The sequence below is a fragment of the Pavona decussata genome, unplaced genomic scaffold (genome assembly GCF_977016875.1).
Source record: "Pavona decussata unplaced genomic scaffold, jaPavDecu1.1 SCAFFOLD_468, whole genome shotgun sequence".
NCBI lineage: Eukaryota > Metazoa > Cnidaria > Anthozoa > Scleractinia > Agariciidae > Pavona > Pavona decussata.
Genome location: NW_028145806.1, coordinates 1,881,144 through 2,025,322, shown reverse-complemented (window position 1 = coordinate 2,025,322; position 144,179 = coordinate 1,881,144). Strand labels below are relative to the sequence as shown.

The following is a 144,179-nucleotide window of genomic DNA, read 5'->3' as shown; positions in this document are numbered from 1 at the left end:
TTAGTGAGAGTTTGTACTTCTCTCGGTAGCAGAAATGACAGAGGAGGTCTGCTGCGTATTAGATCTGAAGATGGTTTGTCCTTGCAGTACTAGCATCTATGACTTGAATATTTCTACTCCTACGCTGGCAGAGTTTTTCCTTTACAGGGCATTGTAGCTCGCGTGATTAGCTCTAGGTTCACAGGCTAAGGTCAAAGCAAGAATACTGCAGATCTGCAAGGATTCTTTGAGGATAAGGAAAGACAGCCATGAGTTTGAAGCCGTACTTCTTGTACAGTCGAATGGCTGGTGTTTGTGCACTTGTGGTAGTCAAGGTTAATTTGTCCAAGCGTTGATCCTTGGCGTGTTGGAGCAGTTCGTCAAGCAGCTTTCTGGCGATACCCATTCGTCTACAGAGAGGCGAGACGGACATTCTCTGCAGTTCAGCAACTCCTGGTTTGTGGTTCTCATTATGCAGAAGTCCCACCATCCCCACAACTTTACCATCCCACTCAGCCACCCACATGTGACAGCCATCACCTGACATATAAGTCTTGTCTATGTCCTTCAAGTCAGTTGCCAAGCAGGAATTGATGAATCTCCAGCACTCAATGTATACATCAACATACAACAACGCTAACACAACCACGCAAACAAAGATGTAATAAGCGAACATCCACAATGTCCAAGTAAAAGCCGCAAGAATAACAAACACACCAAACACTGCAAGAATCCAGCAATATCTTGGCAGGACTACCCGCGCCACTAGGCTAATCAACTGCTCCATTCCTTGAGTGAAGATTTCTCGGCAGTCTTCATAATCCGAACTCTGGTACGAACGTATCTTCACTTCGCGGCCGTCGCTTGTTGGCGGAGAGGAACTCGTTCCAAGAACAAATTGCTTGGTCGGCGACATTGTCTATAATAGTACATAAAAATAAACGATTAATGTGAATCCTTAAAGATGACTATTTTCGTTGTGTTTAATTTCTTCTGTAAGTCGATGAAGGAAGAAGACTATTTTGAACAATAAATTGACATTGTAGTAACCACATTTTGTCAATATTTTGGATTTTAGATCCCCTTTTCGGCTGGATTTCCTTTTTCTTTTCTTTTCCATTCTTTCTTTTCTGAAGCTGAAATTCTGTTGTCAGTGAATACTGAAAGAAAAGAGTTTCTTTCTCTCACAGGAGTAAAAGAACTCGCCAAATTGAAAATCGATCTGGCATCGCAGGAAACGCCCGTCTTCTGGTTGTCTCATGAGTAAGAACTGTCTGTGCAGGTTTAGTCGTCTTTTAGGCACTGAAAATAATTTACGTTTCTGAGGCAATCCCTAATTTAACTCAACTACACATATAAAAAGAACTGTACGTATGTCTATTAACTTAATTAAAGAAGAAATTAGGGCGCAAAATTTATCGCTTCGTCGCGTTTGACAGACCGGTAGACAGTGGTTGACCGACGAAAAGAAGGCCTCCTTCTTCAACCAAGATTTATTCCGTTTCCAGACAGTGGTGACAATTCAAACCCTAATGATTTCAATGATTTCATTGTCTTTTGGAATCTCAATTCCTCCCTGTTATGGAACTCCATAATCATAACCGAGTAGCTCAAAACATTTCGCAATCACTTAAGATCACACCAACTGGGTAAACATTTCAAAGCCCAGCAGTGTATACGGAATGAAATAATTGTCTCTTTTCTGAAAAATTAGTGATTCCGTTTTAGTTGAACTCTTTATTCACGTGAAATAAAACAAAATTCTGTCACTTTATTGATTTATAACGCGTTTTGTTTCATGAGCTTTTGTAATGTTTCCGTACGTGACCTGTCCATGCCTGAATAACTTGTAATTGTATGGCCGAATGCATCTTTTACGGAAAACTCAACAAAAAACTATGTACCCCGATCAATGTGATTTAAGATCCTCATCTAAACTTCGTCCATTCCAAGTTTTGCATCCATGTTCTTATTTAGCACCCCCGTTTAAAAATGAAAAGGATAGTTTGGCTGGGACCATATGTACGTACCTATGTAAACTTCAGTCCTTTGACAGCACTCTTGGCTTGCTCCGTCTGTCTGAAAAGAAAAGAAAATTGAACTTCAACACAACCGTTCGGAAACATCAGCATGCTAACAAAGAATAGCTTCCGCTGACATGTACTTACAAGCTTGAAACACTCTTACTCCGCTTTGTGAATGAAGTAATCGTGACTGAAAAAGCAGACGCTAACGGATTCAAAAGACAGAGCTTGCTTCTGCACTCTACCAAATATAGCGCGAGAATACGTGATCACACCACCGGCTTTGTTTACTATGTTTACAAATCTACGTGCTGGTATTGTAAGTAATACCTCTCTTGCGATTGGCTGTTTTTCTCGGCGTGAAGCACGATGACGCGAAAATGGCTCCCTTTGTCCAATCACAATGCTGGAAATTCTGAGACGTGACTTAATGTTGTAAGAGCAGACTGGCGATTGCTTTAGAGACGCTTTGCAAGCTTGTTTATTTTTTTATACAGCGCTTTGAAAGTAAGTGACCTCTAGTAACTTCAAGTTGTGGAACGTTGGTCATATTCTGTAATATTCGTCTATATATTTTTTTCCTCTTTGGGGACGATTAAGCCATAAAAATATGGATAAATTATTACGCAGTGGGAGAACAAAAAACCAGGACCGTGACCGGCTTATATTGTGCTACGGTATTCGTTGCAATGCTAGACGCGGGGTGAACTCAAACAAAGAGTTTCTAGTTCTGTTTTTAAATCATCTAATACTTTAAGAGGGTGGTAAAGCGCATTTTAAATATTCTTTTTCGTTGAAATGTGAATTGACTTATTTCTCGCGAATCGTGATTTGCTCAGTAGCCGCGAGCTGTAATTTGTCAACTGATAATTGATAATTAAGTGTTTAATTATACTGTCCATGCTCATGTCTTTATATTATTCTGTGGAAACCTACAATGGTAGCTTCATACGTAACAGACAATATTAAATGACAATCCCGGTCCCAGAGCCTTCGATTCTTTTAATAAACTTTGGTCAGCTTAAAACCTTTCATCGTATTGTTTTTTTTTTTTTCATTGAGAGGAAACACATCTTATTTGATGATAGCAATCACATCGACAACGACAAGGCAATGACAACACAGTGTTTTGGGTGAAATTCTACAAGTATTTTTGTCCAAAACTGAATGTCCACGTTTCTCTCATGAAACATGAAATACATATATGTTATTTACCGGGTGGGAGGTCCGTATGGGAAAAAACTGTGCCCGAGGTCTTGAGTACGGCCCGAGGCCGAAGGCCGAGGGCCGTACTCAAGACCAAGGGCACAGTTTTTTCCCATACGGACCGACCTAGACCGGTAAATAACTTATTTATTTTTTTCTGTTTGTTTGCTTTTTTTTCGCCGGGACGTTTGTAAGAGTGTAAGTTTAAGGCTGGAGGAAGAAAGTGGTAACAAAATCCTATGAAAAAAATGTAAATAGGGCATCAATTTAAGTGGCATGTTTATAGGAAGTTTAATTTTATTTTCACTCGCAAGTCATCATGTAAAAAAAGAAAAAGCCATTTAAGAGTCATTGAAATGACAATCATCTGTCAAACGTCAAAAGTGGATGAATGTTGACACGTTGCAAATGATGACACGCATGTCCAAAAGGTCTAAAAATATCGATCGAATGATAAAAATTATGAATGAAGACTCAAACACGGCGAAGTTTACTTTTCTTAACGGTTCGATACATGTTTAAAACGTCCCTGGATTTGTGAAAACTAACTTTCCAAAAGCAAGTTCAAGTTAATCTGAGTCTGAGTCATCTGAGATGATAATGTGGCGTTTTCGCGGCTTTGACCGAGCCGAGCTTTCACCACTGCTGCAAGGCGCTGTATTGAAAGAGAAATTGAACGTGCAGTCTTCAATTTTACTGATGTTCGAACCAGCCAAAAAAAAACCAGTGAAGGGATCCTCGCCTGAAGAAGCTTGCTTGTCTTCTCTCGGCTTGAATGGGTGCTGCGAGGTTTTGACTGCTTGATTAAGCGGTGCATCGTTTGAAGAGATGGGAGATTTTGTTTCGCTGCTCAGTAGCAAGGACATCTTGCGCTGGTGGTCGTCGGAAGCAGTTTTGTAGGAATCTAAGCTTTTTGAATTCTTATGTCCACTCCGCTGAGCTACATAATAAACAGGAATTTCTACATCCATCAGCCTTGAAATGCAGGTTTTTCGCACAGAATGGTTGGTTACATTTTCAGGCAGTCCTGCATTCTTCGCAGCCTTCGTCAAAAATTCTCCGATCTTGTTTTTTCCGAGAGGAGTTCGACTGTACCACACCGGATCCGCAGGCTTTCTTTTGTGTTTTATTGTCAGGAAGACAGGAAGAAGGCGCCTCGGGTCTCTTCATTTCTTCAGGACGATGGCTGGCGAACTTTAGATACAAATGAGCTAGCGCTGAATACTTCTCTGGAGCGATGCAAGTGTACCTGGCTCGTACACTCCGCCATCTTTTTTACGGACGTTCATGAAAAATCTGCACAGCAGAATGTTGAGCTCGTTAGGAGGAACGTTTTCCAAGGTTCTTGTCTCTCCAACTGAGGAACAGTATCTTCGCCAAATGTTCAGATCGTAAGTTGTCTTTTTTTTGTGTTATCAGGGCGAAGTGAGTGAATAAAATCTTGAATTTTGCTTAATTGCCTGTGTTGTTCAACTTCTTGGGGGTTTCTTCTTCTGGGTAGTAAAATTTACTTTCGCTGTGTACACTCTCGTCTGAATCCATTTTCTTCAGAATTTATATTTTCCTTACATATTTCCACGGGAAGTTCTTTACGTGTAACTATGGCCTTTGTTTGTAAACTTTAGCAACTATTTCAATTTGCCGCGAATAGAGCGGATAAAAATCTGGACCGTGGTCCGTATCGTAAAAAGCTGGACCGGTTACGAGCGCGCGATTAGCCAATCAGATTCGAGGATTTGAGATTCCGGCCCGCGGAGATGCTTCAGAAAAAAATAAACATTTTTATCATCCGTGAAACGGGAAACGGCTGCTTCATTTTCCGTGAAACGTGACTAAGCCGATGCCACCCTCCTCACTTGCATCTGGAATTTAGAAAACGCAGACATCATTTGAAGGCAAGCCCAGTACTGAATCCGTTGAGCGACAACTCAAAGCTTTGGTCTTGGCAAAAAAATTTCTCCTGATCCGAGACTGGCAGATGGCAGTCCGAGCGAATTAAATAAATTCGAATTTTAAATTCTAAATTCGCTCCTGCACCGGTTAGTTCCAAATTCTAGCTTGCGTAGCTAGAACTAACTGGCAGCCGGCCTAAACAGCGAGTAGCGGAGCAGCGAGGGTATAAATGGGGAAGAGGCAATTTTAAAGGTATTTTCTTGGGGCTTGGCGCTCACGGCTTACGCTGCTCATGGCAGCTCTGCCGCCAAACTCCTTGTTTGAACCCCGCGGACGATGCCGCGAAGAAGGCTACGCTCTTTGATTTTTATAAGAACGTTGAGACTGAGATTTAAAACTAAAATTTAAGAACATACCAAGAACATTACCCTGGCTGAGAGTCAGCTATGAACGTTTTTAATTTGGCCACTGAAATTTCCCGAGAGTTGGCTGCCGCAACATCTCAAGTTGTACCCAGCAGTAGATTACACATCAGCCGCGGAACATGACTGAGCATGTCACAAGCAACTTTACACCACATGGCCACGTCCGCATATATATATTGAAATACTGTAACAGGTAACATTTTCAGGCTGAAATTGCCAAAAAAATAATAATAAATAAAAACGTTCAGCCTCAGCCCAAAATTAAACATTGCTATAAAAAGGAGTGTCGCTAAAAGAAGATTCTATCACAAATGAGTATCGACCTAACAAGGCACACCTTTTCATTTAAATTTGTTTTGCAGTTGTAGATCACTCAAATCACTTAAATGCAGCCAGTATGTTCGACCAACTAGAAGAGAAAATAAGCCGGGGACAAAAAGGGAAACTAGGGGAGTACTTGGCTGGGATATGTGAATTTCACTTAAAGTGTATATGACAGATTTCTCTTCATGTTGTTCTCGTATGAAAATTGAAAAAAAAAAAATTCCCTACCGATTTTTCTTTTCCTCGTATGAGGCAGACAAATACGTGTAATTTCACTTCCGGTTGGGTACAAACCGCGCAAGGCGGGAGACTGAGGATAGTGGACAGGTGACGTCAATACAAGAACACTCCTTTCGCGGGTCGCGTGTAATATAACCACGCGCATAAAGTCAAACAAAACGCTTATGTGAGAATTAAAATGTACTCTTATACATACTGAACTTCCATGAGTTAAGGTTAATAGAAAGCAGAACATTTAAAAAACTTTGATCAAGTGCACATAATTCAACTCAGTGTTCAACCATGAGCCGGGTGAGATGAATCTTTCCGAACGGCGATGCAAAACGACGATCTCTAGTTGAATATTCTTGCTCAACTTACGGTCAATAAAATCGAGGAAAGGACACAACACCGATTTCGCTTCTGATAGCTCTGTTGGTCGAAAGAATACGTGCGAGTGAAATCTTCTTTGCGATGCATCGAGCACACCACCGAATACTTGCTCGGGATCCAGTCTTTTCGACTTCCATTCACGAATGAAATCCATTTTTGTCTCCTTTTCACGGCTTCCGATCTTGTATCACCGTAGAAGGAAGTTTGGTGGATATAAATCCCCTTTTTCCGTCTTTCTTGTCGCTACAGCCGTACACAACACACCGCAACACCATATTTTCTTCCTTCGCACGACCCTTCGCACAACAAAAACACTGAAACCCGCGAAACTGACGCAAAAGCAGGTCCACTATCCCCAGTCTCCCGCCTTGTGCGGTTTTGTACCCAACCGGAAGCGATATTGCACGTATTTGTCCGCCTCATACGATACGAGAACAGCATGAAGATTCGATCAAGCAAATAAACAAGCCGTCTTTCATATACACTTTAATTTATTTTTAGACATCTTCTAAACGGAAGTCGGTTTCCCGAGACGTCCGCAAATGGTCAGTGTGAGGTCCAGGGAGGGCGTGTTGCATTGTGTAATGGCGGCTGTTGAATATTCAGTATGGCTTTCCTAAGTGACATTAACAGGCGACTAGATACGTTTGCGGACGTCTCGTAAAACAGTTGAGTACTTATGGACCTATCTGACACAACCTCGTTCCCGGGGTCCTCTCTCTTCCTCCCTCAGCAAAAAACCCCTAGATTTGCTGGTCACGTGGCACCCAAAATCTGGGTGCTTGACAAATTTGTCGTTAGGGAGGGGCAGTAAAGTGTATTCTTGCTGCTTTCTCTGGAAGGCCAGAGAAGTCCGCTGCGAAGTTTTTGACAACAAGCGGTTTTATAGCCAAGCATTTCCTCAACCCACACGCACTTTAGACCTGGAAGAGGTTCACGTTTTTTCAACTCCGGGAAGAAGAATTATTTTTATAACTGTCATTTCGGGAGGCAAGATCGAGGGAAGCCGACAGACGATGGCAGACGCTTGAGTCAAAACCCAAACATGCGGGCGGTTGGAGCAGATGAGTCGCTCCCTTTACGCCTTTTACGGAGCTCGAAATGGAGTAAACAGAACTGGGAAAGAAGATCATTTTAGTATTCCCGAATGGAACCCCAAGAACTTTTGGAACTACTGATGTTAGCGGGCGACTTATTTGACTAAATTGTATATAATTGTTTAGAACCTGGTTCAAAACTGAATACCAATGGACTGAATTGAGACAAGCCAAATGTGAATATAAGCTTAATTCAAAGGTGATTTTTTGTGTTATTTTATTTTCCTACGAGTCTGACTTTAAGTAGAATTTAAATGGAAAAGTTTAGCTCATTGTGATCGAAAACAATATCTTTTCTCAGGAAATCAGGAACCAAATAAATTTCATTATTGTGCTTCGCGAATAGGCCATTTCTGAGTTGCTTAAAACCTCATTATGAAAGCGAGGCTGAATGCAAAGTTCTTATTTAATATTTAAATCAGTTTTCATTCATTTGTAAACAAAACCAATTTTCCTTTGAAAAGATTTGCACTTAGCCTTGCTACGAGGCTGTTGTAATATAATGTAAATGATATGAGTTGGGAATACGCAATTCAGCCTTTGGGCTGCAATGTATTTATTTAATAAACTATCTATCTATCTCATCCAAGGACCTATTTCCATAATTACGCGCTGAAGGTAACTTGTGTAAACATGTGTTTGGTACAGATCTTTCCAAGCCAGGTAAATGTAAAAAATAGATAGTCGAGGACTACATGTAGCTACTTTTGTCGGAAGGAAATAAAATAAAAGGCAGCCTATGACTGTATGTGGCTACTGCTTTATTTTTGTAGAATATTGCAGTAAAGAAGCAATGTTGTGTAAAATTCAGAGGGGTTAATGAACTGCTCTAGTCAGTGCAAAAATTGTGTAACGTAATTTGATCGTGTTGATTTGGTATGCGCTGCAGGCTTTCGGTTTGTTTATACTTTAATACACAGGGGACAGTAATATAGATATGGTTTGGCTTTCCCATGGTTTACATAAGGTCGCATGGTGAAGAAATTCCGTGAATCAAGGCACACAGATAAACGGACAATACCTGCCAACTTTTTCTGAGTCAAACGCGTGAGATTTTTGTCTCGTCATGAACGGGATTTCCGAAAACGTCCGAGCCAGTTCCGAAGATTTCCGAAGATTTTCCGAAGACTTCCGAACGTTGCCGACAATGTCCGACGATATTCTGACGACCTTTGAATACTTACGATTCAAACGGATTGTAGACATTTGAAGGCTTTTGCAATTGTCATAAAGAGCAAAGAAATAATACATAACAAATCTGAAATGAAATGAAGATTTTTTAGAACAACTCGTCCGGATTTGTGGGTCAGGCGAGAGAGATTGTCCTTGATGCGTGAGATCGATGTCTCTAGTCCCCAGGGGTGAGACTCACGCATAATGCGTGAGAGTTGGCAGGTATACTTGAATAAGCTTTCTTAATCGAAATTTTTATTCAGACAGACCTGTGTTTACGCCTGAAAAGAAAATTCGTTCAATTTTCGCCACGCGAACTGCGAGTCACTAAAGATGACTAAAGCACAATTTCTCGTTTTTCGAAAATTTGGCCAGAGATATTTGAAAAATGACAAATCGACCAATTTGACATAAAGCACGATGAAATTCACATTCAAATCTGTAGTATTTTGAAAGTGGATTCCCAGGATCACACAAAAATTTCCGAGAACGTCTACAGCTCATGCAATGATTTGCAGATCTTGTTTCCCATCGCATATGTTTCGCCTTGACACAATCTCGAACAGGCATTTCTCCGCTATGAACTCACTGATTTCCTCTTTTTAAGCAGCCGAGTGTTCCTTAGAAGTTGTTCTTTTGATTTACAGTATTGAAAACCTGTGATTTTGTTCCAAGAACTACAAACTGCAACCATGAAAATTGATGCTGCTGAGAGACGCGAAAGCCATTTTGAATTGAAATACAAGGATCTATGAATAAAGCCGACTGAGATCTCGCCAACCTGTCCTGGTGAACTCGACCCAACTTCGGGTAACGAACACGACCACTTACAGATTTACAACCCGATGACAAGGTAGCTATTTCTCTTCTAAGAAGAGAAGTAGCTACAACAAAGGCTGGGCATTTCAAAGTTTGCTTCGTTTGGCGATTCAAAATTTAATCACTAATATACGAACATGATAACCACGGCTGTCACGTAAGTGAAGCCGGGTCGCCTGAATGTCAAGTTTTTCTGTTCTGCTGTTCTCATTCGATATCCAGATTGAAATATAAATCACGGAGGGTAACCACCGTTCAATGGGCAAAGAAAGAAAAAACGAAAAAAATCAAAACGAGGAAAACAAATAAGTATAATAACATAAAGTAAGGGAAAGATTCTGGAGACCTAAAATCCCTAGTGATATGAGTATCCCCGTCCAATATCTGTCGCTTCATGGTGGAATCGGCCGACAGGAAAAAAATCTGCAGGGTTACATAGACTGAAAACGTTGCAATGAATACCCAAGAAAACAAATTAGCCTTGCAAATCGGCTTTCTAAGTAGTTAGGGAGAGTGAAATTTGTGGCAATATGGGATACCTAAATCCCAAGTGATATGGGTATCTCCGTCCAATACGGCTTCGGGGGGGATCGTAGTGGAATCGGCCAACAGAAAAAAAAAATCTGCTAAGTTGCATAGACCGATATCATTCAAATTAATACTCAAAAAAATTAATCAGCCTTACAAATTGGTTTTCTAACAGTATTTAGGGAGAATGAGATATATGCGATACCTAAATCCCTTGCTAGTGATATGGGTATCCCCTTCCAATATGGCTGTCGTGTTTTCGATCGTCCCCTCAGTCCCCTTCGCCGTAGAAAGTTAGAAAGAAAAAAAAATAAGCCGCGCTAATAGTTTCATTGAAAACGAGAAATTTGTTTAACAAATCAGGTCAGTTATGAAGTACTGAGGGAGTGAAAGATTGGGGTAGTGATATGGTAGTATCCCCATCTTGTAATTCTGTCGAAAGGGAAAATAAAATTACAATAAAATTTTCGTAAAACTAACTTTTTAGTTTCGTAAAAAACCCGAGCGGATAGCACTGGCTTTTGACATACTCTAAAACATTTCTATATTTTTGGGAATCCATCTTTCGCAGATTTTTCATATTTCCCGCAAAATTCTACTCGCATGTTTAGGGGATGCCCAAATCACTGTTACACCGGGATCTTTTCTCGAGGAGAGTCGAGGGAGGCAGAGTGAGGAAACTGGGAATGAGGTTGTCGGAATAAAACCCATGCCCTGTTTATTAAACGATACCGTATTGAGTGGCACAGCCCCCTATACAGGCTATTTATGGGAGTAAATGTTATCACTTCTTCCTCTGGCTTTAAAAACAAGCCAGCCACAAATATGGAGCGTACGTGAGTGAATTATATCTTCGTAAACACTCAGTCATAAGCATCCTCTCAGCGATTAGCCTGCGAACGCAGACTCATTTCCGGCTGTCGCTTCTCTCCGCCGAAAAAATACGTCTGTGTTCGACCGCAGGCTAGGAGCGGATACGATTAGTGTCAAATAAATGTTCTCGATTGATAAGAGGTGAAAAGAAGCAAACACAGGATAGAAAATCTTGAGACTGGATTTCGTAGTCGTTTTACTTTAATTTTTGTATATGCTGAAGGCAAAAAGCGAACTCCCCAAACAATTGAACGAGATAGAGAGAGGCCGATAGAAACGATATGCCGATCAACTTACTGTTAGGCATGGGATAATAATAGAGGGGAGGAGAGGGTGGGAGGATGACTGGTTGGCGTGGTTGCCGTAGCATCTCTAGTTAGGACGGAAAACAGGAAGGGATGCTTGCCTGATTATTTTGATGGAAAAAGGAAACATTGAAACCGGTGCCGGGAAGACTCGTATCTCGCCCAACGCTTGTTGCTCGCTAGTCCCTTAGTCGAAAATCCAACATAACTACAGACTCATGACAGAAATGACAGATATTGTACTGTGTGGTAACAAGCTGTTTATTTCGATATCGGTTTCAAAATGCTGACAGATGTCTCCTCCTTGGAACACATTTCTATTTCGTGTCATTTTTATCTTTAGGGGCATTTTTACATCAAATCTACATCAAGTACCTCTGAAATTAACGCACGTGGCAAACTACCAAATATTTGACTTAATAATGTCTTAAACCTAATTAACATGTCACCACAAATGTGGCTTAGGCGTTTCAGAGTAAAATCAACATCGTCTTGTAGAAAAGTTCTCCATTTAGCTGCAGCGACCACAGAAAAAAATAATCAGTCTTTCAGTTCCCCGCGTTCCTTGCTAATTTGCTTCATTCTTTTAAAGTGATATCCCCGCCCAGTTAAGGCTACAGTCAGTTAAACCTTCTTGTCGGGCTCAATCCACTCATCACTTGTGTTTATACTTCATTAAAGTAGTCCGACCTAATCTGAGTTCTCCCATACTCCAGTGAATGAGGAATTCGCCGAAATTCAGTGTTCTAGGTACTGTGTTCGCGTTTTTGTTCTGTCAGTTTACCGCCAGATTGAGGTACCCAGATTTTCTGACGTAGGGAAGTGGCATTTAATCCACTTGAAAAAAAGCGAAAACAGAATGAAGAACCCTACAGTCACAAATGCAATGCAATATTCCAGAATAAACTCTTGTGTAGAATATCTTCTGATATAGGGGCATCTGAAATCAGCAGAGGGGTGGTAGAAATGCCGCTCCTGTGCAGAATGCGATACTGTTGGCATGTTTGTTCAGTTGATGAAGACTTCTGTCAGTTTTTCAGCGAAAGTTTTGGAATCCCAGGTTGGTCCGCGGGTAATGTTCCTTCAAATTCTCTTCAGCAGAATTCAGTGAATCAGGTTATGGCATAAAAACGGTAAACAAAACAATAAAAGCATCAGCTGACTGACGTCATTTTACTTCCGCCGTACAACTTATCTTGGATAAGTTTTCCTGAAACATGAAACGACAAAATCAGTTTGTTTATATTCGTGATCCTCGCCCACATTTTCCTAATTTTCATTTGCTTAGAACGAAAGCTGTACTGCCAAGTTTAATCAGTTCAATTGTTTGAAAAACAGATAAACAACAGGATTTCATCATGACATTTCATAACCAAAAAACCAAAATAATAAAAACTTAGTGCGTGCTTGGCATTACTCTGATTAGGCCTGTAGTTTCTAAAAAAAAAGGCATTCATCGTACCTCTTTTGCGTCACGCTGGCAAAAGTAGGTTAAATTCTAGGATGATTGCTTCCTTTGAGCTTGTTGTTAAAATTCTGGGTCGCGTTATACGACTCATCTTCAAAAGGCTGTTGAGTGATTTTAGATGATAAAGAAGGGCATAACCTTCCTGAAGGTGAAGCCACTGTTACTGCTCATCCGTTAAACACGGAAAGTCAACTTATGGTTATAAAATTTATCAAACCATGCAGAATTATAGCAAACAGATACATCAAGACTCGTGAAAAACATTTGGCTTTACAATAACAATAATTTCTTAACAAGGTTTACAGTTTCTTTGTGTTTGATGGCAGATACCATTGTTGTAATCTGTTCTTTCTGGAACATGCTAAGATAACCTTTTAAACAGTGATGCATATTTTATAGCTCCTGGCTCAAGACACGAAAATTCCCGGCTGTTTCTGTGCAAATGCTGTTAACTCACAGGAGATTGCAGGTCAACGCTTAGGTAATGATTTGTCTCAGGTCTGGATTAGGCTAGCACTAAAACAGAAACGAAAAACCAAACTCCAAAACGAGGAATATCTGGAATTCTTGCAATAAGGCACCACACTTCAACCTCGTTCCCAGGGCTTTTCCCTTTGAAATTGGGAGAGGGAAAAGCCCTGGGAACGGGGTTGACCACACTCAGAAAGGAGTAAATCAAACAACGTAATAAAATGGCCCAAAATTCTTTCCCTTTAATTTCTAACTCGTCATTAACACGGACCGCGATACATTTCCATTTAATTAAGGCCCCGTGACCACTAACCAGCCAATGACGCTCCGAGTTATACCCGGGGAAACCGCTAAGGGGAGGGGAAAGTGGAGAGGGAGGGGGGGGGGGGTAGAGGAGAAGAGAACAGGAAGGCTTTTCTTCCCTTTTCCCCTTCCTCTCTTTTCCCCTTCCTCCCCCCTTCCCCCCGAAAAGCCTGATACTCAGGCTACAGCTTTATAACAATATTAGTTGACTAGCATTGATTTATATCGGTAATTTAATCTCACCAAGTTCTTCCTAATTAGGACGATTGCCATTGATTTTCATCGATTAGTTACGTGACAAATATAAGGTACTACATTGTACTGTTATGCAATTTTGTTCAACTTATGATTTCCCTTGCATTTCCATAGAAATTCTGTTCATTTGTAATCGATAGAAATGTTCTCTGTAATTTTTACGTTACTCTCTTTACTTTGTACCATCCAGATCGTTTGAGAATCACATTGACAATTTAAGAAGAAAACCATTTCGACTATTGTACCTCAACAGTGATTGACAGTTCCCGCCTGCCGGCCCTTACAAAAGAAGCGAAAGCAAATCCTTCATCACAATTCTAGCCTGTTCCAGGCTCCTAGAGAGACGCGCGAAGGAAAGGGTGAGGGGACAAAAACGAGGGGGCCCCCTCGTTGTCGTCCCCTCGCACTCTCCTTCGCGCGTCTCTCTAGGAGCCTGGAACAGGCTATCGCAATTCTAACTTGGTCTTGTTAAGTGTGGTTACTGAAAAGGTGATTGATTAAAGGATTTGAAGAACTAAGGAGTGGTTTGTTGACAACTAACCCCCTCAAGAATGTGTCACTTTTACTCTGACATAGGCCTAAATATCGACAAATGTAACCGATTAGATGTGCAATGATAGGCTGTGAATAAATGCGGTTAAACGTAAGAACCGGGGAATAATATGTCGAACGACTAGTGGATAAATGCCAGTAAATAGATAAAGCTAAATCAGGCTGACTATGGCTAAAATGGTTTGTTTTTATGCGTGTAAAACTGTCCAAAAATAAAATTCCATATTTTGTAACGAAAGACTCAAAAGTCAACACAACTTTAACAAGCTATTGATTTTTCCTCCTAACATATCTCCTCCCTTAAGTATGGACGTCCGCGTCGAGTGAAATAAGTAACACAATAAACACTTTGCTTTATACGTTTTTTTTATTTTTGTTGTTGTTTTTTTTTTTTTTATTAATTTTTTTTATTTTACAAAGTTAGGCAAAGGGATAGATGGCATCATGTTTCAAGGACAAATAAGAATCTTTTACCGTTGGAATGAACTTACCTGAGACCGAAGACTTAAAACTATCACAATACTTGTCATAGTATCTCTGAAAACAACTCTTATTCTCTGCTCAATCGGCTAGGGTACTATGGTGTTACCACGATGAAGGTGAATAACCCAACGGTATCTATTTGTTGACCGTTTACACGTGGTGATATTAGGTTAGACTGGTTTATTTTCCGCATTTTCTTGGTCTTCTGTGAGCAAATTTGCAGCCCTATCTTTCCCTGGGTGTTGTGTCTCTTACTTAGATGTCATAAGCGTTGTTTGCAATTTGTAACTGTCTTGCCAGGTTAGGATGTGGCGACTATCCTTACGATGGAATGGGCTCCCCTTTTTCCAAAAAAGTATCAAACCGAAATCAGCTATTTTTATTTATTTTTTATAGTAGAACAGTAAAGGCTTTTTGCGTAATAGAATAAATGTGATGGAATATTTTAAGCCTAGTCTGATAAATGAGAATGATGTATTAATCAGTAAGTGACACAGGCATACTCGGAAAAAAAATGCGAGTGTTCTTATCAGGAGTCGAACATAAGACCTTCCGAATACTAGTTTGGATGCTCTACTATTGAGCTATCTCTCGAGGCAATACCCAGTACCAGTTTTCTTGTGAAAATAATGATTTTGTAATTTGGGCTGCCTGTGGTTTAGAATTTGGTGTATAAAGACTGACAAGCCTGCGCCACTCCCTGGAGCGGGTTTTAGCCTTTTAATTTTTAAATCTAGCTTACACGAGTATGTTTTTTCAGAGCTAAATTGGTTAAAAAGTCTGCGCTACCCCCAAGTATTTGTAGCGGAAATACAAAACTGAATGCAAGGCTGGCACTACGGCAAAGGGCAGATTTATTAGTGGCCAATATTTCGACTAATAGAATTAGTCTTCCTCAGGGCCAGAGGAAGACTAATTCTATTAGTCGAAATATTGGCCACTAATAAATCTGCCCTTTGCCGTAGTGCACGTTCAAGTAACGCCTGACACGAGGTCTTTCACAAGAGAGATCCGGCAAAATTACCAGCAAGTTTAATTCCTGCGTTGTGTGGACCTCTGCATTCAAAAGTTTTCTATTTGTAGCGGGTTTGGAGAATTTGATAGAGCCTTGGAATTAACCGTCGTATGTTCAACGTCACAGGTCATTTGTGCCTACAATGAGTTTTGATTTTTCTGTTTAGTTCCGAATTCTCTTCATTTTGAACATGACATCTCATTTTGGGTATTCAATGACAGTGCTTTTATGCCACATAGGGCATTTCAGCTGGGTTTGGTTTGGTGATAGTTTAACTGCCTTTCTTGTTGAGATTTGAGTAATGTTAGGACAGGAATTGATCATTGCTTGTATCGTGCAACGAGCTTTCTGTAGTTGTTGTAATGCCGGGTCTGGCTATCACTTTTTCCTCACAAGATGTTGTGTTTCTTGCCACGGCTATTTGTTTTTTTGTTTTGTTTTTTGTTTTTTTGGCTCTCTAGTAATCGTTGTGGCGTGCTATAGAGCTATGCAATGTGTCACAGTAACAAAAGGCGTGAATTGTACGTAAATGCAAATGTTTCGCTCGACTGTTATAGTGCGTTTGAATAGTGGGAGCTCAGTGATTTTCTCCCTTTGTTTTAAGCAGTGCATCGACTTTGTTTTAAATTTACCATAAAATGAGAGGCAATGTTTTGATCAAGCTAAACAAAGTGTTTATGCCACGAAAAGTCATGACATTTAAGACAAAAAGCACCAGTTGCATCAGTGTGTGTGTGGGTTTTTTTTTTTTAAAAAAGGTCTTAGAGGCAGCTTTCCGTGTAGGGGCGAAAACAAAACAACCAATTTAAACCCTGTCTGTATACGGGAGACCCCTGCGAAGGGTGTGTGGAGTTAGCCCCCCCCCCCCTCCCCCCAGACAAAAAATCCTAGGTACGGCCCTGCTCTATATAACGCCACAGTGAGTAAAAAATTGAAACGGTGCCATAGAAGAGTTGAATTTCTGTGGAGTCGACATTGAAAAATACTGTATTACGTTATAATTATTTTCACGTGGCTATGATGCATCATTCATTTTGACAGCATTCATGACCTGCCACATCATTTTAATCTCATCTGATTTAGATCGAGCACCAACTGTTCCTTCATTCAATCAGTTATCAAAAGATAAGGTGTCGCGTGTCCTTTGTACTCCCCGCCCCCTATGGAGAAAATTTAAAACGTTCATACAATCACTACTTCAGACACCTCTTGATCTAGAACCAAATTCTTCCAAGTAGAGTTAGCAGAAAGATTTCGACGGAAAAAAGGCTCAAATTGCTGTTCATCGCTTGCTAAAACGAAAGTGTTGTCAAGCGTAAGTGAGTGTCAGCAAGCGAGGTTAATCTCAAGGATGGAGTACCCATCCCGAAGTGATTCTAGAGCTGAAAGGATGATGACAGTTCAAGAGCTGCTACTCGAATACAGTTTAGTTGTTATTGTTACCGGATGCTTTCTGCTGGTGTCTCTATCTTTAAAACTGTTTAGAGACAATTGCAGTCTTAAACATGGAATCTCCTGGGTGCAGTAGAGCCTATAAAAGGGAAAACAAGAAAAAAACGAAAGCTCTCACGAAAAGCAATCCGGAAAATCATCATCAATTCCATCTCCGAAGAAAGCCTGTTGAGTCCGCGTTGTAGGACACGAACAACAATTTATTAAACGATTTTAAGAAAGGACAAATAAACTGATGCATGATGAAATTCCCGCGGATATCGGATTTTTTCTTCACAATTCTACGTGTTGATATATGAAACGTCGATGATTGTAGACACACAAAAAGAGACGGAAGAAATCATATTGTTACTTGAAGATGAGTTTAAAGTTGATAGAGGTGGACTCAAGGGAGGAAAGAAAAACACAGCGTATTTGTTGTTTCTTTGTAATTCTTGCAACATGCAACCTGTGTGTCGCTCTGATGCACTGCAGAGGACTGGGCCATTTGCGTAATCAAGTTTATCATTAGAAGCAGAGTAAAGGGGGAAAACTATCCGGGTTTTTCAGATGATGCAGGATATACCAGACTAAGTTTGGCTGCTGCTGTTGTCTTGCTTTATTTTTTTCCAAATTCAAGGGCGATAATGGTCTTATTTTGCTTAAAAGTTTGTGGTTGAGAAATAAATGTTGGAGTTGTTTACTTCAATCTCTGGGCTTTTAGATCGGTGTGAAATTTCATATGAGCAGAACTAATGTGAAAAATAATTCTCCTGACCGCAAAGGCGGGCACACTACAATTACAAGTACTGTATCTTTGATTCTATCACACATAGGAGGTGTGAGGGACCTGAGAGCAAAATGTGGTTAATTTGATAACAAGGATAGGGGAGGAACCTGGGGCAAGATTAATGAAATCCTCCAAAGTTAAGATACAGCTATTTCAATAAACGTTGCCGGATTAAAATCAAGCCGAAAGACAAGACCGCAATGTTTTGTGGGATTATTTTTTATGAATAATTTCATCAAAATCATCCCTGCACGTGCAGGTCATTGTACTGCCAATTACAACCTATTTTTTCTCCAGGCATGACTGATTTTGATGAATTTATTCATAAAAATCCCACGTAAACTTTCGGTCTTGTCTTTTAGCTTCATGCCTTGAACCGACAACGTTAATTGAAATAGCTGTACATCCTAAGTATTGTTTCTTAAAAATAGACAATTATCCGACTAATTAACAATTAGACGGCGAGCTCAAGGTTTCTATCGGCTGATAGTTGGCGAGGGGCGAATGGCCTATATATTGTTAGCATACCTCAGTGACCGACTATCGCGTAACGCGCAATCTGATTGGCTACACAGGTGCCGTCTATCGATCGATAGACGGCAGTTTGTCAGCGCGCGCGCGATTTAGCATGCATCATTGCACAAATATATCAAAATTTATGAAATAAAAGGATTTTTTTTGCTTCATATATCGATCACTGAGGTATGCTAAAACAATTAGACGGCTCGCTCTCGGTTTCTATCGCCTTTGATAGTTGGCTCGGGGCTTCGCCCCTCGCCAACTATCAGCCGATAGAAACCTTGAGCTCGCCGTCTAATTGTTAAATAGGCCATTGTCAAGAATACGTCTTAACTCAGGAAGGCTTCGTGTACTTGCAAACCGGGGACAAGACGAACTATGCTTGTTTTTACTAAATGAAACTCTTTGCTTTCATCGTTCTTCATTGGATGGAGTTTTTTCGAACAATAGATTTTCAGAGAAACTTAGCTTCACACGTGCAAAGTCCGAAAATCCAGGATGTCGAAGCCGGAAAAGCACACGGGAAGACGTATTATCGTAAAAGGTCGGCTTTCAGATGAGAGATCGCGAAAATGCACCAGAGGAACGAAACGGGTACATCACTGCTTGGTCTTTGCTTAGATCCGAACATACTATTGCCGGTTGCACATCACAGACTTACAACATGATCGCATTACTTTCAGTTGATTGCGTGTGAAGAGAATCGTGCTGACTACTGTGATCCCGACCGCCGATATTATCTCATATAAGAATCACGAACTTTTTTATGAGTCTTTAGTATAGCTCGTCTGGATTCTTTCTTCGCCTTATGTCCGTATTTGATGCTACACGTGAGCCATGAAATCTGTTTTACTCCGCCAATGACAAAAAGGTTGCCCTGGCTTTCATGCTGCACTGGAACGAGGGAGCAGCGAGGGAGCCTGAAGCTCTCTAATCGGCTCAAATATATACATCTGGGGCCTTTCGTTCATCTTTCTCACAAAATACAAAGCAGTGTGTAAGATAATAAGATAATTTTGTGGACACCACAATGCAACGCGCTGCCGGCTTCTGGTCGACTGAGTTTGGATCGAGGTGAGTATTTTCTCGTTTTTAATGCCCCTAATTTTGCGGAATGTTTTACTTCGTTTATATTTTCCAAACTGCATCTCTTATAATTTCAGAACGCAATATATTGGCATTCAAGCTTAGGGTAAATCCTCGAGGTAAGAATTAACGAAGTAAGAATCTTGAAACTGTGTTGATTACCCGGGTTGATTAACCAAACTTTATTCATTATTGAGTCCAAAACTTAGCCTGACTCAGGCTCCACTATAATTTGAAGACTACCTTATCCGAAAAGCAAAGAATGCATACAAAGCCTGTGTTTCAAGAAGAATGGTCGACTTACACCGAATGGTTCAGCTTTCAGAACTCTCATCGCAGCCAAATAACGATGGCTACTGTGCCGAAATCGCTGAGACAGCGTATTTCCAATCGTGCAATTTTCCATATCGTCTCTGATTGCAATTCTTCTACGTCACCATATTAAGGGATCATGGGAATAAAATCAACTTTGTTCAACGAGGGTGACACTCAACAGTATGACAACTGACAAACCTGTGGCCCTCGGATTCCAGATGGAATTGGAATTTGGAAATGTTGGTTTTTGTGGAGGGAGGAAAACCGGAGAACCCGGAGAAAAAAAACTCGACGCAAAGAACGAGAACCAACAACAAACTCAACCCACATATGACGTCGAGTCCGGGAATCGAACCCGGGCCACATTGGTGGGAGGTAAGTGTTCTCACCACTGCGCGATCCCTGCTGCCCCATAGGAGATAGCAACGCGCCGGCGCGAGTTCAGTGTACGCAAGCCAGTCTATGCGACTAGTTGTTTTGCACGAATAGCGACAGGAAATTTAAAATATTTTCTGTATTATGTGAGTAGAATACTCCATATTCCAAAAGCAAGCACCTTCGTAGCAGGGCCAGAGGTAAATTCACCGAACTGGTGCGGAAAAAATACTTTTACCCGAGTTTTATAACTAGACATGGTATAGATCAGTCCAAGCACGCGACGAAGCCGTTTGTGCAAACAGGATGGGTGACAGATACAGAGTGCCAGGCAATATTAAACAAATCTGTGGTCAAAATAAGAGACCTGACAAAGGAATTGATTTCATGGTAGCAAGTAAATCAGGAGTTGAGCTAGGTATACTCTATTACAGAACCTTAGACAATGAAAAGATTGGTGCTTAAAAGTTGAGTGAGGGAAACTTTGATGCAACATGCGAGATACAGTCAACTCTCTCAGAGCGACCACTTCTCGTAAGCGACCACCTCCCGTAAGTAACCACTTCGTAAACAACCGTTTTGTTTCTCAGTTAAATACTGTTTCAAGAGTTCTCGCGTAAGCGACCACCACTCAAATTTCTAAGGGACCGCGACCACTTTTTATGCCAGAAATTTGACATATTCTTTTGTGTTCTGTTTCCGGTAAGCGACCAACCAACATATTCGCGTATGATCTGAGTAAATAATTACTCAGAAGTAACAAAAGTTCAATTTTTAATGACGCTACCCAGGACAACTGACAGTTTACAGACAGAGGAGATTACTATAATCAGATCTATATCTATAGGTAAATGGCAATTGTTACAGTAATCTGTTCCAAAATGTTACACAAAGTTTCGTCAGAATAATGAATAGATGTGAAAAAATCAAATAAATTAGTTTCTATTTGCCTAACTTAAGCTGCTAGGGGTAATAGTTTTAGGTAATTAATTTATCAGTCCAGCATTAGGCTTATTTTGTTGATCTTTCCCGTAAGCGACCACCTCCCGTAAGCGACCACTTTGTCATGCACCAAGGGTGGTCGCTTACGAGAGAGTTGACTGTAAGTGAATCAGGGAAAGGTGATTTGATTTGGTGGATTAAGAACATATTAAGTACTGAAAAGAATATCACTGCTCAGACAAACCCTAATATGATTCTTAGATGTGATGCATCCAAGCAAGGGGATACAGAGTTGAACAACGCAAGAACAGGTGGGCGGTGGCTGCTTGAAGAAGCAAATCGCAGCACTAATGAACTTGAACTAGAAGCCGCTATATTTTTCGCATTGCAATCCCTATGCAGAGATACACATTTTGTTCACATAAGAGCAGCAAGTGACAACGCTACAGCGGTGTGCTATGTAAACAACATCATGGGTAGCAATTCTAGACGATGTAATGCTACAGCCAGACAAAATATGGCTCTAACTGCTTTATACTTACAGGAAAGGAGTATATTATTATCGGCTAATAAAGAACCGCTTACATTTAATGATAGAACAGAATGGAAACAATTCGAAACTGTTTTTTCAGACTGCATATCTGAACTTTGGGGCCCTCTAGATGTTAATTTGTTCATCTCTGCGCTAAACAAGCAAATACCATATCATGTCTCATGGAGACCAGAAACAGATGTAGCAAATGTTGATGCATTATGAATCACTTGGACTGGGAATTTTTTTGCTTTTCCACCTTTCTCTGTAATTAACAGATGCCTTCACAAGATATCACAAGACGAAGCAAAAGGAGTGAATGTAGTTCCAGTGTGACGTTTGCAGCCATTCTTCCCAACAGTTATGATAATGTTGATGATGTTAATAGACAATTCCAAGACTGCTCCTGAGAAAGGAAAGCCTACTACTTCCATACTCTCAAGTTCTGCACCTGCGGAAGGTCTTAGCTTCGAGTTAGTTTTCGAGTATGCCTGTGTCACTTCCTGATTGATACATCATTCTCACCCTTTGAGTTGTTATACACGTTGTTTGTCCTTACTGAATTTCTTGCTTCACATAGGTGAATGGGCCAGTTTCAATCCTCTTAACCTTCCCATCCTATTCTCAACCCATCAGTTCTTAACTCTCCTCCCTCCCCACGGCAGCATTCACTGTCGTTCCGTTATGCTAGTCACTAATTGCTGTTAGAGAGCCTCAGGTTAATTATGCTGAATTGACTTGACATGTGCCTGTCATAGACTGTCGCCTGATCACAAAACATGTGAATTCCGTGTCACGTGTAGGATTTCAAGACGGAGCAGCCTCAGAGTTAAGATAAATACAGGCTCTACATGCATCAGAATTTCTTCGAACCGTCAGCCACCCGCTGTTGAGGACACAAATGTTGTATATTTTCGCAGACAGTAAAAAAAACTGTGACCTTAAAGATTTGATATAAAAAGACATACGCACTCCAGTTTTTGACACTACACTCGTTTTCTTTTTTTTTTTTTATGCATATGGCTCAAAGACTGGAAAATATTGGAAAATAACAGTACCGTGGGAAAAAACTGTACGATAGCTCTCACTGAATGGTGTTTTTGGTCCGCTAAATCGAAGTCGGAATTGTAAAGTAGTGTATTGGGATCGATTTGTCATTACCTATCGTAACAGTTCCAACCTGTTATTCCATGAGTCATTCTCGACCCCAGAGCCGCGCAAAAGGGAAGAGCTCTGGAGTCGAGAGTGTCAATGAGTAAACGGTGTATTGACTAACACGCAGGAAAATTCCGATGCTGATCGGTTAAAGTAGCATTCAAGAGTTAACCAACCTAGACAGTACAGAGTCTTCGGGCAGATGTATGGATTATACATCACGGCTCCATATCCATGCATTTAGGGTGCAAAGACTAATGACAGTTCAAGAACTGCTGCTAGAGTACACTTTGGTTATTGTTGTGCTCGGATGTTACTCTCTCGTGTCTTTATCGATAAAACTTTTCGGAGACAGTGAAAGAAGCGTCTCCTTGGGAAATCGCTGTGTTTTCTAATGGTGAGGGAGTTCTGGACTGATATTGTTCCAGGTTAGATACTGCACAAACTCAGCGAACTTTTTATCCGGCAGTCGATCACGGAGACTCTACAATCCTTCAGACATCAGAATAAACAAGGCTTTTTTTTTTTGGCATTTAACTGTAATGACGATGGTACGGCTGAAGACGACAACAAGCAATGGAGGCTGTTCGTGTATCTTCAATTAAAACAGTTACTTTCTTCTGAGTGTAAATCTAGTTTCTTACGGCACTCAACGGAACTGTTTATTTGAGATCCGGGAAGAGGTTCACTGGTTTGTTTGCGTTTGGATACGTTTATTTTAGGAACTATGTACGTATTTTTCTCTTTAGTAAACGACATTTCAAAACAGTCATGGGGCAATCGATAGGTTTTAAAACAACGAGGTAGTAGAAAAATCTAACGTATCAGCAATAAATGTCTTGAATGTCTCAGTTATAATTTGCGATAAGCGGCCACATTAAACCACTATCTCTGGCTTCACTTTTTCCACTGTATGTTTCGATTGTAAGTTGTGTATTTCAGTAGATAAATCTAATATATCAACAACAACATGTTTTGAATGTCTCAATTATAATTTGCGATAAGCAGCCACATTAAAACACTAGTTTCTTCCTCGTTTTTTCACAGAAGGTTTCCGTTGTAAGTTGTTTATAAAAATGCCTTGCATTCTTTTCTCCATTTAGTTTGTAATTATTTTGTCGTTCAGTTGAACTGACTACGATGTCGTGACTTTTGTACGAAGTTGTACATAAACTCGTATGCTGTTAATTGTTTTGTTTATTGTTGTGGACTGTGTAAATTCCTTTTGAAACAATTATGCAAGGTCGGAAAGGAAGGATGACAGGGTGTGAAATAACTTTGATAGGTCAAGACACAATCCCTTGTCTGAGCAGTAGAGGGTGACATTCGATCAGGATTCAAGAACGTTTTCTCCTCTCTATGTACAAAGCAACACGACAAAGGTCAAATATTTGTAGTTTGAAATTCTTCCTCCTCTAACACGCAAACAGATCATTACAGATTTTAAAAATATATATTTTCAAATATTACTCGTTTTCCTTCTGAGTTGTGTGTAGCCCAAATCTTTTAATTGATAATTTTAAGTTCAATATTGATGTATCTTTTCCGTGAAGTATATTGGTTTATTCTTTGTATCTTTTGTCCATGATCTATTTAAAGTTTTCTTTCATCGTATTTGTTGATCTTTTTCCGCACAATTTTGTTCAAAATTTACGAGTCCACGAGAGTGAATGTACTTAGGGTTATTACTCACAAGTGTTGATTTAAGACACGCCCCTCCTATAATGATGATCTTACTGATATCAGTTACCTGACTTGATTGATACATTTCATCACAACTGATTTAAGAAACAATATGAATGTTATGGAAACCTAATGAGTTCGGACCGCAAACTAACAGTTGTAGCTGATTTGTAAGAAACTAGAATGTTCAGAAATTCACTTTGAACCACACGTTTTTTTATGTCTTATGTTAAAATATATTTTTTTAAATACTGAAAAGAAACATAAGGTCGCTGTCTTACCCGTGAAAGCCTTTGAAAGACTACAAGCAGCGACCTCTCCTTACTGCACCAGCGATCTGATTTATTGGTAACTATGAAAGTAAAGGTACACTCGATTTGCATAATGATATTTTTTTTCCAGCCCAAGCCTCACGCCTCGTTTCTTGTGATGTAATTTAATTACATAGTTTATGGTCTGGAAATCATTTGGTATCATATTTACCAGCAGTCACGAAGCTTTTTTGTCAAACGAAAAAAAAAATGCGGAACTCTACTGTTTTAAAGTGATTATATAAACTAGTTGAAGGTATAACCTATTGGAGGGTTTGTTTAACCATCAGAAGATGTCTTCGCAGGAGATTTTTACAAAACCAATTAATGCTCAGTTGATAAAAGGACTTAACGCACTTGAAAGCACTTATGTGCACAAACTAAGTTGATAAGCTTCCGGACCTAATTAACCTTTTAATTCGGGCCCGCAGCAAAAACTGCTGGAGCAATGTAGTTGTTGTTGTTCGTGTGGAGTGCTATTTTTTTTTCTGCCCTATGGCTGAACCTCTGGTGTAGCTAGGCGAAAGAAACATTGCAGTGGCAGTGGCGGACTTCAATCATCGGAGGCAATATAATCCGTACAATAGTTAAACACATTTAAAAACTAACTTAGTCACTTGCCTCCTTCAAACTTCGGTTTTTGTTTCAACAATAGTTAAAGAGATTCAGAATTGAAATGAAAAAGAGGGAATATTGCCATGTTTAGGACTAACCAGTATTCACGGAGAACATGTGATTGTGAGATGATGGACTGAGATAGTTAATAGTAAGTGTTCGCACACTGATTTAAGTAACGGAGAGCTAATATATTGATAGGAGAAACTGTTTACTCTTGGGAGAATATCTTTGTCCATAAACGGACTTTTTGCCAGCAATTTAATACCGTTACTACCGTTCAGTTTAATTATCTCTTCGAGGTTCTTTCCTCAATCCGACAATGCCATCTAACTCAGTTTGTAGTGCGTTGCTCAACTTATCATTTTTCAGTGTTTATGGGGGGAGAGGGTAAAGTGGTCACGAAAATTTTTCAATTTTTTGTTGAACGCGGATCTTCCGTGCTTCTCTGTTTAACTTCAACTGTTGTTTTAACCCTCAAAGCCCGCTTACTACGGCACACCGATTAATTGCTTTAAGTGCCTCCAGTGGATTAGGCTGACCTAGTTTAGCTTGGCGTAAGTCACCTCTCAGACAGTTATTTCAAAAATATTTCTTTCCTTTAGGAAGTTGTTAGGCAGCTGTTAACTCAATTCAAAAATAGGTTCAGTCATTGCAAAGTCTGAGCCGAGAGCGTCCTGAAAGGGGGTCCAAATCCCAGGCCAAATTTTACCACAAAACCGATACCCAGTGTCACAAATCCCAGTGCACCTTAAGAAGTCATCACACTTAAAAAACATCTCAGGTTTTTTCCTCTAATGCAAGCAAGATAAATGGAATAATCCAACCTATTACTTCATGAGTAAACGGTGTCTTGGTTAATACGCAGAGAAATTCCGATGCTGACCGGTTAAAGTAGCATTCAAGAGTTAACCAACCTAGACAGTACAGAGTCTTCTGTCAAATGTATGGATTACACATCACGGCTCCATATCCATGCATTTAGGGTGCATTGACTAATGACAGTTCAAGAACTGCTGCTAGAGTACACTTTGGTTATTGTTGTGCTCGGATGTTTCTCCCTCCTGTTTTTATCGACAAAACTTTTCGGAGCAGTGAAAGTAGCGTCTTCTTGGGAAATCGCTGTGGTTTGTAATGGTGAGGGAGTTCTGGACTGTTCCAGGCTAGATACTGCACAAGCTCAGCAAACTTTTTATCCGGCAGTCGATCACGGAGACTCTACAATCCTTGTGACATCAGAATAAACGAGGCCTTCTTTTTGGCATTTTACTGTAATGAGGCTGTACGGCTGTAATGGAGGCTGTACGTGTACTTTCAATGAAAAAAGTTACTTTCTTCTGAGTGTAAATGTAGTTCAGTTCTTGTGGCATTTAACTCAACGGAACTGTTTATTTGAGATCCGGGAAGAGGTTCACTGGTTCAATGACTGGAGACATGTCTTAATTTGACGCTGTACTCAAAGGGTTGCTTTACGTTTAGATACGTTTATTTTAGGAACTATGTACCTATGTTTCTCTTTAGTAAACGATATTTCAAAATAGTTAATGGAGTAATCGATAGGTTTAAAAACAACGACGATAGTGGAAAAATCTAATGTATCAGCAATAAATGTCTTGAATGTTTCAATTATAATTTGCGATAAGCGGCCACAATAAACCACTATCTCTTTTCTCACTTTTTCCACAGTAGGTTTCGTCCCAATTATAATTTGCGATAAGCAGCAATATTAAACCATTACTGCAGTTTCTTCCTCGCCTCTCCACAGAAGGTTTCCATTGTTTTTATTGTATATAAATGCATTGCATTCTTTTCGCCATTTGGTTTGTATCGAGTTTGTAATTATTTTATCGTTCAGTTGAACTATGATGCCGTGACTTATGTACGAAAATTCACATGAATCGTATGCTGTTGTGTTGCTCGTTGTTGTGGACTGTTTAAATTCCTTTTGAAACAATTATTCAAGGTCGGGAAGGAAGGATAACAGGGTGCGAAATAATTTTGATAGGTTAAGACACAATCCCTTGTCTGAGCAGTAGAGGGTGACATTCAGAATTCAAGAATGTTTTCCCTTCTCTACAAAGCCACACGAACAAAGGTCAAATATCCCCAGCTTAGCTGCAGTTTGAAATTCTTCCCTCCTCTCACAAGCAAACAGATCATTATAGATTTTAAAAATAGTTATTTAAAATATCGCTTGTTTTTCTTCTGAGTTGTGTGTTCATCCCGCGTGACCCTGTATCACCGCTAAATGTAATACAAACCGTAAATGTAGTAACTGTTGTTTTAACCCTCAAAGCCCGCTGTGGCTTAGCTTGGCGTCAGAAACCGCTATTAAAGATAGTTGTTTCAATAATAGTTGTTAATAGTTGTTAAGGCAGCTATTAAGTTAAGGCAAAAGTAGGTTCAGTCGTTACGAAGTCTGAGCCAACAACAACAAGCTTTATTTGCATGACTATAACAAATACAGTATTGCAAAAGCTATTCATAACTGATTATTGATTCGTTAACTAATTCTTAAGATAACTTAAAATAAAATAATAATAAAAAATAATAATAAATAAATAAATAAATAAAGTACATGTAACTGAAGTCTTTGCTTATACAGTAGAATCAATCATTCCGGAGAGAAGTTTATCTCTCAATTCGAAGCACGAGGATACAAATGAATTTAATTGAGTGTTTAAAAAATAGTCCCTTCAGTTCATTATATGCGATAGTAAAGTTTCTTTTGCTGATAGTCGTGGAAATGGAAGGCTAGGTTTTGTTTTTTTAAATAAAGGACATATCTCTTAAAGAAGAGTAGCGTGGGCAATCTAATAAAAGTGAATTTTATCTTCAATGGTTTTACAGTTGCAAACATTACACACCCCTTCATTATAGGGTATGTTGTCGTATCTTCCTGTTTCAATCAAAAGCTTGTGGCTGCTTATTCTTAGTTTCACTTATGCTTTCCTAGAAGCGTTTTTCCTTGTGAGATTTAGGTAAGCAGAGGAGCAATAAGTTTTTTGATTGTGTAATAAAAGTTGAGTTTTTGTGAGTGTTGAAGGGTTTGGTGCCAATAAGAAATATATTTCTTTTTCATAAGATCTATATATTTTTTGGTGTTATTTTTCATTCAGTGTGTAATAATTAAAGTTAGGGAAATTATAGTATTCACTCATCTTCATGAGACCGGAGTAAAAACTAGTTTGACTGTTATAATGAAGGTCAGCAGATATTCTTAGGGATTGTTTTACTATAGAATGTTCATCGTTTCCTTGGAGGTAGTTCAGTATCTTTTTATTTATGTCAATGATTAGAGGAAATCTACCAAGTTCAGCTGCATGGATGACTTATTATGTACTTCTAAATAGCGTTAACAGAAATGTAAATGTGTTTTTTCAATTCCGGAGCCTTCCCACGACTTAAAATCTGATTTAATAAAGGCACCCCACACTTCACTATTGTAGGTTAGAATTGGCTGAATCATTGTGTCAAAAATTTTACATGCAAGGGAAGGCTTCGTTGTACTAAAATCAGTGTGTCGTCTTAGACTGAAGAAAGCATGAAGAGCTTTTTGTCCAAGATGTTCAAAAGAAAGTGTGAAAGTTTCCGGAAGAAGTAATGCGAGTTCCGTACTAATCACATTTTTTTGTGCATTTTTGAAAAATCATTATCTCGGATTTCTTAAGGTTTATTTTTAGCATCTATGAGTGAATGATGATAAACTGTTAAGGCAATTTTGTAATCCCAGTTTTGATCGCAACAATATAATTAAAGCATCTGCATAAAATAATAAACTGATCTTACTGCCATTTGGTAGTACAAACGGGTCAAACAAAATATTGTTGAACGGAAAGGCTAAATCATTAACATATAGATCAAAGAGCAAAGGACTTAAAATGCAGCCTTGGCACACACCTCTACTGTATTGAAAAGATCGCGTTTGACTATTCCCAATTCTAACAGAACACGTAGAATTCGAGTAGAAACTTTTGATAATTTCACCAAAGTTTCCTCCGACATTGATTTGTAACAACCAAGAGGGTCCTGAAAGGGGGGGGGGGGGGGGGGGCAAATTCCAGGCCAAATTATCTGTTAGACGCATGCTCTTAGAGGAAAAACAGTTACTGTTGTGCAACCAAATCGCTGATTTCAGTAAATATAGTTTAAATCAGGTCGCAAACTAGCAATGTTTTGACATCCGTAGATGTCCAAACATTTAGGTAGGTTAAAAGTTTAAGAAAGACGACAACAGTTTTCATGTTTTGACAGCTATTCTGTCATCTTCAGTTTAAATTGTTAAGTACAAAGTTGAATTTATAATGCGTACATATAAATGCTTATGAGAAAGAAAAAGACTATAATTGTCACGTTAAAACGTGACAACATCTTAAACCAACAAGTCACCCTGTCACGAAAATCGGCACGTTCCCGTAAGCGTGTAAAGCGTCTTGAACGAGGCAAAGCCTCTTTTTGTGCAAAGTACTTTTGTTGCTCTACGCAGCCCCAGGGCCTTCAAATTTGTCCAAAAATAGGGCAAATTCAAACAAACCTACGGAAATCTAGTAGTCTTTTCACACTTTGTGCGAATTGTAGCGGTCTTCAAGTCCACCCGTGGTGTTGACCACAACACTAGCAACAACGTTCTTGTCTATTAAAAAGGCACCGAGGTCAAATCGCCGCAGTTATTAATATTGAGGAACTCTTCTTCAATCTTATACTTGCAAAAAGCGCTGTTAGTCTCTGTGTAGACCTGCAATGCTCACCGCTCTCAAAAACCTAGCCTGCTTAGCTGGCGGTTTTGTTTGCGCGGGGTGAAAAGTCTTGGTGGTGAAGCCGCGAGAGGAATGGGGCGAATTTTCTCCGAGACTTTTCCGTCTAACTGAATAAAACCCCTCCAATAATACTATTAAAAGCACGAGACTGAGAATAAACTCAGCACCCGCGTCCCTATTGAACACAAAATATTATGGAAACTCATCCAGTGTTATATCAGGAGAAGCATAACAATTTGAAGGACCTATTCCCCAGTTGGGAAGGAGGTGCTGATGATGACATGACACTCACTAGCATTAGAGGATTTTCTTTAGCTGTTAAGGTACCCGTATCGTTGGAACACATGGATAGCTTTTGTTATGCTGACAAAATGAGACCAAACTAGGAGGCGCCTGGGTAAAAGATAGACTAGGAGTAGTGTCTTGTTTATGTTCGGGACATGCAGCAGTAGAGCGAGCGAACAAGGACGTGCAACGCGCGTCGGCTCTACTCGCGATGCAGTTGATAATAAAGTCACGTAAAACGATTACCATTGCCATGCCGGCAAAAACTTTACGTCCACCAAAACAATTTGAAGAACATGTTGAGATTCATCCGCTGAGGCGAGCGAGGAGAGAGAGAGGGGCAGTAGTCCGCCATAGCCTCTATTCTATGCAAATACAGGACTGCGAAAGTGAATAGAGTGAAACTGCATCTATAGTAGCTTTATTTAAAAGCAATTTTAGCAGAAACGAAAACTCACAAGACGTATGTGGAACTACTCGTGTTACACTGAAAAGTGTGATTGGACAGTCTGTCGTTACCGCTTGAAATATAGAACTTCAAATATAGAAACGATTTCATTGGTTTACAGATAAATTGATGAAAAAATGGCTTAAAACATAGAAAAACGCGTTACAAAACTCCTCCCGCACAAAATATCAAGTCCAAGACTAACGAGAACTTTTTTTGTTGTGTTTTTTGTTGTGTTTCTCATCTGGCTTATGTTTCCAAGATGTGAGCATACGATTGTCTTCACTCCACTCAGCTCCGTCCATCCTGCACCGCAAACAATCCTAGCCATATTCTCTGGCTGTCTGGCTGACTTTTCAGTGGCAACTGCATGGGCACTGTTCAGCGTGGTTCTTTATCCCGCAATCTGTCGTCTCAACATGCACATGACAAAAGCCGTACCCAGTATTACTGTGAAGACGGCGATCTCCAGCAATACTTCTGGAACCCCATACAGCCTTTCTAGTCTCGTGTGACTTATCGACCGCATATGCATCCCTGATCGTTCTAAATTTGTGGCATGGTGACGATTCGTAGGCACTGAAAAGCCTTCATGTTTGTCACGAGAAGGCTTCGCTTCTTCCAGCTGCATTTCTTCTGTTGGTTTCTTTATTAACCGGTTTCGGCAGTAGTGTTTTTGTTTTGCTTCTTGTACTTTGAGAATGGGAGTTGATGGAGTTGTATATAAATGATTTTCTAACCGCAAACGAGACATCCCACACGTCACAAGATGACGCGTTTTGTAGTTTCAATTTTCATCACAACGCTATTTTTGGTATATCGTTTCAATATTTTTAGAATCTAAACACCCACTTAACGGCCGGCGTCTCTTTCGCAATTGATCCACACGGTGAAGATGTCCGAAATTTCTTGAACCGGAAACTCTTTTCGTCACTCCTCCCGAAGATGCTGGAAAGTTCCCGAATGCCGGGAGTTCTTCTTTGAAGGTACAGTGAGTCAGTCTGTACAACTGCTATGTAATAAACTTAAACTTTTGCTGTTTGATTTATTTTTTTAAACAATTTTGTTCTTTAATTGCATTTGTTAGCGTGTTCCAGGCTCCGCGAGAAACGCCAAGGAGAGCAAGCGAGATTCGTCCCCCTCGCTCGCTCTCCTTCGCGTATTTCGCGGAGCCTGTAACAGGCTATTTCTTTGTTCGTTTTGGTAAGATAAATAAAGCATTTAAAAAAGCCTCTCGTGATCTACTCAGAAACAAATGCCCCTTCTGTTGTTTGTACGTGATCGCGTGACGCGATGTTTCATGAAGACAGACTTGCCGTCTGATCGAATGCCCCTTTAACCTTTTTCCTCATAATAGGTTGCGAAACAGGAAGAGAACAAAGGTGGTTTGTTTACTATACCGCAGGAAGAAAGGCCTGCTGATCAGGCGTCTAACGGTGTTTAAAAACTGAAAAAAGCCATTGACTAGAACATTGTGTAGCACATCAGTATTTCCAAGTGTTGTATCATACTAATCAAGATATTGAGCTCGGTATATGCGGTGTGCATATGATTGATAGGAAATACCTCGGATATTTTTGACTGGTGCCCAATTACAAAAAAGCTTACAAAAATAAATAGCACGCAATATAGAAACCGGGTTTAGAAACAGCCTCTAAATCATAAATTCTCAAATCACAAAGAAACACGTTTGATACATATCCGTGAGGGTAAAGCCAAGCAAAAGGGTTTCGCTCTTAATCACGAAATGTTTCAAAATCGCACCATTTGTGTCAGGCATGGTTAGTCCCTTGCTTCCTGCTACCACAACGCAAATCCGATTCACTGACATTATTATTATTATAAGTTTTTTTTTTTGGCCGTCTATCCTTGAAAGATGAAATCGTGGAAAGATTTCCCACAGTACTAATTGGGTGTATCTCTGTAGGATACCAGGACCCTATTGTAATTTCTAACATTTATTTCAGTTTAATACCTACGTGCTTATGATAAATTTTAGTATATAAAGTCGTATAGCCCTATTGACCTGCCGACCCTGAAAGAAGATTTAGAACATTTGACGTCAAAATAAGGGCAGAAATAACAGGATGTTTAGTTAACATAAAAGCACGTTTAAACGGCTTTCTTTTTTTAAACGTCTTCGCAGGTCAAGATAATCACAGGCAGCCCAAGTCTCAGTGCTGATAAGTGTTGAACGCTATGGTGTTGTGTTACAACAATTTGAATTGCGTAATGGCGGTTACGGCAAATATGTAAGGATTTGTATGGGATTTTCATAAATTGGTCAAATAAAGACATGTAGAAATAAAGTAAATCTCGCAATAAAAATGTCTTACCGTACTTCCATACTAATAATACTAATGATATTTTATTCATACAATCAATAATAAATATTAAGGACGGTGCCTACTAATATCGAAGTATTTTTGTGCGGTTTATGACTATGCGGGAAAAGCAGGTCTTAGGAAGGCCTATTGGAATCCAAAACGAAAATTGGGGGTAGCCACGCATTTTTCTAAGATAATTAAGCAACAATATCTCTAAAAAGCGCCAAAATATGAAGCAATGTATGAGATTTTTTTCCTAAATTGAAGCTTAATTATCTCTGAAAAATGCATGGCTACTCCCAATTTTCTTTCGAGATACCAAAAGCGTTTGCTAAGTTCTGCTTTCTCCGCATAGTTTTAAACCGCGCAAAAATATTCCTGTATTAGCAGGCACCACCCATAGGAAACCCGAGTTTCTCGAGATGCGCAGAACGTATGCGCAGTAACAATAGTAGGCACCGTCCTTAAACTATATGAAAAGGAGGTACCAGAGGTTAACCCTATCGAGGATACCTCCAAGGTACACCTCCATGCTGTAGTATTTGCTGCCTGTGTAATCATTTTGCTGATTTGATGCGTTTTAGCCAGGTTTATACTTTCCCGTGTTAGGACACGGTTAGAAAAGGCACATAAAATGAACCACAGACTTCACAACTCCTGTTCACTATTAAGTTCGATGTTTGCTCGTGAAACAACTGGTACAGTTTGGACGGCTTTCTCAGATTAAACATGCAATTATGTAACACGTGAGCAGATTATCACTCTCAAGTGGGCTTCATTTGATGCAAATTGATACATATTTTCTATGTTTGACTTTGATCCGTCTCCCCTCCCCACCTCCCCACCCCACCCCAATAACGACCGTTCCTTTTGCTCGACAGACCGAAAATACTACAGTCAAACCTCCCGTAAGCGGCCACCCAAAATGTCAAGCCTAGGTGGTCGCTTACCAGAGGTCAGACCACAAGGGGTCTAACGTTTGAACTCATAACTATAAGGTAACTCCAGAGCTTTAGTAGCCGCAACTTTCCAAAATTATATTGCCAAAGAATTTCAGTATCCAAGTTGATGGTTTGCCCGTGATAAATTACCTAATACGGCGAGAGGGACAAGTCTATTTCTGGAGAGCCGGACCTCCGATTGTGACATTCATGTCCCCTGTACAACCCAAGAATGTGTGTGGTAATGTTACAAAGACAAATTGCCCAACTCCTGACAGGGGATAGATATAAGGACCGTTGTGACAAGTGGTCGCTCACGGGAGGTTAAAAACAAAAGAAAATTGCAAACTGTCATCTGCAAAAGTGGTCGCGGTCGCCTAAGAGAGGTGGTCGCAAGGGGAGGTTCGACTGCCCGTTTTTGCTTGAGCCATTTTTGCCCGATAGAAATTGGCTGCGTTATTAGCTCTCTGTGTGTTGATTGATTCTCAAAAAAATCTATTTTGTGCCACGTTTCCTCAACACTTTCTCTCTTCTCTAAAATTAAATCAAAATAATAGAGAAGGCAACTTGCACTAAGTGGAAGGTCTAAAATGTCTTTCTGATAAGAGCTTTCCTGCCTGCACTGACTGCGTGACCCAGTCCTGGATAACAAAATGCTGCTTTGGGCCTGTGGTATGCATTCTTTGGAGTTCGTCAAAACGTCGAAGATCACTGAGAAGGAGACAAACAAACAAATTGAATAAATAAACAAAATAATTACTATAATTGCCCTCATATCGCCACACATTGGCACTGAAGCAAGTGCATTCAGTTCCTTATCCAGGTTTACTAACAATTTCTTTGGCAGACCGATCAAACGATCTGCTGAACATGTACAGCTCTCCCTGTCAATGGCACAATTAATAATTATTCTGCCTGGGTAAGAAAACTAAGTTTACACGACGTGAAATCAAATACAGACAGATATTTTATTCATGTAAGCTCGGAGTTAGTAATTGACTATAAGTCATATTGACAATATTTTGTCTTTTTTTATTACGCTAAGCTCTTTTGAAAAGGCAAGATATCATCTATACAGAATCTATCAAATCACATGAAATAACTGTCCAAACAAACAAACAAACAAACAAACAAATAAATAAATGCAATAACCTTCCATCAAAAATGACATGCGTGACTTTACTGTCAAACGTATCTGTGATCTGCGCGCCATACAATCGAAGTTTTAAACCAAGTAGCTCCAGACTGCAGTTAGGTATCTCCTGGAAATAAACACGTCAAAGGAACAGTGATGTATCAACGCATGTCTACAAGGTCAAGCTTAACTCAACGTTAGCTTACTAAGCTCAACACATGGTTCATTTTTTTAGCCGCGGTTTTATTATCTCGAGCTTGCAGTAAGCGGTTGTTCAAACGATGGTTCGCGGGCCTTTTAAGGCTCGACGACAAGTGCAACATGCAAAACAAAGTTCGTCAGGCCTAACGACACGTCATCTACTTCGTTGCGTGCATCAATCTTTGCAGTGGACACACTGAAATAGTATGTCCAGTCAGAGTACATCACTCCCGATAGATAGTAAGCCATTTCCGAGTTGCTGTGAATCTCATTTTGAAAGCGAGACTAAGTGCAAAGTTTTCAGTATAAATTTAAGTGAAGGGAGAAAACCATTCAATTTCCTGATGAGTAGTGCCCTATTGAGGATATATGGTCCATACGAGGTAAAGAAAAAAATATTTGACCTCAAGTTGTCGATTAAACTTACCTCCGTTATTAGTGTTGGCCAGATTTTGAAATAAAAATTTATGAAACTTAATTGCGGCTAAGTTTACCGGCAGGTGAAATGGACTTAACCTCAGGTTAGTATTTAACCATCTCAGTTTGAACACCGGGCTCAATAAAGTTTTAATTGAGCCTAAACTGAATAGCAATTCAGAAGTTAACAAAATTCCAACTGGTAGGGGGGTGATCCGTGCGCTATTTACACAGTGTAATTCAACAGTCGACTATGGCCGCATACCGTTGATGTGTCCCCAATGCAACTGTACTGATCCAGGTATACCCTAGGACAGAAGGGCAATGCAAGTCACTTATAGCATGTATGCTGTTGTATGGTCTTGCCACTCAAACGAAATAATTTGTTTAACAAAAACAACAAAACTCAACACATTGGACTTAGTGGGGTAGATTTTAAAACGTGTTAAATGGGCCAGGGGCACTCGCGAGAAAATATAAGAAAAATACTTTAATTCCACAGATCGTTTTCAGATCTTAAAAGGGATGTTTGTGTAAGTTAACAACGTTTGCTCTGTTGGGATTTTTTAAGCTGAAGATTTAAAGGGAACCTCCATTCTGACTAAAAATTGACGTTAAATTGTTGGAAATAATGTCTAAATTCTAAATTTTAGTTTGAAAAGTAGAAATAACAATCAACTGTGTAGAAATTACATATCACTTTTGCCTATACTCGCTTTTAAATTTTCTTTTAAATTATTTTACAATTTAATAAATACGTCGCCTGCTTACATCCTATTGGCAAAACCTCTCGGTGTAATACTAAAACCGATACGTCTGCTCTGATCGCCGCGCATGTTTGGGTTTGACTCGACCGTCTGCCATCGTCTGTCGGCTTCCCTCTGTCGTTTCGAACTGACGGTCTTTCAACATAATAGATCTTATTCCAAAATGGCTACCATTCTAATGGTCTTTAATATTCAAATTCGCCTTTCTTGCCTTATTCTTAAGCTCAAAAATCAAAAGAATATTTCAGCTTGAATAATTAAGGCAAGAAGGGCTAATTTGAATGCAAACAAAAGAATAGTAAAGGTTTATTACGTCATGAAATCCAACATGGTTGCCTGGGAAAACAAGCGATAATCCAATATTGCTTTGTCCGACAAAAAACTGTTATTTCCATGGTTTCCAACGAAATTTGAAATAAGATTATATTTTCAACAATTTAACGTTAAGTTATTTCAAGATTGGAGGTTTCCTTAAAGACGCAAAGTTATACCTGGATCAGCTGGCACTGTGCGACCAAGCCTGAGGTGGTTAAGGCTCTGAGCAAACTTTTCAACCAAAAGAGCCCGCGTTGGGCGCCCCTGGCGGACACGAATAAGGTAAGATTCTAAAAAACGCATTTGTTAGATAAAAAATTGTGTATGCTGCTTACAAAGTGTAACCCTTCAGATGAAAACAGTTTTGCCTTGGGGTCACCAAGCTAAATCAAACGAGGCTAAATTATTTTGTGAGTTAGGTTTGTCTTACCTACAGTGTTTGAACAGTCCCATGGGAGAATTATTAGGAAAATAGTGTTCCATTATTTCTAGCATTTCGTCTCTTGAAAGCGGAACTGAAGAGTCCTTAAAAAGAAACAAATACAAAAACGTTAATGACTGACATAAATATATTTTCAAATCAGCATGTTACTTTTGAATTTCTGTTTGATCTGTCTCATTCAAAAACTTCTCAGAAAACATTGCCTATCAGTTAACCCCATCCCTAGGATAAGCTTGTTCAATGTTGAAAAAATATCAACAAAGTAAAGTCTTTTTGTTTTCGTTCGATTTAGCGCCCTCTTTGCTAACACTAAGCACTCACTTTCTCGCTCTCTCTAGAATATGTTTTCAGCAACTGAGACAAATTCAGTTTGGAAACTAGGAAAAGAATGCCCGTCCACTCTTCCACATCAAGATTTACTAACCTCCCTGAATAAAACTTCTCTATCGTCTCTATCAGCCGTAAAAGTTCAGTCATATTATGCCTGCTATATTTGCACACTTTCTTTGCAAGTTCTGAAGTTGCTAAGATCACCGCGAGAATCTTTCATTCATGACATATTTTATCCGCAGTCCACACAGATGACCATTTCATAGTTTCGTACCTATCCTTTGCATCGGCATCGCAGAGGTTCTTGGTTTTAGGTGCCTCTGAAACTGTTTAATTTACTTGTAGTGTAAGAATGTTCCAATCAAAAGTGTTTTATCTGCAGTCCACATACGTGTTAATAGTGGTGGATATTTAACGAGCCGCAAAGCGGCAGGGTATATTAACTTTCATTTTCTTTTTTTTTTTAATCATCGACCGTTGAAGTTACAAATAACCAGGCTCCGTTTGTTCAAAGGGTACTTATCTTATCTGCTGGATAGTGACTTATCCTGAGTAACAAATATAATGTTAGTCAAAAACACGAATGGAATGGGTCCTTTGTAGCTAACGGTCACATGGTACAAAAAACACCCTGCTGGAGAGCAAGCTACGCACTGGGATATCCAAAACAAAGAAAATTCATCCAGTCAAATTTGAATTTTCTTTGTTTTGGACGTCCCAGTGGATAGCTTGCTCTCCAGCAAGGTGTTTTTTGTACAATGTGACAGTTAGCTGCAAAGGGCCCATTAGCGTCCAATGGTGCCTGCCTGCTATGTATTACACGAGTTACGTAAACCCACTCTACCTGGCTTTGGACATTATTAAACACTTCTTTCAGGGATTCAACGGTAGCGTCCTGAGTGTAGCTATCGCCATGGCGATCATATTCTTCAGCAAATTTATCAGCAGTGCGAGGTGAGCGATGCAACATGTCACTTGGTTGCCATGGATTCAGCTGTCCACATTCCTTATTTAGGGCACAAAAAACAGATGGAGTGTTAACTATTGATTCTCTCGTTAATGGGTTTCCAACAATAAAAGTGACACAAATTGAGTAGAGAATAGAGACCTTGGAAATTAGAGTATTAGAATACGAGTTTGAGTACGAGTATGATTTTAAACCAGCCTTATTCCTGAAGCCTTCTTTCAGCAACACTTAGGGTGCGTTCGATTGACCCTATTCCGGAATAGGAATACATACAATGATTATAAGAAATCCCTCATAAGAGGTTTTTGGAGTTACTGGAGTACAAACTCGCTCTTAAATTATTATGTGTCAGCGTAAGTTTGCAGAAATGTCTTCCCAAATTTAGTTAAAAAGAGAAATCTAGCAGCTATTCCACTTGTTCTTATTCCGGAATACGATCAATCGAACGCAACCTAAGTTGAGGCCTATGAGAACATAAAAGGTTTGCATTTTCAGCTGACAATCGTTCTCCGATCTGAAGGTCGATATAGAAGAGCCAGGGGTATTATGAGAGCATAATAGAACCCAGGATTTTTTTATAATTTTCTTCCTGGTAGAAGAATCAAATTGCATACAAACTCATACAAACATTATCGTCAAACATAAATTCAAATGCTTCTACATTATTTTTCCAGCAAATAACAAAACAGACAACAACTCACTAAGCAGTTTATAAGCCACGACGCCCGAACAACATCAAAGTTTTTCTGGCTGAAAAAGAACACAACCGTTATTTACCTCAGTTTACCTTTACGGTTTTTTTTTTTACTAAAAAATACAGTACATTTATTTGTACTCAACCAAAAAACGCGTTGTTCTATGTTTTCAAAAATATTTTCAATTTATTTGGAATACGTATTAAATTTTAAGTGTTTTCTTTCGGGGGGAGGGCGGAATCCTGGTGACAATGTTACTTGACGGAAAACACACATCACTTGGTTATTAGGAATAAAATAAGAAATTATTCAACAGGGTGTTGAGTAATGCGGCTGGGTATTTAAATGAGTGGGTTCACTTTCTCCCTCCTAAAGACTCAAAAAAGCTGACCAGTTAATACCCGGTCTTTTTTTACACAACATTTCGTTCAATAAACTGATTATTTTTACGAAGTGTTTCTTTCCTCAAATCTAGGCTTGTAACAGTGTTTTAGTTGCGCGTGCTCTCAAAAAGTGTAATAGGTCTCATATTTGCATTCGTTTTGGTGAGTATTTGTTCCCGAAAATGTTTTGTCGTATAATATAAGCATTATGATATGAATTATCCTATGGGTCGTTAGCACAGCAAGGGAGTACCACCGTGACGCAGTACATCACCTTATAATATTTTTGACTCTCAAATTGACCCTTTCAGCAATGATGCAATACGTGTCTTGGTCAGGGTTTTGAGTCAGTGTGCCTCCGTTCTGTTGAAAAAGTAGGATATTTCTGTTATTGTTGAGTTTATTGAGCTAGAGTTCCTGCCATCTACGGCAGAATAAAAGAGTAAGAGCAACTAGGAGTATTACTGCCCCCACATACCCCCCCCCCCCCCTCGCATACCCTTGATGGTTGCAACTCCATCACAGAATACCCAGCATTCCTTTCGGGTTCCGGGTAGAGCGAGACAACCGGGGTGAGGAAACAGCACCATCACCTTGTAACTGAAACATTACCGCGCACTCCGTAATTAAATTACAATTTCATGATGTAGGCTCTTTCCAAATTTTCATTCATAATGCATCGAAAAAATCTCGGAAATAACCATCAAATATGGAATACCTCGGCCACTTTCATCTCCAGCAAGGACTTGGGATGAGATGTAGGACCATTAACAATACAAAACTCCTTGTCTTGAAACATCTGTGACACCTGAAAAAGATATTTAACAATCGAAAATCACAAATGTTTGACTGGTCGTACACCACTAAGCTCGTGACAAGTTTAATTTGAACAATTTTAACTTGCTCGTGTGTAGAGAATGAACACGTTTTCTAGTATGAATCATCCTTGACAAATTACTTGTTAGTGTAAAAGATGACAAGTTTTCTTGGCGAGTTTTTCCTGGCGATCGCGACTGAATGTTTGCACACGAATAAGTGTTCTCTAACAAAGACACTTGTTAAGAAAAAAAACATGGCAAATTTGTCGCACACAAGGCATAATAAAACTGAACAATTTTTCCTTGACTAATCTCCACGTTCAACAGGAATCTTGTCGAGAAAAGACGTGCCAAATGATGTGGTAAACGCGAGAAAATACACCTACACCTAGTAAAAACAAACATTCTAAGGAAAACGTACTTGTGTGCCACCATTCTTAGCCTAAGCACAAGCATTAAAGGGTTAGTTTTCGGGTAGCGTGCACTACGTACTGACCCATTCAACTTTTCACCCTGAAGCAATCAGCCACTTATTTTCACCCCGGCATTGCTTTCTTCATTCAGGAGCTATGAAGCCATTGATAAGTTCCTTTGATGTTTTGACAGAGAAGCCAGCTCCCTTGACTGTAGAGCTGGCTTCACAATCATGTTAAAAACTGCAAAGGTGTGCTATCATTGCCCAAGCTCACCTGTTTTACAGATGACAAGTCAGCCGGTTTGAAATGCTCTGCAACAGTAGTGACGTGTTCAACTCTCGTTGCTTCCCTCCGCTTTTTCTTGGCAGGCTCATTAGTGTGCTCTGTATGAGTGTGCTGATATGTTAGTTTTCCTTCTGCCATCTGTATTGAAATATAATCACAAGCACTTTTGATCATGCAGATATTAATTTGTCTTATAAAAACGGATTTACTTTGTTTCTGGTATAAACGAATACTGGTTACGAGACTGAAGTCGAACCCAAGACCTGCTACATACGGGTTCCACTTTCTGACCACTGTTGGTTGATGGGAGACTCAATTCATTATGCGATGTAATATTCATGCACCCCTTTCCCTGCTCCATGTTGTCTTCTACGATTCTTCTTCGACTGCTACGGCAAATATTGCAATTTTTCATTGGGAGCTGTCGTAACTGTGATGATCTTTCATTTATTAATAATTCTTTCATCGTAGTTCAATTATATAGCTTTCATATATTTCACCTCCATTGCGTGTCTTGCATTGACGCTAACTGTGATTGGTATTTAATTGGAGGCATGCGCTGCGATGACTGTAGGATGCACTGGAAGTCGCTGGAATGCACAGGTCTCTTACGCGTATTCAGTGAGATTTAGTTTGCTAGTTCGACGCATAAACAAAAATCAGCAAGGGTGACGACAGGTCAGTCTGAGCCAAGTTCGTTCTTTTTTGACATCTTAAACTTCCTTTTAAAAAGCAGCTCGTTTCTTATCTTTTTCCACTGAATTTACTCATCTACGCCTTAAATTTTACTACCTCTACCGCTCGGCTACTCAGTAGACAATGTATTTACAACAGACAATACTTTTTACGAGGACGTATATTTTGGCCAGTATAAATTGTTGTTTACGTACAGTACACGAGGAAAGCCTCACTCGATTTTCTGAAATGTGACTCTCACTTTTATTATAGAAGTAAGCGTTGTTTCTAAATCAATAGACAAGAAATTGTCCTTTCCTTACCGACTTCAGCCTGGCAAGTTCAGTCAGATTCAAACATTCATACCACATCTTATCCTTCCTTATTGCCTCCACTCTTGGAAAGCGAAGAGTTAAACCAGTTTTGAACCTGGAAATAAACGAAAATATTATTTGTGCGACACGTTTATTGTTTGCTAAATTTCAAAGGGTTCTCAAGACTGAGAACCCAAAAGGAAACCACTACCGTGAAAGAGGTTTGGAAAAGCAATATTAATTATTTCTCGGCCAAGAACTATTAATGGTTTGAGAAGCGATTGCAGATGTTTTTGATTCTTAACAAATCAAGCGTATAATTTCAAAGCTAGACGCTACATGTGACTCTTTTCTATAGCCAAACGGTAAGCTACAAAACATCACAAAAACGACAAAAAGGGTCTAATGGACATGCTCTGCATCAAACAGTAGTACTGGAAAATTAAACAGTGGAGTTCATTTTTGCTTAAAAAATGCGGGAACTCATTTTAACACCCGTAAAAATATCTTGCAATATGGTGTATCCTAATCTATTGCACATAGAAGGCTTATTTTCGGTAACCACCATTTTTTGTTGGTTCAGTGAATACAAGTTTCATTGTATTCCCCATCTCAGTGTCCAACCCCACAATTTCATATTTCTTTGCGTTTAACTACCAGTTCAACTTAAATGTCTCACCACTCAACGGGAAGCACAGGAGAAACTACAACAGGGCACGTACGTACTTTAAAGTTTGAAGTTTACGGGAGACTTATTAGAGAGATGGACTTTACAGAATAAAACTCACTTGTCAGAAGCAATGATTTCTGTAGCCTTAATCTGAACAATCTTGGATTTGGATGGCTCGATCCACACATCTGGCTTTTCCTACATTCCAAACAACGCATACCATTGGAAACTTGGGTCTTAACAAATTACCATAATCAAGATTTATAAAAACTTAATCGAAACTTAAAAGAAAATAGAAACCTTAAAATTGGATTCTTGTTTTCAAAAAGGGAAAGATGAATGATTAAAGACGCAATATTAGCGGCAACTGTGTAGGATTATTATTTCCACAACAAGGGAATTAAAGAGATGATGATTTATTTAGGAAGTAAAAATGTCTGCCAAGAGATTCAAAATTAAAACTGCTATTAACTTTGCTAATCATATTTCCCACTTACTGGACTGTTTACCAAACACAAAAGGTTTCTTAAATGACAACTGGTGAGGAGAAATTTACGTTGCGTTAACAGATTGTTAATATTAGGCATCGAAGCACTTCAATTAAAGCAGTCCCTTTCTAAATAGTCAGGGGCGAGCTTGAGCTATACACGGGGCGAGGGTAAACTGAATTGGAGCGAACAAGGTGAATGGATTTGGAACAGACCGTTTGCTTGAGCTACACGCGGGCGAGGGATACATTGAACTGGAGCGAACGGGATGAATGGATTTGGAACAGACTGTTTCCTAGCTACAGCTTCGTCGAGCTCACGTCGCACTTTTAGCACTCTCGCGTTATCTTCCCACAAAGGGACTGACAGCAGTATAAAGAAATTGATCGTAGGGTCGTTTTTGCTCATAACATTGTCAATAAACAAACCTTTTTTTCTTTAACTTTGTTAAAGGGGAAGGGCCACACGGATTTCAAAAACCCCAAAACTTTTTTCTATCAACAAAAAGCTACAAAAAACGCTCTAGTTTTGTTACAGAATACCACCCTAGTGTACTAAAAATGTCATGAGTCTCTGGTCATACATAGACTGGGTCAGAATCGATTCCAAATTGAAAATCGTTTGGCACTTTAATCAAGTTCTCGCATTTTGTTTCCAAAACGCGCAAGAACAGATCACGAGCTTTCCCTTTCGAGAATTCAGCTGATGTCTTTATCTCCGTGTTTATTTGTCACTAAGTTTGTTTGCACCATTTTCACCAAAAAGGATAAAAATCCCCGTGACACTTTCACTTTAACTTCTAAACGAGATCTTTCTGAAAATTGAAAACAAAACATATCAAGCTTCAAAAATTGGCAATGTATCCCAAAATAATTACGGTTCTTGTAAAGGTCTGCCACTAACAAACTTATAATTAAAATGTTGCACAAAGCATACTTACTTTGTATCCAGGGGCCAAAATAACTGATTCAGGAGGCTTTTTAGTATCAAATGGCTTCCAGTGTGGACGCAATAGTTGATCTAGCTCATGCAACTCATTCATCGTGTACCCAGAGCCCACCTTTGTGGAGACAACGTGTAGAAAGTCACACCATTCATTTAGTTTGCTGTAATTACATGTCTGTATATACTGTAACATATAATTAACAAACCAGTGACAAGTTTCAAATGAAGAATAATCAACAAGATCATTGTTCTATTGAGTGTTTTCACATGACGTCACGGCGGCCATGTTGGTGTCCCAAAACAAAGAAATGGCGGCCATGTTGGTCTCCCAAACTAAACCTCTGGGAATTGAACTCTACTTTTATGCAAATACTTTCTTTTGTTTCAGTAAACCAATATGACCGGTAGTCACGTGAATAAAAACGCTCTATTGGTCACCAATATCGTTAGTCTATTAATTATTGTTATTCTATTGGTTATTGTAATTAAAGAGGCAGAGACAATGCCAGTTTCCATCCCTGTGAACCTATAAGGGAGCTGTGCAGCTGTGAAGTTAGTGTGCAGTGCTACGGAAGTCTCACAAGAAACCTAAAGTATTTCAGCTAAAGAAAAACCAAACTAGGCAAAGGGAAAAATGGCGAAGTGTTTTATAGCTGAACACAAAACAAGAAAACAATAACAAATAAAAACAAAAGAAAAGGTTAAATATGACAAAAACAAACATTACATTCCCTTTCCATTTAGCCGGCGTTTGTCCCCTTGAACAAAGGATCGCTATTCAGATAAATACCTCGAACGTCGGTATTAATCCATAAACATCCCTCGGGCCTACGGCCCTCGGAATGTATATGGATTAATACCTCCGTTCTCGGTATTTATCTCTTACTTAATCTCACTGTTTAACCTTATTTTGGCATGAGTAGGGTAACATCTTATAAAAACATACAAATAAACAATACAACCTTTCCAACTAAATACTGCAACAAAATTTTTCAAATTAATATTTCTTATAGTTTACCTTACAAAATGAGTGAAACACGTTTGGATGTCCTCCTGCAGATGATACAGCCACGGCACACATAAAATGAGATATCATTCCACTACGACGCTGAAATGTGAGTAAGTCTGCATTGTTTTGATTTATTATTCGACGCTTAATTTAAGGGACCTAATACATTCATAAAAAATTAATCATAATATAACTTGTCGAAAATCAAATTGGTATTTGTCAATGATCAAAGTTACTGCATTTCGGGTAATTATTTTATTCTATCAATTCAATTTAACAGATGTGATACCAAACTCCACACTGAAATGAGAAACCTGTCCTGGAAACATTCTAATTTAGAACAAAACAACTAAAGTTACTTTTCCTAGTATCTTTCATTCAAGCATTATATACTGATTTAATTACTGATTTAACGAGCTCAAGTGAGCAATAACTTTGAGGGGCATCCAACGGATCGTTTCGGTTGAACACCTGTTCCAAAGGCATTTTCTGCCTTACACATTCGAATTTAATTGTGAGGCCGGAAAACTGGAGTTTTCTTCAAGGAAACCTCAAACTTTCGCCGCTGTAAAACTAACCTCTTTTGTTTTCCGAGGAGCAAACAGTCACGTTGTTAAAAGTACGAAAAGAGTTAAAAGTGCGTTTTCGGAAAGCCAAGAGCAGGTCGTAAACTCGGGATAAAGGATTCTGTTTTGTATAAACTTTCAGCTAAGGGTACCTAACAGATCAAACTGATTAGCGTCACAAAATTGCCTTTTTAAAACAGACATAAAACGACCTGGGAAACAACATTTTTAGTATTTTGCTTACATGCGCTCGTTCGGTGCCCCATAATGTTCTCTCATCACACAGGAAGGTAAATTCAGTCAATATACATTTGTATCAACACATTGTAAAGACATAGTAAAAGCTTGTGGCAAAGAAAGCAACAAAACAAAAGAAGCTCTAAAAAACAGAAGATAACTTACACCAACTCCAAAATAGCCACCCACGATCAGGAGATCCATCTGAAAGAAAGTGTTATGAGTGTGGAACTGTTGAACTATAAAATGACATACAGAAGCCTTTCACTATATGAAACACTTGTCATAAATTGCTATCCCCAACAGCCCCTGCTATACACTAACTTTACCACTATAAACTAGACTATAGTTTACACTACAAATTCCCGCTGCTTTTTAACACTAATCTATCACAGATCCCTCATCTGCAATCTGATGAGCGAAGGATTTATTTTTGGAAAATTATGTAGTGGCATTTCGCACCTTTACATCCGACAAGATTGGTCATTCATGCTGTAATTATATGGGCATTCTTTGAAATCAAAGAAAATCCCGAAAGCAATTAGCATGCAAAAAGACAAAGATTACACAACAATGTGACCGACTTGCAATGTATCTCTTATAAGTTGTTCCGTGACTTAGCAGTGGCTTGAAAAAATAACACTTTTACGGTGAGGAATATATATGATACTTAATTTTCTTCTTAAAAAAACATCATTGCTTACTTTTTTTTTATGTCAACACACTAGTGTTAAAAATTAAATCGCAATAGATTATTGATTATTTACGAGTTTTCGTGAATGAAGATATATACAGAAAGAGAGAAAAAAAAAATCGAAAACAAACAAAATTGTTGAGATAAGCCCACGCATGTTTACTTCAGAAAACTCAACGTGTTCCATTTTCGTTTCGAGGAAAGCTTCTCCATACTAGCGAACGGCGGAGTCATCTTGAGGAGTATTGATTCACCCGAAATATGCATGTTTTTCAAAAATTTCGCTGTTATGAAAAGCTGTTAGGACAGTTGTTAGGAGAGCTGTCAGGAAAACGAAGATCAATAGTTATTAATTAGTCCAGTCATCTTGTGGTTTGAAGTCAAACTAATTGCAACAGAATTTCTGTCACTGCCAAATGATAGATGGTGGTCAACTTACTAACATACTAAAAGTTCCCCAAAATACGTGTGGTGGAACATGCTTAGATAAAGCATTATAATATTTCAAGCATGTACCACAGGGTACCCACGTCGCGGAAAGAGATTTTTTATTAATAAGTTAACTTTAATTACAAGAAAGGCTAAAATATTGTTACTAGCTAATGCAAATGCGTTTTTTCTATTACTTGCATAGCACGTTTGGTGAATTTGATAAAGACTGTGCAACATTTTAAGCATTTAGTGATGTTTGACATAACAGGCACAGGGTGTGGTCCATAATTCAACAGGTCAAAAAAGAAACAATCCCATAATATATATCATTTTCTTGGCTTATCTGGTAACTTCCATATAATAATCTACTTAAACTGACCCAACTGGATTGTTTGGGGGATTCCAATGGGAATAGGAATGTGGGGGGGGGGGGGGGGCTAATATACCCGTTTGTTGCATATTCAGGAGGGATATCGATGTGATTTTCATTCATCGTTAATGCTGAGGTCTGGTGAGGCGGAATTCGGGCAACTCTGTCCTCTACAATTACCACGTGTTGCCAAGCAATCCAGTCCATGTTTTCTACACCTAATAATCTCTAACAAAGACCCGTGAGCTGCTGGTAGGTCAGTTCTTACGGGTAGGAGACTTCCATCTACTAGTTTCCAACTCCAGTCTTGTGGCCGGAGTGCATCACCTCTCCACTGCTGTACCTGGTGGTAAACCCTGAGGCTGTGGTAGACCGCGGCTGCAGAAGTCGGAGGGAGACATTCGGGATGTACAAGTCCCTGTTGTGATCTTCTGTCAGAATCTCGAATATCGTAACGAATCCTGAATTTCGTCAGACCGGCCGTTGTATAGACAAACAAACGCTTTCTCTCCAACTGCAATAATATCATTCTTTGTGGCATCTTCATTATTAAAAGCCTCATCTTGCTCCTAAAATTCTGCAACCTTCATAATATTCTTAAGAGCCAAACCAATCCCATGCCAATCCCATGTATTCCTGAAGTTGTATCACACATCCTAGAACTGCGTGAACAAAAATAATGTTTGCGCAAGTTTCTGGTCCTAGTCTCTGTCGTCTGTGTCTAAATCTTTTGTTTCATTGACCTTTGCTTTGGCTGAGGGATGAAAAACAGATCACGAGTGCTTTAATCACTATGATGACAAAGCAAAACTAGAAGGTCTATGTCATCTCCTACAAGGACTGTTGTGATTGACTTTGCGGACTGATTGGCCATTTGGACTATCATCAGGTCTGCGTCTCCTGGAGCGTGGATAATATTGCATCCCGAAAGTTGCAGTTTCTCCCTAAGTAGTTTTATGAGCCGTTGCTTGTTGGCGGTATTACTTAGAAACACGTCCTTCTTCAGGTTCAAAACCATGTCGCTATCAAAGTTCACTGATGGACCAGAGACACCGGATCTTCTTGGATGCTCGCAGTCTTTTGTGGAAGGCCCCTCTTCATATCCATCAAATACTACCGTAGCCTGGCTGTACCTTTGGGTCACATGTTGTACATAGAGCGAGAGAATTTCCGTGTAGGTAAGGCCATGTGGCCAGGGAATGCGATGGAGGAGTGCGCCGTCATCAAGAACAAAGTGAAACTTTCCTGTAGACTTGTTTGTTTGCTCATTCTTCGTTCGAGTCCAGATAGGAGCGAGGAATCAAATAATGCTGGTGGATAACCGCACATCTCAACCTTGAAGAACGATTGGGGATTGTCATACTGTCCTCCAGTTGCTACAAAACTCAATCTCTGAAACAGCAACTGTGGATCCACCTGGATGTTGCCTTCACTTAACCTCACGGCCGTCTTGCACGTAAGGGTAACTACTTGGTCTTTCTTACGAAATGAGTAGTCATGCGCATTTTTGCCAACCATAGAACTTAACACCTTGTCTCCTACTTCCTTGCACTTATCAACATTAACTTCCTCGTCAGCAAGGACACCTGTTGCAATGCAGCGCAGCGCATGATCCTGGGAAAATATATCTCTCTGGGAAAGGTAATCAACTAGATCAAGGGTGTCATTATAATCGCGCAGCTATCTTGCTTCTGTGGCGTCCCTATGCTGTTCACTACTTTGATACCTGTAATTAGAAAAGTGAGAATATCAGTCTGATTTGTACTGATTGTGGTAACATAAATACAAATATAATACTATAAACAAGGTGAATACCTAACACCAGTAAGGGTCTGCATGGCGTCGTTGCCTTCTGCACAAGCAGGCATTGACATTAACCAAACAAGCGCCTGCGTCTCTGACAATCCTTTACCTCGAGTTAAACCACCGCTCGTCTTAACGCTGCGCGTTAGAACTTATTCAATCATCAAATCGGTGGAAAGCCCCGCCCAAAATCAATCCTTCTACGTGCGCAATGAAGTCCATCCTAAAAGTTCTTGTAAATGTTTGGGTGAGTGTTTTGAAGCTCATTCATTATTTGTAGGTAGATATAGGCCGATTTAGCATAAAGTCGGTGACCAGCAGCGGCAAAATAAGGAAGCATGTCATAAACCGATTGGAGGTGCAGACTCCAATTTCCGTGCATTCGGCTTTCATGAATCTGCGCCGTATTTCTACCATTTCCTCATATGGAGTCCACACAACAGCAGTCCATTGATTCTTCATTGAACTTTGTACGTGCTTAAGCTTTTCTGAAATTCTTTGGACCATTTCTGTAGAACAAACTTCCTCTACTGTGAATCTGCCTTTTTCAACTCGTCTTAGCATGGTTCTCGCCACCTTAATATCTTCTTCATCACTTTCGTTTCTGGATTCCGCTTGGACGTCATCAAGTTGTATCTGTAAAGGAATGTCGTTTTGCGGGATACTGCTGCCGATTTGACTAGTTGGCTCCCGAGCTTTACAGCAGTCTCAGTGGGGTCAGTACAAGACGCCAGGGCGGTACGTGCAGTCTCTGTGGGATCGGCATGCGAGGCGAGCGATAGTTGTTCTTTCGTTCTGATCAATATTACGGCTTCCTGTTTTTGTTTTTGTTTTTGGAATTGATGAAATCAAGACGGCATTTCTTATGTACGCATTGGCCAGTTTTCACCTGGATTGTGCACTGGTTAAGTGTCTGGCTTATACTATTAATTGATGTTTCTGCAACCCTTTTCCGTCAAAGTGACCGTGGGATCTCCATTGTCCATGGACTCGCTGCAAAAGCAGCAATCCATGATGCATTGTAGTTGCGTACGTCTTTGTAGAATAAATTCCCTTGGAAGAAATCATATTATATTTCAATAACTAATTCTGTTTGTGAATTATTAAGCGCTAGTGTATTTACCTGCGGTACGATTTGAAGAAAAAGGCTGAAAGTAGTGAAAGAAATCGAATTGCCAAACTGTTGGAACTTGTTGTTTCTTGTTTTAGGCATGTTGAAGGAGGTGAAACGTCCACAATGACATGTCCTTCGCTTTAATTTATTTGTCGCAGCCTTTTATCCCGGCATTAGGAAGACTTTTTTTTTATTGCAGTTAAGAACGACTATTAAATTTGTAGTTCTTTCTTAGACGATAAATTTTTTTTGAACAAGACTTTGTTGGTCGAGCAAGTCTTCTTACATCGCCGAATCGGGCGCCTTTGAGTAAAAAAAAAGGCTTTAAAACTTTAACCGTAATTTTGACCTCTATCTCATAGACATTTAATCGCATGATTCCTCGTAAAATTAATGATTACTATCACTTGAGTTTTCAGAAGTTACAGAAATCACCCTCGTCACTTCTGAAAACACGCGTGATATTAATCGTTATAGATTTTACTCGGCCACATGCGATGACATATACAAATAACCTAAATATGCATGATAAAAATACAATGTAAAACATAAATCAGACTTGCCGTTTCTCACAGCACGACGCTGCTGTAAATAGAACAAGTAGATATTGCAGAGAAACCATAAACGTCCAGTAATAAAAATAAAAATCCGTGAGTACAGAACATACAGACAATGCAGCGAAACGAACTGAATACTGCCAAGTGTCCATGTTACACCGTTGGAGTCTAAAACCACTCAAATCAAATTTTATTTTTATCTGTTAATAACATTTTTGTACATTATAAACATTTATTGTAGTTCAAGATGGCTTAGAACCGCTCAAAACAACTTTATTTTGTGTGTTTCGATTTATTATAAGTTACCGCGACGTGGGTACCCGGTGGTACATACTCCAAATATTACAATGCTTAATCTAAGCGTGTTCCACCACACGAATTTTGGGGAACTTTTAGTATGTTGGTAAGTTGACCACTATCAATCATTTGGCAGTGACAGAAATTCTGTTGCAATTAGTTTGACTTCGACCATAAAAATTTCATTAGATGACTGGACTAAATTGGCAATTAATCTTGATCAAAAAACATTTGAGTGCAAATTTTCTATCAAGCACGTATAAACTACTTCACTAGTTCTATGCCGGCCGGGCTCGAGAATTTCCGAGAAAAGTCTGCTATTTGGATGATACCTCGCGATGGCAATCCCTCTTCGCTTTGTGTTCACAAACTCTCCGAATTCCTCTTTTTGAGTCATTAAATAGTCCTTTGGCCGTCCACGAAGGATAATTTCTCCGATTTTAACTCCCCGAATTCGGCTCAACGGTTTCAGGGGAGTATTTTAAAATGACATGCAGAAAATTGATCCCCGCTTTACGACAGGGGAGTCATGCAGTCTTATAGCTCAGATCTCGGAGCATTTGTCCATTACCCCCTGAGGGTGCTTACGTCATCATTACCCAGTTATTCTGTGCGCGCTCTGTTCAGGCAAAGGGTATGAGAACTGTATTTTCAACTGTAAGTACTTTTACGAGCGAGCTACAAGGATGCCTGCGGGAGCAATGATATCATCTTGAACTGCATCATTAACATTTTTTTCCCTCTCAGTCGAATATTTGAGATAGCAGCCTTCTTCCGTCTCACCAGGAATTCCAAAATTTTGTTTCATTCATCTTCATCAACAGCTCACTAATGATATAAATACAGTGGAACCCCGCCAAAGGGCCAATCTCAATATTACGGCCACATCCTTAATGCGTTAATGCGGCCAACGGCCACATTGTAAAATCCAAATACGGCCACTCAAATAGCCTCGATTACCAACCGCTGTTCGGAAAAATAAGCCCGCGCTCACCCCCTCCCCCTCCCCCTTTCGGGGAGCAAAGCCGGATCCGAAGTCGTGCCTACCACTCAAACGGGCAGATGAGTGACAATTGAAGAGCAGTTTGTTCCTGTTTGTTACTGTGTACAGTAGTTCCGTTTCGATTATAGCTAACAATTCTACAAGCGTGAACTGAAGAACAAAAAAACCATTACCTCTTCGCTCAAACTATCCACGTATTCTGGTTTGACTTTGAGCCATCCACTTCCTACAAATTTAGTACAAAGAAACTACTTCAGTGGACGAAAAACTGATGTTTTCTTTCTAACAGACAGACACCAAATACAAGAAAAAACCCGCATAAAAGAAACAGCGGATTAAGAACCTCCATGCTGAATTTTGGCCAATAAAGCATCTAATATGTAAGAAGCAATTCAGCCTGACAAATGAAACAGATTCTCGTACGAAAATTTACTTAAGATCAGACAACACTGGGGCATGTTTAAATAGGCTGTGTTACATACTGTAATACATTTGATTTAATTTATCCACTATACAGTTAATAAGCGTTTAATGTGATAATTACACCTGTCAGAGTCAAACATACACTAATTTAAGCAATTTTTCAGTAGAAACTGTACATTTCCAGAAACAATTTTGGGAACCTGTCCAGACTGATTTCTGATTACGCATTCTATATATAATAAACGCATCAACCTTAGCCTGCAGGCGGGTTTTTTTTTTGCGTTTTTCAGGCCAGCGGAGGCAAGCACGAAGCGAGCGCGGAGCGTGAGTCACGCGCGACGGAAGGGGCGCTTAGGTCCGCTCGCCTGAAAGAAAAAAAAAAAACGCAAAAAAATGACGCCTGTTCTGTAGGCTACATCAACGTGAAACAGCAAATCACAGTTTTTTTTTATGCGGGTCATTGTTTTTACTGGATTGCATACCATTTCTCACGTTCGGTTTGTAAATTGAGGATGGTGATTTGATAACCAAGCCTTCTTCTCTTTTATCGATTGCCTCATTAAGAGCTTTGACAACATCTCCTCTACGAAAGAATATAAAAAAATGTCGGTTTGTGTAAGTTTGAACATGAACATCCCATTTGATAACTAACATGGATGGCAACAAAGGCTTGACAGTCGCGGCTTTAATGCAAAAGGTGATGATGTTGGCAAAAGCAAATCACAAGCCTCGTTGAGTCACATATCAGGTGCAACACCACAGAAAGGCCATGGCAGTTATGTACACAGCTTGAGCAGCTGCGAGAAGAAAACCTGTAAAAAAATTAGGGCTTTGAACCCATGACCTCTACGAGATCGGTACAGTGCTGTACTGAGTTTTCTTGTCATCTTGTGAGTTGGTGGCACATACCCGTGGAGGATGAATAAATGAGAGTGAATATAGGGAATAATATAAACTGGAACTAAGGATGAAAATTTAAAACAGAGAAGACCGTAGATTTGTCACGAGGTGACCATGACATATATGATGTTTGACTGAAATATTTCACATTCCCTTTTTCATATTCTATTGATAGCTGAGTGGTAGAGCACTGGAGTGTTGGTTACACCCATCACTTTCTAACAACCTACACGAGGCTTGCAATCTACAAGTTCAAAATCTACTAAAGCCTTCAAAATTGCTATTAAAATTGAAGGAGCAATTAGATAACCACTCTTAAAGAACGCTGTCGGTATCTTTGTGGCGCATAAAGAGCAGACGACTTTAAAGTTCTATCATTCATGTATATATTAACAACACCTAAAGAACACTAAGGTCTCCTTACTCTATAAAATGATGTAATCATACAATATACCTTGTTGAAGCATCCTGCCTTTCAACCAACTGAAAATATCCTGGCCTCGGCTTCAGCATTCTTAAATAAAGAACAATTTTATTGTATAAGCAGTACCGTTTGTGTACAATAAAAAACAACCAACAAGTAATATCAATTACATTGGTAAGTCAACAAACACAAAAGTAAAGAATGCTATGAACTGTCATTTCCAATCACACGTACATCGTTCCGGCTAAGAGCAACCGCAAAGTTACCTCTTTCTCAATAATACTTTAAAATTATTAAACCTTTGTGTTACACTATCCTATTTAGTGTGTTCAATCTAGGGATAAGGTTTGATATTAACTGTCTTCATCACACATACAGAACATTTTCATAGGCACACTAGCTTTAAATCTATGGCTAATATATTACAGATCTATCAAATCCACCATACCGAAAAAGAATGGCGACTGGCACATTTAACAATAATTTTTAGCGTACGAAAACCCTAAAAACGCTCATAAAAACGCACAAAAAAGTTCTAAAAACGTCAAACCTAGCATACACAATGTTGTTAGTCGGGACGAATTTTGCCAAATATATGGCTTTCTATGTGCCTATTGGCTGTGTTAAGTTTGCAAGGTATTGTGGTCAAAAATATGTAGCCGTCATTTTTTCTGTATGGTGAATTGCTAAGTGAGTACCCCACAATGAAGCTATTATCCCTTACCTAAGCCATTATAGGCACTCAGCTGTAATTACTAGTGACCAAGTCACCAGCAGCCCAGATAAAAATAAAATTTGTTTACTGGCCAAACTGATTTTCAAAATAGCCACACAGAATACCAAACAAAGGCAAGTGTATTGAAAGAAATGTGATGTAACGTGTATGTTTTTAGCCTGGTGGATAAATGGTAGATGTTCAATTCCTGTTGGGAAGAACTCTGATTTTCTTTTTCTCTGAGTATGCCTGTGTCACTACCTGAAAAAATAATCCACCAAAGCCGGTCAAGTGTATTTCCTACCTGTTTGTGTTCACTTACTTTTCCATGGTTTTGATTCTGTCGCACAGAGGAACATTGGCAAGTTTCTTCTCATTAACAACAAGTATGTCAAAGACGATGAAACAAGGATGATAGCCTGAAGAAAAACAAACACCTTATTAACATGTGACAACTTCTACGTGTACAAACAAAACACTTGGTCTGATATATTATATGCAACAAATTTAGCCGATAATTAACGGCTAAATTGGGGTTTGTATATATTACACGCAACAAATTTAGCCGTTAATTAACGGCTAAATTGGGGTTTGTATATATTATACTAACTGACTAAGTTTATGGCTAATTTTTTTCTATATTAATTTTTGTGGAATGTATTTGTTGCAAAATTCGCCGTTGTCTAAAATCCGTACTAAAATGAAATGCAGTGTCGCAATGTCAAAGGAATGACTATTGATTACTTAATTGGTCTACCGCCATCCACCGCTGAAATCTTCCCAGAAAAAGCACCAGTCTGCTATCGAACATTGTCTCACTTTCTAAGTAAGTGCTAAAAAAAATAGTTTATTGAGCTTTCCGTTCCTTGATTACTTTTCAAATCTGTCTTTCTCTTATCCCCTTATTTGAACCTTGTAGTCGAAAACATCAGTTTCTTCCAAAAAAAAGTTATCCATACTAACTTGAACTTGCTCAATTACTCGTAGATAGCGTGACCTCGTGGAAACAAATCGAGAAACGTTTCAACTTACTTCTCAAGCACACTGTGCATCTGCCCCCAAACACTTCATCCTTACCTCTTTGCTGAGTTTAATGGATTGCGCATTACGTTGTTTGACGTTTTGTTAATCTCTGAGCCTTTTCATGTGCTGATCAAACAGATTTTAACAAGTTTAAAAGTTATTAAAGACATGTCTTTTTAGGCTTTCCTTCAATTCGTAATAATTTTTTTTTGCCTTTTTCCCCCTTTTTAGGGTATTGAATAGAGTTTTTTTGCTTAGTATTGTTTTTATGCAATGCCATGCTCTTTTGACTATATTCATACAGAATAAGACGAATTAGTGCACTATTAATTACAATTATTATTATGAAATAATAATAATTGGTTTCTTCATACCATTCTCATAAGTTGATAAGGATTTTACGTCAACATTCATCCCTTTAGATCTGAAAACATAAAAGAATTGTTTGAGTCATTTGCACTTTAGGGAAAAAATAAACAACACTTCCAAAAGATGGGATCACATTCAAAACAGCTTATTAGAACTCAGAACCTGTTCCCAATTCTAAAAGGGTGAATATTTCATGAAGAGGCAAATTTTAACGTGAACGTTGAAAAATTTTTTGCAAGTGTTCAAAAGATAAAAAAATATATTAAAATAAAATAAATTCAAATTTTATGCCAATAACACGGGGAGTGCTTGCGCAATCTCCCAAGCCAAAGGCTCATGATAAAGTGCTTTGACAATAAACCAGATCGAATTGGAATTTGGAAATGTTAGTTTTTGAGGAGAGGGGAAAATCTGAGACCCCCGGAGAAAAAAACCTCTCAGAGAAAGGACTCAACCCACATATGACGCCGAGTCCAGGAATCAAATCCTGGCCACGTTGGTGGGAGGCGAGTGCTCTCACCACTGCGCCATCCCTGTTCCCCCATAAATTCATAGATTATACTGTAGCTTGTGCCATAATGAAAACATCAAAAGCTTTTTCTAAAGAATTGTTTAGTTTTTTTTTTTGTGAATGAAATCAGATACTGAACTTTCAGTTCAATGTGTTGGACACCAAGTCTTTGCTAACTGATGCTAAGATCTTGCTAAAGGGAATGTTAGCCAGATGTACAGTTATACATTAATACCTAATAGCTTTACTAACGCTTTCAAAAACTCATTAATAATTCATAACCCCATTGACCTATCAAGTGTTCGATAATTAATCATATCGATAAACCTCCTCCTCATTAGTATGCTGTGTGTTATCAGCTGATAAAACACTCCTCATTAGTATGCAGTGTTTCTCTCGTATGCTAATTTCCAACGCATACTGATTGTTATGAACTCTATTGACACACGCTTTTCCAGGAATGTTTTTGAAGCCGGTCAAAAAATTCGCAGCACTTGTTTTATCGGGTCTAAAACCACTTGGCTGCGCCTTGTGGCTTTAAAACCCGATAAAACACTCCTGCTCGTTTTTAAACATTACTTAAAAAGTTTTATAAAGTGTAGTAACGGATGACTAATGTCAGATCATCAGGCCGCACCTCGGGCTCAGATTATGATAGAGTACTGGGATCAGACATGTACAATGAATTCATAACTGTACTTACAGCCAGACATCTGAGGCAGGATCAACTACAATCATTTCACCATCCAATATACAGGAATCCAGTGAACTACAAAATGAAGTGAATTTTTCTTGAACAAAGCTTAGACCTAAGATAGTTCCTGGATGACAATTTTTAAACCTCAGTGGTCGGAGACATGTATCAAGATCTTACTGGAATTTGAAAATGTAGGTCTTTGTGCAGGGTAGAAACAGAGCAAGACAAGAACACAACTATACAATGCAAATGATGGCCCATCAAGGATTCAGCTGCAAAATTGTTACAATATTTTATTAATTGTCAGTGAATTGTAAGTTTGAATAAAGTATTTAATAAAACTGCCTCTACTTTGCATACCTCCTTTTGAGGCAAAGTTATTTCTCTTACTTAGCCATAATTAAAGAACATAATTATCAACACAATTATTTTTATTCACATTCACATTAACAATCCCTCTAGATTCCCTCAAAAGATCTTTCACTGATACACATTTTGTGTATAATCATTTCATTTGGTCAAAGAATTTGCAAATCTAAACTCATAATAGACCGGCTCCCACTTGGTTTCACAGCTTTGTTGGTAGTCAAGGCACTACACAGCTATTGCAGAGGTCATACATTTAAATCCTGTTTAAGCCTCAACATATTTTATCTTTTCTCGCAATTGCTAAAGTTGACAAATGTTTCATTATCCAAAGCTATACCTAAATGATGATAACAAAATGTTGAACAGTTTTGATCTGCCAGTTGTGAATGGGTGCAATGTGCCACTAAGGTTGTTAAAAACAGTTTCCAACACTTTTAATCACTAAAGGTAGGGGTGTTTTTAACAGGCTTTCCAGTTCCTATGGCAACATAATTATTATGTCAAGAAAACAACCATAACTTTGTGTTTGATGCCGTTATCGTGGTATCAACTGATAAAGAGTGGCAATAATGATCCATCTAATTTTAACTGCTTGAAAGTGCTGGAAATGAGAGAAATGTGATAATCAGCAGTTCCAGAGAAACTGATCCAATACTAACAATTAATCATAATTTAATATAATTTGACATCCTGGCTAGGTCTGAAATACCTTGAGAAACAGCCAGCAATATGTGATGTAAGCACTCCAGTTGATGGTTGAGAGCCAAATACATGACTGTAGTCATTAGCACTGCAAATGAAAACAGACTTCAAAAAAGTTTGCTGATGACAGGAAAAGTGTTTCTCACAACAAAATATTAAGTATTGTTATAAAGACACAAGTGTCTTAATGGAAAAAATACCACTCGGAAAATTCATACAAATTAAAACTATATCTGGGACTCGAGTGGCATATTTTCCATATTCTCACTGGTGAGGTTATCGATTACATATTCAGTATCGTGAAAGCTGATAAACAATAAATTCTTGCATGAATATCATTTTGAAGGCTTACCTTTTATAGTGCTAAAATCATGGGAATTTGCCTTCCATTGGCAATTCAAAGAGTTGAAAATTTATGTTGTACGCTGTATGATGTATAACTGCATATTATTAACTGTAATCTATTTAGCCATCAAGTTTACTTTTTGGAGAATAAAAAGTGTAGTTGTAACTTTGAATTCATGTTTGTTTTGCCGATATAATATAAAGAAAATGACATGGTGGCTTGAAGATAAAAAATTTATTTTCTTCTGTAAAAACAACAATTTACTCACTCGCTGTGATAGTTCATAAAATATTGTTGTTATCACTCAAAACTAAAATTCACATCTTCACACCACTGTGTAATTAATCCTCTATTATTTGCTTAAGATATTGTATACAGCAATGACAAAGATAGTGAAACAGCTTTTCATTAATGTTATTTGATACCAATGTGGGAAGTAAAACTTATTAAGTGACTTAAATTATTAAAGCATAGGTGTGACTTTTCACCATTTCAACACAGATTACCTTCTAGAAAAGTACATAAAGACATCTCCCTGTTTATGAAGTTGCATTCTCTCTCCATCTACTTTTGTCTCTATGTAAAATGATTGATTGTTCATCAGCTTTTCGACCTGTTAACAAAAGGAGAAATATTACAATTTTATAATAAATTATAATTATTAATAATTCTTCACAGCCAGCAACTTAAATCTAGAAACCACTTTTAGTTTAAAGTAACAACTGATATACAATAAAAAATATCCAAAGGTTTCAACTTTTGTACAATGTGTACATGTAACACACATGTAGAATTCACAAGTCTACAATCTATTACTGCACAATTCTAAGTTTATACTAAATAAATTACGTGATGAGCCCACAATGCACAATGTAAAATTTCCATGACTATAAAACTTCAACATGGCTTACTAACTTATCTACAGTGTACAGTTAGCAAAGTCCAGCACTTCTGTCACACAGACTTACTTAATTTTGCTTTTAAAACAGTTTTTAATCATTACTCACTGATAAATTTTCAATGATCTTAAACAAGAAGTTCTGCTATAAAAGGGCAAGCCCCTCCTTCATTTTACACCTTTGTGGGTGTGAGATGCAAATTTAGATGCTGTTCAGTCGTGGCAAGTTGTTGACTCAAAAGCCCTCCGAAAAATATGCCTCAAAATTTTATAACATCACCAAACAAGGGTTATCATGAAAACTAAGTCAAATTTATCGGTAAAAGCCGAAGAAAAAGACACATGTTGTTTGTCAGTTGTTTACGCTCTGATGGTTGATTGACAACTGAAGGTGAGAATGGCCAGGCCAGGCCCCTTTTATACCGGAACTTACTGTTTAAAAAGCATAAATGAAATTAATTCACATATTTATAACAACAATCTTCAAAAAATAAAAATACTGTTGTGAAGATTTACTTGCCTCTTCAATAGCTCCTCGTTCAGCTAACATGGGTCTGAATGGTGAGAACAAACACATCTGTGCTTCATTCATTCTGATAGTGGGGTCGTGGAGATCAATGCATACCTGCCCAGAGAATTTTCAAAGTGCAATATCATATATTATGTATTATCATTTGTATAACCATAATTATGCATTTAATTATATTTATAATGGTTTTTAATAATAATAATCATTCTCATTATCACATTCGTCCAGTGAAATTATTATAATTATTATTAATAAAAGCTATTACCTTCTTTTGCCAGAAAAAAGTGAAGATAATGATTACCATTACAATCACATCATACTCTACATGCAGCTCTGAGCTCATGTTTCTTAAGGACAAATTAAAATAACTATTGAGCACTAGATATTTGTAAGATAAAACATCCCTGGAGGGGGAATTTTTAGACCTATTTTATTAGTTTGTGCAAATAAATAATTGACATAGAGTTAGCTTATTTACACAATGAATTACAAAGATCTGGATACGTACATGTAGCCATCAATGATGAACAATTTTAGACTGTTAATGCTGCAATAAAGGTAATTAAAAGTTGCACTGTGAGCCTAAGTGGATCATGCGGCCAGAGCTTAACCCAGTTTCTGTAGTGTAAAGCAAGTAGGACTACTGTTAATCCCCCCAGCAGAATGTTACCAGTACCTATTTATACACCTGGGGGAAGAGAGACAATATGGAGCAAAGTTTCTTGTCTAGGGAAACAACATGACAATGCAGAGACCCACTGAGCCTTGAATAAAAAACCTCTAGTATTTTGATCATCTAATCAAAAGTCTAATGCACTAACCTCTACAACATTGCAGCTCCACATACTATTAATAAAGGAGCATTCAATTAAAAGCAGTGCTGAAATAGTCCAGTACAAAGTATATTTTGACCTTGCATTTGAATCTATCAAAAGAAGGTTGAATTATAAAGTTGAATGAGGCAGGTCCTAATTAAAGATAATTTGGTACCTTCAACAAACTGTTACAAACACTGTAGAGCTCCACAGCATCAGGATGGTAAACACCAAACACAGAGTTCTCACTGAGACCAATCTTTAGTTCCTTCAACAAAATATTAGAAGCCAGGGATGAATTAACAAGAATAATACCATGTTATGCAAAAGGAATTTCAAAGTCAAAAGTCGGTTTACAACATTTGGTAAACAGCTTGTGATTGGTCAGTCTTGGGGATCACAAACTGCTCTGATAAACAGTTAAGCAGACATTCATGGGCAAGTAATATGTCAAAATAATTGTGGTCAAATTTCATTTTTATTCTTTTCAAAAAAGTCATCATTCAGAAGGTTTGGTGAAGGACGAGAGTGTTATTTTACATACTAAAATGAACTGACTAGTACAAATCAAAACATACCTTGAATATAATCCTGATTAACCATTTCTATGGAACAAAGGAATAGCAATGTGTAGCACTATTTCATTAAAATGCATAAGATACATGTATGGTATGTTAAGTCATATTTGGGTAATTAACTTAGCTAACAAAGATGAAGTCTGTTTCTAAATGTGGAGGTCAGACAAAGGAAAGTAATATACTTTGATTATAAGACAAAGGTTGAACCACATGATTATTAAATAATATGCCTAAAAACACTAATCAACACCTGTTCAAGAGCACTTGTGTTCCTGAGAAGAATTTGCAGGGCTTTTTTGACATCCTCTCGTTTGCGTTCAACATTTGCTTTTGCCACCTCATCAAGATGTTTGTTGACTTGATCAACTTTTAAACTAAAAGAGCAGAATGATAGAAAATGAGGTATTCTTAATCACATAGAGTAATAAAGTACTTATTAACAAGTTAACGTTTTTTTTTTCTAAGTTTGTATCCGTCATCAAACAAATTAATAGCAAAGAAAGACTCAATACTAGGGCGCTGTTTTTGACCAAGGATAAACATCATTATTTTAAGATTAGCCAACACAGTTCATATTGTTTACATGAGAATCAAATGAGAAGACTGGTTACAGGGACTTGGACATACATACAAGAGGAATTGTTATTAATAGTAACATTTGTGGTTTCCCCTGACGTAACTCTGACTGTGCTGTCATTGGTTGGTTAGTGTTCCATGCAGCCTTATAACTACAGTGTAAATTAAAATCTATCTGGTGCACAAATTATTAATATACAATTTAGAAGTTGTTGCTAGCCTATGTAGGATACAATAGCATAGTGCATTTTTTATGCAGACGTTTTTTCAGCAGATAATGTTCAAATGTTACAATCTATAATTGTTTCTTTTTCTGTGGTTGTATAAGAAAGCACTTAAAGCCTGGCCCCTTGGGAAATAGTTTTGTTTTCCCTTGACTTTCCATGTCTCCCAGGACTTTGTCTTGCGAAAAAAAAAACTACCATTACTGTATTAACTATTTCCTTCAGGACCATACACTGTACATTAAGTGTATTTTTTGCAGGGACAGTCTAGGTACAGGCCCCACCTTCCCCATACACAGTCACCGAAACTAATGAAAAAGTCAGGTTTCTTAGTGTGAATATAGGAATTAATATCAGATGTTTGAACTGTGGATGAAAAAAGTATTCGAAGCATGGAAGTCCACTGTAGTTATGTAGCTAGTACACAACATGAACAGTTTTAACAAGAGAGCCTTGAGGAATGAATGAATTAGAGTGAAGACCATCACAGTAAACCATACTACATGCCTTTATGCAACTCAAACAGTTTTTCAGGATTTCACCACTGCTCAAGTTCACATAACTATTACAGTCTTCCATACCTTTAGAAATGGTCAAGCGTAAAACTTACCTGCCCCTTTCTGGACACCTGTTTTTTAAAACAAAATAAGCCACACTTGCAAAGTCTGCCACTGAATCCTGAAAATTTAAAGGAACCTTGTGGGCATCTCATAGCTTTGACAACAATATGGCAAAAAAATATGGGGAGTCTAATACACTTTAATGATTGGTGTAACTACTGTAGCTAGTGGGGAAATCCATGGTACACAAGATGGGTACATGGGACTCCCCCTTTTAATGGAGATAGTAAGGCTATGCACACTGTCCCGGGTTTTTTTTTGCTTTGGCACTCAAATCCAATAATATTAAAAATAACATGGGGTCATGTTTCAAGGTTTCAAACATCATTATCAAGTAGAGAAATGACAATAAAAACTGAATCTGATTTAAACATTCTGTGCTGCTCCTGCATGTCTTTGCCATAGCTACAGGATCAGTGCATTGGTGTAGATACATGTCATAACCAACATATTCCATATCACATAGACCACTTAATAAGGAGATTCCATTGAATTGCAAATTGCACACTCTTACTGCTCATAATTTCTTGCATCATTAGCAACTGCATGTTGAAAACATGGTGCCTCTTCTTCAATTGCTACTTATGCTCTAATCTGGTACAAAAGACACATCAGATTGCACCTTGCATTCACACATAAAACAAACAGGTTTCTCAACAAGCTTGTAAGCTTAAAGCTTGGAGGTTGGCTTCTTTTTCGTTTTCTTTTTTATTTTGGTTTTCTTTTTCTCTCTTTTACTCCATACCTTTCCTTTAGTTCAAGAGTTATTAAAATGCCACTATCTAGTGTACATGTACATAATGCTCTGGTATCCTCTGATGTTGCACACAAAATATAATAATAGTGCAACTATTTACTGATGATTTCTATGCTGCTGGGTGACTTGTATTTATTTAAAATAGGGTTAAATGTAATTTAACTTAGTTAACGACTTGGAGTGAGTTTGCTCCCTGGTGGCGTAGTGTGGCGTTAGCGTTTGTTGGCGTATAGTTTGGGCACTGGTGGCACATTAGTGTTTGGCTGTTTGTTGTTACATTACTGTTTGGGCCTGGGTCAGGTCTGCAGGCAGTTGCGTGGCCAGCGGTATTCTCTTGCAGTTTAGGCATGCTCCTTTGCACATGCTCGCAATTTTACCCTACTCAGCATTTTTCGTGGCATGGTTAGTTTATCACGTTTTGTTGGGTTTTGTGAAAAAACAGCTGTGTTCAGGTGTACCTGTTTGACATTTTTAGGAGCTCTGTAGTTCAACAGTTTCTGTCCATCAACACTGTCCTTCCCTATACTTAGAATGTCTATATAATACTTTGCCAGCACAACCTACAAAAAGAGAATACATAAAAAGGACTAAAATTAAGCACTTACAATCTGCTCTCTTAATGCAACTTTTGATAATTTCATTAAATTATACATTGAAAGATGACACAGCTCAAAAACCAAAGACTACTGAAACTGTTTTTTTCTTTTTACCATTACACATGTAAATTGCCAGCAATCGTTTTTCAATCTATAGTCGACAAATCAGGGCTCAAGACTAACTTTTTAGCTCACTAGCCCAGTGGCTACAGTAGTATTAAGTCTGATTTTAGTAGCCAAAACAAACTTTTCGTTCATATGTGGTGGGAAGCAGATTCTGCCACTTGTCACTTTGGTAACAGGAAAACTCAGAAAAGTGAATCGTTTGTTTCCTTTTCAGTAGATAACTTCTCTTATTGTTTTAATCAAAGCAGTGAAGGCTATGAAAACCACTAATAGTTTTTGTTTTAATAAGTTTCTCTTCTCCCATTGTGTGTAAATAAATAACAATTTTGTTTGACCTAACTCAAGCTTAAATCAGATGCCCACTTCACTTTGCAGTACAGGTGCAAGACCCTGTCACTAAACGTACAGTGTATGTTTAGGCCTTCCAAGCTACTCCTAGATCATACCATAACCATATCATACCAGAGGAACAAGAATGTTGCTACCTCTTTCATTCCATAAGCTCCTCTTTCTTTGTCCAGTTGGGGTAACAATAGCCGCATAGCAGAGTGGAATGAGTCAGCCTACAAGCGATAAAAATTAACAAATTTATTTACTTTTCATCAATATTTATTACTTTCCACTAATATAATCATTGGCCTTTCCCTTATAGAAATGCAACAGGATGGTTTAAAATAAGACCCTAACACAAGTAACAAGAAGTTTTACAAGAGTGGGTTCCCAACTTGGGAACTTATAAACTCAAAAACCCTATAATTAACTTCTAACAGAATCCTACATCAAACTATTGAAGAACCTACATGTACAGGTCTGAAAAGCAACCATTTAATAGTGTGATTGCATGATTTTAATTACAGTCAAATAATCAAGTCTGACTGTCATTGCTTCATCTGCTTTTCTATAAACATTCTTGTAGCTTAAATCCTTTTTATTTATTTAACTACTTTTTTTCATAAGGGGGGTGGGGGGGGGGCATGCATGCAACATTACCACTTTTTTGTTGCCTATATTATCTATTTCACCGCCCACTGTTGATTGTTGATGTTAGACCCCGTCCACACGTATCCGGATATTTTAGAATCCTCAACTTTTTCTTTCCGGATATGAAAATATCCGCGTCCACACGTTCTGTGATCATAGCGTATTCAAATCGAATTCGCCCGTCCACACGTATTCGCATTCACTCCGAATTAACTCACCAGGCACTGGTGAGTCCGGGTCTAACCAAGAATCCTCGAGGACGGCATTGCTTTCCTGCTCATTTAAGTTGTTTCTGCCGGCCATTTTGTCCAGTAGACAATGTAAAGAGCTTGCAGATGTCAAGCCGCTTTGTGGCATAACTTATTTCAGCATTTAGTAGAGCGACATTTAGCTGCATACAAGCTAAAAGACTGAAATTAAGCCCAGGGAGCACCGAAGCTATTTGCCTTCGATTGGCAGCCATAATAAAATTTGCATGTTAAGCACTAGCGCCAATTTGTGACGTCATCGTATCAGAAAATATCCTGATTCGACCGTCCACACGTATCCGAAATGTTATCGGATTCAAAAATTTCCACTCTGGAGAGCGGATTCAAAAATTTTCCGGATTTGCTTGCAAATTCGCCGGATGCGTGTGAACGATAGCCGTATCTGGAAAGAAAAGTTGTGGATTCAAAAATATCCGGATACGTGTGGACATCTATAGTCTTATTGTACAGAGTTAACTCTTCCAGTGTTAACCAGTCTTCCTCAAACTAACTCAAAAGGTAACTTGAAGTCCAACCCAAATCCAAATTTAAACTCAAACTTGAACATTCCTTACTCCCCTGCCTGGTAATTTGCAAGGAGTGGAGGGATGCGTACTGCTAGAAATCACTGATACATCAGGCCTAATTGGCATAAGAAAATTAATTATTAAATTAAATTCCCCGCAGGTTTGATTCAGTCTACAACCTGCAGTAATCGCTATCTCAAAAAAACCTCACTTAACCTTATTTCAACTAACGTTGTTGACTTGTTGTTGTTGTTGAATACTGCTGGGGTTTCCAATCAAAGACAATCGATGACTGGACAAGCAAATTACCAATCAATTAATATCAATTAATAAAATTAGTTAATTGATATTGATTGGTATTAAGTAATTGATGGCGAATCCATAGTCACAAAAAACTGTTCATCGATTGGGAAAACAAGTAGTTTTCTCAACTTGTTACATGTACGCATGATTTATTCACGTTTGTGCAATAACTTATCCTGCTTTTCTTGGCAAGCTTCTCATTTTCCAAGGTATAAATTCAATTGCTAGAGTTCTAATGTGAAGGTACCATGCATGCAACTAGTTTCCTTTTTTCTGTAAGGCCATCTCAACAAAATGTTTCGTTTCTCTTGTGATGGTGGGTCGGTCGGCCGGGCAAAAAAAAAAAAAGAGAGAGAGAGAGAATGAATGCTAGAAGGGGTCTGGGTTCTAGAGAAGACCGGGCTGCTAAGTTAGGAAGCCTGGCTACAAAGTTAACTCGAAAACGTGGTCTTTTCGTCCGTTATTTGTAGTGTATTTGTATCAATGTTAATTAAAGACAAGGACATCACATCATACCAATTGCTGTTAATAAAACAAGATTGTGTGCTTGTAAATCAAAGTATTTGCTTCTTTGACTATTGAATCTGGAATTTTTTTTTTTTTTTTTACTTTTCGAAAAAAATGGGTCAGTCGGGCAATGGGAAACGAAACATTTTATTGGGATGGCCTAAGAAGTCCGTAAAAAGAGAAAGAAGGAGGAAATCGGTCTTATTTTTGTGTTAACGTTCCAGAATTGAAATAAAATATGTTAAATGTCAATACAATGTACAAGCACAGATGATTACTCCTGTTGGGTTGAAGCCAGTCTGTGCAACCAATAATGGTATGGCAATTGTTCCAATTTAATATTGATATTGATATTGATATTGAAAATCAATGGCAATCAATAAAAGGTCACATAAATTGTCTTCATCGATGGGTTATCGATTATCAATATCAATCGATTACTTGATATTGATTGGTATGGATTGCCATCGATTGTCATTTATCATTGATTTCATCGATTGGATACTTTACTTCTAATAGTTTAGCAATACATACAAGCTTATATGGGAATGATTTCTGTACAGCCCCATCTTAACCATACATTAAAAATGCACAAGTCTGAATAGAGTTTGAGAATGTGTACATCATTTATTTAAGCCTAATGTGTGAAGTTGTGCAGAAATTAATTGGTGTGCAACAAATGCAGACTGCAGGCTTGCACACCTGCAGACTCAACATACTGGCCTTTTCCAATTCATTTTAAAAATAATATTGTGAAACTTCTGCCATTCCACATCATGCACTGTCCGCTTGGTACACTTTAAGGCTTGCCAACCCGCATACTTCCGGATTTTCGCGACTTTTGAATTTAACGAGAATTATGAGCTAGTGTGGTTGATTCCATGGAGTGTTGCTGATTCACCAGCTTGCGGCATTTAGTACGAGGTGATATAATCCCCTGTGGAGACATGTATAATGTTTACGAAATTTTATGAGCTAAAATCTCGCACAGGAATTTTTAAATTCAAACTAACCTTAGCGTGGCGACCACTTCAGCAACATGTCTACATAATTTTTCTTTGCTATTCTACCTCTGAACTTGGATATCTCGATAACCAATCAAAATATCGGAAAAGTCTTGTCTTGTGAATAACGCTGTGCAGCTATTTCGTTCCTGCTAGGCGTTCGATACCCGATAAATTCAATCCAGCAGGCCTCGTTCGTCGGCGAGTTTACCCGATCCAAATATTTTAGAATGTAAAAAAATCGCTTAAATTGTATTTCTGTCAGAAACTACCCGTGAAAGTGGCCAAGTATCCTTATCAAGCGTACCAAGCGGACAGAGCATGATGTGGAATGGCGGAGGTTACACAATATTATTTTTAAAATGAGTTGGAAAAGGCCAGTATAGTATGCTGAGTCTGCAAGTCTGCAAGTCTGCAGGTCTGCAAGTCTGCAATCTGCATTTGTCGCACACCGGAAATTAATCACGCCGCTTACGGTTTTCGAAGCATCCCTGTGAAGTTTTCTGTGGGTCTCTCTCCATGAACTTATGAAGGTTAACAAAATCTTCGTTTTTTTCTCAGTTCCTGAGGTATCTGCTATTTTTTCCAATAGACAGCACAAATCGTAAAAAGGCACCTGAGCTGCTACTTCAGCGTCAAGATCTCCGTCCATTTTACTGGTAACCAGCCGCCATCTTGTATGTTATGGCCGAGAGGACCTGAAACGAGAAAGGGCCCATCCCCACATTATCCCCACAGAACCCCACAGCCCCTATCCCGACTCCTCTAGGTCTTCCCCAGGGGACCTCGAGAGGAACAGTCATTGAAAAATGGCGGCTGATATTGTGTCTTGCACATTTCGTCTGAACTCGCCACGTTTATCATAAAATGAGGATATATCGATGTCCAGTTTAATAGGGAAAATTTAATCACAGCTCCGTTGTTTACGAATAGGAAGGCCTTATACACTGTACGTTTTGTGACGGCGTCTTGCACCTGTACTCCAGAGTGAAGTGGTCATTTGGGTCATCTGGGGAACTTATCTAACTTCGTGTCATGACCGGAACCAGCGGCATTTGTCATTGGGGACCTCTTCTAGCCTTGTCCATTATAATTACCTTATTCCTTTGTGGACTTTATTGCACATTACTATGGTTTCCGCCGTGGACTTCAGTTGGAAGTGCAATTCATTTAGCTGTATTTATATCTTGGTTGATTCTTATAATGAATTACTTTCTTAAATCAATCTGGCTTGGGCCCGGATATTTGCCACTCAGATGGAAGCAGGTAAGACTATATACAGTTGGGAGTTTGAGAGAACTGACAAGTACTGTCAGTTCTCCCAAACACATTTATTTGGTTTGCCTTATACATGTATTGTGCAGTTGCAGAAAATGTCCATACTCCCCCAAGGAAAGTTTTTGTTTTGTACCCCCCTCCCCAGGAAATTCCAGTCAAGCTTCATACTTTGGTTTCTAAGACCCCCTCCCCCTAGGAATTTCCAGTGACTCTCCATTTGGTGGATATGGATTTTTTCTGGAACTGCACATTGAAGCTAATGCACTTATCATTGGCTTTCCTAAGGGGTTGACCCCCGGGACACCCCCGGGACACCCCCGGGGATTTGTTTTAACGATCAAACAAAAACCTTCTAAATCCCCAGGGAATAGGGCATAAAATTCACGCCAAATCCCCCTCCCCAGTGGCTTAGGAGCCAGAATACCTTCATTTTTCGCTAGCATCCTAGAGACTCACAAGACAGTTGCCTGTCTTAGCTTTAAATATCTGCTGCTGATGCAAGCTAAGCCACAAATTAATGGAGGTAAATGTCAGCTCTAAGAACACAATAGCTGTTTTTCAGATAAAAAGCAACTCAGACAACAAGCTAGCGCAACAAGCTATAGCACTATAGCTCTCAAAAGCGAGCTTTGTAAAGACGAGGATCTGTTAGACACTCATATCCGTGATTACAAACTTCCTGCAATCTTCTAGCCTCCCACGCAGACGTCCTGAGGGGTTCGTCACGCGTTTCCTTCCCTACGCGTTTCCTTCTGTTCGTGGGGAAGGAAACGCGTGACGAACCCCTATGGACATCTGCGTGGGAGGCTAGCAATCTTTCTGCAGCGAGATACAATAGCATAAGCATAAATTCATGAGTTAAGAAATCCACGGATCCTGTATCTTCACAGATAACATTTATTTAGTGCTACCTGAAATCTTGCAGCCAATCCAAGCTGATAAGCCTTATCAAATAAATGCCACAGGGCTAGCATACACAATGGCATATCAAAAACTAATCCTTATGGCTCAGAATGATCAGTAAGAAACCCTCCATTCAGTATATAATTTTGAGAATTCCCCCTCATGATCAAGACAAACACCATGAAGCAGAGCAGCCGCATCATATTTTGATCTAGGGAAGAATCTCCTATACAAAAGGAAAATCGCTGAAAGACATACTTGTAAAAGCAAAACTGAAAAGGCTTTTATCAACACAACAGACACACAGTGGGAGTGACATGCAGGTCTGTCAACCCCATTTTAACATGCCATGTACCGCTGACCAATGATGACCAAATCCCGGGGGTGCATCCCTGGGGTCTGAAGCGTTCGTTTCCAAAACTAAACAATGTCCCCACCCTGCGGGCCCAAAATATTGTCAAAAATGTACAATTCGCCGCATGTTCCCAGGGGTTTCCCAGGGGTGTCCCAAGGGTCAACCCCCGGGAAAGCCAATGATAAGTGCATAATAGGGAATATATAATTGAGAAAGAATGGTAATATCAAAATCGTTCTTCACATTGACAGCGTGATATACACTGTATATACATTTGCACCTCATGTTCGTAATCAGAGGCAATGTCAATGTGACTTTAATGAGAAGTAAACATAGATATAGACCTGCTTCAGGGGTTTTCCATACCTAATACATTTAACTTAAATGTTGTATTATCAATGTGACAACATACCTCAATATGTTTCCATAAATATTAGTGTATTAAAAAAAATAACAGTTTTTCTTGAACACCACACAATAATTAAAGTCAGTTCAGTGGAAAACAGCAAGTGGCGATTTGACCTTGGAATCTAAATTCTCTAAATTGTCTCCAATTTGGCTAACCTCCCACACAGTTGTTTTTAGGAAAGTCGTATTGGGAGGCTATACTAATAATAATATTATTAAGCATGCACATAGACACCTAGCTATTGTGTCAGGAACATAGTTTCATATTTTCGTTGTGCTTTAAGGACTTAAAGTTCCCCAACAGGCTTACGACTTTGGCCAAAAAAGTGGACAAATTGTTACAAGTGATGCTTGAAATGATTTCATTTGACAACAAATCCGTTGGTCAAACGGAGCGTTTTTGGAGAAATTGTATCTAAAAGCCAAATCATCTTTTGCACCGTTTTATTAACAATTCAAATGTTAATTACTAAACTGCATTGTTTATTTATATAACAACAAATAATGCGGAGAGTTCAAGGAACATTTATGTTTTTGTTTTGTACCTGTAGGATAACAAAATGGCAGTAGATGTTCTTCAGTTGTGTGCTGTGTGTAAGGGATACAAAGCACCGAGAGCACATCACTGCAGCAAATGTGGACGGTAATGGACTAGTAATATAATACTGCATGTTATAAACTTAGTCCTCTCTGAACATCACTTACCAGTGAGAGATCCTTTCTGGCTTAAACTACTTTAATTTATTATTACTTTCTTGTGAACCTACCCTTGGTGATTTTTAATCCCAACATGCTTTTAGCTTAATTTTTGTATTTATTTATTTATTTATTTATTTATTCATTTATTTAATTATTTGCTTATGTGTTTATTTATTTTTTATTATTACTTTTTAACCCAGAGGAGTTCTCAGAAGATCGCTTAGCAGTGAGAGAGCTTTTCTTGCTGCACATCATTATTATCTTGTGACAGAAATAGGTATCATATAAATTAATTCTGTTTTCTTTACAGCTGTGTCATGAAAATGGATCACCATTGCCCATGGATTAATAACTGTGTTGGCCACCTGAACCACAGATCATTTACACTGTTTTTGTTTTTTGTTCCCATTGGATGTACCCACACCACCATCATTTTAATTTGCTGTTGTGTGCAGCAATTTTATTTGGTAAGTGTATATTTTGAAAATAAGTATAACTGTAGTTAAAGTAAACATCATGCCATTTTGTACGTGTTTCAAGTTACACATTACATATTATATTTATTTAATTATTTTGTTTCAAAAAGAGCAAAGCTGGTTTCTGATCTCCTTCATTCTTAAAAGCTGCCTGCAATGACAAAACCAATACCCTGCTGGTAGAATCAGAAGCCCTTGACAAGTTATCTAGTATTGATAAAAACATAATATACATACATACCGGTATATACATATGTAGCATATGTTTGTGGCCCCTGTCATTAAGCTAACACCGTAAAATTCCCAACAAAGTCCCAGGGCTTATATATTTCAAACAACTTTTTTGAGAGGCTTATGGTTGAAGGGGGCTCATATACGGAGGGCTTTAGCATTAAATAATGGGAGGAAGATTCGCATAATTCAAACTGAGATAGGTTTATAATTAGAGGGAAATTTTTCTCAGTGTGCAAATGATGATTTGCGGCATTAAATTGAAATTCATGATGATCTAATCCCTCTGAACATGCCAAATTTAAACACAACAGCAATAAACTTCATTGAAATGTTATTACAATACATTTTGTACCATAACATCATACCAGTTTATAGTTCATACTGTAGTTTATACAGGTACTATTGTTCATAAGGTAGCTCAAATTAAAGTTCAGTTCAGTTCATTATTTTATAAATAGAGAAGGTTTGATCATAATGGTATGTGTAATTTGCTTTGATTTATATATTTAATTTTATGGTCTTTTATATGGCCTTCCTGCAATTTATATGAATAAACTTCAAAGAGTCCAAAATGCTGCTGTCACTTGTCACTTACACTCCTTGCAGCGGGGGTGAATAGGTCTACGGATCGGCGGATTTGGTAGATATTTTAGCCCGGATTCTGGATTCAGAGCGAAATTTTAACGGATCTGCAGATCCTATGATCACAGCGGATCGTGGTTTTATCCAGTTTTGGGGCCCCAGATTTTGGATTTTGGTTGTTAGGAAGTTCATGTTTGCTCTTTTCTCTCGTATCTGCAAGATTTTGTTTCGATACAGACGTTTGATACATAAATATTTCATTGATAGTCATCCTCAATGCTAAAGCACAATATCATGCGAGGCAACTCCAACAACTGAAGTCGCTTTGTATTTCGCGTATCATCTAATGCGGCAAACAATTTGCGGATTCGGATTTAGTTGATTTTTTGAGCGGATCGACGGATTCAGCCATTAATTTTAGCATATCGGTGGATTTACATACCCCTATTTACCCCCCTCCTTGCATCTGTCATCTGCCCATCAAATACAGAATTGAATTCAAAATTGTGCTGCTAACATTCAAGTGCCTCCATGGACAGTTGCACTACAATATCTGGTCGATCATATTGCTATCGCTCCCCAGTCAAGATATAATCTTAGATCCAGGGATGCAACTCTGTTGGGACCAGCCAAAGCGTGGTGCCTACCTACGCTTGGTGACCGAGCCTTTCTGTCGGCTGCTCTAAAACTATGGAACAGTCTTCCGGCAGAGATCAGAAACATTCAGATCCTCACATCTTTTAAACAAGCTCTCAAAACATACTTTTTTAACCCTCTCACTCCCAAGAGTGCCATATGGCACAAGAAGTCATTGCGTGCCCAATATTGGGTCAATTTGCATCAAATTTGGACACCAAACAGATCTTGGAGAGATCTGCACAATAGAAGCATACAATCTTAGCCCCCTCCTACATAAGACATGATTAACCACCCCTCCATTTTTTTTTTAACTTTTTCCTCTTACACTTTTAAGACCAAGTCACCATTTGACAAGAAACTATGTGCTGAGATCTGCAAATTAAGCTATAGTTTAGGGGTATACCCAGTGTATACAAGAAGTGAGATGTATTTTAAGGTTTATATTGTCTTGTTTTAAACACTTTTCATTCTTTTCTGTTACTTCCTTTGTCTTAGCTGGAATGATTTATACAATGCCCCAGATAAAACCTTTTAATTGGTGTATTACAGTTGGTGTAGGGGTTCACAGTTGCCGTTTTACAAAAATACGACAACTCCCATGGGAGTGAAAGGGTTAAGATAGTTTTTAATTGCTTTACTTATACATTTTTATGATAGCTTTTTAAAGGATTTATTAATTTGATCTTGTTGCTGTTATGCGCATTTGAAAATATTTCTATTGTATATGCGCAATATAAGTTTTATATTTATTATTTATTATTTATTATTATTTGAGGGTAGTACTTGTGTATAAGCCCCAGGGGCTTATATTCAGAGGGGCTTACTATAGGAGTCTTTCTTTGTGTTTCGAATATGGGGGACTTATATTCAGAGATGCTTATATATGGAACTGCTAATTTTTGGAATTTTATGGTATTTTCTTATTTTCACCATTTTTTCATTTTTTTTTTAAATTTTTTAATTGTGAAAATTTTATATAATTTTGCAAAAGAAGTTAATGTACTAGTCAACAAAGAAATGTCAAACAAATTTTCCAAATTCTCATAACTTTAATTGGTGTCATGGAATAAAGCTATTCCAAAATATTTTTTTTGCACTTTTCCTCTAATAGTATACATTGTGTAGTTCCAGAAAATATCCATTCTCCCCCCACGAACGGTTTTTTGGTTTGCACCCCCTTACCCCCCAGGAAATTCCAGTTTAGCTTCATACTTTTCTTCTAAAAGTTTGGCTTTTAAGACCACCCTCCCCCTACGAATTTCCAATAACCTTCCGTGGAGGCAGTATGGATATTTTCTGGAACTACACATTATTACATTGTGGCTTAAACATTTGTTATCTGACGGTGGCTTTTTATTGCATTACTGTTAATAAATTTCATCCCACACAGATATCTGGGAGCCTTTATCAACGAGTTATATTCCAGAGGAATGCAGTTGTTCCATTCACTTTCTACCACCTAGTAACTGTACTCTTTTGTATTGGTTTATCAGTGGGTGTAACAATAGCTGTTGGCCTTCTTCTGTTTTACCAGGTACAGTTAATTGTGTCAATGAGGTTGTTTTAATAAAAACCTATGTGATAAATTCATACTACAGTTGAAGCTCTCGTAAACGACCACCTCGGGAATTGGAAAAAGTGGTTGTAACTAGCGCTGGTTGCTTACAAGAATGCACTCTGAAATTATGCAAAAAAAAGGTCAGCTCGTAACAACAGCTGTACATTCAGGGAATGAAATTTCATTTCCTAATATTTTTCGCAAGTTAAACTTTCAGCTAAAGCATTCAAACAGATTAATCTACTGTGCAAATTAATCTTTCAAAGGGCACAAAATGACTTTATAGGAGCACAAGACAACATAATTTTTAAGTATAATGTTTGCTTTTAAAATGCTCTTATTGGGTGCTGAGTATAGACTTGACTGACATGAACAGCAAGTGAAACCTCCTAGTATCTCGCTCAGTTTGAACCCCCACATCACCTACTTGTATCAGAGCCAGTTTCTGATACTATTATTTGAGAGTAATATGTTAGCTAAGTAATAATTATTTATTATTCAGGTGATAGCAATGACAACTCATGTGCACAAATAATGTGTGTTTCTTTTGCTTGGTGAAAAGCATCTAGTAACAAATTGTTTCATTGCTATCAGTTGGTCACAAGAGCAAAAGAATCGGCCTGCTATTCATAATCCATTGCACTTTCTCAGCAAATGATATTAAATTTTTTCATTTAAAAAAAATAAGAAATGTCTGCCAGCTCTGTTATTACATTAAAATACTTACTTGTAGTAGAAGTGATCAGTGAAAAGTTAAAGTAAAAAATGTGTAGTAAAGTGAAGTAAAATGTTCTAGCTGGCAAGATAATTTTATTATATAATCACCATGATTGTACCATGCATTTGCTGTTTTATAAAAACATTTAATGTTAGTCGAATAATTATGTCATGAAAGTCTTTTCATTACTTAATAACTTCAAAAATGAAATCTTGGCTTCATAACTATATTTTAGTTTTATGTGTTATGGTCTTTCAAGATGTTACCTGCACACCTAATTTTGATGTTTTCTGTCTCAGATTAAAGGAATAATGACAAACAAAACAGCAATTGAAGCTTGGATAGTTGAAAAGGTTTGTGTTTGATAGCCTTGCCATTATTTGTTTCAATGAACATCACTAATCGTTTTTTGTGCAGAACAGTTTTTAAATATTTACACAAAATTCATATATAAAGCATCCTATTTACAACAATGAAAACTAAATGACATTTGTGTGGCATTTCTACATTTATTTATATTCTTGTTAACTTCACTACAACAAAATATTGTTCTGACTTTTGGAAGAGTTTGAAGTTCTGCTGTAAATAATTTTAATTTCTATGTACACGGCCACATCAGCTCTATGAGCTGCTTTTCTTTTACAACCCACCTTTTGTCAGAATAAAATGCTACTGATTGTTTGATTGATTGATTGATTGGTCAATCAATCAATCAATCAATCAATCAATCAATCAATCAATCAATCAATCAATCAATCAATCAATCAATCGATTGACATATACTGTAATGTGAACTATACATTTGAAATATAAGTGAGAAAATTAATCTTTTTGACAGGAAAAAATCGTTAAATATATCTGATCCCATTATTGACATGTAAACAGACGTGTCATTGTTACAAGAAATAAACAAAAACACTTTTTCCAGTGTCACATTTCAAGTTTAGGAAGTTAGATGTTTGTCCTGTGATACAAGCTTGACCTTGTTTATATAAAACACAAGGCCATTTTTATACCAGAGATGCAGAAATTATAACTAGTGATTTCAATATGAAAGTGGGTGCTGGCGAAGGGGGATAAAGTTGTGGGGATTTAATTAAACAATAAATGGGTTTGGAAAAGGGGGTCGACTTTAAGGGTAGGGAGAGTAGGTTTCAGTTGAATGAGTTTTAAAAATCATGACTACAGCAAGCATTGGTTTTGAAAATGGGTCATGGCAGGTTTAGTGATTTGTATAACCCACATTGGGGAAGAAATGTTGAAAACGCTTCTTTTTTGTGGGATGGGGGTGTTGGTGAAGTGGACGGATCAGCCGCCTCAAATGGCACAGATTTTGAATTATTTGCCTCCACGAGCAAAGAACTCGAGTGGAAGTGCAACGAGTCGTTTGATTTCAGAGTGAAGCAATCATCTGATTTTACAGTTGCATAGTTCGCTTCTACGAGCGATCGACATGTTTTCAGTTCTTTTGCCTCAACGGACACACTTACGGACCGAAAGAGCATGACTCAACGGCCGAATTATCCTGCACAAACTCCACAGACTTTGAATGATTAGGCTCCACGGGCGAAGAACTCGTGTGAAAGTACAAAGAGTCCTTTGATTTCACAGTTGAGTAGTTCGCAGATTTTGAATTATTAGCCTCAACGGTATTTTTTCTATTTGCTGTCTTTATTTGCTTCTGTAATCATTCATCAAGGTCACGAACGGAAAGAGATCAATTTGTGTTTGGCTGCTTTTATAGATCCACCGCTTGAGAATTGAGATCACTTTCCACGGGAAAATTTTGCCACGATCTTACGCACAGACGGTTTCGAGGCGCAGTTGACTTCGCCATAAAACAAATAGTTAAGTATTTCTAAATATTTTTATTTGCTAGATGTCTTCATTTGCTTGTGAATATTCATCAAGGTCAAGAAACGGATCAATGATGAATCCCGAGGAAAGTGATATCTTTCCGTTCGTGACCTTGATGAATGATTACAAAAGCAAACGTCAACTGCACCTCGTAACCGAAAGCGTCTGACAGCGTGCGATTCTCAAGTCCAAAGTGAGGTGTGTATCCCGGATTATATGTCAGCCATGTGATTTGCGCATGACTGTCGTCTCAACCATCCCGGATAATGCTCTACTGCGCAAGCTTCGAGTCTTACATCCGACAAAATTTTGGATCTTTTCCCCTATTGACAAGAATAGTGTGCTGTCTCGCTAATGCTCGCCAGCAATAATTTTTATTGTAATCCATCTGGCACAAATTTGTCCGAACATCTTTTCTTAGTTTGTCTGGATTTGTATCTCATAGATTATGCATAGGTCTTTGACAGTGTGTTTTTGTACATGAAGATGCACCAAATCTGATAGTTCATGCAGATGCATATTAACCTATATCGTGTACTCATCTTTATACTAGACAGACTATGATACTAATAACCAGGTACACACTTCAGATGCTTGCCCAAGCTAATCCTGGTAAATTGTGCATCTCAGACTGTATAAAAATGCCGATACATGTATGTACATGTACCAGGCAGTTCCCATGTAAAAAGCTCATGATAGTTTGTCTTTGCCAAGTGGTATTTCTCATTTATTCTGATTACTACACCTGTATGTCTAATTATTCCCATTAATTTGGAAGATTTGTTGTTAAGTAATATATTAACTAACACTGCTAATTTAGAGACATGATATGCAGGGCCTTATAATTAAACTAATTAAAAGCGTGGTTGTGTTTTTCTTCCAACAGGCAGACAGACCACGTGAAGAAGGCAGAATTTTTACATACCCTTATGATCTTGGTTGGAAAGAAAATATTAAACAGGTCTCTGCAGTTATTTTTGATAGCTCCAATTGTTTTAGCTTGTGTATATTCCAGCTAAAAAGGAATTAAGGCTCTATAAGACATGAATTTACCCGTAAATTTAAATGAGCATCTCTTAACACAAGAAAGTGAAGCGCTCAATGACTTTTGTTGTATATCCAAGTCACAGCTTTAAGGTGGCTGGCACCGGTTCCCAGCACTTATACTTTGACAGATGAAACTTCCACTTTTGTCAAACAAAGCGCTTAAATAGTCATTGGTGAAAAAGTAATGGCCATTTTCTCAACATAATAGGTTGTCACAGCAACAGTATAACCAGTTAAAAACAACCCTAATTTTAGCTTTAAGTGATTACAGATATATAACTCAAGCATGAGCTTGGTGATTCCTATATTTTCATTATGGAACTTTGATCATCATGTTCAGATACAACTTTTTTCAAAGTTTAATTAAAATTATTTTAGGAAGGAGTTTAAAAAAAAAGTCATCTTAAATCTAGGAAAACTTTTAAGTTGACTCTGTGCCCCATAATGTGAATTGACTGGTGCCAGCCACCTAAAGTTAAGGCTTGCTTTAACTATTATCAGAAAAGCTTGAAGCCTAGGGCTGTTCAGACTGTAAATAATGATACTGTTGGTGATGGATGATAATGACGATGATGATAAATATAATAACAGGAACAAGAATTTATGAAAAAAATAGAGCTATTAATTTTGTTATGCTGAATGTGTATGTGTCTTGCCTTGAGGCAGATATAAATTCTGATAAATTAAGTTAATTTAATTGCAGGTCATATCTTTGAGGCATGATTACGTTGGAGATGGAATAGTCTGGCCTGTCCTTGAAGATTGTGATCAATACACATTGACAGTATGTGTATTACAATTTTCAAACTAAAAATAGATTCACTAAGGTTGACTTGGCTCACTTCACATCAACAAATTTCAGTTGCAGCAAACTTTACTGTGCCAAACACATTCTTATTTAAGTGTTCACTGGAACAAAAATCAAAGTCTGCATATAATAATAATATTATTGTTGTAGTTATAAATCACTGTGCACAGTCTTGCAGTGTCATCACACTATGATTTGCAAGGGCAATTTTTGGATCTTGTGTCTTATAGGGGGCCTCGATCGATGGTAACGGTCGGTATGTCGGTCGAGTCACGGTCAACTGACCGTCGAAATCTCGGTCGATTGTCGGTCGAGTAGCGGGCGAGTATCGATCGAGCATCGGCCGCTATATAGGCGATGTATCGACCGATCATTGGATCACTTTCGGTCAGGAGATCGACCGACAGTTGGTCGCGATAGCATCGGCAGTGTGTCGGCAATATATCGGTGAACCGTCGGTCAAGTATCGGTAAAGTATCGGTCGACACGAAAAAGGAACGAGGATTTTGCTTTGTTCTAAACCGGGACACTACAGTGTAATACGCTGGCATATTTTTGCGCGTTCTCTTGACCTAATATGGTAAAATGATGCAATAGTGCAAGAATAAAATGAGATAACGACAGACTATCGACCGACTATCGGTAGTTATTACATTGGCCATCAACTGATATGATGACCGATATAGCGGTGCGCTATGTACACGAATGTCGATCGAGATAAGGACGAAGTGTCGAAAAACATATTGATAGAATATTGACCGATATATCGGCAGATACTATCGGCCGGTAAGCGGTGAAATATCGATGAAGTATCGGTGATGTGTCGGTGAAGTGTCGGTGTATTGCTATCTATATCAGCTGACAGCCTCCTCGGTCGATATGACGACCGCCATAGCGGTACAACATCGACCGAGTCATCCCCAATTATCGACCGAGTAGCGACCGAGGCTCGACCCAGATAATAATTCGACCGTGAGTCGACCGACATATCGACCCTTACCATCGATCGAGGCCCCCTATAAGACACAAGATCCCAATATTTTACCTACCAAAAAGTGCTTACCAATAAATGAATTTACCTGAACTTAATAGGCCTAAAAATGACAGACAACTGAAAACAAAAAAAAAAAAAACAAAAACAAGAAGAAGAAAAAAGGGTGAAAGCAAACTTATACGCGTCCTAGGATTTCATACTGAAGCCTTCCCAAGTGTAAGGATAACATTTGTTGACAACTTTAGATTATTAACTGAAAACAAATTGTTTATTTAAGGTAACAGATACAATAGACTTGATTACTAACTGCTGTTGTGAAAATTGAGCCTACAGATCTATACATGGACATGAACAAATTAAAATATAGCAAAAAAGAATGTATACATCTTGATGTAAGAAGGAAAGTATTAAGAGTTCTGTGCCAACATAGGGTATACACTGATGTGACCCAAAAGTTAAACACTAGTAGAAGCATTAACACATGATTTACAGAAAGACAAAGCTCTTAAAACTGGTAGCTACATTTTGATAGTTCAGTAAAATTTATGGCACCTTGTAAAATTTTGTATTTCCACCAGAGGGAACAGTTACAGCAAAAAAAGTTGAAAAGAGAACGAAAAGTAAGTATAAATAACAAAGTGAGTTTGAATAACAACTGGGATCTTAGGTTTAAAGAAGTTAACAGAGTCAAGAGCCATAGGCATCTTGGCCTTAGTAACAACCACACCCATCTTTTGAAGGCCTGTGCAGAGGCAGATTACTGAGCCTGTGGCAAAAAGGCAAAGTATTGTTTGGTCTTTGTGTTTACACCCCTCATCTGTCCTTGGAAAAATATAGAGAAAGAGAGTTCCCCTAGTTCCTTGAGATGTCTAAGTAAAAGTTTAATTGTCTTAAAATTTCCATGGATTTCCCTTTCCCTTTATTTTTTTATTATTATAAATGACTCAAAACAGTAGTCAGAGCCACTGTATTTGGACAGGATTCACCATACCACAGCACAACGGTGGTCTCTTGTTGGCTCATCAGATATGTGGTACATGTAGCTTTCATAACCCTCTTTCTGTACACATGGTGAGTCTTCTTCAAGAACACCTTTGGGATCATTTGGGTGTGGATGGTCAGAATGAAAATACTTTCCATCTTGAAAATATTGGGAAACTAAAATTGTCTTTTTGTGTCTTAGATAAAACTGTGAAAAACTAATTGGCTCATTTTTCCTTTGAAAATTTACTTGATATCATCTCCTGGGTGATCAGTTGGAAACGATATTATTCATATATGATCAAGGTACTTAGATGTACTGCCCCTTTAACACCCAGGGTATTTGATAATAGGGAACTTCAGCACAAATATTTTTTGAGCCACGGATAGCAACCACAAATTTATTTTACCCTGTTTGAAGTTTTTTTTGCACCATTGCGTTTGTAACATCAAGCCACCATCATCAACAAGAGCTTTTCCTTTCCGTGGTAAGGAGCAAAACCATCCCAAAAAAGGAAACATTCCACTTCCAGTTGCCTTACGTGGCTCACAAACGTCTATGCTTAAGCTCCCTAATGTCAGATATTTGGTCCATTGAGGTCACCATTTTGGCGTCCAACATTTGCAGATATACACTCAACATTTGATTTTTGTGTGCTGCTAATCATTGGTTTCATTTTTCATTCTTGTTCAGGTTTGTTGCAGTATAGTTAAATCTTACAATGGGAACCTAATAGCTTGGAGAGAAGGTCTCTGGACATGTCTGTATACTCCATGGTCAGATGAGCCTCGCATGAAACTGCAGACAGGAGAAATTGTTTTAGTAACTCGGTGGAGGAAGTATGTTTCATTTTTTTTTGGTTTAAGGCAGTATTCCTTTCAAGGCTGCTGCCTAACGGGCGCCCGGTCGCCAGAGGCGCCCAAGGTAAGAGCATGGGCGACCAAATTTCGGTACAAGGAGCCCGCGCGGGCGCCTGACTTAACACACGGCATTAGACTTAACCTCCTTGTACATTATATTCCTTTAGCTGGAGTAGGACTTTAAACAGTGGAACTGTTGATATGGTTAGCGATGATGCGATTAGGCAGTATAAAATTTCCACAAGTAAACCGTAAATTATGTAAACCTAACGTGTTCAACTGTGAAGCTTTGTCGAAACGAACGAAGCCATCGTTTCCGAGTCCGGATGGCAGTTGAAGACTGGGTCTGAGATTTGACTTCCAAATATGGAATAGCAAAATTATGGGCTGTTTGTTGCCTATGTTGACATTCGTGCAGTTCATCGTTTGCTTGGGTTTTCGTCGATTTGATAACTTTTTTGTGGCGAGAATGGGAAGCTATCTTGCGTGCTATCGACTGGACGTGCTTGATGTTCGATTTCATGTACCAGTTTGCAACGTATCAGCATTTTCAAGAGACTTTAAAAAACAACACGCCAGAGAACGCAGTATGATATTTCATATTTGTAATGTGATGTCTTTACCTTGAATAAAGAAATTAAAGTAATGATCAACTTTGTGTTGGTTGTATTTCTGCCTTGCTGCACGTGCTTAGCGCCCTTTCCCGCTAAAATCGGCAAAGGTTCTGCTTTTCCCGCTAAAATCGGCAAAGGTTCTTCTTTTCTCGCTAAAATCGACAAAGGTTTCAGCAATTTGTCTAAAGCCCAGTGACTACAATGGAATTCTCGCAACAGGTAAGCAATGTTTATTTCTTACGACTCCGTATGTGAACATTTATATTAATATAGATAACGATTTGGAAACTGTCTCTTTCAAAACAATAAAATATATTTCCCGCTTTTAAAACACAACCGAAGATGCTGTGCCTTCATTTGACCTATATTCAATGCGGTTTTATTTAATCCGTAGTGACAACTTGACATTCTTGACCTTCTAAACGAAATAGCAGATCAGCTAGGTAGCTGTCTGTGATTGCCTCGCAAATTCATGCAAATTTTCTTTGACTAATGAAATTTGAACCGCGTTTGTTTTGAGATCAAAGATACTGTAAGCTTGATATTTCACTTATAATAAAAACGGCTTCTTTTCGCGTACAGTTTCTACAGCTTCGATACACTGATGTTGAGTTTGGTTCTGGAACATGCTCACAGAAAAGTGCAGAAAGTTTAAGACAGTAGCGCTTGAAATGTAACAAATATCATTTTCGTGACACGGCTATTTTTGTCGTGGAAGGAAATTTGATCGGGGCAGATTTTGATCACGTGCTAGGTAACCAGTTCTGACGGCTCAGATGGAGAATCTCTCTTTTCCATAACCAAACCAGGAATTTACCTTCAAGATGACCATGCAACGATGAATGTCTTGTTTATTCATTCTCATCTTAGTTGAACATTAATTATAAGGAAATTTGGCAAAGTTAAATTTTGTTGCGGGAAAATACTCGGTTATAAGACGCACCCCGAGTTTTGAGAAAATTTTTATCGAGCAAGCACAAATTTTCGTAAACAAAGGTGCGTCTTATAAGTGAATAAATACGGTACTTCGGTTATCAATTGTTTTCTTCTGATACTGACTTGTAATTGGGCTATATTTTTATTCGCTTACAAATACAAAATCTTTCGGGGTTTGGCCGCGGGAATCTTTATTCCTTTAGTGACAGATATAAGATATTTTAAAATGAAATGCCACTTGATATCTTTATAGTAACGCTACACTGTGTATAACTGGTCTAGCCTCATTGAGGCCAAGGTCCTCAATAAAATATAACAAGTTTTGAACAGTTCACAGAGTGGGCCGGTTTTCTTTATATTTCAGGTTGCTGACTTAAAAACTTTGAAAGAAGCCCTGATTAGCAATAACCAAGATTTGTGTTGCAAGTTAAGGGACAAATATTCGCGAAAATTAAACCTTAACCAGTCCTTCCCGAGATCTGATAAGCTAAAGCAAGACCAACTGGCACAGTCCCTTATTCCGTGTGATGCACCAACTGGCCTTATTGCTCATGAAGTCGCTGGGGATGGAAATTGCCTGTACCACGCCATTTCTCTGGCCCTTGTGGGTACAACAGAATACTCTACTTGTCTTCGTATTCTGACAGCCATTGAGCTGTTTGAAAATACTGCCTACTATGGAAACCATCCGCGATTCCGGGAAGCTCTTCAATGTGGGTGTCCCTTTGGAGAAGTCACCGTTTTCACGCTCGCACTGAAAGAAAATGGAATAGCAGAGTGGGAGCACAGTGGCAACCGTGAGTCTGCTATCCAGAGTGAGGCAATTGGGGGATGTCAGCTAGGTGAATGGTCGTCGCTGATGCACATCATGGCACTTTCCACAGTGATTTCCAGGCCTGTCTTTACAATCTATCCAAGTTGTGCAGAAGCTATTCGCCCCCTCTTACATGGCTTAGTGAAACCACGTATTAACAGGCCAGACGTGTTTTCCAATAATGATTGCTTTCATATTCTGTGGTCAAGGGATGGTGGATTAGACAGCCGCCCAAATGCTATTTATGTTCCTAACCACTTTGTCCCCCTTTTTAAAAAGGAATATGCCGATCATGCAGTCAAAACTGCTAAAGACTACCGCAAAGTTGCTGACCAGTCCACTAAAAAAGCATCCCCCCCGAAAAGGTCGTTTAGTTTGGAAGACTTTTGGTTTCCAACAGAATGTAAAAAGAAAAAGAGAAATGAAGCAGGCATAAACAATAAAAGAATGAAAATGGGGGATGATGGGAAGACAGAAAAGAAGACAGAGGACAAAATAAAGATGAAGGAAAAAATGCTGGTGGAGGAAGAATTAAAGATTCAGGATGACATGAAGATGGAAAAGGAATTGAAGATGCAGGATGAAACGAAGATGACAGATGAATTTAAGATGCAGGACGAAACAGATATGGAAGATGAGAGAAAAATGGAGGATGAGAGGAAAATGAAGGATGATCAGGGGAAGATGGATGCAAGAAAAATGGCTGCAGAAAAGAACATGGAGGGTGAAAGAAAGGTAAAGAGTGCAACGACGATGGATGATAAAAGGAAGATTGAGGTGAATAGGAAGATAGAAGAAGATGGAAAGGATGAATCGGATAGGACAAGGGAAAATCACGCTAATGCTATGGACAAACGTAAGGAATATGAACAAAAACGGACAAGGTCATTTCAGTGGAAGTGGCTTCAAGCCCATTCTTGGTTGCGTATAAACCTTGTAAGAAAAGGCACAATGCAGCCATTCATTACTAACACACCCTACCCAAATTCACAACCTGTTGGAACAGCAGTGAAATCAATGTACTGTGGTGTTTGCTCGAAGCACCCTTCTTTAGCATCAAAGGACAGTGAAATAGCTAAGAGAAGTGGGTCAAGCAACTTCAAAAACGAAACATTAAAAAAACATGAAACAAGCCAGAACCATAAAAAATGTATTGCTGCGGACAAAGCCATAAATGATCCGAAAAAAACTGAAATGTACAAGTGCTGTAAGCAGTTATACGAAAAAGAAGACGAAAAAATGGAGAAGAAATTTAAAACAGCCTTCTACATTTCAGCATTAGAACGGCCATTAGATGACTATGAAAGTCTCTGTGCGCTTCAAAAGTTAAATGGGGTGGAGCTGGGTGAAACTTACTTAACACGATCTGCATGTACTGAGTTCATTGAGCACATAAGCTCTGTTATGAAGGAGGATCTCGCAGACAAATTGAAGGAATGTAACTTTTTCTCCCTAATGATTGATGGAAGTACAGATCATGGTGTCATTGAGGAAGCCATTATGTATGTGCGCTACTTGGAAAAGTCAGTTGGAAGACCGGTCACTGCATATCTTGGAATCGTAGAACCTAAGGCTGGAACTGGAAGAGGTTATTTAGATGCGGTTGATTCCTGTTTCTAAAGAGTAACCAACATGAATTCAGTCACCTGGAAGGAGAAAATTACAGGCCTGGGAACTGATGGCTGTGCGGCAATGACAGGTGAGAAGAACGGAGTGGTTGGTTTATTGAGGCAAGAAAATAGAGAATTTATGGGATTCTGGTGCGGAGCACACAAGCTTGAATTGGCAGTTGTCAAGTGCCTAGAAAAATACCCAGATTTTGTGAAAGTACGTGATGTCCTTCGCAGTTTATACCAGGAATATCACTACAGCGCCAAGGCCCTCAGGGAATTAAGAGAGTTAGCTGAAGCACTAGATAACCAGATCTCTAAGCCTACTAATGTGTTTGGAGCTAGATGGTTGCCACATCTTCAAACCGCACTCCAGGTACTGTTTCGGGGATATAAAACTCTCATGATGCATTGCCAGAACACAAGAGAGATGCGTGTAGGATCAAGTGGTAGACAGGGGCGAGCATCATTTTCGGTCAAGTTCTTAACCTCATTCAGAGGGTTGCTCTTTACCAGTTTTCTGTGGGACATTGCGGAGGAAGCAGCTCATTTAAGTAAGGTTTTTCAAGCTGAGTTTCTTACAGTTACAACCGCAGCGGCAGCAGTTCGAAAATTTGAATTACAGTGTCTTAATATGAAGTCGTTAAATGGTCCAAGACTTGAGGCGTTTTTGAAAGAAGCAGGGGATGGCAGTGTGTTCAGAGAAATTAAGATCAAAAGGGAAGACAATGATATTGAACAATTTGAGAAGATCAGAAAGTCTGTTTTGGATGAAATTGGACAGAGCATGGGGGAGCGATTCCATTACCTCTTTAACGACCCAGTTGTAAAGGCTTCTTCAGTTTTAGATCCAGACACGTGGCCTACAGATCCTGAAGAGTTAGCGTCTTATGGTTGTGATCAGCTCTGTGTAATCGCTAACAGGTACCAAGAGCAGTTGCAAAAAGCTGGTTTTAAAGCTGAGTCTGTCAGTAGTGAGTGGCAGGGAGTTAAGAGCCTTGTGCGTCTAATGAAGCACAAGACAACACCTGACATTTACTCTGTGTTGTTTTCTAAACAAGAAGAATTTCCTAACTTCCTTTTGATTGCCGAGATTGTGTTCACCTGGCCTTTGTCCACCGCAGCTTGTGAGCGAGGTTTCAGCTCCATGAACCGCACTAAAACTATTCAGCGTTCAAGTCTTGCAACTAGGACACTGGACAACAACTTGCGTATCTCAGTTAAGTACCACAGCCTGAACAAATCAGAGAGAGTCAAGGCCTTCGCTCAATCTGGGCACCTTGCCAATGCAGTCAAGCATTGGCGAGAAAACAGTGTCAGAGCCCGACGAGAGAACTGGGTGGACAAACATCCAGAGGCTAGAACCTGGAGTTCTCTTAAGGGGAAAAACCAAAAGACTGATGAACATTGCTCAATGCTGTGATTTAATTGTAAACTACACTGTGAATTCAAAGGATCTGTTTTGGACCCAAAATTGGGAGTTTTTCCTTGAGTAAAATACAGTACTATTTGAGGGGCTAATTAAGCTCTTCTAAAATGGAGCTGTTTTGGACAACTCCGAGCTGTTTTGGAGAACTTATAAGACTTAAAAAAATGATCTTTTGAATTTACAATGTAGTTACATTGACATAAAATTCTTTTATAGCACAGAATCAGATAGGAAAATGTTATTCAATTTAAATGATTCCTCAAATGTTTAGCACTTCATTTAATGAGATCCATCCAGGCTAAGGTTTACATAAGGCACTTGATGTTCTGTTCTGTTTTTCCTGTTCATGTATAAAAAAGGCAAGGAGAGGATTGGTCTACTTTAGAAAGTTTTTGGAAGACTAGTTAAGTTGTCATGTGGAACACAACTGTTACTGAACAAATGTGAAAGTCAAGTAAATAATTCTGAGTTGAAATTACCTACTGTTATGTTATTCTTTTATTGTGAAAATTGTGAAAATTCCTTTTACACGCAAATTAAGCCCCTCAAATATTTTTCCGGCTCATGAATGTGTATAAGAAAGGTAAGAAGCAGTTTAATTGTTACATTTTAGAAAATTCTTTGAAGGCTCTTCTAGGTCACATTGAACACAACAGATGTGGAAGTTAATTGAATAAATTAATAAATGAAAGTAAATAATTCGGTTAATTCTTGTTTACGTGTTATTTATTAGGCCCGGCGAATTCTTATTAAAGTGTGCAAGAACCTCTATAACCTATGTAATGATCTTGGAAAAACAATACATGGATTTCAAACTGGGCTCCTAACAATGTGGCTCGGGCTCCTAACTTTAAACTTTAGGAGCCCGAAGGGCTCCCTAAAATTTTTCTTAGGCAGCAGCCTTGCCTTTCATTACAATTATTGCAACATATCACTGCCAGATAAATTATTATAATTATAACAACTGAAAATTGAAAATTAAATTTCCTCATCTTTCATAAATGTCACCAGGGTGTCAAAATCATTTTTGATCCCTGGAGGGTGGGAGGCAGGGTGGTATTTACTTAAGGAAGTATATTCTACTAGATTTCTTCAACTCAAGAATAAATATTACAGTTTAGTAAATTTTCTTTGAATTTTCCATGGTAGTGAAGTGCTCTTGTGCATAAGAATTTACAATGTAACGCAGTTCACAAGGGCTAGGTCAAAAACTGTGCTGAATGGGAATTGATTTTGGCTGTGAAATCCAACTTGTAAAATAAGATTAAGTGAAGCATGCATGATATGATCTGTGTAAACTTGAAAGGAATTAACCATGAAAACAAAAAGTAACATGGAACCATTGACAACTGTATGTTCTTAAAGCTAGTGTGTATACCAAACTAAAACTAAATTGGTAAAAATTGGATTTTACTTTGCATGATTTTTGACTGAGTCCTTCACCATTTACGTCACTAGGTAATCTAAAGTACTTTGTGTTCAATAAATCATGTAAATTTGTTATTTGGCAGGTATTGGCTTTATGGCGAAAAGTCACAATTAACCCCTGGTAAGTAATTAGGGAGATCATGGGCTTCAAGGTTTACTTCTATGGCTACTATATTACACAATTTCTTGTATTTGTTATTAAACTAGTATTGAGCGGGTTGCAAGGGTATATCATGGTCTTCAGACAGGTGCTAAATCGTACCATGCCTACTACTGTAACACAGGCTATTTTATGTGTGCTAAAACTGTTATAATTGAGTACTGAGTTTTCTGATATCCGTAGTAAGCAATCTTGATCTAAATATCATCACCCAGCAGAGCAATCAGTAACTGGAACAGTCTGACAGTCTGGGGAATGCTTCAGTACGAATTCTCGAAGATGTTACACTCTAAAAATGACATGCACCATTCTGAAGGAATTTGAAAGACATCCATATTAACGGAATTCTGATAAATGGATAGTGCCATTACTTTGACCTGAATTTCAATCATCACAAAAATAAACTGCTGTTGGTTTTATTGTGCACTGAAGTAATAATGTAAAGTCTACTTGTCTTCCATCAATTTTTACTCCTGGCTCTACATTCAAGACTTAATTCGTTTCCTTTTAACTATATTTGCGCACGCTTTTCATGCCTATGTTATTATAAGGACAAATCAAGGCGGAAATTTGTCATTAATTACTGGAAAAGCATTGAAGCTGTTGAAACTGGGGACACTAAGCTTCGTAGCGTAGCATCCGGTGGAGAAACCACTGCTCACAGGGTAATGAGTTGCTGCATGTACATTGTGGAACTTTTGTAACAAGCCAGCCTCTTACTGCATGTCCATGGCGGAATCAGGTGTTAGTTGTACAGTTAACTTTCTTTATTGCGGACACCCTCGGGACTGCGAGTTAGTGTCCTTAATAGCGAGAGTCCGTAATAACGGAAATTTATTTCAGTAAAACGTCTGTCTTTTATTTTTGCCGGGGATTTAGCTGCTGTTCGTATTATCGGGGTGTCCGTAAAAGCGCGGTGTCCGCAAGGCGATAGTTGGCTGTATATTGAAACTGCACCTTTGCTTTATTTTTAGAAGTTACAGAAGAAGCTCTTGTCAGAGAGAAAGGCTGGTTTCCTCGCCACTGTGCTGCGAAGTTAGAGGAGGAAGAATCTCTTGTGAAGAAGCATCTTTAATGTTTGAAACTGAATTGCGTTGATTCATACGTGATTCTCTGTTTTAATCTAGTCTTTGGTATAAAACGGTCAATACATAATTGCAGTTTCACGCGGAAGGTTTTGGATTGTTTCGAAGTCTTCTCGGTTTTGGTCTAAAAAAGGAGACGTTCCTAGGAAAGTTGTCAGTAGCTGAGGCTGATTCGTGTTACTTGGAGACTCCAAGATTGTTGGGAAGATTTCGCTCTATTTGCTTTTGATAAACAATTTTAAATGTACTGCTTTGGATCGGTAAGGGAATACTTTTAAAATTTATCTGACGCGAAGATTTGATTCACCCTCTTTTAGACAGAGACAGCGGAAAAATTGGTCGAATTAATCGTTGCTGCTTTGCTCTTGTTCAAGCAAAATTGCTACTTCAAATTGAACAGATCTTTACTTCTTGTAAAATTCCATTCAGCACGAGGTAAATGATGCAACTGTGTATTAAAACACTGAAGAGGCACATTCTTGCGTGCGCACTCCAGGATGAATACTAAATATGAAGTTACATGATTATCTTTTTTTTTTTTTTATCTGAAGCTCCTACCCAGAACTTCTTTAACATTTCCACGATTATATAGGAAAAGTGGGGGACAGGAGTGGGGGGCTCGTGTGGGGGACCTAATCTCTAACCCAACTGTACCACCCAGTGTAACTTCTGTGATTTGAATGGAGAAACGGTCAAAACTTAACCGGTTGTCCAGGCGGGAAAACAATGGAATGATCTTTTCCACAAGGCAATTTTCCCACAATACCTGGAGAAGTGTACTTCTTTTCTTGGTTTTTGTTGTTGTTGTTTGATTGTTTGTTTCGTCTTTAGTGGGGAGTATAAGAATATCCTGTACCATGTTCCATCATTGAATACGTGTACCTGGTTTGTCGTTCCTAATTTCCAGTGAAAACCCTTCTATTTGCCTTCCCACCGAAACAACTGTTTTTTCCCATACAAGTGAAAAGCCCCCGTTGTTTAAATAACTGAATTAAGACTAAAGTTTTCGATGAAAATAGAAATCTCATGGTAAATGTTTGCGTCGCACGTGACTATCGTGTGTCGCATGTGAGGCGAATGTGCGCCCGTAATATTTGCACTTAAACGGTGTTTCTCCACTATGAACGCGTGTATGAGTGCGGTGAATCGAAGAAGCCGTGAAAGCCCTCACACAGTAAGGACATTTGTATGGTCTCTCACCACTGTGTATTCGTAGATGCTTGTTAAGGCTTGATGACTGTGAGAAGCGTTTCCCGCACTCGGTACACTGGTGAGGGCGATAATTTTCATGCACGTGAAGAATGTGTATACGCAATCGCTCTCGTTTGTCATAGGAGCGCTTACAAAGTGAGTAGGGAAACTTGCGGTCTCCGTTGTCAACACGGTGCGTATATTTAAGATGTCGGTCACAGTAGTATTTGTAGGCGAAAACTTTACTACAAGATGGACAAGAGCAGCTTGTCCCGACATCTATAAAAGAGAAAATAATTGTTAGTATAGTTAAGGCCTGGACAGCTCGGCGGACAAAAGGTGCAAGATTTTTTCATTCATTCTTTCATGCTACTTTGGAATTGTTCTGACTGCAATTTCAGGGGTACAATTACTAAACAAATAACCTAGAAATTGTGGCCAATATTACCATTAATGTTGTACCAATGTGTGTTCCCAAAAATTGTAAGTGCATATTCTTGAAAATGATAATGAAACAATGCCCATCAGGTCACTCTTCTAAAGGGTGTCCTCATGAAAAGTCTATACCGATATACTATTAAATCAAGTAGCTTCCTCCAATCTTTCTGACTCTGCTGATTCTCATTCTAAAAAACTTTCAAGAAAAGTGCACATACCCTTTTTTTAGCATTGTCCTCCTAATTTGCAAATCACCCAAAGATGTTCTGCGCACATTTTTTAAAAACTCTATATTTTTGCGGTCCTTCATCGCTGCTGATTAAGCTCACAACATGACGTCATGTGACGTAGTTTAAAGGGGCAGTATCACGGGAGATCGATGGGAGATATCATGATTTTCGGCCAAACTTCACTAAATTTAAACTTTGAACACTGTGTTAATTAATTTCTTAATCGCTAATTTAAAGAAATATTAATAGTGATTCTAAGACGAAAGGTTGAACCAAAATATAGTACAACCAGCGATTTTTAGTGCGTTACAACAGGGTACTCAAGGTATTCACAAGGTACTCCTACCTTGTGAATCGGAAATAAAAACCAAAATGGATCGAAATCAACCAATCTTAAGCCCTAAAAGCTGTTAAAATAAACTACTTGTTTTCTAAGGCATCCGCTCATTTATAGCAAGACAAATGTCCTTAGACCTCCTTAGTGTATAACAATTTAGTGTTCGCGCGTTGTCGAAAGACACACAAATATGTCCTCTCAAGAGCCAGAGAAAACATTCTCCCACACTGAGTCGGATTCTTACTGCCCGGTTAAAGCCAAATTTTAAAAGAGAAAGGAAAAATTGTCGTCGTTTCTTTACGTCCTCCTTCAAACTTCACATAGTAAAAATCTTAACCACGTAGGTTATTGAAGAAGTCGTGGTGATATGACAAAAAAAAAAAGAAAAGAAAAGAAAGGATAACAAAAATAAATGACACCAAAATTAGAGCCTGTTGAAAAAAATATCCATCACATTTTAGATTCCTTTTTATTCTGTCAGCATTCATCTGGTGCGGGCTGTGTTAGTATTGTAACTATCGGTGGGTGAAATTCTTTTCAAAACAAATATATTTACGACCTTGGAGTAAAATCAGCGATAACGCGTCCTGCAGGTGTTTATGAATCCAAGATAGTGAGCGATCTACAGTCCTAAAGGGAACGACTTAAAAAATGGTGTTACGATCTTTGTCTGGAACTTGACAATGGTATATTCCTGTTCTGCGCCAAAATACATGTCAACATAATGGTAAAAGAGAGGCATTAAATAACTGAATGAATATGAGATACTGTATGTTCAAAAACCCTTACAAATACAATTGACGTGTTCTCATGTTCTCTTACTTGACTCTGTTTTCATATAGTTAGGAGGAAAATACCTTGAAAAACTCTCTCCAATCGAAGCCTCTTTTGAACATTCGCTTACAAAGGCGAAATTCTGTCGTTTAAACTCCACAAACCTACCAAAAAGACAAGAGACTACGGTAGTTACCAGGTTCAAAATCCCAATAGTCAAATCCTCAGGGTATGCACGGAGAAGATGCTGCAGTTTTGCATGGCTCAAGTGAATTTGATCAAGTAACTGAGGTTTTTAGCACAGTTCAGCTTTCTGGCCGTTTCTGTTGCTCACTGGGCCATTTACATAACTCGAGTCGTCTCTTGTTCAATTTTGGTCAACCATGTAGTCTGCTGTTTCCAATGAACAGTTTCAGATACCTTTCCAATACTTATCCATATAACACTCAAGTCAGAACTCTGTCGAAAATGTTTGAGTCTTTTGAGGGTCTATCTCATAATAAACGAAAACAGAAAAATTTATTTAATTTTATTTCAAAAAGAGGTATTAGTTATTGTAAACGCGGCTCTTTATGAAAGAAAATTGTCCAATGTACTTCACGTTAATCTATCGAACTGAACGTTTTGAGGTACCAGAGTAGTATACCTGCAAGGACCAGAGAAAGAACTCGACGTATACCAAACATCAAGCGAGAAAAAATAGAGATCATTAACTGGCAACGCTTGGTGCAACTAAGCAGAGCGTATAAATTCACCAACTAATTAATAAATTAATTATCTCCATTTCTTCTGGCTTGATATCGTCATAGTTCTATCTCTTGGAATTAATAAACATGGTCTCCAAACATTCCTCCGCTTCTGCATCAAGTCCGAGTATAGAGTGTGTGCACGGCGGCCATGTTGGAGGACTAAAACAATAGAAGATGTTTGCATAAAAATAGAATATATTTCTCAAAGGAAAATCATTGTATTAATTGTTTTGGTCCTCCAACATGGCCGTCGTGCACACACTCTATTGTAATGTTATTCTACCGAGTGTATTGTTCGTCTAATACGTACAGTATATTCCCATGTGAGATCTATGTCTCAGGACATCATCACCATCATCATCATCATCATCATCATCATCATCATCATCATCATCATCATCATCATCATCGTCATCGTCATCGTCATCGTCATCGTTCGACTTTTGAGCTCGGGAAGCATGCAACAACTGTGCTTTAAACTTCACCGCAGTCCGCCATAGCGTTTCCATTTCCAAGATCTGACCTGGACAGTCTGGACATCTTCAACGTGATTTATAATGTCTAATTGCTTCATTAATGCTATCTCTCTCTTTGCCATCAAGGGTTTTTAAAACAAGTAACGGTCAACTTCGGTCATTATCAAGTTCAATGTTCGGAATAAAAATTAACATATCTCTCTCTACGCCTTGAAATTTCTTCTCGACCTCAGCAAATTTCCGAACAAGTCAGGCTGTGTTAAATTGCACAAGTTTACCTGTTAAACAGCCATAAAATGATGCGGGAATAACTATTTTTGCCAATTTTTTACCGATTTATGGATCAGATTTGCCGAATTTTATCGGTCTATCGATTGATACTGTATGATACAGTCAACTCCCGCCTTGCGGACACCTCGCTATTACGCAAGCCTCGATAATACGGACAGCAGCTAAATCCCCGACAAAAAATAAATTTAAGACATTTCACTGAAATAAATTCCGGCATTAGCCTATTACGGACTCACTATAATGCACTTGTCATCGGCTTCCCCGAGGGGGGGGACCCCGGGCTGATATGGGGACTTTGCTAATTGTGTATTTCAAAGTTCTTGTATTTCCCCACCCGTGCGGGATTTTTTTCTTGCAAAGTCCCCAGTATTTGGCGAACCCAACTGGATTTGAAGATGCACTTCAGAACTTTATTTGGGTTCTTTAAACAGTCGGCAAACACTCGGACTTTGCATTCTGATGAAAACTGAACTTTAATTATTTTTTCTCGAATACTCCATAAGTTGCTATAAATCACTCCTCTTACTGTACATGCGCAGTATGGTGAAAACTTCAACTTTTCATTCAGTCCTGAATTCCCCAGAATCTGTTTTCAATCTATCCGGACTGATGAAGAACAAGGGAAAACACACTATCATGATGGTTCATTGCTGCTTCTAAACACAACGTCCTTAAGTTTCCTGAGTACTCTGAACAATTGCTGTGATGCTTCAGAAATTAACATTCTTGTGAATATTTAAAAAAATCAACTTTTTCTATCCTTAACAATTTAACAGACCGCTTCTATTATATCACTAACAAAAGACGACCTGTTGACCTTTAACAGTGACCTCTATAAACAATAATATATACACAGAGGAATTTTAAAGTTGCCTATGCCTACAAATACGTACAAATTTTTGACGGATGGTCTGTTTGATAGACAAAAAACAATGGATTTTAAAACATACCTTTTTGTTCTCCTCTGCCATCTTGCCATCGATCGAGCGAACAAAAATCGTCCCCAATCTCATCTCAGTTGAACATAAGCGAAGTCCCCATATTTTCCCCGAGAGTAGGGCATTCAAAAATCCCCACATTTCCCCCACCACAAGGGAAGAAATTTGTTGCAAAGTCCCCATAAAGTCCCCGTATTTCCCCACATCAGCCCGGGGTCCCCCCCCTCGGGGAAGCCGATGACAAGTGCATAACTCGTCCCCAATAGAGTCGACTGTGTACAGGCTGGACACAATGCGACATTTTACATAACACATTTGGTAAATCATGGCTCGGTTACTTAGCATATTTTTCCCATACTGCTCTTCCTTTTCGTGGGGAACATAATGGCTGAAAGGTCAGTGTGTTGCCGTCGATAGATTAAATCTTTTCCATCCGTACTGATCGGCGCGTTATGAATTCATATTTGTACCAAAATAGGGTTTTGGTGCTATTAAAATGATGAACTGTTCAGTTATTTTCTGAAACACACCAATAATAAGGACTTTCTAACAAGTTCTTATTTTGCTATTTTAAAGTAAACGCTTAGTTCGCGACACGAGTCGAGAATACTTATATCTTCCATCATTTGGGTACCAACTTTACCATTTTTGCGTTAAGTTTTGTTCTTCTCTGAATCGTAACGTTAACACTGTTTCTTTGTGATATGGTCTATCCTGTATCATGATGTGAGGCGTAGATAACATTACTCCTGTAACAAATCTTCACTGTAATCTAAAATCGTTCGCTTTTTATCGACAGGGAGAAGGTCCCACGTGTCCCCGAGACACTGCTTAAAAAAAGGAAGAGTTTGGAACAGCTCAAGGCTACCAGGGCTAAAGCTCAGCTCCAACAGAAAAAGGTGAGACTAGCTGTACTATTTCTGCTGTGTCCAGCTGGTTGAACTAAGAAATAAATATGCGTTATTGACCAAGCGTGAGGTCAAGATGGCTGGATATTGGCCAAGTCCTTTTTTTGCGTTTTTATGGACCGAGACGAAGTCGAGGTCCATAAAAACGCAAAAAAAGAACGAGGCCAATATCCAGCCATCTTGACCGAACAAGCTTGATCAATAAAGGATTTATTATATGGCTTTACCATCAAGTTAAAACTACAACAACAAAACAAAACAGGACATGAAACTGCTCTACTCGGAAAGAGTATTCTTCATAGCCGGCCGGTGCAAGATTTATTTTCAGTGCATTTTTGAATTAGCATGTAATCGTGGAAAACAAGGAATCCTAAATTATCTTAGGGCTCTAACTTTATAGTGGCTTAAAGGGAGTATACAATTATTGAGAACGAAAAATTTAGATTTTCGCAAGATCGGGAAGATTTGAATAGAATCCGGCAAACTCGCCATTTTCAGCCGATCGCGCGGTGGCGTAAATAATAAAATTTTTTACTCACTTTTTGGCTTCCAATCATTAATTCTTGAATGAAACAATAGATTTTGAGATTATATGCAAACATATGCCGAAAAAAAAGAGCGGATAAATCAGAAAACTGAGCGAAACTTTGACAAGATTTTGTTGTTTACAACAAGCAAGACGCGGCTAAATTAAAAACGTGAGCTTCTTCGGCGAACTTGAAAAAAATACTTTTCTGAACTGCTCTAAACACTAACCGCAACTTCCACTACGCTATGATTTAAATACAGTCATTGCAAACCTAGAGAATTTATCAATTTGGCACTCGACTTGAGATAATAAGTTTTTCAAAATTAATTCTATCTAAAATAAGCTTACTACACGCAGAGCAACTCACCGATTCAACTCACATTCATTGTAGCTGAAACAAAGTTTTCACTACACCAGGACGATTCCATTCTCTTTCCTTTCCTTTAGGTAAATGTTGAGAGTTTACCGAACTTTTTAGTGAGCGTTTTCCCCCAAAACAACGAGGAAATCGAAGAAAAGATTGCATTGTTGTTGGGATTAAACTTTCGATGCCAAGCGGACGGGCAACGGGTAATCCCGAGCGGGCAAGATAGCTCCATCTTGCCCGCTCGGGTAGCCAATCACAGCGCAGGATTTGACTCATCTTGCCCGCTCGCGGAGCCAGCCATATAATAAACACAGTAACTGTCCATGCAAGTTTTTCGTGTATATGTTGTGGTTTCATCGTTTTATACTGATGAATTTGGTTTCTATTTTGTATTCTTTTGTACTCTGTGAATAAATTCAAAAGGGAATTTGAGTAGAGTTTGATTTTCTGTACCAAAAAAATTACCAATTTTCAACATTGTTTGAAAAATGCACTTAACGCCCATTTCAGACACTGAATCTCTTTTGTGCTGTGGGTAATTGATACGGCAGTGGTTTCACAGTGGTACGGCATCAGAATCAATTTGGTTTGGTAGATTTGAGTGTAACAATATTGCAAGTTACAACAGAACTTGTCATTCAATACAACATTGGAGCAGCTTCATGTCATATGGCATATGTTACACACACCCAACCCAATCTATAAAATACTATATGTATGCCTATATGTTTTACCAGTCAAGCATAAAACTTGTACATGTAAAAAAGGTTTGACCAATGTGGGTTGACATATATCATGCCATTTGAATGAGCTGTGACTCCAGGGTCACACCAAAGTCACACTTGACTAAATTAACTTTGCCATCTGTCTGTCAATTGTTGTGCTGAACTTAACCCAATAACGGCCAACCGGCCAAAACGGGCCGTGAATCCTCGCGGGCTCGCGCAAGGGTTTCTACCTCCCCTAGAAGGGATAATTTTGTCCTTTATTGTTCTAATTGTTCTAATTGTCTTTGGAAAAGACTGACCAATCAGAATCCACTGACACGCATATATTTTTAGGCCTTAGGGGAGTCTAGACACAAAAAGGTTTTTGTTGTCCGAAAAATAAAGGATTTCAGCCATCATGGCGGGCCGCGCGCTTCAGGCTTAAATATTCAAGACGCCAATTTTGCGTTTTCGGAAAAAAACACAACTTTTCAAAACGGTAAATTGAAAGAGCAACTTTTAAGGAATACTCGACAGTTTCAACAGCGGAAATCCAAGCATTAACGGTGGAGAAATTATGCTTCGAGGAAAATTTGTAGTTTTACCGAGGCGACGAGCTGGCGGACATCTCAAATCATTGTTTTCGCCATGGACTTTCTTGGTGATGTTCGAGTGTTTCTCGCAATACAACTCACAAAGAATTACAGTTTGATTGTGAATTTGTACTGAAATACTTTTCTAATTGATCGATTCTTTGTATTCCGAACAGTTTTTGCAAAAGTTTTGAAAAACGTGCTCCGCCCGGGTCGATAAATTCGCTTCAAAATTGACTCGCAATTGCTTCAAATCGCTTGCGAGTCGGTCGCCTCGCGGCAAAAATTATACGCGTTTTCTTCTAAGACCAATACAAAGACTTATTTGAATAAATTTTTCATTTAGAAAAGCTTTATTGCCTGTTTTTCTTTCTATTTTCATTGATGAAACGTGATGACTGTCTAATCTTGCATAAACAAACACGTCTTCTCGAGAGCAGATCAAATTACTGCCATGTGGCGCAAGGATCAAATTTCATCGAAGTTTTCGAAATTTTTACCTTCAGGTTTGTTTTTCGAGTAATCTTTAATTCGCAGCTAGGGTATTTTATTCGACAATTAGAAATTCTAGCTATTCTAGACCAAAGGAGGGCTGTTTCTTTGACCCAGTAAGTTGTCAATTTTTACTGCACATTAGGTTAATAATTAACAATATGCTAAGTTGTGAAGTAATTTTATTCGTGGAAAACACATGGCCGTTATTGGGTTAAGTGTATTTTTTAATTAGGTACAATGCATAAAAGGTACAGCGTGTGAACTAGGCATTTCACTTCTCTTCAAACAATATCAACAACAATTGTAATTATTTTTTTTCTTGTAACACAAAGGTGCGGAGAGAGAAACGCAAGGAAATTTTTAAAAGAGCAGAACAGTATGTGAAGGAATACCGCCAACAAGAGAAAGATGAGATTAGAATGAAGCGGATGGCAAGGAAGCATGCAAACTTTTACGTCCCAGCTGAGGCAAAGCTCGCTTTTGTCATACGCATCAGAGGGTATGTTGTTAATGACTTGCTACTAATGTGGTGTTATTGACTTAGATTATTTGATGTTAGTGTGACTCCTTGTCAGTGTTTCATACTAATCATGAGAACCCTCCAAGCTTACAGTGCATGTCAGAAAAAAGTGTGCAATGCATATGGAAAAAATAGGCACATTTTTTGCATGTGTACATACAGTACGGTGCAAATGTAAGTTGACAGTCTCGACTTGAAACTCGATCCTCAAAGCTATCAAGAATTGACGCTTGAGTTTCGAGTATTGACACGCTCGAAGAATTTGTCGAGGATTTTGATGGCAGATTTTGAGGAAATGATTAATTTCTCAAACCTCAAACAATAAGAGAGAACAAAAGCGGTTTTCGTATGGCTCTTGCATGTAGTCTTTTCTTAGTTTGGTTGAAAGTTGAAGTAAATCAAATCAATGGCAGTGAGTGTTTGATTAATCTGTTTCAGCGCGTTTCTTCCTTCCGCGTATTATTTTTAAAACACATCTGTTTTTCGTTGTTGTGAAATTATATGCTTACATTTTTCATATGCTTCACCAATTATCTTTAATCAAACTTCAAACTCAACGAAGCAAACTAAACTACAAGATTGCAGCTTTTTCGCGGAATGTAAGATGATCGCTTCTGAAATATGTTCGCTGCGCAAGATTATACTTGATTGTACTTGAATCTTTCGAATGAAAACTTTTGAAAAGCATTTCCTTCTTTAAAAATGCACAACATTTAAGGAAGATTTAGGCAAGGAACTGGGAAAACTTCAACGTGGCCATTCACTTGCCTTTGAGGAGACTTTGAAAACCCCCGCGAATTTTACATCTTCAGTGTAGCGTTACAAATTTCCATGAATATTATCGAGATCATCTCAAAAGGCAATGTCACATTTTCTCCATTTTCTATCAACTGATTTCGGATTGTAACTGTGTCTTCCTCCGACAGATGACTGGATTACCACTGAGAATGGAAATGCGCGATCGCTTTTAACCTTGCTAAAACCAGTACGCTGGACATAAATATGCTTGATTGTACTTTAAACTTTGGAATCAAAACTTCAAAAACAGCATTCCTTGATTAAAAACGCACTATACTTTGGGTTGTAATCGGCAAGGAACCGAGAAAACGCTTAAAGAGCGAACTCTTTCCAGCTTGAGCATACACGTACGCCATCGCTCCAACAAAAATGGAAACACAGTTGGCTATCTCTGCATAGATGGTTCCTGTAAAAAGGAACTGATAAGAACCTTGGATAAGATGTGTGAAAAACTAATGAAATCACGCGAAAAGTTCTTTGTTTCCTTGTCTCAAAACTCAATGCACTCATACTTGAAGCTTTTGAGGATTGAGTTGCGAAATTCGAGTTTCGAGGGACTGTCAACCTACATTTGCATGGTACTGTACATCAAAATGAACACATGCATTGTGTTTTCTTTTAAATTTTGAACAGCTTGCAGTGAACAGGTGAAAAGCTATGGAAAAGTTATTATTTGAACTGTGACTGGCTTTCACAAAATGTATCTTCATTTAATGTTGTTTGAGATTTTTCTTTTGCATGTGTAGTGGTGAATGGATAAGCGTTTATCTCTACATCCTCTTTGCTTTGAAAAAGACATAATCTGCAATTTCTTCGCCACAGACTCTCGGTTTTGTACTGTTTAAGTTGTCAAGTATTTCTTTGAAGTTATTCATTTGATTAACCATGTCAAAAAGATTGTTTTCCTTCTGAATTGGCACCATTAACATTTACACAGACATATTCTGATCTGTCAGTCCTTTCTGAAGACAATTAGAACAATAGGGGACAAAATACTCTTCAAAATGTCTGGCCAAACTATTGCAACATCATCCAGCTCATTCATAGTAGTGAACTTTGGTGTGTGTGTGTGTTTTTAATGTGTGTGACCAGTGCAGGTGCATAATACACCCAATTCTTGTTTCACTTCTGACCTGCACTGTAGATCATGAATAGTTGATGATATGAAATCACAGCGTTTTGATTCCAACTTAGGATATGACAATGTATAAAGTTGTTGAAACATTTCTTAGTTTAGAGATATGGTAAGAACCTTTAGTAGCCTTTTAGAAAATCAGTTAAGGTGGGTGAACTGATTTTGTCAGTTGTTTTTATCATTAATTTTAGAGACTACTCTGAATAGCTAGGAAATAATTTGAACAGTCGATTTCTTTATTCTACTGCCTTATATACATGTCGCTAGGGATTTGTGATTTGTTGAATTTCCAACGTAGCACCCAGTGGGTTGGCCCCCACTGGCTCTGTTTTAATGGCTGTCAGGAGCTGAGTGTCCTTAGGACACAATGCATGATGTCTGTTCCTTGCCATGTCGTTGGAGATCAAACCTGCCCCCAGTGTGTCACTGGTTTGGTGCAGTACTTTGTATATTCCTTGTGCTTCCCAGAGTCACTATGTGACCATTACTGGGGAGATAAACCATGCAATGAACAGTTATTTAGGTATTTCAGGGCTTGAAATTAATGGTACATGTAGCTTACTCGCTACAGACTGGTAAAACTTCATTTCTAGCTAGGAGGTTTGTGCTTTTACTAACCACTTTGGCCAGTAAAAATTGTAAAGTGCTGGATGGACAAAAGAAATGAAAAAAGTAAGCAAGTAAAAAATAAATAAAATAAGAGTGTGAGCAGATTCTGAATTGACTTCCTTAAAAAATAAACGACCTACTTCCCTTTCATTTAGCATAAACATTGAGCTAGAGAGGACATGTACACTTACTTTTTGAGCGTTTGAATTAGTTTAGAATTGATTTGACTCCAACCATTCAAATGTTGAAGTACAAATTTTTAATGAAGCTAAAACTCTAATCAACTAACTCAAAGAAGCCATGTTTTTCTTAGAAATTACTCACGTTTGACTGTCTCCTGCGTAGAGTTAAAGCTTTATCTTGTTAAGGTCAATTTAAAATTTCGATTACAAATAACAAAATTAATCAACAGTAAAAAAAGTTTCAAGCATTGGAGAGTGTTTCTTAATAGTTATTTCACACCAAACAGAAAATGTCCGAGCTTGTTCCCTTTTCTTTTCATAAAACAAAATAGTGAAACTGAGGCTACAGAACATTCTATTTTAACCTGTGAGCAAGCTCTCAGAGAAGAGGAGGGTAGGTAGGGGAGAAGGAGCAAGAGCTGCAAATTGAGTAATTCAGGATTGTCCTGTTACATGCAACCAGAACTAGATGAATGGAAACTCTACTTTCCACTATTATTTTATAGTCAAGACAATGCACGTGAAGAGTAATGACATAAGCACCAAATTCAACATCCACCAATCAGCATTTTTCATCAACATTTTCGAAGCAGATTTTCAAATTCCTGAGACATCAATGCAAGCTCTCCTTCCCCCTCCCCCCCCCCCTCCCCAAGAGCTTGCTTGTAGGCTAATTTTGTTTCAACTAAGGAAACTAGACTTATTACTAGCCACTGGGCTAGTGAGCTAAAAAGTTAGTCTCAAGTCCTGTTACCTGTAATTCAATGACTACAGTAGAACCATTGTAAATGTATATTGTACTGTTGATAACAAGCCTTTTGGTTAATGTGGGTTCTGTTGTTTTGTTTTAGTATCAACGGTGTGAGCCCAAAGGTGCGGAAGATTCTTCAGCTGTTCCGCCTTCTTCAGATCCACAATGGTGTCTTCATTAAGCTGAATAAAGCCACGATTAACATGCTGCGAATTGTGCAACCATATGTTGCTTACGGGTGGGTAGAATTAAATAATGTTTTGATATGATGTTAGGGAAAGTGTACCCTGTTGCAGTGGTCACCTGCATTCTTTGAAGGTGATTTTTTTAAAGCTGATAACATTCCAGTAAGAGTTAAACTTCATCAAACTTCATGTCATCAAGATCACTGGTGTACCATCCTCTGTTTGTGTAATGTACTACTGTTGTGGTGGTTGAGATTTGTTGCAAACGTGCAGTTTTTTAAGAGTTTTCTTGAGCTGTGTTGCACAATAAAGTTTTTTATGCCTGCTTGAAGTTGTCTTTACAATTGCTTACTTTATTTACGGATACAATTTTCAAAATACCTTACTCTGGAGGTGGGGGGTGCACAGTTCGAATTGATCTGTGCATAAGAAACTTGGAATTTTTATGTAGCGAGCACCTGTACAAACCCACAAGCTTATTTTAAAAACTTTTTTTGTAGATACCCAAATCTGAAGAGTGTGCGTGAGCTGATCTACAAGCGTGGTTATGGTAAAGTGAACAAACAGCGCATTGCCATTACTGACAACTCCATCATTGAACAGAAGCTGGGCAAAGATGGCATCATCTGTGTAGAGGATCTCATTCATGAAATCTACACTGTTGGGGAGCACTTTAAGGAGGCTAACAACTTCCTGTGGCCATTCAAGCTCAGTTCTCCCAAGGGTGGTTTCCGTAAGATGACCACGCACTTTGTTGAGGGGGGCGATCATGGAAATCGTGAGGACAAGATCAATCAGCTCATCCGTAAAATGAACTAAAGCAATGTATAGAATAAAGCTTAATAAAGAGACACTGTTTCTTTCAGTTTTCGTGTAATTGTTTTATAATACTGCTTGCACAGTTTGCCTTCATAGAGATTGCTTCTGACAGTTACAAGAAGTCTATGTACACTGCAAAGTTTGGTGATTTTTCGCTTTATCTTGTGACATCCCTTGCTAAACAAAGCCTGCAAACTTTGCCTTGATTGCTGGAGGGGCAGATTAAAGGGGGTTGTGGTTGCAGCCTTTTCTAAATACAGAAGCCCCCTCCTCTTTCCTTTCTCCATTTTTCAATTATCTTTTTCCTGCCTTGTTCTTATCGTTGTCGTTGTTTTGGTATTTTTGGTGCGACTTTTCTTTATTACCAAAATTATCACCTTGAAAGAATATCTGAAGGTTCGTCTGTAAATTAATCTTGTAGCCGCACAATCTACTGAGACCTTGAATAATAAAAGGCAGTCTATGATTGCATGTGGCTACTGCTTAATTTTTGTGCAATATTGCAGTAAAAAAGCAATGTATAAAATTCAGAGGGGTAAATGAACGGCGAATTTGGTATGCGCTGGAGGATTTCGGTTTGTTTACCCTTTCCCATGGTTTGCATAAGAACGCATAGTGAAGAAATTCTGTGAATCAAGACACAGATATACAAGCTTTCTTAAATGAAAAATCGATTCAGACAGACCTGTGTTCATGCCTGAAGAGCAAATTCGTTCAATTTTCGCCTCGAGTGAAGCTATGTAGGGGGTGTTACGAAAACGAAGGCCTAAGACCCGGTACACTGCGCACTAGTAACTCAGGGTTAAAACTCGAACTCGTGCCAAGCTTGAACTCATTTTATAGAAAAACAAATCCAAGAGCCGAAAGCAGTGGTGACTGAAGAAAGACCAAGAAGCACCACGCGCGAAGTGTCAGTCAACATATCAAAAGCTTAAATAACAATTTTTTTTTCTGCCGGGGTCTTTGTTTTCGTAGACCCTACGTCAGCAAAAAGAACTGCCGTCTTTGTATCGAGAATTTTCCAGCAGACAAGCCTTATCGCCTGTTAGAATCTATTTTAGCTACAATATCTAAAATAGCTTTCGTACTACGAAAACTAGGACCGTGTCCTAGGTCTAAGGTCTTCGTTTTCGACATGTTTCGAGGGTCTTCGTTTCCGTAACATAGTCTTTTTGTGTTTCAGCTAGACCGTTTCGTTTTACACTTTTCTATTCCAGTAAAGAAAGTTGAACAGTTTGTTTTGTAATGGACACTTGAACCATCTCTTTACTTGTCCGTACCGTTTGAAATTCATGTATTTTTGGTGGTACCGCCGCATTCCTGTGCTGTTTGGTCGATACTGTAGTTCGGATTCATTGCATTGTATAAACTGTATATATGGTTGTGATTTTCCTTTTGTTCTGTTTGAGATGTCGTTTAGTCTTTCCTATGTAACTTGCATCTGGAGCACTGTATCATGTAGATGAGATTTAAGGACGAGCACGCGATGCGATGTCGTATGGATCTGTGTTCGCTTGTGGAGAAAAAGGTGTAAAACGTGGTTCCCTAGGTAATAAAGGGACACATTTTGCACCTATTTCTGTTACAACGGAAAGCTCCCGGTGTCTTGGGTAATTTTCACTTAGCTTTTTGCAGAAGAAGAAGAAGAAGGTTAGTTTATAAGTTTTGTCTAACCGAAATATTGGGCAATAAAATTATTTTAGCTGTCCGATCAGCCTTGCATTTGCTAATCCTGATCCGGCTATTTAGGTCTAAGCACTTTTCTATACTATTTAGTGTCAAGCAATGATTTTACAGCCGGCTGTTATGGCAGACATAGACTTGCTTACAAGTCGAGCTCAGAGAGCGCGAAGCGCGATCGTTAGAGCTCGAGCGAGCGAGCGCGGAGCGCGAGCGAGCCAGTCAGTAGAGAGAAGCGAGCGACTTTGAGAAAGTCTATGGCAGATATTTTGGGACTATCAAGGATTCGGCGTTCGGCGTTCGGTATTCGGCGTTCTGCAAGCTAGCCGAGCCCCCAACTTTTTAGCATCGCAATGCATTGTTGGTCATCTTGCGTCGTGGGTGGATGTGATGTAGTTTGTTTGATTCAGCGAATCCCTCTGAATGAATGTGCTGCGCTGTAGTTCCTGCTGAGTACGTACAAGAAATGTAGCAGTCTATGCCAATGCAGAAAGGAAGTTTTCTGGTGATGGTAAGTAGAATTTAAGCGTGCAATTTTTAGTTTCCTCGTTGGCTAGCACACGTGTGTCGCTTCATCACTGAAATCAAGTTCGCGAAATGGGGCAATTTCCCTCCTTTGGAAATGACACTCTGAACTTTTTATTTTTTGGTTGCAAGGGCGTTGGAGATTTTATCTGGTGGTTCATTTTCATAAATTCAATGGGAAGAACGCCGAGTCACTAGTAAGCGCCTTCAAGCAGCCTTCGTACACTGTATGCATTCGTGTGGAATTCCTCGATTTGTTCATGATCATTCTACCTGGCTTGGGAACGGGGTCTGCGATCACGCAGTATTCTCCTGTTTTTGGTGTTTGTTTTCCTTCTTTTTGCTGTCGCACTTGAGACTTAGCAGGGTATATTGTGGTATGAATTGCATGCACGGTAAGGGTCATTTGCAAATGTGCTTATCAATGAAAGCTTCAAGCCTGTGTGATAAGAGTGCAAAGTAAGGGAGTGTTCATTATTTATGGGGAGGGGGGGACTAGCAAATGGGAGGGGGGCTCAGAAAGGTTTTACTCTGGATCTGGGGAAGAGGTGGGGGGGAGGGGGGGGGGAAAGTTTGAGGGCTGATATCACTAGGTTTTTTAATTTTTTTTTTATTTTTAATTCTTCCAGAACCGCATGACATTTAATGTACCTGTACCACAGTAAATCAAACCATAAGACACAACAATGCTAAAGAGCATTTCAAAATGTAATCTTACACCAATAGTTTACACAGCAAATGGGTTCCATTCAATGGATTTGCTAGTTAGATATGTTTGGATTTCACTGGCTGCACCAATAGATAGGCCGCCCTCAGAAATAAGTTGATCTAGGCCTTTTACTTGAACGGTTGGATGAAGGCTGTCAGTGTTTTGCAGGCAGATCATGTCATCTGACAGTGGCAATATAACTTCTTCTGCACTTTCCCCAGTCAAGGACTCCACAACTGCAGCTGGGCACAATCTTTTTCTCTTTTCTTTCCTCTGTTTTGCCTTTCTCTTGGCCTCTTATCCCCTCCTACTCACTCGACTTTTTTTTTAGTGTCTGCCAGTTGGACAAACACCCTCTTGATCACTTCAACCTGTACATTAACATACGTAATAGTTTCTTCACAGTACAATTTTCCTTCTTTGGCCCATCTTTTTAATATACCAGGGGTAGTAAAAAGCTCTTCCATGTGGGCCATCATTTTCTCTTTTCCCTTTTCCAACAGTACTTCAAGGTCTTCAAGTTCTTTTATCCCTTGCTCTACTCTGTCACAATTTCTTGGCAGTAATGACTTATCTCGGCAATCAAGAGACTGACCATAAGCAGCAGCATTATCCCGTATAAAAATCAGACAACCAGTGTTTTAAAAGATAGAACATATATCCTTTTTAAGATTTATTTTAACAATTCATGTCAAAAACATTAATTTGTATAGTTGACTGTCAAGTCACACGAACTGGAAGAACAGTGAGGAGGTGGACAGGCAACACAAATGCTGATTTTTTTCTTCTACTGCTAGTGGAGCAAGCAAAAGGCAGGTGAGTAAAGCGCTAAGTTGAGGATGAGAGTATGGTTTGATAACAAATGCATCATTGGGGGGGGGGGGGGAGTCAAAAACGTTAACATGGGGGAGGCAAAAAAGAATTATCCTTAATCATTGAGGGGGATACAAAAAGTTCCAAACGTTCCGTTTCCCCATTTGTCCCCCCGCCCCTCCCCATAAATAATGAACACTCCTTAATGTGGGATTTCTCTGATGAATACAATTCGCCAGTCAGCATCACTTGCCTGCCATAAGAGAGCAAGCTGAATGCATGGCTTTTGTGACAGCTTGAAAACCTAAAAAATGGCTTCTAGCCTCTTTATCTTGTTTCAAAATTCATTCCTTCATTATTATGACCTTTTCAATGTTCTTAAGTGTAATTAAGATGCATGGATGTGTGTTGAGCACTTGCATGTTGTATGCACATTAGAAGGTACTAAAACAACCACATGAAAATATGAAACATGAATTTTTGGGGTGTCCCCAAAACTCAGCTCGCACACCTCCAAAATCTCAGACGCCTTGGTGTCTCAAAACTCAGACCCCTTAAAGGGGAAGTATCATGGGGTTTTTGATATCTTTTGTTAAAAATGATGAAATAAGACCGTCAATCACCTACCAAACTAATTCTAGAATAAAGGGAGGAACGAAATCAACTCAATTCTTGAAAGAAACAACTTGTGATCTGTTCTAGCGCATCTTGGAAACAAAAATGCGAGAACTTGAAAAACATTAGCCCAATATTTTTCAAGTTTCAATCCAAACCGACCTACTCTGTCTCTAGCCAGAGGCACTAATCGACAGTTTTATTGCACTGGGGTGATAATTTTTAACAAACTTGACAATTATTTCGTTGTTTCTGCTGACAGTCAAACATTTTTGGGTTTTGAAATAACAGCAAATTTTCGTGATACTTCCCCTTTAATATTAAAGAATACTTAGGGACTTGAGTTTCCTGTTAATCACTGATAATCAAAAAATGAAATTTTGTTTGGTTGACTAGGTTGCGTAGTTTAGATATTGAAAAGTTTCGTAACATGTCTGACGAGACCTTGACATAATCAACATCATTTAGAATAAAGGGGTTGGTGTCATCATTGCTACTGTGCAGCTCAGAAATAAGCGAACCAAAATGTGCGCGTAAAACGCGTAATGTTTACAAATTTGTGATCGGTGCTTCATAGAAACTTTGAAGAAAACTCTTGGCTTTGAAGAAAGAGCACTTTACCATTTGACTCAGTGAATTCTGCGAAAAAGAACCGGAGATATCGTTTTTTCAGTCCTTGCCGTGACGCTACAAAGACAAATAACATTTCACAATGGACAAACGCCGGTGCGTGCCAAACCAAAACTTTCCTTGCAGAAAAAGTAAGTAAATGTGATCGGCGCATCACAGGAAGTTTCAAGAAAAATATTGCCAATGAAGGGAGAACATTTTAACGTTTGAATCAGCGAATTCTGCCAAAGAGACCCGGAGATATTGTTTTTTTCAGTCCTTGCCGTGATGCTACAAAGACAATAACATTTCACAATGGACTCACGCCGAAGCGTGCTGAAAAACCAAAACTTTTCCTTGCAGAAGAATCAATTAAATATGATCGTCGCATCACAGAAACTTTGAAGAACAAAATGCCTATACTGGCATTTACGCGGGATGCATTAATTCCAACTGTATGCTTCGCAGATTTATAGAGCTATCCTTGTTAATGGAATAGTTTGAGTCACCACGATCGCGTTACATTGTTTCCCTTGTGTTACGCGACTCAGACTATCACCGGAAATTTCTGAAATTCCATTACGATAACGTAAGCTTTTCAATGACCTCTTTTCAGTCTCGCGTTGTGGTCTAAGACTGTCAAACAAAGCACGATTCCCTCGCTAGGAACTCTCCAATTTCCACCGTTTTTAATGTCGAGTGCATCTTAGAGGTTATTCTTTTGATTTACCGTTTCAAAATGGTGAAATATCCGTTAAAAAACGGCACACTTAAGTCCACAACATGTTAACCCAATGCGGTCCTGGGGCCAAAATCGCGCGTGACACCCCTAAAGCCGGCGATTTTCGATTCTTGCTTGCGTTACGCGAGCGTTAAATATTAACCATATGCGCAGTAAACACACACACAAGATCGGGTTACAAGACAAAGTTTATTCAAAGCACATAACTCAAAAGGCCGAAATATGCCAAAATATCGAAAGAGAAAGGCCGAAAGGGTGTTCAAAAGCGAATGTGAAAATCAAAAATCGAAAATTTAATTCGCCGCGCGACATTTTCCGAAATGAAATAAACAACGCGGACAAAAGACAGTGAAAAGAAAGCCGAATTATGCATAATTAGAAGCCAAACAAGACGGCTAATAATAACCAAATTATATTTCTTTGAGTATTTTTCAGGATCACATAGTGGATTTTACGACAGTCGAGGACTCAGGAAACGAAGAAGTTCAACCCAAATTTACCGCATGAAAGATCGCAAAACAATTCACCTTGCACAAAGCCACCCCGCATTGAACGCATTCAGTGGAAGTTTCGACAGGCCGCCCAGAAGGAGTCTTAATTCCCACCCTCTTACACCTGACACATTGTCTCTTCCTACCCTTAATTTTGTCAATGAAATGCTTACCTGCATTTTCCTCCCCGAGTGAAAGGGTCTGAATTTTTTTGCGCTTTAGTGACTGCGCGGCCGAAACGCTAGATGAAAACCCCCCGATAAGTTGCTTCGCAAGCCTAGTGCGAAAATCAACCTGCTTTAATTTAGCCCTCCCTGCCCCGGTAAGAAAATGGTTCTGTAAAATAAAAGCATTACAAATTGAAACATCGATAGAGAACCAAAACAAATACTTATACCATTTCCTAGAAGAACGACCCACAGAATAATACTTACGGAATTGATCGGCGAGGTCAACTCCCCCCATATTTTCATTGTAAAGGCCGATCACGGCTGGCTTGCTGACCTGCTGATTGTGTCTTCGAATGACAACATCAGGGGTATCTGGACTTACATTTGAAGAAATGACACTGACATCCCGTTTGTCATGCCATTTCGTGAAAACTAGCTTACCTTTTTGCCTAACAACCTTTTGTCCGGGACGCAATTTTTGCCGAGCACATGGCGGCAAGTCCTTGCGATTTACCCGGACGGTCGCGCAAGCGAAAGTCTTCTGAACCCGCAAATGTTCCATCAACCTAACTGAACTGAAAAAATTATCGAAATATACATGGTGGTTCCTGTTCATAAAAGGGGTGATCATCTTGGTGACCACATCATAACCCAACCCATGGATGCGCTGAAGCCTGGGGTCCTTACCCAAATAAACATCAAAATTCAACACGTACCCGTTGCTTGAGTCTGCGGCGATCCAAACCTTGATCCCGTATTTCGTTGGCTTTGCCGGCATGTATTGTCGGAAAGAAAGCCTACCCCTAAATGGAATCATACCCTCATCGACTGAAAGATTTTTAGTGGGGCTAAAACTAGTTTCACAATTTTGCCTAACATAATTTAGCACGGGTCTTACCTTGTAGAGACGATCATAGCCAGGATTTCCACGGGCCACTTCTTGGGTCGCATCGTTGAAATGGAGGAAACTACTTAATTCCTTAAACCTATTCTTAGGCATTACTTTCTTAATCCCTACATTACCAAAAAAATCATCAGTTGACCAGTACTGATCTAAACTGGGCAGCCTAACCATACCCATAATAATATTTACAGCAAGGAAAGCTTTAAGTTCAGCGAGCGTAACCGGTCGAAATTTAGCGAGGCGCGCAGGGGAATCGGCAAGCTTTTGGCGAGCGTAAAGGTTGGTTTCTTGCACTATTTTATTCAACAAATCTTCCCCCACAAAAGCTGAAAAGAAATCTACGGGTGTGGGGTTATCTGGAAGCTGGAACTTGATGCCGGAAGCCTCAACAAAATCGGGAATACGAAAGGGAGAAAGTTGATCGGACCACCGAAGTTCATCGGGATCTGCGTCTTCATCACTTACCTCTTCTTCTGCGTCTTCCTCACCTTCGTTTTGATCCTCTTCGCTCTCTGACTCACTGAAATCGAGATCGGAGTCACTGTTAGCATTTTGTTGTGATTTTCAAACCCATAGAAACTTCCCTCGTCCCCTGAGTCCTCGAAATCTGACGCGCTATCGGATACGTGATCAATGTTATCAGCCATCGTAATTCGATCGCGCAAGCCAAAGACAAAGCGGCGAAGTCAAGACCTCGTGGCTCCTCTCATCACCTGTCAAAAAATGCGCAAAACACGTCATCTGATTGGTCAATTCACCTTGTTGGTATCTATGACAACAAAACAGGACAAAAAAACTCAGGGAGGGTAGGGAGGACTCGTTTATTTTCGTGCGCTTTTACGGCCGGTTTTGGCCGGCATGGCCTTTCATGGGGTGCTTTTCGCGCGGCCGGTTTTGGGCGCCTCGGACTGCAATGGGTTAACAATATGGCAACACAAATTTAATCTGAGATTAATGAATAAATCAAATGATCCTTTGACGTAACACAAGTTGGGGTGAGTGGGTCCCCTCCCTCGGGATAGACGCGACAAGAATGGATTTTGATTGGCCTGCTTTTGTTGAAGACAATCAGAACAATACATCCCTAGTAGGAGAGGGCAAAGTTTAATGAATAAATTAATGTGCCGATTTGTGGCTATGACGAAGAAAAAGAAATCGTCCCGTTTTTAGACACAGTATGCTCCCTCAGGGCATCCTGCGTAAAAAATCTTGTCTATTAATGGAGAGCATTTTACCGTTTAACCCATTACCCACCAGCCGTTTCCAGAGGTTTTTCAAAATTCAGCAAAATTGGCAAAGTGATTATTTCCTACCCCATGTGCAGTAAAAATACATAACTTACAGAACAAAAAAAACAACAACACCCCTTTAGTCTAAGATAGTTTAAATTACTAATTATGGAATAAAAAAAAACTAGTTGCCAATTCAAAATTTTCCAAACAATAAACTTAAAGGTAAAAATTTCCGAGATTTCGATGAAATTTGATCCGCGCGTCACATGGATGAAATCTGATCCGTCTCGAGAGCATGTGTTTGTTTACGCGAGATTACACAGTTGTCTCGTTTTCTCAATGAAAATAGAAAGAAAAACACACAGAAAGCTTTCCCAAATGAAAAATTTATTCAGAAAAGTCTTTGTTTACGCCTTAGAAAGAAACGCGTATAATTATAAATGCGAAACGAGCGACACGCAAGCGATTTGAAGGAACAACAACTCCAATTCGAAGCGAATTTTCGACCCGTGCGGGGCACGTTTTTCAAATATTTTGCAAAAACTGTTCAGAGTACAAAGAATCAGTCAATTAGAATAGTATTTCAGTACAAATTCACAATCAAACCTGTAATTTTGTTTGGCTGTTGAATTCCCAGAAGTACTCTAAATTTTCGCAGAAAGTCCGTGGCCTGAATAATGATTTGAGCTGTCGGCTCGCTCATCGCCTGGATAAAACAACAATTTGTACTTGAAGCGCAATTTCTTCGCTGTTATATCTCGGATTTTCGCTGTCGAAACTGTCGAGCATTCCTTAGCAGTTCTTCTTTCGATTTACCATTTCAAAAAGATGTGTAGCCGCACGGCCCACGAGGGAAAAAAATAGAAATTGGACACAGCTTCTAAAGACAAAAAGCTCTTTTGTCTGGGTCCCCCTAAGACCTAAAAATATATGCGCAGTAAGTGGATTCTGATTGGTCAGTCCTTTCTGAAGGCAATGAGAACAATAGGGGACAAAAAATCTCTTTTAGGGAGGGGTAGGACCCGAACGCGGACTGAGTGCAAGGATGCCAAAAATCACAGCAGGTTTTGGCCGGCACGGTGCGTTATGGGTTAAATCAGCGAATTCTGCCAAAGAGAACCGGAGATATCCTTTTTTGATAATATTATGCGGTATTCTATAATACAAATTCATCTTGCTGCACGACCACTGCTAATGATATGTAAACATCAACGAAAGATACATGGTACGATATTTATGATCATGCTTGTTTAGACTGTTTAGAGCTGTTTCCACAGGTAGTGTGGACGAATACATTTTAGTGAAAGAAAAATTAATCGACTGGTTGTCGAATCATCGCTTGTAAAGCGATAAATTTTGAAATTAACAACAGCCACCGTTCTCGACCTTCAAGCTTGTTCTGCCAGAAGTGACAAAACGAACGCGAAGTTTGTTGTTAATGCTCGTCCAGCAAGTACTATTAATTCGATAAACTATTTTTCTTTTCTCGAAGAATCAAATTGGCAAAAAAAAGAGTATGTCGGTAATAAGGTTTTTTATCGTTGAGTTTCTGAAGGGAGCAAGCTTCGAAATACGACACCTTGTATTCGAGTTTGTCAAGGCGAGGTGCTAAACGCGTTCTATTATAGTCCTGTCGATCGTCATTATTCGAATTTCGTGCTGCGGGCTGTCGCTTTTACTTTACCGTTTCTTTTGTTGTACAAGACAATGCCACATAACGCAAAGGTATGGCAATGAATAACAAAGGGAGGACATGCGCGTATCTCGAAGAATCAAATTGGCAAAAAAAAGAGTATGTCGGTAATAAGATTTTTTATCGTTGAGTTTCTGAAGGGAGCAAGCTTCGAAATACGACACCTTGTATTCGAGTTTTTCAAAGCGAGGTGCTAAACGCGTTCTATTATATTCCTGTCGATCGTCGTTATTCGAATTTCGTGCTGCGGGCTGTCGCTTTTACTTTACCGTTTCTTTTGTTGTGCAAGACAATGCCACATAAAGCAAAGGTATGGCAATGAATAACAAAGGGAGGACATACGTGTATGACAACATATGCATACGTGTATAGCAGCATATGCATACGCGTATTACTTGCGTATGGTTCACGTATACGATGTTCGCTTATTTCTGAGCAGGACTGTATATGATAGCCAACGAAAAATAACATGATCATACCTTGAAATGGTGTTCTAGTACAAGATAAATTGAGGCATGCATTTTGTGTGGAATTTTGATTTGAAAAGATCCAGTCCATGCAGTGTTCCAGATAAGAGAGGGGTCTCAGCATCAAAAACCCAAGAAGCCTTGCTTCCTGGCCCGACAAAATGAACGGTAAACTTAAGAAGATTTGGGGAGAACCATAGCTATTGACCCCTCAAAATTCTTCATTGACTCTCTGATTTTGAAAGTTATCTGGAACACTGTCCATGGTCAGAAAATCTGTTGTGTACTTCATTAAGTATAGGAATTGTATTTCATCCATAGATTTAACCTTGTTTCCAAGTTTTAAATAAAGTTTGTTTCCACTCAACTTACCATTAACTTTGTTTCTGAGGACTTTAACAAACTAGAGGAAAAGTTGTTGGCAGCTTTGTGCATTTGAAAACTGTTTGTGGTAAATAGAGCCTTTCCACACACACTGAAGGCAAAAATGGTGAATAGGCTCTTTGCACAAGAGTTTGGTTACTAGTGTTTCTTCCCAATTGTTGAGGGAAGTGAACACATGTCAAACCGCTAAACACTGAAGATGGCATAATTGTTGACAACTGGTAAAATGAGTTATCGACAATAAGAGTGCTGTGTTTGTTATCAACAACAAAAGTAGTTTTGAAAAGGAAAACTTTTTTGTTGTTGATGACTACTTTTCCTGGCTCAAACATGGGATTTTTTATAATATAGACAACTTTTTATGCTCAACATCAAAATAGTTATTGACAAACTTGACTTATTGTTGTTACAGTTTGTTGAGGCCCTATGTCTGTTCAGTGTGATTGGCTGCTTCATAGCCTGGTACCCAATTTCTTTAGAAACTTTTCAACAACATGTATTTAAGTCTCGTGTCAAGTTAAAAGCAAAATAGAAAATACAAAAGTTCAGAAACATACACCCAAAAATATTTAGTATCAGTAATTTCCACGGTTCCTTTTTTCTCCAGTTGTATGAATACTTCAAGAACAGCAGATGCATTTGACTTTGATTGTGGAGCAGCTGAAAGATGCATGCTAAATTATTTGGCTCAAACTGGTCAGTAGCTTTTCTTCCATGTAATATTGCAGAAAGTGTCACTCAGAGGGAAAAATATTCTTTTGATATGAGTGAAGAAAATTCATGGTTGCGTGGGAAATCGTTAATCCACAGTCCCCATTTCAAGCTATTATGAGTTTCTTCCTAGTTGTTATGTTAAAAACTAAGCTTCAATACAACACCAGAAAAACCACTTCCTACCATTTTTTTCCTACGAGTTCCAAAAATTTTCAATACTTCTGAAAATATATTGTCAAGGTGAATATGCAATGTAGAGAAAAACGAACTTGGAGGCATCAAGGGTAAACAATACCAGATGTATCACGCAAGTTACTTGCCTTTGAATTCATAAAGATTCTTATAAAAGACACATACTTGGTTAGAATATCCTTGTCAGAGGTACAGTGCAGGCCAGAATTAAGCGAACCAAAACATACACACATAACACATTGTATACTCGTCTAAAAATCTATAGATGCGCGTGTAGTCAGGCGCATTAGAATGTATGAACTAGCCACTGTTTTCGTATTGTTGTCCTTTCATTGTTCTTTTAAATAGCCGGAGAAAAGCCTTTCAGGATGGTTTAACAAAGTAGAACCGGCTCTGTACAAGAACAACTCCATGTTGTTCAGCCCTTAAAAGAAGAAACTTTAAAATATCTTAAATTACAGCAAATACTTGCTGCGGGGCGTACTGTATTTTGCAAAATTAAACGAAACGAAAAAATTAATAAATCTGTAGAATTGAAGATATCAAACCCTACAACAGTCAGACTTCTCTGTGTGACAAGCTAAGAGGGGAATAAAACACCGAAGGTGCAGAGTTTCTAACATTAAAGATCTTTATTTTGCGAAACGAGCTCTGCATAGACCGTGAAGGGATTTAAATTGTTTGTGTATATTTCTAAACATTTTTTTATTTATTCCTTGCTGCAATGATGGTGGTTTTTCTCTTCATTATTATGAGAAAAACATTAAACACCGCATACTAATGAGGAGGAGGTTTTATCAGATATAAAACCACCATTATCTTGTATTGACCATTTGATAGGTCAACGGGCTTGTGAATCATTAATCAGTATTTGAAGAATGGTTTTGAACATTTTGCGTTGGACTTGTGTAATTCATTCGCCATTTGTAAACATGCTCTAATTTGTTTTAAACGCTCATTGAAATATTTCGCGTAAGGGCAATTTCACGCGAGACATTGACAAAGTGAAAATGTTGAAAAGCAGTTTTTAATGTTGAAACTTACATTAGCAGAAAGCTAATGCACTGGGCCGTTTAAAATTACCAAGATTTTGTGTACCTTAACAACACCCACTCGCTGGGCGGCTGTGGAATTTGGAGCTGTTTGAATGCCATTACAATGGAAATTTTACAAAGAAACTTCAAAATAAGTTTATTATGAGCATCAAAATGATTAAAATAAACATAAGAATATGTATGCATGGTCTTAACCTTAAGTAATGGTATGGCTGTGAATAATCTCCTAAATTCTTGCATCCTTCTGAGAAAAACTGTATTTAATTTGTGTTATGTCCGCACCACAAAAACCTTTTTTTTTTTAATTCTTGAAAACAATTTACATCTTTTTAAAGAAATATTTATGCTGCTCTTTTAGTTTAACATAAACATTACTGTACTTCAGAAAACTTACCCAGGAAAGATTTCTCTGTTCAGAAATTGTTTGAGTAAAGGGTTGCGGACATTACGTTGTGGACATTACATTTTTCTCTAGCTTACTAATAGTGACTTTTATGATACAATATGAAGCCCTGAACAGAATATGTTTTATTCTTAACACCAGTGCTATCAATAACTAATCAAAAAGAAGTTTGTTTGTTTGTTTTTTTTTTTTTTTCATTTCTAAGGATCAAGGAAAACATGCTAACCTTTCATTCAAAGCAGACAACAGGAAAAGTGATAATCTATATGTAGGTAACAAATCTTGTAAATTAAAAACTTCCAGCATAAATAACTTAGAACTTTTGTCACAACAGCACAATCAAGTGAACAATATTTTGTCAAATCGTCAAATGTGTTCAACCAACAAAATCATGTGCATGAAAAACAACTGCATAAATTAATTCAGTCAAAATGCACAGATATAAGACAGTATCTCATTGGTCTGTAGAAGACTTTAGAAAGACAATCCTGCTTGATCACACTGTACAGTGTCACTGCCTTTGAGCTCTAGGCTTCAACATCTCGGCAGGTGGCATTGAATATCTTGTCAACTGCACGGCATAAACAACAACAAAAGGGCCTGTACCTTTAAGGGCAATTGGACCAAAGAAAATGCAAGACATAGTAACTTCTTCAATGTCATCCCTCCCTGACCAAATGTATCGATCAAGTACTCTGTGTAAGAACTTGAACGTGACCAAAATGTTTGCAATGCTGAGTACCCTTCCTATATAGTATTTTCTTAAGTAATCAATAGCATAATACTTCTCAATTGCTACAGCTGGCACAGCTGTGTTATGCAGTGCTCTTCTGTGCAGACTGAACAGCATGCATTGCCTAAACGGAGAGATACAAGCATCTTGGATCATTGGGCCAATTGGAAGCCCTGCTAGACACCTTGCATACAGACAAATGTAGGCAAGGACTTGAGTTCATTGCAAAGACCCTGCTTGACAGGACAATCTGCTTTTCCTTTGGTGTCACAGCTGGGACTTTTTGTTGGAACCACTTTGACAAACTTGACACCATCATCAGGCTCATCACTTTCTTCATCCTCACCATCTTCACTGATTTTGTCACTGAAAGACTCAGAATCAGAATCATCAGATTCATAGAGATAGACATCTGGGGGTCTATTCTTGAACAGTGCCTGGAATGAATATAGGCAACAGTTCACAGATCCATCATCTTGAGGCTCGATGCAGTGGAACCTTGAGATTCCAGGGAGAGGTAATGCTTCACTAAAGCATTTCTCCAGACAAAGTGAATCTGAGATATCATTCATTTCCTTTTGTGTCACAAGTGAAACAGTCACGGATGTTGTAAGACTGTTGGCAACTTGAAAGAAGGACTGGGCATTGACAACCGGTGGTGATTTTCTTGAAAGGACTGCATTCCACACAAGGCGCTTAACTGAGCCACCAATCCCATCAACTACGCCATGGAAATAGAGTCAAGCAAATAAAATGATTGGATTTTTTTCACAACTTCTGGCGACAGGCAGGAGTTCCCAGTACTAGCTTGCTTTTTCTTTTTCTTGGAGAGTTCAATACCTGAAGAAGAGGCCAATTTTACAATAACAGCCTTTCTTTTCCTTGGAATTTTTGGTAAATGTGGCTTAACTTTTCCCACAGCCTTTCCCAGTACCTGTGGTGTGCTATAACTTATAGCTTATCCTTGCTCAACAGGGGCTGAAGCTGATTTTTCCTTTGTTTTCTTGAGGATTCTACATTTCCTTACACAGTCCCTGTTTAACTTCTTCTGTTGTGCAATTTCAGCTGGACTCTGAATCTTTGGCTTACTTCTTTCAGCTCTCTTTTTTTCCCTGTCTTTGCTTTTGTAGAAATTATACCGTTCAAAATCTTCACTTAACTTGCCTCTGAAAATTCCTGACCTTTCTGTGCTTGTCTTGGGCATTGGTATCACATGTTTTCAAGCTAAACCACCATACACTTACTGTTCACAAAAAGAAGGAATTTTAAAGCTGGTCAGTGGTTTTACCCAGCAAAGTGTTTGTGAGCATGCTCTGGAGAAAACCACTGACCAGCTGTAAATCTCAAATCCATGAGCAGAACTAGAATTCAAAAACAATTCAGTGTAGAAGACACTGCTATTAAGCATGAAATAACATTTCAATCAACTTTATTTATTTATTTTTTTTAAAAAACAGCAGCTGGAGAAAATAATATAAAATAACAAAAATAATTTACCTAGGGCTTTATTTTCAAAATAAGGCATTTGCAAACATAAACAAAAGCTCAGCGTCAGTAACAGACTTAGATAACAATGATTTTTAAATATGCTCCCAAAGCATTATGTCCGCAACAGATTCAGTGTAATGCCATTACGCAAATGAATGTTTATAGAATCCACAAAATAAGGTTATGTTTAGCTTTTACAGCAGGTGGAAAATTTCATCATTGACAAATTTTTAAACTACAATCATTTTATTGTCATGTTTTTTTAGTTCACAGGAAATTGAATTTTAAGGAAGTCATCTGAACACATGGTTGTTTTTTGCTGTCATGTCCGCAACACGCTTTCCAAAATTTATCACTTAAAGTCATTTGGAGTAATTTTTTTTTTTGAAGAAATATAAAGGTTCACTCAGTGTTCATGATAAGAGAGGGATCTCGGGTCAAAAACCCGAGAAACCTGGCTTCCTGACCTGACAAAATGAATGGCAAACTTAAGAAGATTTAGAGAAAACCAGAGCTATTGACCCCTCAAAATTCTTCATTGGCTCTCTGATTTTGAAAGTTATCTGGAACAGTGTTCACTAAAGGTACTCAACAGATAAGTTTGGGGACCTCAGTTAGCTGTTCAGAGGTTTGGCAGGCATTTCAAATTCAAATTTTTGTCTATGAATTAAATGTCCGCAACGTGGAATCACCCGTTAACAGTTTGCATTATTATGCCCTTACTGTTATATAACTCCAGAAAGGATGAGTAATTTGTAATGATATTATGTGTTTTTATGTTCATACAATAAGCAGACTTGCTTGTATATAAATGCTATTAACTAGTAGTAACCACTGGTTAGAAAATGCGGGCCAGAATGGACTTGAAGAGCTTTTAAGACATTGGGAATGGACAGAGAAGATAGTAAATTTACACCAGCATGTGTATTTTGAAATTGGATGTTTTTAGATATTTTGCCTGAAGTTGTCATAGCTGCTTTACATGTATTTGAGTTGCTGTTGAATGAGTGATCAATTTTTTTGGTATAACACAATAATATTTATTGAAAAGTACAAATATGAACATAAATTTTACTGTAGTAAAGTTTTCAAGAACTGCAAACATAAGTAACATAAGTGTTACTGTAATAAACGTTATGAAGAATTGAAGATGTTAATGGTTTTCAAAAAGTCCAACACATGCTCAGTGAAAAAAAGTAATAACTAGAACGTCAACGTGTTTTAAAGTATATAACAAGAAGTTTTCCTAAAGGTTTCTAGAACTCGAAATGCCAGTGGGTTCTAAAACCGCCAACAATTACATAAGTTTCAATGAAATAAAAGTTTCAAGAAATGTCAACGGGTTCTAATGGATTATTAACATATGTATTACTGTGATAAGTTTCGAGAACTGCAAATAATGTCAATATGTTCTTAAAAGTCCAACACTACCATTAGTTTTGTTGTAATAAGTTTTAAGAAATGTGAATGGGTTCATTCTAAAACATTCAATATAAAGTTTGATGTGGAAGTTGGCTGATGATGAGGTGCCTGCAGGAGATTGCTCTTTGCATGGATCAAAGTTAACATCACTTGAATTAGCTTTGATGAGTGAGGTGTACTGGTTTATGAAGATTTGGCCATCATCTTCCCTGGCATTCAATATTTTCGAAGGTGACTTTGTTTGGCTTGCTGGTGGGACTTCTGGTCAAAGCCAATGGCTTTAGCAAACTTATCTGAAGACGTTTGGAAGGTAAATGTGTAGCAATCTCTACCAGTTTTTTTCATTGGTGACACTGAGTGCACAAAACCAGGTGGAGTATCTGCAAAAATAAATACACAAAGAAGGATAACTGAAGTAAATGAAATTGGAAGATTTTTGGAAAATTAGTTGAGATATTCCTGTGAAGTGGGAAAATAACAATAATATTAGAGTACAAACCTTTTCACTTTGATGCCATGGATCTGTGAATGTGACAGCACTGGAAAAAACAAAAAAGAAAAAGATGGCAAAATTTTATATAGCAGTTCTAATTATTGCTTGGTTTTAGCAATTGATAAAGTATCTTTTTCAGAAAGTTATCTTTGCATAATTATGGTTATAATAAACTTATTAAATTTTTACAATCTATTTACATGTACATGCAAAAAGTTGTTTGTTTAGTGTATGATGAGAAAAATGAGTGAAATTTAAGTCAGTTACATCTGATAATCTGTCCAATATACTTAGTTTCTGTCCAATATACTTAGTTTTAGGCTTACTTTGAACAAGGCAGTGTGAATTACAATGTTAATCTAGTTTATTAATAGTATACATGTACATTAAGTAGTATGAATTGAATGATGAACTTGATTTGTAGTTGAATTTAGTGCATGAAATTTAAGGTGGTATTGTTTGCCAACATAGAAAGGTGCTCTTCTTCTTGTAGCCTGAACTAAAAATTTGATGCATTCTTAATGGTCTTTAAGCATTCAAATGACATTGGCTCAAAGACACAAGAATCTAGTGTTTTTACCCTACTGATTGCAACGTATGTCATGCCTGCTGTTTGTTCTGGTGGACCAATATTGATCCAAGCTTTTTCTAGAGTAATTCCCTGGCTTTTTTGCTGTCTTTCATGAAAAGTATTTTGGAATGAGATGTAACTGTGATAGGGGACACTGGTACACATTCTGGTAAAAATTCAATTAATGATGGCCCCATATAATGGTCAAATTAAACCATAACTGCTATTGGTAAATCTTGGGGTGAGTGATTTTCTGCAAATATTATGTCTACAACTTTTCCAAATCGGCGAGCGAGGGGTTGCCAAAGTGGCAACAAAGGATAGCACAGTAAAATTAGGCCTTCCTTGCGTGGCTGAAGGTGAAGATATCGCCTGTTGCTTCGGAAAGGCGCCTCCAGAAGCTAGAAAGGTCGCCATTTGCTGCGCAAGCTGGGCGATTGGGCGGGAACGCCCCCAAGAACTCCTTGTGGCTCCACGCTATCAAAATTTCCATGCAGATTGCTCGCGCTGGAGCCAGGACCTTTTTCTGATGCGAATGAGGCTTTCACAGCATCGACGATTGCAGCGATTAGAGCAGGATTTTGGACACCAGCAGCAACAACTGGAGCAGAAGCGGTCGAAGATGTTGTGGCGCCGTGTTTGCCACAGAAGCGAGCAGTGAAGGACCAGATGACTCGGCCTGCAAAAGGGTATCCGATGACGAGTTCTCCCCCATCCAAATGAGCAGCCAAACTATTGTTGGTTCGACGAGCAGTCATTGTACGAGCAGAAAAAACAGCAAAGGAAGCAAAACCAAAGCACAAGCTGGCACGCAAACAACAAGCAATTGAAACAACACTTTGCAAAGCAACTGCGTATATAAGTCACGAGGTGCCCCTGCTAGAGACATCGGACCACCCCTTATATAGTTGGGGAAACAGCTGACCAGCATTGCTTCGAGGTTAACTTAGCCTAAATTACATTTAGCCACATATAAATGATGGCCCCGTATAAGTCAAATTAAACCATAACTGCTATTGGTAAATCTGTTGGTGAGTGATTTTCTGCAAATATTATGTCTACAACTTTTCCAATATTCCCATTACGTAGACCAACCTCTGGCCATAAATTCAGACATTTCATCAGAAGGTAACGATTTAGCAGTGAAGGATGAATGGCGAGCTTGAATGCAAGCTACTGGTTGAGAAAGCTTCAGGAGTTCTTGGGGATTGTATGCAGCGACATCATCATTGAGATAAATGGGACATCTTCAGCAGAAGACTTGGAAAACTTTGCCATGTTTTCCATACAGAGAGTGTTCTATACTTCAGCTTGGTGATCGTTACTCAAAACATATCACATGTGAAAGTGGTTTACCAAAAGATTTAACTGCCCATAACAATAATCAGCATTCAATATAATATAACTAACCTTAAAAAATAACCTGCAGCAAATCCAATTATGCTCAAAGTCCTTGAAGCTCGCCTCAACGACGTCAACACGTTCAAAGTCCTTGAAGCTCGTCTCAACAACATCAGCAAAACGTCCTTCGATCCATGTGACAGAAGATTGGAACCCATCAACCTGGAGGTTGGGATTCCATGTGACAAATGGTCCTAATGGACACATTTTTCGCATTCTGGTCGTTCTTAGTTGTAGAACAAAATTTTAATTCCTGGTTTTAGCGTCTCTGTTATAAACGTGGCGCGCAAGCGTAATACGCAACCTGCTGGTCACTGTCAAGATTAGGGTTGCGGGCCTCTCTTGGGCCCGCAAAAAAGAATTGTGGAGCTCCGCTTTTAGATATGGCTAAATATATACATAAATATTATTTTCAATTTTTGTCTCAACGCCCAGCCAGGATGCTTAACAAAAACAAAAGAATGTGTTATAACGCTTCCCAGCTCTTGTTTCGACTCACGCCATTTTCACTCGCAAATAAGCATCATTGCCTTACTTGGCGCACTGTAATAATTTGGATCATAACTTTTGCTATCAAAGGAGTATTTTCCCGTTTTAAGCATCTTTGTAGCCCAAATAGAACTGGAGATATATTTTTAAACTTGTCTTAACTAACTACGGGACTACAGGAATTTTTAGAATGTTTAATGTGGCGTGTGGCATTTCACGTTTTGCTCCCGTGTAATTTATGAAGGTCAGTTTTGTTGATTATGGCTTTTATTACATCTGGTGGTTCCTAAAGTAGCCATTTTTGACACCTGTATTATGCAGAGTGAGGGCTCTTCAGTTTCAGTTGAAGAACCATGTTGAGTTTATCAGTAGCCTGACACTCTCCCCTCTCATTCAGCCACAACTGGAGCACCTTTCGTAGATGGCTTATGTAGCACTGTAACTTTTCAGGTGATACAGTATCCAAGGCTGCTGCCTAAGAAAAATTTTAGGGAGCCCTTCGGGCTCCTAAAGTTTAAAGTTAGGAGCCCGAGCCACATTGTTAGGAGCCCAGTTTGAAATCCATGTATTGTTTTTCCAAGATCATTACATAGGTTATAGAGGTTCTTGCACACTTTAATAAGAATTCGCCGGGCCTAATAAATAACACGTAAACAAGAATTAACCGAATTATTTACTTTCATTTATTAATTTATTCAATTAACTTCCACATCTGTTGTGTTCAATGTGACCTAGAAGAGCCTTCAAAGAATTTTCTAAAATGTAACAATTAAACTGCTTCTTACCTTTCTTATACACATTCATGAGCCGGAAAAATATTTGAGGGGCTTAATTTGCGTGTAAAAGGAATTTTCACAATTTTCACAATAAAAGAATAACATAACAGTAGGTAATTTCAACTCAGAATTATTTACTTGACTTTCACATTTGTTCAGTAACAGTTGTGTTCCACATGACAACTTAACTAGTCTTCCAAAAACTTTCTAAAGTAGACCAATCCTCTCCTTGCCTTTTTTATACATGAACAGGAAAAACAGAACAGAACATCAAGTGCCTTATGTAAACCTTAGCCTGGATGGATCTCATTAAATGAAGTGCTAAACATTTGAGGAATCATTTAAATTGAATAACATTTTCCTATCTGATTCTGTGCTATAAAAGAATTTTATGTCAATGTAACTACATTGTAAATTCAAAAGATCATTTTTTTAAGTCTTATAAGTTCTCCAAAACAGCTCGGAGTTGTCCAAAACAGCTCCATTTTAGAAGAGCTTAATTAGCCCCTCAAATAGTACTGTATTTTACTCAAGGAAAAACTCCCAATTTTGGGTCCAAAACAGATCCTTTGAATTCACAGTGTAGTTTACAATTAAATCACAGCATTGAGCAATGTTCATCAGTCTTTTGGTTTTTCCCCTTAAGAGAACTCCAGGTTCTAGCCTCTGGATGTTTGTCCACCCAGTTCTCTCGTCGGGCTCTGACACTGTTTTCTCGCCAATGCTTGACTGCATTGGCAAGGTGCCCAGATTGAGCGAAGGCCTTGACTCTCTCTGATTTGTTCAGGCTGTGGTACTTAACTGAGATACGCAAGTTGTTGTCCAGTGTCCTAGTTGCAAGACTTGAACGCTGAATAGTTTTAGTGCGGTTCATGGAGCTGAAACCTCGCTCACAAGCTGCGGTGGACAAAGGCCAGGTGAACACAATCTCGGCAATCAAAAGGAAGTTAGGAAATTCTTCTTGTTTAGAAAACAACACAGAGTAAATGTCAGGTGTTGTCTTGTGCTTCATTAGACGCACAAGGCTCTTAACTCCCTGCCACTCACTACTGACAGACTCAGCTTTAAAACCAGCTTTTTGCAACTGCTCTTGGTACCTGTTAGCGATTACACAGAGCTGATCACAACCATAAGACGCTAACTCTTCAGGATCTGTAGGCCACGTGTCTGGATCTAAAACTGAAGAAGCCTTTACAACTGGGTCGTTAAAGAGGTAATGGAATCGCTCCCCCATGCTCTGTCCAATTTCATCCAAAACAGACTTTCTGATCTTCTCAAATTGTTCAATATCATTGTCTTCCCTTTTGATCTTAATTTCTCTGAACACACTGCCATCCCCTGCTTCTTTCAAAAACGCCTCAAGTCTTGGACCATTTAACGACTTCATATTAAGACACTGTAATTCAAATTTTCGAACTGCTGCCGCTGCGGTTGTAACTGTAAGAAACTCAGCTTGAAAAACCTTACTTAAATGAGCTGCTTCCTCCGCAATGTCCCACAGAAAACTGGTAAAGAGCAACCCTCTGAATGAGGTTAAGAACTTGACCGAAAATGATGCTCGCCCCTGTCTACCACTTGATCCTACACGCATCTCTCTTGTGTTCTGGCAATGCATCATGAGAGTTTTATATCCCCGAAACAGTACCTGGAGTGCGGTTTGAAGATGTGGCAACCATCTAGCTCCAAACACATTAGTAGGCTTAGAGATCTGGTTATCTAGTGCTTCAGCTAACTCTCTTAATTCCCTGAGGGCCTTGGCGCTGTAGTGATATTCCTGGTATAAACTGCGAAGGACATCACGTACTTTCACAAAATCTGGGTATTTTTCTAGGCACTTGACAACTGCCAATTCAAGCTTGTGTGCTCCGCACCAGAATCCCATAAATTCTCTATTTTCTTGCCTCAATAAACCAACCACTCCGTTCTTCTCACCTGTCATTGCCGCACAGCCATCAGTTCCCAGGCCTGTAATTTTCTCCTTCCAGGTGACTGAATTCATGTTGGTTACTCTTTGGAAACAGGAATCAACCGCATCTAAATAACCTCTTCCAGTTCCAGCCTTAGGTTCTTCGATTCCAAGATATGCAGTGACCGGTCTTCCAACTGACTTTTCCAAGTAGCGCACATACATAATGGCTTCCTCAATGACACCATGATCTGTACTTCCATCAATCATTAGGGAGAAAAAGTTACATTCCTTCAATTTGTCTGCGAGATCCTCCTTCATAACAGAGCTTATGTGCTCAATGAACTCAGTACATGCAGATCGTGTTAAGTAAGTTTCACCCAGCTCCACCCCATTTAACTTTTGAAGCGCACAGAGACTTTCATAGTCATCTAATGGCCGTTCTAATGCTGAAATGTAGAAGGCTGTTTTAAATTTCTTCTCCATTTTTTCGTCTTCTTTTTCGTATAACTGCTTACAGCACTTGTACATTTCAGTTTTTTTCGGATCATTTATGGCTTTGTCCGCAGCAATACATTTTTTATGGTTCTGGCTTGTTTCATGTTTTTTTAATGTTTCGTTTTTGAAGTTGCTTGACCCACTTCTCTTAGCTATTTCACTGTCCTTTGATGCTAAAGAAGGGTGCTTTGAGCAAACACCACAGTACATTGATTTCACTGCTGTTCCAACAGGTTGTGAATTTGGGTAGGGTGTGTTAGTAATGAATGGCTGCATTGTGCCTTTTCTTACAAGGTTTATACGCAACCAAGAATGGGCTTGAAGCCACTTCCACTGAAATGACCTTGTCCGTTTTTGTTCATATTCCTTACGTTTGTCCATAGCATTAGCGTGATTTTCCCTTGTCCTATCCGATTCATCCTTTCCATCTTCTTCTATCTTCCTATTCACCTCAATCTTCCTTTTATCATCCATCGTCGTTGCACTCTTTACCTTTCTTTCACCCTCCATGTTCTTTTCTGCAGCCATTTTTCTTGCATCCATCTTCCCCTGATCATCCTTCATTTTCCTCTCATCCTCCATTTTTCTCTCATCTTCCATATCTGTTTCGTCCTGCATCTTAAATTCATCTGTCATCTTCGTTTCATCCTGCATCTTCAATTCCTTTTCCATCTTCATGTCATCCTGAATCTTTAATTCTTCCTCCACCAGCATTTTTTCCTTCATCTTTATTTTGTCCTCTGTCTTCTTTTCTGTCTTCCCATCATCCCCCATTTTCATTCTTTTATTGTTTATGCCTGCTTCATTTCTCTTTTTCTTTTTACATTCTGTTGGAAACCAAAAGTCTTCCAAACTAAACGACCTTTTCGGGGGGGATGCTTTTTTAGTGGACTGGTCAGCAACTTTGCGGTAGTCTTTAGCAGTTTTGACTGCATGATCGGCATATTCCTTTTTAAAAAGGGGGACAAAGTGGTTAGGAACATAAATAGCATTTGGGCGGCTGTCTAATCCACCATCCCTTGACCACAGAATATGAAAGCAATCATTATTGGAAAACACGTCTGGCCTGTTAATACGTGGTTTCACTAAGCCATGTAAGAGGGGGCGAATAGCTTCTGCACAACTTGGATAGATTGTAAAGACAGGCCTGGAAATCACTGTGGAAAGTGCCATGATGTGCATCAGCGACGACCATTCACCTAGCTGACATCCCCCAATTGCCTCACTCTGGATAGCAGACTCACGGTTGCCACTGTGCTCCCACTCTGCTATTCCATTTTCTTTCAGTGCGAGCGTGAAAACGGTGACTTCTCCAAAGGGACACCCACATTGAAGAGCTTCCCGGAATCGCGGATGGTTTCCATAGTAGGCAGTATTTTCAAACAGCTCAATGGCTGTCAGAATACGAAGACAAGTAGAGTATTCTGTTGTACCCACAAGGGCCAGAGAAATGGCGTGGTACAGGCAATTTCCATCCCCAGCGACTTCATGAGCAATAAGGCCAGTTGGTGCATCACACGGAATAAGGGACTGTGCCAGTTGGTCTTGTTTTAGCTTATCAGATCTCGGGAAGGACTGGTTAAGGTTTAATTTTCGCGAATATTTGTCCCTTAACTTGCAACACAAATCTTGGTTATTGCTAATCAGGGCTTCTTTCAAAGTTTTTAAGTCAGCAACCTGAAATATAAAGAAAACCGGCCCACTCTGTGAACTGTTCAAAACTTGTTATATTTTATTGAGGACCTTGGCCTCAATGAGGCTAGACCAGTTATACACAGTGTAGCGTTACTATAAAGATATCAAGTGGCATTTCATTTTAAAATATCTTATATCTGTCACTAAAGGAATAAAGATTCCCGCGGCCAAACCCCGAAAGATTTTGTATTTGTAAGCGAATAAAAATATAGCCCAATTACAAGTCAGTATCAGAAGAAAACAATTGATAACCGAAGTACCGTATTTATTCACTTATAAGACGCACCTTTGTTTACGAAAATTTGTGCTTGCTCGATAAAAATTTTCTCAAAACTCGGGGTGCGTCTTATAACCGAGTATTTTCCCGCAACAAAATTTAACTTTGCCAAATTTCCTTATAATTAATGTTCAACTAAGATGAGAATGAATAAACAAGACATTCATCGTTGCATGGTCATCTTGAAGGTAAATTCCTGGTTTGGTTATGGAAAAGAGAGATTCTCCATCTGAGCCGTCAGAACTGGTTACCTAGCACGTGATCAAAATCTGCCCCGATCAAATTTCCTTCCACGACAAAAATAGCCGTGTCACGAAAATGATATTTGTTACATTTCAAGCGCTACTGTCTTAAACTTTCTGCACTTTTCTGTGAGCATGTTCCAGAACCAAACTCAACATCAGTGTATCGAAGCTGTAGAAACTGTACGCGAAAAGAAGCCGTTTTTATTATAAGTGAAATATCAAGCTTACAGTATCTTTGATCTCAAAACAAACGCGGTTCAAATTTCATTAGTCAAAGAAAATTTGCATGAATTTGCGAGGCAATCACAGACAGCTACCTAGCTGATCTGCTATTTCGTTTAGAAGGTCAAGAATGTCAAGTTGTCACTACGGATTAAATAAAACCGCATTGAATATAGGTCAAATGAAGGCACAGCATCTTCGGTTGTGTTTTAAAAGCGGGAAATATATTTTATTGTTTTGAAAGAGACAGTTTCCAAATCGTTATCTATATTAATATAAATGTTCACATACGAAGTCGTAAGAAATAAACATTGCTTACCTGTTGCGAGAATTCCATTGTAGTCACTGGGCTTAAGACAAATTGCTGAAACCTTTGTCGATTTTAGCGAGAAAAGAAGAACCTTTGCCGATTTTAGCGGGAAAAGCAGAACCTTTGCCGATTTTAGCGGGAAAGGGCGCTAAGCACGTGCAGCAAGGCAGAAATACAACCAACACAAAGTTGATCATTACTTTAATTTCTTTATTCAAGGTAAAGACATCACATTACAAATATGAAATATCATACTGCGTTCTCTGGCGTGTTGTTTTTTAAAGTCTCTTGAAAATGCTGATACGTTGCAAACTGGTACATGAAATCGAACATCAAGCACGTCCAGTCGATAGCACGCAAGATAGCTTCCCATTCTCGCCACAAAAAAGTTATCAAATCGACGAAAACCCAAGCAAACGATGAACTGCACGAATGTCAACATAGGCAACAAACAGCCCATAATTTTGCTATTCCATATTTGGAAGTCAAATCTCAGACCCAGTCTTCAACTGCCATCCGGACTCGGAAACGATGGCTTCGTTCGTTTCGACAAAGCTTCACAGTTGAACACGTTAGGTTTACATAATTTACGGTTTACTTGTGGAAATTTTATACTGCCTAATCGCATCATCGCTAACCATATCAACAGTTCCACTGTTTAAAGTCCTACTCCAGCTAAAGGAATATAATGTACAAGGAGGTTAAGTGTAATGCCGTGTGTTAAGTCAGGCGCCCGCGCGGGCTCCTTGTACCGAAATTTGGTCGCCCATGCTCTTACCTTGGGCGCCTCTGGCGACCGGGCGCCCGTTAGGCAGCAGCCTTGGTATCCCAGAAATGCTGAATGCCGGCGACAAGCTCCTCTATGTTCATGGGCTTCATATAGACTCTAAGGTAGTGCTTTAGCCACAGGTTTTCGATTGGATTCATATCGGGCTCTCTGCTGGGGTGGGCCAGTAGTTGATCCTGTTGTCCTGGATAAACTGCATAGCCAGTATATGTAAAACAAGGAGAAAGCGTTCATTAGAGAACAAACTCTTACAATTTTTTTCACAATGGTGCGCTTAAAAAAGGTAACTTACTTTTATGTTTGGGATCATTATCCTGTTAAAAACAATAATCATCTGTAAAAGTGTCTGAAGTAAATGGGAGGAATACTTTGTTTAGAATCTCGTCGACATAAAACTCCTTCTTCATTATACCACTAATGATCAAATCAGAGTGGCACCTCTCCTTGAAATGCCAGCCCAAGAGTTGACTGTGAGGGGGTGTTTCCTCTCGCTTGCCTGGTCTTCCCGCCTTTCTGAAACAGATCTTCCCATGCCGTTTGAGCCAGATGGTACTATGAAGATGACGTCTTCAAAATCTTCTCCTTTTTTCTAGGCATTTCTGAGCAAAAGCCAGGCAGTCGGTTTGATTTGTTTCTCAAACCATCTGACAATAACGGGCCACATTTCTTCAACCAAGTTTCCGTCTTGTTCTTTTGTTGGTGGATGTTGACAAGTGAACTCCCATCTCGCTGTATAGCAGCTTCTTAAGACCTTAAAAAAACATTTACTAAATTAATATAAGATCAACTAATCATACACTTGGTTGGTTAGAGTTAGACATTAGTAACAAAAGCAATGGTGTAAATTCAGTAAACAACTTGAACCCTCATCAATAGCAGTAAGTTCATCATTTTCTTCAATTTTTGTGTCAATGAAATTTAATTGTTCCATTGACAGGATGGGTTTGTGGCCGTTGGATGCCTTATCAGCAAGGTATCTACTTTCTTTATATTTTTAATATCCTGGCTACGGTTTGCTGTCTGATTTTGATGCCTTCCTTTTGGAGTTGGCGTACAATTGCATTGATACTTTTTGATTTTGATGAAAGCGACACAATTTGCAGCTTCACAGAAACCGGTGTTCGTTCCATTATTGGAACTTCAACAATGATTATGACCAAAGTGTCTGATACCAACAGATAGACATCCATTCACATGCAAATCAGCTTAAGGACAAAACACTTCTCATTGCACTGATTGGCACTTGTTTTAACAATAGAAATGAAGAACTGTTGCAATTTGTTCCTTTTTCTAAATTTCGATCTTACCATGGGTTAACAACTGCGTTGCTAAGTGGAGGTTGGGTGCCTGTGATACCCAGGAGCTTCCACTATTAGCAGCCAGCTCCTAGATGGAGACCGCTCCCATGGCTGGGAAATCCTGGCAACCCAGCCATGAGCCCCCACGCGGCAGGGAAGAAAGTAGGCACCCGTCACACTGAGAACATCAGTGGAAAAGGGGAGGGAAGAAACCGCTTATAAACTTAGTCACAATGTTCGTGATACGCCCACACTGAATAAAGCATGCTAAAAAGCTGACGAACACACCAATATGGCTTAACGCTAAATGCACTAGACCACGCTAAGATGCATACTGGTCCCAGAGCATGACAGGTCTTGGTACACGCGCATCTCGCAAATGCCCCTGGCCAACAGGATGGAACAGGTGCTCCTTGTTGTTAACTCTGTTAAATTGCATTTAACTGCATTATAAAAGCACGACTGCAAAGCTTGAGTGATACTGACTTCTAATTACAACTTATCGACATGTCTCACCGTGCAACACTGAAAGTTCCCAAGTACTGCCTCTTCACTTTGAGTCAGATCGCACAATTATTAAAATTGTTCCGCTTAAAAAAGTTGTTAATAGAAGTAATTAGTGGAAATAATGTCAGCAAAGGAATCAAAGTGGTTCCGAGTTACGGCAGTCTGTCCCTGGAAGTGGAGAAACCCAGCTCAACAATAAATGGCTATTCCAGTGCAGGCATTGTGGATGTAGAAAAGGACGTTGGACAGGTTGTAAGGGGGGCTGAGGCAATCAGAGCAAACTCCAGCAAAAGCACATGGCAATGCCCCTTCAGACCTCCCTGGACCCCCCTCCTGATCCTGGAGAAAAGGCAGCATTGGCTTAATTTTTATTTTGTCTAATTTTCTGTACTCATAAAAAGTAGTAAAATTCAAAGTAATGTATGGTGTTTTTTTTTTCCAAATTGAGGCGTTACTATCTCTGAACAAGATGCCTAAAGGTGTTTAAGTGGATGTGTTATCTGATTACTGGCTAGACTTTGGCCACAATCAATTCACACAAATTGTGCAGTTACAATTAACTATGGTAACCATGGTTAGTCAATTTGAAAGAGCCAAACAAAATATGGGTAAAATATTGAGGTTAATAAAATAAATTTGAACATTACAGAATACAATAACAGTTTTCATTCTTTAATGTTATTTTGAACGTTGCACTTATTGATACCACACAAGGGGAAAGTGAGGTATTTGTATAATTTGTAATGCCCTATTAACAAAAGTAATGATTGAAAAAGAACACATCAACAGTAACAAATTGAGTAATGCATAGAAGTGATTATAAACAAGCTTCAACAGAAACTAAATGGACAGGGCAATGACTGGAAAAGTGGTTGAGATTTTAACAGGAACAAGAAAATGCTTTAATCCCCAGGCCTTAATCCTTATGTTTTTGCCTTTGATTAAAAGAGAGAAACCATTTGTACATTGATTTTTTTAAATACTAACCATGAGTCAGATATGTATCTGTGTGATGCTGGGTCATGATTACGCTATCACATTGCAATTTCCAGTATGATCAAGAGTAACTTTATGCTTCACGTGTACGTTGTCCTTGTACGTTTGTCAATGTTCCGCTGTTTATATTTATAAATGAAATACAATGAAAGCATTTGTAATTCACCTTTCATTTGTATGGGAATAAGTTCTAAATTGTTGTAGATTGAATGGCCAGAACTACAGAGTAAAATGGTCTAAAACGCATTGTGTGCTTACGTAACACAATCACACAGGACAGTTTATACCTTGATCTGTCATTTGTATGTTGCAGCTGACGATATAGATCGCTTTCCTCGCCACTCAACATACCATCATTGCCATAACCTTTTTGTTCTAACGACTCCAGAACCATCTCTGCGCTAAGGTGAACCCTTCATGAATGCTTCACAGCCGACACCATTTTGATTTGAAAGAACAGTGACTCGCAGAATACATCAAGGGGGAGCGAGATTATGCTGGCCAAGCATCCTTTACGTGAGAGCCACATTTAGGTGTTCTATGCTTTCGAATCTGCCAAATCTTGTGGTGATCGCTGACATTGTATTAAAACGCAACCTTTTGCAAATGTTTTCCGTCATCACCGTTCAAGTCCGGATATTTACAAGTCTGGACAAAAATGATTTAAAGTAGTTATTAAGAATTTCCGAGATACTTCTCTCTATGAATGCGAAAGCCTCATTTTTAGTCATTTGTCTTGGATCTGCCATCCTGTATGTGACATGTCATTTGGTCATATGTGAAGTCTTTTTAGACAATCGCAACTCAAAATAAATAAATAAATAAATAAAACAAAAAAAGAATGTGACCGATAACTTAACTCAGTGCCTCACAGCCCGAGTTATAAGAGGAACACTAAAACTTAGCTCGCAAAGCCTTTTTGTTGGAAGAACGAATAAGAAATGCGATGGTTTTTGCAGTTTTTAACACAATAAAATGGACAATAAATCATGTCCAAATCTTTTTCTTTAACAAAGGCTTGTTGTGGAAGTGACATCAATTCACATATAGTCAAGTGTGTTATTGCAACTGTTCCATACACTTCTCCCAAATGAACCTTATCGAACTGTTAAGATGAATTTGGATCTTGTGTCTTGTTTTGCAACTCAAGCAAAGCTGCTGTGATCGTTAGTCATTTGTTGAGAGACCAGCAGCTGTGGTCAGTTTCTCCATTGCCTCAGTTAATGCTGTGAGCCAGATTCTCTCCTTCCATCAGTACACAGAATCATGCAGACATTCCCTTTAGCGCTAGCTTTACCTTCTGGGTGGTTCTACAAGATTGACATTTGAAAAAATTTAAACCAACTGAAAATGGCATCTTCTTGTTACAGGACTTTATCTGGCATTTCAAGAACATGTTGACTTTGTCAACAAATAGAAATTCCTCAGCAATGATTTCTTGTTAATAGTTGGGCAAGAATTTTGGGCCTTTATGTTATCAAGAGTCAGTTCCACGTCAGAAAAAGGTTGTTCCTTTGTTAGCACCAAGGAAAGTGTCTCCAGAATAGTTCTTTATCATCAAATTGGTTCCATTTTAAAACTTTCCAATTAAATCCTCCCAAACATTTATTTATGTTTGTCCTGTGTTGTCTTCAATAACACAATCTTCCTTGACCAATCCTTTCCTTCCATCCCTGTTTATAACTTCTTTAGGTGGCTTGTCACCGATAGAAATTATTCCTGTTACATTAACACTTTGGCCCCTCATCAAAATTTTGATTTAGTTTATCATTACGTACTTCGCACTCTGATACTTATTTGGTTGATTTGTTTCAGCCTCTGGTTCAGTACGCTGAAAAAATGTCACTGTTACTTGCTTGCACAACAACACAGGTTTTGTTTACAAATACCTTGTTGTCTGTCTCTCTTATGTTGAACATGTTCACTGGACTACCAGATGTTTCAAAATTTGCAATTTTTGTGTATTTTGTCTGTCAAATCCAATACAGTGTTGGTACTTGTTTGGCAAGGTCCTTCTAGTCATAACAGAGTTTGTGTGGTTGGAGAAACTTTGGTTAGATATGATGAGTTCACCAATGTACTTCCTTGGGAATTTCTTACTGTAAGATTTCTAAAACCATTTTTGCGCCATAATAGCTCATGTGCCATCTTTAAAGTTTTTAAGCACAACAGGATTTGGCCTATCTGACCCCGTCATCGCCATAGTAGCTGTGATGTTGATTTTCTGATTTGGTGTGAGTTCCTGTATCTGTGATACAGTTACTGTAGTGAGAGCCATGGCATTACTGACACTTGCAGACGTTTGTTGTTCAACATAATTTATTGAATGTAATATCAGAAGTTGGTGCTTGATGAAGGACGGCCTGCTGGTTAAAGATCCAGTCGTTGTTTTCTGTTACCACCAGGTTCTTCAGTTGTACTGGGGCTTTGTTTTCTTCGTAGTTTTTCAGGTTTCGATATGGCGGATATTAAATGCAACCACTCCTCTGACATTAGTTTAAAAGATATGAAGTTTAAATTCATACTAATCATGTTGGTTTTTTTATTTTTTTTCACTGGACTGAGGGGATGAATGAAGTCACGATTGTTAGCTGAAAAAATATAACAAAAACAAGGTGAGCACTGTGGCCTACTCTGTAAAATTGCAAATTTATTGGAAGATGACCCATCAAATGGCGTAGAATTTTTAAGGAACTGGCAAAAGTTTTTTCCGCTGGCAAGGAGCATTTAGGAAAAGAAATCTTAGGCAAAACTAACATCAACCCCTATAATGCACCAAAGTAAATATCATTTCCATGCATTAATTAACCACTCCCAGATTGTCTTCCCAAAAAAAGTAAACAAAAAAAAGTACTTTGATTGTTGGTAGTCCCAGGGTTTTAACCAGTTCTCAGGCCTTAGGAGACAATTTGAGCCTTCAGAACCTCTGGAAGGGGACAAACAGGAACTAGATCCCCAGGAAGCAAGTTGTTGAGCAGCCCACAATTTTCCGTGAGATACTTGTCTGAGGTGCGTCCCCCCCAAGCTTCTGAGACAAAGGAGATGCATCATTGAGGGGTTATGCCGATGAGGACCTTGACTGTGTTGTGGTGTTTGTACAAGCTGAACGTTTGAGCTCTAACCAGGTCGGTTGTCGGTTTTACACAAAAAGCTTCAAAACATTCAATAATGACAGTTGTCTTATTTCCAAAAGAAAAAAAGAGAAGGACACTTTCCCATTATCCTCTTTGAAATAATTTTTGTCAAAAGGCTTGCTAGTCACTGACTCAGCAAACAAGTAATCAAACTCTTCTGTTAAGAATTGGTTCATGCTTAGCGTACGTATATCGAGTTATAGATAGACGCGGGAAGTTTGAGGATCACGAGAGAAGCATAAGAGTTGCTTGAGATGTAGCCGAGAGCAACTGTAGCTTCTTGAGTGCTCTTCGAACTTCCCTAGTGCGTCCATAACTCGATATACGCACAGCTAAAAGCATGAACCAATTCTTTTATAACATGGTGAAAATAAAGTAAATGATTCCTGGAAAACAGGTTTTGTTCCAGATTAATTACAAAATTCTCTGTAAAAAAAAAGGCGAAAATGGTTTCTCATATCGGTTTAATCTTAACGTTTCATTAAGCTTCAAGCTCTTATAAGTATACATTATTTATGGTGTTGTCTCTCTGTAAAAGTTTTTTTAATAACACAGCGTGCGCATGCTTCTCCCATCTGACTTGCACACGTCATCGGATGTACGCACAGCTGTGCGTATGTTGAGAAATGTACCATGATGACGCCAATAGGAATAAGATTAGGATGCACGCGCTCTATGTTATTATTTGAGTTGAGGCATCACTTCTTGGACAGTCCTTGATGGACAGAGATTCAACGGAGCGATATAAATAATCGAAAGCTTCTGTTTGAGTAGAGCATGTGCTATATGTTGCTTGCTCGTTGGGATCTGATTCTTGCTGGTCTGTAGGTTGCAAGTCTAAGTTCTCCGCTTGGACTTGTTCTGAACTGGTACTTGCACTCTCGATCCCAGCAGCAAAATCAGCAAGGGGAATTCCAGGCTCATTTAATTTCTGCTGCTTCAGTAAATGTTCTTGTTCCTGTTGTTCTGCTTAACGTTTTTGCCTTTCCTTTGAACTCTCTGCTCGAGTCTCTCGCGATTGGGCTTGATGTTGTTCACTTTGCGTCGCCGTTTTGTCATGGCCTAAATTGAGAGTAGGAACCCAGTCAACATTGTAATGATCCCACAAAGGAGCTGCAGTTCCAGAATGGAAATGTTGGTCGCAAACTTTATCGCTGTTCAAGATTTTACCCGTAAGATCAGCACAGCTTATTGCAGAGATCCACAATCGCTGTTGCTCGATACTCAATTCCTCAACTTCTGGGCCTTGATTTGTAATAATAGCGGGAACTCAATACAATCGGACTCCCTTACCTCAACCAGTCTTTCTAGAACAGCCAACCATCAGGCACATAGGCATTTTGAGGCAGCGGAATTAGAGAAAATCATGTTTAGGTTCACGAGTTGGTGACTATGTGGTCAACACACTGGCCGCCATGTAGGTTTTGGAACCCCAACATGGCGGATGAAAATGGCAAGTTGTACCAGGAGTCACGTGAGTGCAAGCCAAGAAAAGCAAATGAAAGATAATATAAGATAACATTTTTCAGTAATAATAATCATTGATAATTATCGTACAGTAAACGTATATAGTAAATGTCAATCATTTATGTTTGTTACATCAATCATAATGGAGGGAATCATGAGATAAACTTATGACATCTCAATAAAAGGTGGATTTAAGCATCTCTGTTCATTTGAATAAATTGTTTTCATGTGATGTCACACAGGTAGCGCTTGGCTTTTGCCCTACCACGGCCTTGTTTTGTCAAGAATGGACCTCCAAAGTCAACACCAACTCTTTCAAATGCTCTCAGTGATAACCGCAACCTTGATCTAGGTAGTGGGGCCATCATCTGACTGCCTGTCTTCATGGTGAAGCGACGTCTACATTCTGCACAAGCCTCAGTAATGTTTCGAATCACATGCCTCCCTTTTGTAATCCAAAACCGACTGCATAACTCAGTTAGCACATGTCCCACTCCAGATCCATGGCCAATTCTTTCATGGGCGTCAATAACAATTAATCTTGTCACTAGGTGGCTCTTTAGCAATAGGATAAGATGTCTCGTGTAGTAGGGGAGGTGATCAGCGAAGCGCAAACGACCATCCATTCAAAGTAACCCGTCAGAATCCCTGTTAGGGTTCATTTGTGTTAGTGATGCATCTTTATCTCCATCAGGGAAGGCGTCGATTTGAAGTCTGCAGTTGGCTAGGAATCGTTGCACCCATCTTGTCACGCGAACTAGACGCTTGAGGCTTGAAAAGTGATTAGGGTCAATGCTCTCACTCTTATGGCTCTTGGTAATGTGTGTGCGGGTTGTCACTCGCCTTTCACAGTCATCAGCCTTCTTGGCATTTCCTCTGGGCAGCGGTATTGCCGGCCAGGTTGACTCATCACATTTAAGGAAGGCTGATCCTTCCATCCAGACTTCGCTCTCAGCTAATGCTGCCGCAGAAAGACCCCTTGTTGGTAAGTCTGCTGGATTCATCGTTCCTGGTGTGTGTTGCCACTGTTCAGGACTAGTGGTTCACTGGATTTCGCCAATTCAGTTGGCAACAATATTATTTTCAATCTCATAATATTATTGCTATAATTTATTACTTGGGGAAGTTGATACATTCTCCCAGTTGTAAAAGCATGTCAAGCAACAGTATATATTGGATTATTTTGCTAAGGCTGTGATGCAAAATTAACGATAGTCAATGATGTTATTGAATTTGCTGAGTTGCCTGTGCCATGTGGTCTAATCCTTTTTTCTTCATTTAGTCTATACTGCAAAGTGGTAGACAATTTCAAACTTGTTAACTGGTCATAGGTCATTAGCTCAATAACAGATAATGGCAATGATCTAACCCTGCTAAGGGCTACATTATGACACTCCTGGGGGTTTCTCTGATTTTTCCAATGTCTATCCAAACCTTAGACATTGTTAGTCCTTGACTTTTGTTAATTGTTTTTGCCAATGTTGGTCTCACAGGAAGCTGCTATCATTCATGGAAATCATGTGATGACCGATTTGTAACTGACTAGGCGTATTGGTACATAAGATGGAAGAGTTTGACTGATAGATGGACCTCTGGAATTGACAACAACTGCCATTGGCACTTGTGGTGGTGGTTTATTATTTTGATATCCCACAACAGTAGGATATATAATCTGTATATCCTATAATCTACAACAGTTCAAGTTGCACCATTGCAACAACATACAGCTAGCCGTAAATTCATTGTTAGTATTACTTTAACACCCTTAGCTGATAAAGTAGTGGTCGAAGACCTGAAAGTCATCACGACTGAATTTTTTTTTGCTGCAGCAGATGCATCATTAAATTCTATCAAATTGTCAACATTTGTAGGTTGTCGAGTTAACAACACTTTCCAGTCATCTAATGTTAATTCGAAAGCAACTCTCTAAACTGTGTCTGTTCTGGATTATCACCCTGCACTTTCTGGTTAACTTACTACTTTATTAAACATTTTGTATGATAGTTACCCCTGTTCACCTATACTGTTGGTTAGTATGGCAGCTTCCCACAGGGGGAAGCTGTGCTGGATCCCCACCTAAAAAGACACTTTTGCTGGCAAATGGATTATCTTGGAAACCAGATACTTTTTTACAGCACTTGTGTATCCAGTCAAAGGTTGTTTGGCCAAGCATGGAATACTCATCACTTATAATATAGTCAATGTCATTGAGGGATTCTTGCAATCTTATCAAACTTTGCCCTGTGAGGTCTTTATGACCTCTTGATCCAACTGGTAGCTTTAAAAGGGAATGAAGTGTTACCACATTTATGTGAAAGGAAGCTTTACTGGTTGTTTAAGATACTGAGCATTTCCCATGCAGAAGGCTACGAATAGCATTTATAAGGTAGCTCTTACTAGTATCTGCCACCCCATTAATGATGAGAGCAAGTGGCTCTTTGTTTGGAGGTAAGTCTTGAAAATGGGCCTAAACAATATGGTACGCAAGTCCTATGTGTGTGTGAGTCAACACATTTGGCCAAGACAGATTCCATCTCTGAAACAATTTTGGATTTCTTGTAAAAGTTAGACTGCGAGCAGTAAATCCCTGAGGAACGAGGGCAGAGCCCAAGCAAAGAAAAAATTAGAGACTGCGATGGGATCTTTGAACTGGCGATTTGCTGCTTTTCAGGCCTTTTTAATTGACAGCCCCTCCCACTTTGACAAGTGATACCATTTCGGGGGAATTTCTTGTGTCCATTTCTGTAAATAAACATGCCTGTTTGTCCGCTACTGTTTTGTTTGGTGAGAATTTCTATTTTTACTGTTATTGCAATTGCCAGTATGGTTTCCTAATGTCTGGAAACACCCAAAAAGAAGGTTGCTCAAAATAAGCGAGGAAGGAAGCAAAAGGGTGAAGAAGCGTTCCAGTATTGTAGAATTTGTCACTGACCTTTCGCAGTCACATACTTCCTTAAGACATCTGCTTCCATTTGGAATCCGGAGAGGAGTATTCTACCCGTGTTTGTTTGCCTTGTGGTGAGAAGGTTAGGGCTGTAGCCACAGTATTTTCTATTTTGAGGACCAACTTAAACCAGCTGGCTCCATTTCTCCCCCAACATAAACAAGTCGGTAGAGAAAGAAGCAAAAGAATGACCAACTGAGAGTCAAGCAAATTAAAGACTTGCATGTTTTATTTTAGACCGCAGTGCGCGGCTATGGGGAAGTTAAGAGGGCCGCCTTCAACATTTTTACAACAAGAATAACTGAAGGACGTTTTCTTTCTCAAGAAGGGATCTTAATACAATATGAAATGTTTTTCTTCCTCCTCGAACAGAATAGGTTGGCGAAGTGATACAAGAACAGGGAAAGTGATTCTTAGATACAATGTCCTGTGAGCCAACTCGTGAATGCAGATGACACATCAGTTATTGAAATTAAGATGGCTACGGACACTTCCTTGAAAGCTAAAAAAAATAACATCTTTGCCCGATTACGTAACGAGAAATAACCATTGTACTACAAAAATGATTGTAAACTTATTCCCTACTCATTGGATAGGGTTATTCTGATGCGCCGATTAAAACATTTTCACTTTTTTTTTTAATTTAAAGTTCATGCTGACACTCAGTAATTGAATGTAAGACACTGCACTTTGTGGAAAAAAAAAAAAAAAAAAACATTACTTTGCTCAAGCTGAAGGGAAGGGAAATCTGTTGAACAAAGTGTCGCATTACATTTCATGCCCGGCATAAATGCGTGAAATTTTTCCTTTGGAGTTCAGTCCATGCAATCTTCAAGTAAAAAAAAAATTGAGATATGACTAACTCTTGCTAAATAAGAATTATTTCAATGAAAGGTAGTTGTCTGTATTTTGCTTTATTAGTCAATGAACCTACCAAAAAGTTTTTTTATTACACATGCATTTCAGTAAATTCTACATGGTATGTATTAAACAGTTGATGAAAATTCATCGACTGCATCCTTTTGCTTTCCCATAAATTACCAGGTAAAAATTGCGAAAATAAACATTTTTTCCCTTTGAAACCTCTATGAAAGCTGGAGAGTTCTAAAATGGTTCATTTCAGCAGAAATTTGCATAATTTTGTTTACGAATCACTGATACATGAGATGGCACTTTCTGCTTTCGCGTGAAAACTGACAGCCAAACTAATGTTTTTTAGCAAACTAATGTACTTGATGTAATACTTCTGTATGAGAAGCAAAAATATGATGAAAGATGTCAAGTTTTCATGTATGCAAAAAGTTAGATTAGCGGTGAACTTTTCAGTTGAGTGCCTCTTTCAGCTAAAGACATTTTCTGGCGGGAAATATTTTTTGGTGGCAAACTTTCAAGTACAATGCAATATCACGCACAAGCGCATGCGCTCATTCACGAGTTAAAAACAACACTCAACTTGACTAGAAAACGATGAAATCTAAAATATTTTGTAAATTCCTATAATTAAGGATTCGCTTGGTCCACAGTGTACCAGTTTCGAATGATATCTTTTTTGTGCATATCATGTTACCGACTACATGAATTCACATCACTGGCCTACTATTGTCCGTATTAGCTTGCAATTTGAATATTATCATGATTTAAGATTAAAGGTTTCTTTAAGAAAATTGCTCCCTCCTCAAAAAACAAAACACACTACAAACAGTTAAGATTTGAATTCTCTTACCTCCTTGATTGACGGAGCCGTCAGAACTTTTGCCGTCCACCAACAGAGCAACAAATGTGCTATTAGAGTGGAACATTTCCACACAGTCGTGCAGGATCGAAAAATAAGATGTCGCGTAGGAAAAATTTGATTGCTCCTAAACGTGAAAACTTCTGCAAAGTTTCTTAGCGCTTAAAAAGATCTTTGCTATTTTTATTCACCATCCTGATACAGTAAGACGTATAAACACTGCTATTATTCTTATCCAAATCTCTTGAACAGAGCGAAGACAACTTAATTAGCCACTTCGGCCACCATATTGTTAATAAAATTTAAGTTTGTGCGTGTGTAAGAAGAATCTGGGTACTCGCGCTCATCGATCATGATACTCCTGATGCCATTGGCTAGGCCGAAAACAATCACTGATCATGTCACTCTTACATTACCTTATGCTTGCATTTTCATTTGAGATTTCTTCTGCCTGTACCAACACT

General features: G+C 38.7%; 6 protein-coding genes, 1 long non-coding RNA gene, 1 other non-coding gene and 1 pseudogene across 11 annotated transcripts in view; 5 read left to right on the top strand and 4 right to left on the bottom strand.

The window, feature by feature from the left end:
- LOC146450420 (N-acetyltransferase 8F1-like) overlaps positions 1 to 2,301 on the bottom strand; it is a 2,533-nt gene extending 232 nt beyond the window's left edge. The window contains exons 1-3 of one of the 2 annotated variants that reach the window (XM_085100426.1): positions 2,148 to 2,301; positions 2,010 to 2,058; positions 1 to 898 (exon numbers count right to left, since the gene is read on the bottom strand). The exon at positions 1 to 898 is cut by the window's left edge and continues 232 nt beyond it. In XM_085100426.1, the coding sequence (XP_084956552.1) occupies positions 179 to 895 (717 nt within the window). In that variant the 5' untranslated portion in view covers positions 896 to 898; positions 2,010 to 2,058; positions 2,148 to 2,301 and the 3' untranslated portion in view covers positions 1 to 178. Of the gene's footprint in view, positions 899 to 2,009; positions 2,059 to 2,137 lie in introns of both variants that reach the window. The other variant, XM_085100427.1, reaches the window with a different exon arrangement.
- A 28,705-nt stretch (positions 2,302 to 31,006) lies between these two features.
- LOC146450419 (DNA ligase 4-like) lies at positions 31,007 to 69,110 on the bottom strand. The gene is made up of 30 exons (XM_085100502.1): positions 68,906 to 69,110; positions 65,346 to 65,423; positions 64,597 to 64,698; positions 63,372 to 63,439; positions 62,212 to 62,335; positions 61,962 to 61,988; positions 61,559 to 61,651; positions 60,560 to 60,664; positions 59,648 to 59,754; positions 58,803 to 58,883; positions 57,731 to 57,796; positions 56,522 to 56,571; positions 55,447 to 55,543; positions 54,440 to 54,499; positions 53,568 to 53,668; positions 52,836 to 52,888; positions 46,558 to 46,596; positions 45,599 to 45,688; positions 44,576 to 44,695; positions 43,266 to 43,345; positions 42,487 to 42,592; positions 41,477 to 41,626; positions 40,688 to 40,777; positions 40,244 to 40,332; positions 39,593 to 39,641; positions 38,769 to 38,930; positions 37,583 to 37,677; positions 36,336 to 36,378; positions 35,470 to 35,579; positions 31,007 to 35,028 (listed from the first exon to the last, which is right to left on the bottom strand). Exons 1-30 carry the CDS (start codon positions 69,080 to 69,082, stop codon positions 34,890 to 34,892), a joined length of 2,751 nt encoding a protein of 916 aa, XP_084956628.1. The 5' UTR covers positions 69,083 to 69,110; the 3' UTR covers positions 31,007 to 34,889.
- Positions 69,111 to 69,222: 112 nt separating this feature from the next.
- LOC146450417 (palmitoyltransferase ZDHHC6-like) lies at positions 69,223 to 90,985 on the top strand. Of its 2 annotated transcripts, XM_085100407.1 has the most exons (11): positions 69,223 to 69,696; positions 71,926 to 72,017; positions 72,384 to 72,540; positions 75,395 to 75,538; positions 76,580 to 76,633; positions 79,024 to 79,098; positions 79,888 to 79,968; positions 81,565 to 81,606; positions 82,662 to 82,807; positions 89,743 to 89,780; positions 90,794 to 90,985. In XM_085100407.1, the coding sequence occupies exons 1-11, from the start codon at positions 69,466 to 69,468 to the stop codon at positions 90,892 to 90,894; spliced, it is 1,161 nt and encodes a 386-aa protein (XP_084956533.1). In that variant the 5' UTR covers positions 69,223 to 69,465; the 3' UTR covers positions 90,895 to 90,985. The 2 variants fall into 2 exon arrangements, with proteins under 2 accessions (XP_084956533.1, XP_084956532.1); XM_085100406.1 differs by lacking the exons at positions 89,743 to 89,780; positions 90,794 to 90,985 and adding an exon at positions 89,132 to 89,301 and having other exon boundaries at positions 69,328 to 69,696; positions 82,662 to 82,837.
- Positions 86,812 to 88,225, top strand: LOC146450418 (zinc finger protein 862-like). Its single transcript, XM_085100518.1, has one exon. The coding sequence runs from the start codon at positions 86,825 to 86,827 to the stop codon at positions 88,223 to 88,225; it is 1,401 nt and encodes a 466-aa protein (XP_084956644.1). The 5' UTR covers positions 86,812 to 86,824.
- Positions 90,986 to 96,675: 5,690 nt separating the features above from the next.
- LOC146450415 (large ribosomal subunit protein uL30-like) lies at positions 96,676 to 104,972 on the top strand. The gene is made up of 5 exons (XM_085100425.1): positions 96,676 to 96,723; positions 97,128 to 97,227; positions 100,260 to 100,426; positions 104,023 to 104,160; positions 104,608 to 104,972. Exons 1-5 carry the CDS (start codon positions 96,713 to 96,715, stop codon positions 104,924 to 104,926), a joined length of 735 nt encoding a protein of 244 aa, XP_084956551.1. The 5' UTR covers positions 96,676 to 96,712; the 3' UTR covers positions 104,927 to 104,972.
- On the top strand, positions 102,670 to 102,897 carry LOC146450416 (small nucleolar RNA SNORA73 family). Its single transcript, XR_014860338.1, has one exon. It is a non-coding gene; the product is annotated as a small nucleolar RNA SNORA73 family (small nucleolar RNA).
- A 2,033-nt stretch (positions 104,973 to 107,005) lies between the features above and the next one.
- Positions 107,006 to 135,435, top strand: LOC146450413 (uncharacterized). Of its 2 annotated transcripts, XR_014860316.1 has the most exons (4): positions 107,006 to 107,117; positions 108,554 to 108,656; positions 116,568 to 116,656; positions 134,752 to 135,435. It is a non-coding gene; the product is annotated as an uncharacterized LOC146450413 (long non-coding RNA). The 2 variants fall into 2 exon arrangements; XR_014860315.1 differs by lacking the exon at positions 134,752 to 135,435 and having other exon boundaries at positions 116,568 to 117,369.
- LOC146450414 (zinc finger protein 862-like) lies at positions 126,296 to 131,662 on the bottom strand. The gene has a single exon (XM_085100517.1). The coding sequence runs from the start codon at positions 129,281 to 129,283 to the stop codon at positions 126,296 to 126,298; it is 2,988 nt and encodes a 995-aa protein (XP_084956643.1). The 5' UTR covers positions 129,284 to 131,662.
- Positions 135,436 to 137,299: 1,864 nt separating the features above from the next.
- Positions 137,300 to 139,181, bottom strand: LOC146450412 (uncharacterized; annotated as a pseudogene).
- Between the last annotated feature and the right edge of the window lie 4,998 nt (positions 139,182 to 144,179).

Coding starts and splice junctions, on each gene's coding strand:
- LOC146450419 (XM_085100502.1), bottom strand. CDS start 69,082: ATGGACGGAGATCTTGACGCTGAAGTAGCAGCTCAGGTGCCTTTTTAC. Junction 43,346..44,575: donor TTTTGGCCCCTGGATACAAA/GTAAGTATGCTT, acceptor TTTGGAATGTAG/GAAAAGCCAGATGTGTGGAT. Junction 36,379..37,582: donor GGACTGTTCAAACACTGTAG/GTAAGACAAACC, acceptor CTTCTGTCCTAG/GGTATACCTGGATCAGTACA.
- LOC146450417 (XM_085100407.1), top strand. CDS start 69,466: ATGACCGGAACCAGCGGCATTTGTCATTGGGGACCTCTTCTAGCCTTG. Junction 69,697..71,925: donor TGCCACTCAGATGGAAGCAG/GTAAGACTATAT, acceptor TTGTACCTGTAG/GATAACAAAATGGCAGTAGA. Junction 81,607..82,661: donor AGTTGAAAAGAGAACGAAAA/GTAAGTATAAAT, acceptor ATTCTTGTTCAG/GTTTGTTGCAGTATAGTTAA.
- LOC146450418 (XM_085100518.1), top strand. CDS start 86,825: ATGAATTCAGTCACCTGGAAGGAGAAAATTACAGGCCTGGGAACTGAT.
- LOC146450414 (XM_085100517.1), bottom strand. CDS start 129,283: ATGCACATCATGGCACTTTCCACAGTGATTTCCAGGCCTGTCTTTACA.
- LOC146450415 (XM_085100425.1), top strand. Junction 97,228..100,259: donor CTCAGCTCCAACAGAAAAAG/GTGAGACTAGCT, acceptor TGTAACACAAAG/GTGCGGAGAGAGAAACGCAA. Junction 100,427..104,022: donor TTTGTCATACGCATCAGAGG/GTATGTTGTTAA, acceptor GTTTTGTTTTAG/TATCAACGGTGTGAGCCCAA.